The following is a 118,733-nucleotide window of genomic DNA, read 5'->3' on the forward strand; positions in this document are numbered from 1 at the left end:
ATCCACTGGGCCATCCTGCTTCTTATTCCCACATTAACATTCTTTTCTGTAACAGACAGGTCAAAAGAACTGGATCAAATTGTGGTGGTTACAGAGGATGTCTTAGACCAAATGGATAAATTTGATGTTGCATGAGAAGCAGGAGTGTCAGGAGACCTGGGTTGTAGTCCCAGATAATAATAATAATAATAATAATGGCATTTGTTCAGTGCTTACTAAGTGCAAAGCACTGTTCTAAGAGCAGGGGAGGTTAAAGGGTGATCAGATTGTCCCACGTGGGGCTCACAGTCTTAATCCCCATTTTACAGATGAGGCAACTGAGGCACAGAGAAGCTAAGTGACTTGCCCAAAGTCACACAGCTGACAGTTGGTGGAGCTGGGATTTGAACCCATGACCTCTGACTCCCAAGCTCATGCTCTTTCCACTGAGCCACGCTGCTTCTCTGATCTGTCCTGGGTGATAGAGCTGTGGGACCTTGAGCATCTCCATTAACTCTGTAGACCTCAGTTTCCTCATCTGTAAAAGGGGAATAAGATAGATCACAAGCCTCGTGTGGGACATGGACTGTGCACCTATCCCAGGGTTTAGCAAACAGTAAGTGCTTAATGAATTCCTTAATTAATACATTTCTTGGACTGGGCAATAACCAATTAAGAGTTATCACTCAAACAATGGTAATTATTGAGTACTTATTGTGTACAGAGCATTGTACTAAATGATTGAAAGAGTACAGTTCAACAGAGCGTGGCCCAGTGGAAAGGGCACGGGCTTGGGAGTCAGAGGTCATGGATTCTAATCCTGGCTCCACCACTTGTCAGCTGTGTGACTTTGGACAAGTCACTTAACTTCTCTGGGCCTCAGTTACCTCATCTGTAAAATGGGGATTAAGACCGTGAGCCCCATGTGGGACAACCTGATCGCCTTGTATCCCCCCCAGCACTTAGAACAGTGCTTTGCACATAGTAAGCGCTTAACAAATGCCATCATTATTATTATAATTATTATTATGTTCCCTGCCTAAAATGAGCTGGCATTCTGAAAGGGAAGACAGACATCAATATAAATAAATAATTTATAATATGTATTGATACGTATATAAATGCTGTGGCGTTGAGGGTGGGATGAATACCAAATTCCCAAAGGTCAAAAATCCAGGTGAATGGACTTGGATATGAAGGAATTCAGAAAAATAAAAATGCTCTAGAAAGTCAAAGTATTTTCATCACTAAGGCAGTGCTGCAGTTTACTGCAACCTCTATGTTGGTGTAATGTTGTTTGAGCCGAGACAGTTACATGGATTTTGAAACCCAGGAGGAGGCTAATATTTGAGAATGCACCAAACTTCCTTCCCCTTCAAGCATTCAATCACCTTGTCCCCTCCTACCGTACCTGTCTGATTTCCTATTACATCCAGGCCCATACACTTTGTTCCTCTAATGCCAACCTACTCACGGTACATCGATTCCATCTATTTTGCCACTTACCTTGCGCCCACATCCTACCTCTGGCCTGGAATGCCCTCCCACTTCATATCTGACAGATGATCACTCTCCCCACCTTCAAAGCCTTATTGAAGGCATATCCCCTCCAAGAGGCCTTCCCTGACTAAGCACTCATTTCCTCTGCTCTCACTCTCTTCTACATTTCTCTTGCACTTGGAATTGCACCCTTTATTCACCCCTCCTTCAGCCCCACAGCACTTATGTACATATTTGTAATTTATTTATATTAACGTCTGGCTCCCCCACTAGACTGTAAGCTTACTGTGGGCAGGGAACATGTCAACCAACTCTGTTATACTGTGCTCTCTCAAGTGCTTAATACAGTGCTCTGTAGACCACCCCCTTCTAGACTGTGAGCCTGTTGTTGGGTAGGGACTGTCTCTATATATTGCCAAATTGTACTTCCCAAGTGCTTAGTACAGTGCTCTGCACACAGTAAGCGCTCAATAAATACGATTGAATGAATGAATGAATGCTCTGCACACATTAAGTGCTCAATAAAAATGACTAACTGCAGGTGGGTCTCCTTTTTTCAGTATTGATGAGGGCTGTCAGCAGCTGCTGTGTTTCTAACAACAGCAATGGTTTGACACGGATCAGTGGAGAATATTTACCAAAGGCGTTTTGAACACTATTTTCTGGATATGTTCATTTCCCTCCTGGTAAATATGTTTGTGGTCCCCTGAACTTATTGCTCTAGAGATTTCCATTAAGGTAGAACTGGCCTCTTTTTCCCGAATAAGTGGCCCCACCCAAGCTCAAGTGTTCACGGGGATGCAGCCAATGAGTGTAAAGCACAAATCTCAAAATGACCATCTTCCCAAGAAATACTCAGACATAAAATGCTCCCTCCTCTACTTGTTCCCCACTTCCCTGGTAGGTTACCAAATTACAGAGAATGAAAATGCTATTTGAATCAAATATTAAAGATGTCTTAAGCCATACAAAATCCACAGAGATCCAGTGGATATTAAGTGATACATTTCTTGCTCCCTTACAGCCTGGAGCATTGTTCTCAGATATAAGCAATCCTTTACAAATTCAGCCACCTTCTGCTCTCTGCTTATTCTGTCACGGTCATCCTGGTCCTCTCTCGGGGTCCGGCTGTAGTTTTCTCCGCAAAATTTGGAAATTCCAGCTCTGGAAAATGTCAAAATCCAGCAGGTATTTTCCATTCCAGATTTCAGAAGTGCTCATTCTCTCACTGAGGTTTGTGGAATGCCCTCACATTATCCAAAGAGGAAATTAAGACTTGATAAAAATCACCTATCCTTTTTTTTATGGTATTTGTTAAGCACTTACTTTGTGCCAAACACTGAGCTAAACACTGGCATAGACACAAGCTAATTAGGTTGGACACAGTCCATATCCCACATGGGGCTCACAGTCTTAATCCCCATTTTACAAGTGAGAGAACCGAGGCATAGAGAAGTGAAGTGACTTGACCAAGGTCACTTGGATGCCACTGGCAGAAGGGGGATTAGAAACCACATCCTTCTGACTCACAGGCCCGTGCTCTACTCACTAGGCCATGCTGCTTCTCTGCATCCTTCTTGCAAATGATCACTCAATTGTATTCATCTAGTGCCTGATAAATTAATAATGGTGTTTATTAAGCATTTACTATGTGTCTAAGGACTGTCTTAAGTTCTGGGGAGAATAGCAATCAAATTGGATACAGTCCCTGTTCCACACAGGGCTCACCGCCTCCAAGAGAGAGAGAATAGGCATTTTATCCTCATTTTACAGATGAAGAAACTGAGGCCCTGAAAAATTAAGTGACTTGTCCAAGGTCAGTGCCTGTCACATAGCACTTAACAAATGCCATAAAAAAAATAAATGAATGTCATACAGCAGTCAAGTGGCAGAGCAGAGACTAGAACTTAGATCTTGGGACTCTCAGGACTGCGTTCTTTCCACTAAAGCATTGTTGCCTCCTACTGAGTGGAGAGCACTGTACTAAGTCTTTCGCAGAGGTAGAAGGGGCTTGCAATCTAATAGAGAATACAGATGTAAAATAATTTAACAGTTAATTTACAAATTGAGAGCAGTGTGGCCTACTAAAAAGAGTACGGGCCTGAGAGTCCTCGGATTTGAGTTCTAATCTTCAGTAAGTCACTTCACTTCTTTGTGCCTCAGTTTCCTCATCTGTTCTTCTTCCTACTTAGGTTTTGAACCCCGTGTGAGACAGGGACTGTGTCCAACATAAGCTTCATCTGTCCCAGTGATAAGTACAATTCTTGACCTGTAGTAAGCCCTTAACGCCATTATTATTATTATTATTATTGACTGCTTCAGGTTGGTGTGTAATGGAGCAGGGGTAACCTCACATGGGTTCCCAAGCGCTTAGCACAGTGCTCTGCACACGGTAAGCACTCAGTAAATATGAATGAATGAATTGAATGACTGAACAGCCACTTTGTCCCTGCCTTTGCCACTTCAGCCCCAATTATCCTAGGTTGGGGGGCCAAGGACTCTGGGTTGCCATAATAACCCCAGTGGGGCTTGGTTTTCCTCTGCAACCTTGGGATCTACAGCATTTTGCTTTATATCTAATTTGCTACCCATTTTTACTGCCCAGCTTTTCCAAACCAGAGCAATTTTTTCTGATAAATATCATTCGTATTATGGTATTATTGTTGCCATCATCCAAATTGTCATCGTGATTGTTGTTAAGGCCTCATCTTCTAGGTTTGGCTCTCCTTTGAATATACATTGCTGATATTTCTCCCCAAATAGCCCTGTCCTTTCCTGTAGTTTCCTAGTAAAGGTATTTATTAAGCACTTGCTGAGAATCATAGCACTCACCCTTCCTGATCATCCTTTGCACCTTCCTGGCTTCTCAGTCAGTGACTTCTGAATGTAGAAGAGTGTAGAGAACTGTTCTGAGTGAATGGAAGAGTCCAAAAGAAATATGGCATACTTGTTTTTACCATCAAGGAGTTTATTAATCTAATCTATCATCCACAACATTTCTTATCTCCACACTTATTTTCCCAACCTCTGCTGTCAAATCCCTCACCTAGCCTGACTGGTTTTGGGACTAATATGAATGTACCATTAGGAGGACCAGATTGGCTAAGTGGAAGGAATCTGGGCTTGGGAGTTAGAGGTCATGGGTTCTAATCCCACCTCTGCCACTTGTCAGCTGTGTGACTTCGGGTATGTCACAACTTCTCAGTGCCTCATCTGTAAAGTGGGGATTGAGACCGTGAGCCCTACGTGGAACAACCTGATTACCCCAGTGCTTAGAACAGTGCTTGGCACATAGTAAGCACTTAATAAATACCAACATTATTATTATTATTATTTTAGAGAGGGGTGGACCAAAGTGGGCTGGGCCAGAGAGGGTCTTAAGAAAAGGAGAGGAAAGAGAGGGCGAAAAAGTCAGTCAATCAATGGTATTTGTTGAGTGCTTATTGTGTGCAGGACACTATACTAAGCACTTTGGAGAGTACAATATAACAATAAACAGGCACACATTCCCTTCCCAAAACTCAGTAAAGGGAAACATGGCAAAGTGGAAGGGACAATGGAGAAATAGGGGGAGAGAGGAGACCCCAAACTGGACAAGGCCAGAAGCCCAAGAGATCAGTGCTCTCTGGGATCCAGCACTTGTGCCCATGGATGCATAAGGGAGTAGGTATGAGTATTTAGGGTATCGTGTATGCCCCCTTGAACTACCCCACAGTGTTTTCATTTGGCTGAATTGGACTCTCTCGGGATGGTCAACATCACAATCAATTGAGTTTAGCACTGGCGTCCATGAGGCCTGAACCTGTTTCTCATTCCCTGGTTTCCTGTGGTCTTTCTGTCACCCCTAAGCTCCCCCTCCCCTCCCAGTGGTCTCTTTGGAGGCAGATGTCACCCAGTGGGGAAAAGAGCAAGTGCTTTATGATGCTCATGCCGACATCTCGACATATCTTCCGTGACTTGATAAATAAATCCAGTTGCTTTCAGCTCTGAAATCACATAATGGCCCAACCCAGCAGGAGACTCTCAGAATTCATTCTTCTCAAAACAAAACAAGAATCATGGCTGTTAAGCCTTGCTTCAATTTGCAAGCTGCCATTTTCAGCTAACTGCGGAGTGTCAATAGCTCGTAGCAAGTATGGGCGTGAGGGCCATTTCTGAACGCAGCATAAAGGGGCTTGGCTACGGGAGAGAGAGGAAGGGGGCACCTTTAATATCTGGGATAAATCATCTCCCCACAGAGAAAGAGAGAATTGCTGAGGCATGCTTGGTCAACCATGATTTAAATTTCGACTCCTGCTTTCCCATCCATTTTAACACCAGCTGAGCTGGAAGAAATTGATACTCAGGGACAAAAAATTGACTTTGAGTTTCACTTAAAGAAAGGGAGGACAAAACGCTTCATTTCTCAAGTGGTTGTTGGCATTTCGTTTATACATCTCCCAAGCAACTTTGAAAAGAGATTCTGAGTATCTGTGTTCTCTCCTCCCATTTCTTAGTGGAAAAGTTTGCTCCCTCCCACGCCGCAGTAGAATACTTTCTCCTACAACTCTGTGGGGCCCAAAGGACTGACTATTTTTCCGGCTGAGCAAAAGAGAAGCAGTATGGCCTTGTGGGTAGAGCCTGGTCCTGGGAGTCAGAAGGATTTTTCTCCATGTTTTAGCTGGACTCCGGAGCTGAAAGTTGAGCCGGAGTCCCTGGAGAGGTTGGAAGAGAATATTCGTAGCTGCATCCCACTTGCCATGCGGCAGGCTGAAAAGGAAAGTCTGAGTGAATTCTGCTGCTGAGGCTGCCTAACATCTGACCTCCACCAGAAAGCAATGCCCCAGAAAATCAAATCTTAACACCTTCCCTGGGTGTCTGTGTAAATGTGTTGGGCTTTGATCGGTAGGGGAGGCCTTAGCTAAACAGCAGCTGGGCAACACATTATCTCCTGACACCTGAGCATGATCAGTTAAGACCTACTTCTATGGAGGGACTGGGAACTTATTTTTAATTTTGCTAAATCACCATTCCCTCATATTTAAAAATACGGATGATGGGAAGACCTGTTAGCAAAAATGCCTAGCGATTCTGGTGTTTGGTCCTCTAGAGTGTAAGCTCCTTGGGGACAGGGAATGTGTCTACAAACTCGGTTGTATTGTGCTCTCCCAAACGGTTAGTACCGTGTTCTGCACACATTTAGCTCTCAATAAATACTACTGATTCATTCGTTAGTGTTACGTAGCATTGGTAAATACCCTGTAACATAACTGTCTCTTTATCCAAGAGTTACTGTTGTATAAGAGACAGGTGCCATATGTAAGGTGTATACTCCTATTTGACTATAGATTTGGGGCTTTATCAAGACCTCTTGTATGTCACTGCCCACAGGGAATCAATTTGGGCCCCCTCTGGAGTTTTGAGCAGTAAAGGCTCAACTTTGGTTCAAGCATCTGAGTTCCAAGTTCACGGGGGCCAAAGCGAGGCAGGCAGGTGCCAGTTTAAGATCTTTGTGTTTTGTAGAAGTGGGGCAGGGGTTCAGGCTGGTGGATGGGGACTGCAAAAGGTAATGGCTTGTGAATTGAAAAGGACTGGCAGATTGTCTTGAGTTCCCCCAGTTCAGTTGGAAGATCTGTGGGGCGCTGAAGTAGATGTCCAATACCATGTTAAATTTTCAAAGACTTTGTGGTTTAGGCTTATTGCCCTGAGCTGTTCTGTCCAGGGGAATGACACGGCAGGAGGGTGGCGGGGTGGCTTTATGTGGGAAGACTGATTACATGGGCAGGTGTGAGTGTAGAAAGGGAGCTAATTAGCATCATTAGCGGGTTACCCAGGTTACAGCAAGACCATAATAATAATATGCTTATAAGCATTTACTGCATGCCAAGAATTGTGCAAAATGCTGAGATAGATGCAAGACCATTGGGTCTGATGTAGCCCCTGGCACACATGGGGCTCTCAGGCTAAGAGAAAGGAAGAGCAGGTATTTTCTCCCCATTTCACAGGTGAGAAAATTGAGGCTCATGGAAGACGTGACTTGCCCAAGGTCTCCCAGAAGGCAAGTGGCAGAGCTGAAACTAGAACTCAGGTCTCCTAACTCCTCCCAGCCCCATGCTATTTTCACTAGGTTAAGCTCATTCTAGACTGTAAGCTCGTTGTGACGGGGGAAAGGTCTACCAACTCCGTTAGGTTGTTCTCCCCCAAGCACTTAAAACAGTGCTCTGTGCATAGTAAGCACTCAATAAATGCAACTGATTGATTGATTGATTGACCTTTCTAGAAATCATCCAGAAAAATGACTCCTCTGCAATCATTCATTCAATCGTATTTATTGAGCACTTACTGTGTGCAGAGCACTGTACTAAGCACTTGGGAAGTACAAGTCGGCAACGTATAGAGACGGTCCCTACCCAACAACAGGCTCACAGTCTAGAAGGGGGAGACAGCACTGGCCAAGGTCGGGAAGAATGGCCTCTCTCCTTTGGATAGAAGGGTGTCAGTCATGGCATGAAGGAGGGTTGATGCCTGCCCAAATGCTTAGTACAGTGCTTTGCACAGAGTAAGTGCTCAATAAATACAAATTGAATGAATGAATGCTTTCCTGAAAAGTTGTCTGTCTCCCCCTCTAGACAAGCTCATTGTGGGCAGTGAATGTGCCTGTTTATTGTTGTCTCGTACTCTCCCAGGCGCTTAGTACAGTGCTCTGCCCACAGTAACTGCTCAATAAATATGAATGAATCTGTTCAGCTATGGCAGAAGGGTGTTCCAAAGCACGACTAGGAAGTGTCTCCGTGTGCAGTGGGAGGGTCAGGGGTGTGGCATGGGGAAGCACAGGGGAGACCAATTCACGCAGCACAGCTTTGTGCAGTGAAACATCACAAGGAACTAGAGGACCAGGTCCACTGAAGGCAAACGAGAAGGTTGGTGGTAGTGAGGAGAGATGAGCCTCTTTGCTCTCAAAACCTTCGGGGTTGGCATTGAGCTAAGAGGCAGAATCAAAAAATGGCCAGCAGACTTTATAATGGTAAACTCCATATGAGTATATAGGTAGCTAACCTCTGTGAAGTAAACAGGGCTTATACATGTGTATATGTACTCAGTCTTTCTGTCTCTCACTCTCTCTGAATACATGCATATTACACATATATGTACACACACAGTTGTATATGTACAAAATCTTTCTATGAAGCAAATAGCATATGCATGCTTATGTACACAATTTCAATACATACAGTTGTATACATACACATTCTCTCTATATATATGTATATATACAGTTGAATATTTACACAATCTCTATATTTGTGCAGCTTTGTAAGTATACAATCTTGGTATAAACAGTTATAGATATGTACAGTCTTTGTATATGCCCAGCCATATATGTTCACCATCCCTATATACATATACATGTGTACTTATACACAGTCTTTCTAGGGAAACAGTGTTCATAAGTATACAATCTCCTTAGATGCACCTCAGTCTTCTGGTCACACACATGCCTGCATAAGGTTCCCCATTAGAAACTCCATGTAAACACGTGGGTATTATAGGTGTACCCACATTCATGCACTTATGTGCGTATATATGAAATTAACTCATGATCATCCACAAGTAGATTTTCTATTTTCTGGATTAGTCACCACAGATTCTAATTAACTTCTTGCCCACGGTGAGCCTCCCCGCTGACTCGCCCTCTAGTAATTATTAATAATTATGGTATTTATTAAATGTGTACTCTGTGCCAAGCATTGGAGTAGATACAAGATAATCAGGTTGGACACAGTCCCTGTCCATGGGGCTCACAGTCTTAATTCCCATTTTATAGTTGAGGGAACTGAGGGACAGAGAAGTGACTCACCCAAGACAAATGGCAGAGTCAGGATTAGAACTCAGGTCCCTCTGACTCTCAGGCTTGAGCTCTATTCACTAGGCCATCTGCTCCTCCTGTTTTCTATATAAGGAAACTGAGGCATTGCCTCTGTCTCCCAGTGGCACCTGAGTCTGCTGTGATAGGTGCCAAGAGTCACCTCTCTTCACAACCCCGCTCACATCCCCTGTTAAATTGGCATCTATTATTTGGCTTTATCCAGGCCACCGCTCCAGCCACAAACATAGGAAACATTGAGGTTTGACTCTCTAGACAACCTACATATCTATTCTTACATACATTTGTACATTTGTACATATCTATTCTATTTATTTTATTTTGTTAGTATGTTTGGTTTTGTTCTCTGTCTCCCCCTTTTAGACTGTGAGCCCACTGTTGGGTAGGGACTGTCTCTATATGTTGCCAATTTGTACTTCCCAAGCGCTTAGTACAGTGCTCTGCACATAGTAAGTGCTCAATAAATACGATTGATGATGATGATGATGAACCTGCTTTTGGCGACTAGGGCCTGGGAGCTGGTTGGCACAGAGTTGGGTTCCACCAAGCCTGGGAGCCAACCCGCTTCTGGGAGTGACATCAGCAATGCACCGCCCACCCACACGTTGTATTGCTAAGCAACACTTAGCAACATTTATTGCACATTCTGCTATTTATGTTTCTTGCTTCGCACGTTGCCTTTCCCTCCAGCCGCCAAGTTACAGAGCTGGCATGGCTGTATTTTGGGTACGCCGCTTTCACACATCGGAAACGAGAAACAAATTCCCGGTAGAATTTCTGTGCTTACATCTCTGCAGCGTGGGGTTTTCACTAGGCAAATGATCCTGCATCAAAATGATAATAATAATGATGGTAATAATGATGACTGTGATATTTAAGTGCTTACTGTGTGCCAAGCCCTGATCTAAAGTGCTGCAGTAGATATAAGATCATCAGGTCCCACATGGGGCTCACATTGTAAATAGGAGGTAGAACAGGCTTTGAATCTCCATTTTACAGATGAGGGAACTGAGGCAGAGAGAAGTGAAGTGACTTGCCCAAGGACACACAGCAGGCAACTGACAGAGCCGGAATTAGAACCCAGGTCCTCTGACTCGCGGGCCTATGCTCTTTCTATTAGGTCACACTGTTTCACACTGCTTGATTTTCATGTTCTGGTCTGAATGAGCTACTCTGATCCACCTGCTATTGCAAATGTCCAGTTGCCTGACTCTGGGAGTATTGTCATCTCAAGACATTATTCCCAAGAATTGCTCCTTGTCCCCTTACTGTCCTCTCAGTTCCATCTTTCTGTGGTTCCCTTTTCATCACTGGTAACGTTTAGTGAATGCCAACACTGTTCAGGTCGAAGTAAATATGGTCCCTAGTCACTGCCCTTGAGGAGCTAAAAGTCTAAGGAGAAGGTTACAATCTTCATGTTCTCCTAGGTTCTAAATCAGTGACTCGAAGAAAAGAAAACCAATGAGACATCACAATGCCTGGCACCATATTTGAATTTTAGAATGTTGCTCCCACACCCTTAGTACAGTAAGCACTCATACACCGTTGATGATGATGCCAGTGATTGGTCTCGGACTCGCCAGCGTAAAAAGTTTCATCAATTGCTCTATAAACATGTATTAGTTTGGCCTGAATCTAGTTGTCCACCTCTCCTCCTCTTGCTATTTCTCCCTCTCTGTCTCTCTCTTTGTTCCCTTCTTCTCCCTCTCCATTCATTCATTCATTCAATCAATTTTATATATTGAGTGCTTATTGTGTGCAGACCATTGTACTAAATGCTTGGGAGAGTACAATATAACAATAAGCGGACACGTTCCCTGCCCATAACAAGGTACAGTCCCACTTCCAATGCCCCTCTCTCTCACTTCTCCCTCCCCCCTCCTTGTTTCTCTCTCCCTCTCTCCCTCCCCATGTATGTGTGGAGAAAGAGAAAGAGGAGAAGAAATGAGTTCATCTACCAATAAACCAATCATATTTATTGAGTGCTTACTGTGTGCAGAGCACTGTACTAAGCACTTGGGAGAGTACGATCTGAGTTGGGAAACACATTCTACCACCAGACAGTAGTGTCAAATCCTTCCTTCTCCCAAATTGCTAACACGAACTAATGTTCTCTCCTTCTAGCTTCACTCCTTCCCATATCCAAGAAGCCCCACTGGAAAGTGAGGAGGGGTCTCTCATTACCCTTTACAGGTCAGGAGGGTGGCCACAGTCAGCTAGAGGGGTCACCATGGAGGCCAGATAGTAAAGCCAAATGAGACTCGATGCTGGGAAAAATAATCCTTGCATGTGCCCTGTATCTTACTGAGCCAAGTAGTTGAGGGGAAAATATAGGGATGTTCACAAAAGCAATCAGAGGCTGTCCTGTGGGAGAGGAATTGTTAAGACAGGATAAGCTTTGATGGGATAAGGGACCTTGGCTCATTCCCCAAACAACTCTTATGCTTCCTCCTAATAAACCATTAAGATGCAGTTCTGACATGATATAGTTTCAGGATTGGAAAAAGGTCATTTTTCATTTCTCAATAAAACAGGTAGATTGCAACAGCCCAACTCCCAGTTTCAGAAATCAGCTAGAAATGAAGAATCATCTTGGGTTGTTTTTTCTGGGTGTGTCATACTGTGCCGGATTTCACATTTAATCATCTGCCGGCAAAGCCTTAGGGTCGGTCCATGAAAAAGTAGCCGTCGACTTCAAAATGTGGAGCTTAAGACCATCCCGTGCCCCACCCACCCAGGTGAAAATAGGGGGTTGTGATGGGGCCTGATCACATAGATTGGGTCATCTTAAACCACAGATGGCTAGCAGTCAGATGTCTGAGCATTAATTCACAAGGAGAACAGTTCAAACTCAGCTGGACATTTTTCTCTCTCATGGAGGAAGCTTGGCTGCCTTCCCTTGTCTGACTCTGGCTTATGTTTCAAAAACCAAAGGGAGAGAATAATAATAATGATAATAAAAATGATGGAATTTGTTAAGCGCTTTGTGTGTGCCAAGTACTGGGGTAGATACGAGGTAATGAGGTTGTCCCATGTGGGGCTCCTAGTCTTAATCTCCATTTTACAGATGAGTTAACTGATGCACCGAGAAGTGAAGTGACTTGCCCAAGGTCACACAGGGGACAAGTGGCGGAGGGGGGAGTAGAACCCATGACTTCTGACTCCCGAGCCCATGCTCTTTCCACTAAGCCACACTGTGATCAATGCTAGTCAGAACAGAGAAGTGTTCTTCCTGGTTGAGCCATTATTCTACACAGTGGGGCTCCCATTCATTGTCCTGTGGCCATCTGGAAGCTCAGTGGGAATGGCAAAAATCATGTGCCCTCACTCAATGGATCAATAGTATTTCTTGAAGTATTAACAGGTATTACAAATACCTGCTATCCCTCTTTTTTTAGACTTGTGAGCCCTACGGGAGACTGGGACTGTGTCCATTCTGGTTGGCTTGTTGGTATCTTAGCACTGTGCTTGGCACAAAGGAAGCCCTTAATAAATACCCTTGTTGTTGTTTTTGAGCACCTACTCTGCGCAGAGCGCTCTTCTAAGTGTTTGGAAGAGGATAGTAGAATCAGTAACATGGTCCCTGCCCTCAAGAAACACATCATCTAGTGGAGAGACACACTAAAATAATGTACAGATAGGAGGAAGTGGCTAGCTATGTGAATTACTATTTAAGTAATAGGGGATGGAAGATCTGTGCAGATTTATTGATTTCTGTTGGTTTCAGATGACAATTATGGTATTTATTGAACATTGCCTATGTGTCAAGCACTGTTCTAAGCACTAGGGTAGATACAAGATACTCAGGGTGAACGCAGTCCCTGTACCTTATCAGGTTGACAATCTCAGTACAATGGAGAATGGGTATTGAATCCCCATCTTACAGATTAGGAAGCTAAGGCACAGAGAATTGAATTGACTTGCCCAAGGTCATACAGCAGACAAGTGAAGCAGCGTGGCTCAGTGGAAAGAGCACAGGCTTTGGAGTCAGAAGTCTTGGGTTCAAACCCCAGTTCTACCAATTGTCAGCTGTGTGACTTTGGGCAAGTCACTTAACTCTGTGCCTCAGTTACCTCATCTGTAAAATGGGATTAAGACTGTGAGCCCCACTGTGGGACAACCTGATCACCTTGTAACCTCCCCAGCGCTTAGAACAGTGCTTTGCACATAGTAAGCACTTAATAAATGCCATTATTATTATTATTATTAAATGGCAGAGCTGGGATTAGAATCCAGGCCCTCTGGCTCCCGGGTCTGGGCTCTTTCCACTGGGCCACACTCCCAATCAGCTCAATGTTTTTGCCATCAAATTACCTAGAGTTTCTATATCCATCGCATCATATTAGACATTATGTAGGAAAGAAAGAAGAGACATTCTCCTCATGGAGTCCCCTTTTTCTCTCTTGTGGTCATGATCTTTGTTTATCATTTATTTGCTGGCACATTCACTGTTTATTTTGCCGAAGACAAAATCTCAAGACACAAATCTGTGTCCAACAAGGAGCAGGAGAATGGTTTGTAGGGGCATTACTCTTTCCACTGACTGCCAATCACAATGTATAGTGTGCCTGGAGAAACATTTTTAGACCGAGCCCTCGTCAGAGGAGAGCATTGGCAAAATGACTGTGTTTTAATGAAGAAGAGGAGGCCAGAAGGTGGTTCAGTTAGCTTGGCACAAAGGCGAGGTTTTAATGAATTGTTTAAGTCGGAGCCAGAGTCGAGACAAGTTGCATAGCGCGGGCCAATGATTCATTTGCTGGGGAAATGCCTGGTGGGATGTTCAGTCTTAGGTTCCAGGTGGACGATGTCATTCAGAGTGGATGGGTGGTTGAAAGGATGTGCTCTATTTCCTTGGGAGTGGTGTCTGCCCAAGGGAGGCTCTGCCAAGATCAGTTTCCAAGTTAATGGGTAGCTTAATACTGATCAATTAATGTGTCTCCCTGCAGAAAATCAAATCAAGGAAGCCAGCACATCTTTTGGAGGAGATGTGGACCAAATGCAGTTGCAGTGCTGTGCTGTGCAGTGTAGTTGGAGAGATACAGTGTCATGGTCATTTCCAAATGGCTAAATTGTTCTCTAGGATACTGAACACTTAGTTTAGTGCCTTGTACACAGAAACTCCATAAATAACACTGGTCGACTGATGGCCTTATGGCTGCAAGGCTTGGCTCAGTCATTGGAATGGATGTTAGTTAGCAATGGCATTTATTAAGTGCATATTATATGCCAAGATCCATGCTAAGTGCTGAGGTAGATAGAGGATTTTCAGGTCAGGCACACAACCTGGGTGAACTGATTCCCTCCCGGTCCCATGCTCTCTCTGCTAGTGGATGGTCAAGGATGTGACACATCCCAACGCAGGGTTTTTTATGTCCAGAACCAATTCATGGCCAAAGTGACTGCATCCTAATTGCTGACGCTGGGCTGTAGCACCATGACCCGACAGGCAGTTGCCTTGGTAACGGCTAAGGTCTTCTCCATCCATATGAGCCAGCTGCTTTTCAGGATTCCTGCTGGAGTTGTCCACCTCCTAGGATGCCCTTTAGTCAGAAACCTTCACCACTGAGGGCCCGGCCCCAGCAGGCAGAGCCCTGATTAGATCCTTGATCTCCTGGTTCCCAATCAATTAATCAATGGTATTTTCTGAGTGCTTACTGTGTGCAGAAAACTGTACTTAGGGGCCAGGCTGGAATATTGAATGAATGAATAATAAAGTAGTGGCTCAGTGGCTGAATAATTGGAAAACTAGCTGAAGAGTTACAAGTAAAAACCTCAATGGATTTCCCATTTCTTAGCATTTTCTCCTCATTGAGAACTTCAACAACTTTTGCCAAAGGAGGGACCTCCTATGAAGAATTCTGTATCTGTCATTTCTCCTCGCTACAAATAGTTCTTCAAAGAAAGGAAAAATGGCAAGAGCTTATTTTCTTCCATGATATGGATGAAAAAGCATCTCTTGTAATGTATGTTGCTCTCTAGACCTTGTAAATATGCGTTCCTGAAAAAGTTCTGAAGACAAGAGCCCACCCTGAAGACCCCAATAGAACTGAGAGAACAGATAAGCAGTATATCCCAGTGGAAAGAGCCTGGGCTTGGAAGTCAGGACCTGTGTTCTAAATCCTGCCTCTGTCTCTTGTCTGCTGTGTGACTTTGGGCAAGTCACAACTTCTCTGTGCCCAAGTTCCCTCATCTTTAGAAAGGGAATTAGGACTTAGGAATTAGAATTAGGAATTAGCCCGATTGTGGGACATGGACAATGTCCTACTTGATTAGCTTGTATCTACCCCAGCGCTTAGAACAGCGTTTGACACGTAGTAAGCGCTTAACAAACACCATAAAAAAAAAGGTTAAGAAAGACAGAGGCTTACAGATTCCAAACATTTCTGTTTGGCTTTTTTCCCATCTCTTTGAAAGATTTAAGTGTCTATGAGAGGTTTCAAGGACCTGTGCTCACTAACTCTCTCAGTGAATTGCAGAGTGAAAACACTTTAAATACCAACGTTTTGGTCCTGAGCACTGGAGAAGGACTGGTAGCTAGTGAGAAGTTTATGGCCTTCCTAGTTAGGGGAGGACATGAAAGATCTCATCTATTCATCCATTCATTCACTTACTCATGCATGCATCTGTATACTCATTCATTAATCAATCGATCACTGGTATTTAGAGCACTTACTATATGTAGAGCACTGCATTAAGCACCTAGGAGAGTACAACACAACAGAGTTGGTTGATAAGTTCCCTGTCCATGAGGTGCTTATATGTTTGTACATATTTATTACTCCATTTTACTTGTACATATCTATTCTATTTATTTTATTTTGTTAAGATGTGTTGTTTTGTTGTCTCTCCCCCTCCTAGACTGTGAGCCCGCTGTTGGGTAGGGACTGTCTCTATATGTTGCCAACTTGTACTTCCCAAGCGCTCAGTACAGTGCTGTGCACACAGTAAGTGCTCAATAAATACAACTGAATGAATGAATGTAGGGGAAGATAGATATTAATATCAATGCATTTCTTATCTGTGCATTCATTCATTCATTCACTTACTCATCCATCCATGCATTCATTCCATTACTCAAGCATACATGCAAACATTTATTCATTCATTCATTCATTCATCCATACAGGCATTCAGTTATTCAACAGTGAATCCCAAGCTCTTTCTGCTAGGCAAACTGATCTTCCAGAATAAGAGTAGAAGGTGGAAATGGGTTTACACCATTCCAAGGTCTTTGAACTTCTCCCTCATAGTTTCTCCTAATCTACCCCCAATATTAAATGAAATCTAGCCACACTGATTGAGGGGCAGTAATTCAGCAAGCCAAGCAGCAAGAGCTAAGCACTTCTTCCTCCTCAAAGGCCTTCTGAGGAAAAATCCAAATTAGAGGAATTGCCATTAAAGCCAGAAGATAAAATAAACCGTGTACGATTTTCCCCAGAGCATTGCTAACTGCTTGGAGTGCATTGATTGCAGGTTGGCTTGCTCAAGATATTTTCACCTACAGCTCAAGATGTGATAAATGAATGATCCCAGAAATAAGTCAAACGTGTGGTAAAGGGGACCGTTTCCAGACTCTCTGTGCTGGCTCAGGCTAGGAACGGCTCTGGTAATTGGTTTAAAAATATCTGGGACATCTGTTGGCCCTTCCTTCACGTTTGTGTGGAAAGCATCCTCATTGTTTTCTTTGTTTAGCATCATCCTGCAAGGGAAAAGAATGTGCAGTTAGTAACAAATTGGTAAAGGCTTTAGAGCCCTGAACTGGAAATCAATACACAGTCAAGGCTTGATGCTAAGACCCAGGCCAATACAGAGGAAAACACCCAGAAGAAGAATAAAAATAGTATTTATGAGGGGTTTGCCCTGTGGTAAGTGATATGATAGAATCAAATCAGACACAGTCCCTGTCCCACATGGGGCTCACAGTCTAAGAGGGAAATAGAGAAGGTAACTTATGCTTCTTTTCATGTAACTTCTCCGTACCTCAGCTACTTCATCTGTAAAATAGAGATTAAGACTGTGAGCCCCATGTGGGACAGGGACTCCATCCAACCCGATTTGCTTGTATCCACCCTGGCTTTTAGTACAGTGCCTGGCTCATGGTAAGTGCATAACAAATACCACAGTTATTATTGTTATTGTTTTTATTAAGTGGGAGAGAATAAGATTTAATCCTCAATTGACAGATGAGGAAACAGACACAGAGAAGTTATGAAACTTGCCCGAGGTCACACAGCAGGCACATGGCAGAATCAGGATTAAAACCCAGGTCCTCTGACTCCTAGTCCCAGAGTCTTTCCACTAGGCCACACTGTTCCTATCACATCGGGGCCCCAGTGTGGGACAGGAACTGTGTCCAAATTTATTAAATGTATCCTCCTCCTCCCCCCAGTACTTAACACAGGGTTTTGGCACTTAGGATTGAATAAATGCCATAAAATGATTTTTATTATCCAGAATGGAAATGAGTGATGGGTATTACTGAGGCAATTCAGATTCTACAAGGGAAATAGCCCTCACCGGGGGGACAAAGAGGTGTTCTGGGACTAGAATTTGTTCCTATTTTACGTATAACATCTGTGACTGGTAGCATATGTCAGTTCTGCAGAGCAACTTTTAGTGGTTTAAATTGTACTGAAAACCATGAAAGAGGAGTGAATGTCATAAAAACTTGAAGGTGCAGCTTCATGCAGATTCCATTTTCTCCAGAAGTTGACTTAATGTCTAAAAATATTTCATCTAATGGTTAATAATAATAATGGTATTAAGCTCTTACTATGTGCAAAGCACTGTTCTAAGCACTGTGGAAGTTACAAGGTGATCAGGTTGTCCCACGGGGGGCTCGCAGTCAATCCCCATTTTACGGATGAGATCCTCATTTTACAGATGGGGCATCTATTTCTTCTTCCCTCGGTGGAAGTAAATAACTCTTCTTGAAATCATTCTTAATTTATCACTGGAAGCTCTCATGTACTCCAGGCAGCACCAAGGAGCCACTATTGGAAGATTGGAGGCAATGGTTGACATCTTTTATTTTCCTTGCCCCAGGCTCTCTGGAGATTCTGAACCGCTGTGCTAGAGTGATGTCAAGGATGTGTTCAAAATGGTAGAGAGAGGTTATGGGCAGAGGAGATAACATACGTCACTGAAAGTTACTAGGCAAAAACTAAGGTCAGAGGTCACTGAGTGCCTTATGCTGTGGATATTCAAGAGTTACCTGAATTTTGGTTTCATTGCTTGAGACAACAACAGTCCTAATAATAATAATAATTGTGGTATTAAGGGCTTACTATGTGCCAAGCACTGTACTAAGATCTGGCTGCATTGTTGTAATAATAATAATGATGGTATTTGTTAAGTGCTTACTATGTGCAAAGCACTGTTCTAAACGCTTGTACTTACCCCAGGGTTGATACAGTCCTTGTCCCATGTTGGGCTCACAGCCTAAGAAAGAGGGAAAACAGGGATTTTATCCCCATTTTACAGATGAGGTAACTGTGGCACAGAGAAGTCAAGTGAGTGCTCAAAGCATACAGCGGGTAAGTCCTCTGATTTCCAGGTCCTCTGATTACCAGATCCATACCCTTTCCACTAGATCACACTGATTTTTTTAGGAGAGGGGAGAGGATGAACCGGGGGGACTAACCAGATAAGTCAGGGCCAAAATCTCTACTCTAACCTCTGGCACCTGCTTCTTTGCATCAGGGAAGATCTGGCATCACAATCAATCAATCAGTCAATTGTTATTGAATATTTACTGTGTGCAGAACAATGTACCAAACACTTGGGAGAGTACAATATATATAACAGAACTGGTAGACACGGTCCCTGCCCGCAAGGAACTTGCAGTCTAGAGGGGGAGAAAGACATTAATATAAATAAATCAATTATCAATATGTGCGTAAATGCTGTGGGACTGAGGGAGGGAGGAATAAAGGGCACGAATCCAACTGCAAAGGTGACTCAGAAAGGAAAGGGAGAACAAGAAGTAAGAGCTTAGTCAGGGAAGACCTTTTGGAGGAGATATGATTTTAATAAGACTTTGAAAGTAGGGAATGATAGTCTGCCAGATATGAAGGGAGCTTCAGGCCAGAGGGAGGACGTGGGCGAGGGATTGGTGGTGAGAACGAAGAGATCAAGACCTGAATTTTGGTTTCATTGATGGCTTGAGACATCCTACAGTGAGTAGGGTGATTTTTTGGACCATCGGGCCACCTCAGAATGGAGCAGTGGGAACAAATGATAAATCCGACATTTAAACAATAAATTCAGAAGGCCTGAAGGCTCACCTGTGGAGTCCATCGCAGGGTGATGAGATCTTAATTTCAAGAAAAGGCTGCCTGGAAATACCTGCCCAAAAAATCCCTTGTGCTATTGGCATCCCTTCAAAGCCTTCAGCTAGCAAGTGGGGACCACTCAGAACTGTCACGGCCCCACAAGACGGACGCGTGCTGTCTTCAGGATTAGCGGCTGCCATCTTGGAGGCACACTCTAAGTGTTCTGTCACCGATCATAATGTTTCTGGATGCTTTGATCAGTTTCATTTCAGTCTCCCACAGGTGACTCAAGCGCCCTAATGGCAGACATCATCTCCGATTTTAACTTGAAAATGGGAAGGTAATAAAAAGCTTCCCCGAAAAGCACACTTTACCATCACAGGCGGGATTGTGAAGCCACAACCAGTGTGAATCATATGTCAGAGTGTGGAGACAAAGATTAAACATTGCAGTAAGAAAACTGTGAATAACACTCTCCTTCTGGAGGGAGAGGTGTTTAGAAATTTCACTCCTACGTGCTTCTAAGTGTAACCACTTCTATTTTCTAATTTGCATGGGAAAAAAAGTCTGCATCATGGCAGTAGGCCAGATCTTAAGATAGAGAGAGGACAGGATGGGGAAAAAAATCCAGCATTTTTCATCTCTTGGTTTCCCATCCAATTCCAACTCTATTCAGGCTTTCCTGAGAAAGAAAAGGCAGCCTGGCACAGGACTTGGAGTCAGGAGACCCTGGTTTTTAAAATCTCAGCTCATCCCCTGGCCTGATGGGTGACCTTGGGCAGATCATTTAGTCTCTCTGGGCCTCGGTTTTCTCACCTATAAAATGGGAGTCAGATGCCTCTTCTCCCTGTCTCAGGTTTTGAGCCCTGGGTGGATCAGGAACTGTGGCCAATCAGATTATCTGGTAGTAACCCCTGTGCTTGGCATCTAGTAGTAATGATAATGATGTAAGGACCTTGTGGGAAAGGTTACTGGTCTTGTTCCAGAGTGCATGTGGTCTCGCCTGCCAAGTGATGAGAGTAGCTGAGAGGCGAGGTGACGTTTTCATTTCCGGGTCAAGACCCCTAAACTGGCTGGTGCTGGGATACGTGTGCTGCTCTCAGGCTGCTGAGAAGACAGCAATATTCTGAAGAACTCCATCTGGTCACCTGAGCCACCTTCTTCTACTCCTTTGTTCTTTTTCTTTCCCTCCTCATCTCCCTCCCCACCCACCCCCACCCCTCTCAGACACTCGAGTGATGGCAATTTCCTATTCCTGTCTCTTTCAACCACCTTTTCCATCTAAACCTTTCAACCTAACCCCTAGAAAGAGTGCTGGTCACCATTGACCCCCAAATGCTAACAAGCATCTGAAAAAGTGGCGAAAGGAGGTCTCCAGATAGATAATTAAATCCCAAGTGGGGCTGTGTGCCCCGGGCTCTTATTTTAACCTGGCAGAATTTAAATAGCCCAGTCCATATTACCATCAGCGTCTCATTGAGCTCTGAAGGTGTGCCCATTTTAAAGTGTCAGATCTCTGTGGGCAGGGAGTATGTCTTGGGTTTCTGTTGTGCTTCCCAAGAGCTTAGTACAGCGTGTGGCATCCGGAGGGCGCCCAATAAAAACCAGTACCCCCACTACCAGTACGACTACCATTATTGAGTATACTGGACATGGGCATTAGCTGCCCCAGAGAATTTGGAATGGGCTGCAATGGAAATTGTGTTCTGATTTTTATGCTGCTCTTTAAACTCTCATGACCTTTTCTGGCAGCAGATGAGGCCTTGGAGTTGGCAGTGAACCCCATCTCTGCTATCCCTGAAGGTGGAGAAGCAACATGAGCAAGTGGATAGAGCATTCTGGGAGTCAGAAGGACCCGGATTCAAATCCCGGCTCTGCCATACATCTGCTATGTGACCTTGGGCAAGTCACTTCACTTCTCTGGGCCTCAGCTACGTCATCTGTAAAAAATGGGGATTAGGAGTGTGAGCCCCAAGCCAACCTGATGAATTGTATCTACTCCAGTGTTTGCCACATAGCGTTTAAGAAGTATAATAATTATTATTATTATGAGGAATTCCAAGCCCCAGAATGGTGTGGCAGCCAAGCACTCTGAAATGCTAACACTCCTCAGTATATCTTTTTCTCACCAATGATGCATGCACAGTTATTACTCCGATGCTATGAGGGCACGTTTCTCAGCATGAGAGATTTACTGGAAGTGTGGTAGCGAAGTTCTGGAATCTAGGGATGTGGAACCATGAGGGTGAAGTGAATAAGACTAAGGAGCTGATTGACCTTGATGGTCTGTTTATGACCTTTAAGGATAGAGGTGTCCTAGGAAATAGGGTGATAAAGTGTATCTGGGATGAGTTGATGGGAAGTTTCAAAATCAGCCCATCAGTGGTTTTTATTGAGAGCTTACTTTGTGCATGGCACTGTACTAAATCCTTGAGAAAGTACAATAATCAATCTGGTATTTATTGAGCTCTTACTATGTGCAGAGTACTGTACTAAATCCTTGGGAAAGTACAATAATCAATCTGGTATTTATTGAGCTCTTACTATGTGCAGAGTACTGTACTAAGCACTCGGGAGAGTACAATGCAACAGAATTAGTAGACACATTCCCTGCCCATAACGAGCTTACAGTTTAGAGGACTTGCAATGTAAATGACTTGCCCAAGGTCACACATAGGCAAGTGTCAGAGCCAGGATTAGAAGACAGAGTCTCTGACTCCCAAGCCTGTTCTCTTTCCACTAAACCACATGCTCCATGGACTTCCCAAGAGGATATGAGGATGGGGAGGGAAAGTGAAGGAGATTTGGGGCCCATGCAACAAAGAAATACTCATTGTCAGTTACAGAGGGAAGAATTAACCTCAATTATTCCAAAGATTTCTGGGCCTTCCATTTGAGCTTTCCGGGACCCAGTGTTATATCTGAGGGGCTCCAATTCTTAAGAAAAGGATGTTCTATTCAGCTAAGCTATTTGATTGATTTAGTGTATTTGCAATTGATCCAGTGAATGGCATGAAGCACCCAAAAATGTCACGAGTATTGAGCCAGATTCTTCCAGAGCCTGGGCCATTTGGATCTTCAGGAGAGGCAGAAGAGCAGTAAGAAATCACTTATGTTACCAGGACAAAAGTTATTATTCCACTCTGTAAACGGCCAGAAAGAAGCCAACGTTTCACTCCACTTCAATACCCTGTATTGTTACTGCAAGATTTCTGTGACCCTCTCTATCTCAGAAATGTTGGCCGATCAGATAATAATATTTCTTAGCAGTAATTACTGAGCAACTTCTCTGTGTAGACTACTGTACTTAGCGGTTAGGAGAGTACAATGGAGTTGGAAAACACTATCCCATCCCTCAAGGAGTCTGTTTTGTGCAGACCACTGTACTAAACCCAGCCGGCCCACTTTGCTCCTCTATTGCTAACCTTTCCAAGGCTGGGATTAGAACCCAGGGCCCCTGACTACCAGCCCCATCTCTTTCCACTAAGCCACACCGCTCCTACCTTTCCACAGACCAGCATTCTGGTTGCCGCCTAGACTATTTCCAACTCTGAAGAATCCAATTTTTGGCAAACCCTCCAACATTGCCGGCAAGCTGCAGCATCTCTGGCAAGGAAACCCACGAGACTTCTTTTTCTGCACTGTTCTGAAAGATATCAGTATTAGTTACTTTGACAGGTGACCTTTGAACAAATATTGTAGGTGTGGGTAGTGGCTTGTAGAAGACAGTGACTGTTTGAGCATTTAAGGCAGCTGCTCATATCGGCATCCCGGACCTGTCATGGAGGCACGATAAAACAAACATCATATTAAGAATGTTGTCCGTGCTTGACACTTAATGTGTCAGTTGGATTATATTTTCAATTAAACCTTATTCAGTGCAATATTGGAAAATGCTACCTGTTGTCACTGTAAATGAAAAACAAAATTGAACTGGAGAGTTCAGGCATTTCAAATCTGTGGGGAAAAAAACCATCCATTTTCTGGATGCCGTTACTGCCCTGCCTACAATCCCAGGGCATTTTTAAAATTCTCTGAGAACAACTTTCTGGGGAAATTCATCGGAGAACCCCTTCCCGTGTGGCCACACTGGCAGTTAAATCTTAGATGGTGACAAATCCAATCTGTTGGCTTCTCACAAATCTTGTTACAGGGCACTTAAACTGGCTATTTACGAACCTTGACTGATTTTCAATGTGGAACCTAATCTAGAAGGGAAAAACTCTTAGACCTTAACAACCACCACCAACTAAAAGTTCAGGTGTCCAGATTCACAGATTGCATTCCACTCTTCATGCAGCATTGACAGTCCCCTGAATTTATAAACCCACTTTCTTATTGTGATATTTAATGAGTCCTTACTCTGTACCTGATACACAATTATCAGAACAGACAATCCCTGTTCAGTATGTAGGTCACAATCTAAAATGGAGCAGGAGTTAGGTACCTTATTCCCACTCTACAGATGAGGAAACTAACCCACAGAGAGTAGTAGTAGTAATATTTATTCAATATAGTAATCTTAATGTTATTCAATCATTTTTATCTAGAGCTTTTGGTGTGCAGAGCACTATACTTTAACCACCTGGGTGAGCATGATGCAATGGAGTTGGTAGACACAATCTCTCCCCTCCAGGAGCTTACAATCCAGTGGGGTTTTCAAAGCTGGCCCTCTGTGAGACCATTTTGACTCTAAAGGACTACTGAATGTCCAACAGTTGATCACTCTCTCCAAAATCAAAGCTTTATTTAAAGCATATCTCCTCCAAGAGGCCTTGCCTGACTAAGCCCTCATTTCCTCTTCTCCCATTCCCTTCTGGGTTGCCTTTATTCACCCCTTACTCAGCCCGCACCGCCCAGCATTTATGTATATATCCATAATTTATATCCATAATTTATTTATAATAATGTCTATCTCCCACTCTAGCTCATGTGGGCAGGGAACGTCTCTACCAACTCTGTTGTACTGTACTCTCCCAGTAAATGCTTAGTACAGTGCTCTGCTATAAATATGATTTGTTGATTACTGTGATTGATCAATGCCCAGTTCCTGGGGGGAGTTGGTTGGCGATGGTCCCCAATTCTCTGTGAGCTGGACTCGTCTCATTCACCCCAGGGCTCTGACCAAACCAGAGCCTTTGCAGTCAGGATTGGAAAGCAGTTTGCTGGTCTGTTTGATATTTGAGGGCTTCCCCGTTCTAGTCCATCTCATCACATTATGTGCCCATCAGGTTCCTATACATTATTTGTTTATTTACTCACTAGGCTTGCCATTTTTATCTAATCTCAGGTTTTCTTGATTATTTCTCTTCTTTAATCCCTGGACCCTCTCTCCACGTGCTCTTTTTCAAACTCTGCAACTTCCCTATACTTCCCTTTATTTTGGGTACCTCTCTTTCCTTTATTCCCCCTCCTCCTTCCCATAATATCTCCTCTGTTTCAAGTCCTCTGCCCCTTTAGGAAATATTCAGCTTTTCTTCCTTCCCTCTCTTTACCTCTGCATCTACTGAACCTTGTCCGATACTAATAACCGGACATTGCCAATACGCTAAACTCTGATTGTTTAAAATTGGATTTCCCGAAATGGAACCGTATCCCCAGATCCCATTAATATTGTTGCCGTTACACTGAGGATCCCAAGATCTCATTAAGGTCACTGCTGTAGCATTGATGACATTTGATTCCCTAGAACTGTTCTCTTCCTAAGATACTGAGGAGGTGCTCAGCACCTCGAAAATAATCGATCGTTCCCTTGAATAAAGTGGGACCAGGAGGAGCCTGCGTCTTAGCAGAATGCATCAACTTTCCCTACAAATGGTTATCCTTGTTTCTCCGGCTTTCCTGACCAATGCATAAGGAGAGCCCTCTTGTGGCCCAAGAGTTAGCGGCCGAATCCAAAAATACGGTCTGACCTCCGCGCTCATGATAGTTACAGTATTTATTGAACGCTTTCTGTGGGCAGATAACCGGAGTGAGTACAGGTGAGTCAAAGGCAGTCCTTGGCCCACACGGATCTCACAATCTGAGAGGGAGAGCAGGTATTCTATCCCCATTTTACTATTGGGGAAACTGAGGCATAAAGCTGTGAAATGACTTACCCAAGGTCTCACAGTAGACGAATGGCAGAGCTGGGTCTAGAACCCAAGAGTTCCAACACCCGAGATGTCAAATGACTTACCCTAGGTCTCACAATAGATGAATGGCAGAGTTGGGTCTAGAACCCAAGAATTCCCACTCCCAACCCCGTGTTTTATCCATCATCCTGCCTCTTGATAATGTTGAGTTGAATTTATGATTTTCTAAGTTCTTTCTGGCCCACAGACTAATGTATTTGCATCATCAATCGTATTTATTGAGCGCTTACTATGTGCAGAGCACTGTACTAAGCGCTTGGGAAGTACAAATTGGCAACATATAGAGACAGTCCCTACCCAACAGTGGGCTCACAGTCTAAAAGTTGCATGCAACTGGAACTCTTCTAAGCCAGTTCCCTTGGACCTGCTGGGAGCCCAAGTATTTACTCGGAGCCTTTCAAGACAATCTGTATATCAATCTATCAATTGTGTGTTTTGTATCTATCAATAGTATCAAGTCAATCAATAGTATGTATTGAGCACCTTTGCTGTGCAAGAGCACTATGCTGGCCACTTGTTAGATTACAATACAATTAGTAGACCTCATGATCACCCTGCCTGTCTGTGGGGTGATCTAGACTCCAGAATCAATAAGAGGAGGCAGGAAATTATGATCTGAAACCTCAGTGGATTATTCCCTTCTGTAGGGGTCTGTTTCACTCCCTACTAACTGGAGGGCTGTTTTGTGTGTCTCAGATGCAGCCCAAAGTGAACTATGGAAGGGTTCATTGGGAATCCTGCCTCTTCCGAGCCTCAGTTTCCCCCCTTGGTAAATTGGGGATTGAACTGTCCTCCCTCCCAGTCACGGGGTGAAAGTGACTTGTGAAACAGCCTTGCCTAGTGGATAGAGGACTGGGCTGGGAATCAGAAGGATCTGGGTTTTAATCCCAACTCTGCTACTTGTCTGCTGTGTGACCCTGGGCAAGTCACCTCACTTCTCTGTGTCTGTCACCTCAGCTCTACAGGTAGAATTACCCCAGACTGAGCCCCCTCCTTCCCTTCCCCCTCCTCCCCCTCCCCATTCATTCATTCATTCAATCGTATTTATTGAGCGCTCACTGTGTGCAGGGCACTGTACTAAGCGCTTGGGAAGTACAAGTTGGCAACATATAGAGACGGTCCCTACCCAACAGTGGGCTCATAGTCTAGAAGTCCCCCCCCAGCCTTACCTCCTTCCCCTCCCCACAGCACCTGTCTATCTATCTATCTATCTATCTATCTATCTATCTATCTATCATCTATCTATCTATATAGATAGATAGATATGTTTGTGCATATTTATTACTCTATTGTATTTGTACATATTTATTCTATTTATTTTATTTCATTAATATGTTTTGTTTTGATCTCTGTCTCCCCCTCCTAGACTGTGAGCCCACTGTTGGGTAGGGACCATCTCTCAATGTTGCCAAGTTGGACTTCCCAAGCGTTTAGTCCAGTGCTCTGCACACAGCAAGCGCTCAATAAATACGATTGAATGAATGAATAGAATTAGGTCTGGTCAGTCGGGCAAGGGCCTGGGACTTCTGCAGTGGCTGCTGTAGATTGGGGTGGGTTCTTGCCAAAACCAAAAGCCAAAAGGCCAAAGCCAAAAGGCTCCTCTCCTGGCAGAGAAATTCACGAAGTCATGACCGAGAGGAAAGAGCGCCATCTACTGCCCCGTCCCGCCCTCGCCTTTCCCCTCTGAAAGTCGTTCTTGGAAAATGTCCCCAACCAATTTCTTGTCCTGACCTCGCTTAGCTCTCCTTCATCCGAAATGATGACACGAGCCAACGTGGTGAGCCGGGTCCCGGCGATGCTACGGAGTCAAGCCCCCCGAGGGAAGCTATGCGGAGCAAAGCTTAGGTAAGTGCACCTTGGAGCTGACCAGTGGGTTACAGTGACAGGGAGAGAAAAATGGAATAAGCGTCTGGAAATCCTCTCTAAGGCAACAAACGTAGCGAGGCAAAAGAGGGGAGAGATTAAACTGTATGCTTGGAGAGTTAAGAATATATTGCTGTGTGTGTACACTTCCTTCAGATTCAAAGAGAATATTGCTGGTCGTGTCATTTTTGGCCATTTGTAACGTCCAGTTCTGGCTTTCTTTAACTTCCCTGGTATCGCAGTCTGCCCTAAAAGAGCCAGCCTGATTTTGTTTATCATATGCCAGGCTAGTCTTTCAGCTGCTGTTTCCCAGATACTGGTTCTCTGGGGTAACTATTCTCCATGCCTGTGGTTCCCCATTTCAACCCATCCTATAACAGCTCCTTGGGTATTCTGCTGTCAGTCTTCTCCCACACACCGCCCAAAAAAAGCTGTGAATTGATGTGCGTTTTCTTGCAGGTGGTGGACTGGTTATATTTCAGGACCTAGTTGGTAATACTAGATTGGCATTAGGTAATAGATTGGAGAGGTAGATGATGCCAGTAAAGCTGGCCAAAGAGTCAGGTGGAATAATGAGAGAGGTCTGGGTCTCGCTGCTCAATGCAAAGTTGGATGCCACAGCTGTTCTGTCGACTCCAGTTTGCTTTGAGATTGGATGCCACATCAACCCCACATTTGGTCGAATTATTCCACAAAGGATGTGCTGGCCTTACTGACTCTGTCTTGGTCTATCTGTGGATCGTTGCCCCACATACTTTCTAAAAACATTAATTCATTCATTCAAGCTTATTTACTGAGCACTTACTATATGCAGGGCACTGTACTAAGCTCTTGGGAGAGTACACGTAACAATAAACAGACACATTCCCTGACCACAACCAGTTTACAGACTAGAGGAGGAGCTTACAGAGTTTGGTGAGTAGCCTAATGGAAAGTGTCTGGGACTAGAAGTCAAGTTAAAGCCTAGGTTTTAATCCCAGCCCTGCCAGTGATCTCTAATTTTCCGTGTTCTCATCTAGAAAATGGGTATATGATACTTGTCCTCCCTGTCTTACTGCCTCTAGACGATAAGCTTGTTGTGGGCAGGGAATGTGTCTGTTACACTGTTTACTGTACTCTCCCAAGTGCTTAGTACAATGCTCTGCATGCAGTAAGAACTCAATAAATATGATTGATTGACTTCTTTGATGGCAGGTCCCAGGTGGAACAAGAACTGAGTCACATCAGGTTATTTTGCTCCTACCTGAGTGCCTAGCACAGTGCTTTGGCATATAAGAAATGCTTTCAATATTCATTGTCAAATTTCATCCTGGAATCACTTAGGATAATCTTTGGCTCTGTGTAGAAGTCTCTTCGGTGCCAGCTGGTTCATAACTAGATTTCTTTGGACTTTTTAATAATCATAGCGATATTTATTAAGTGCTTGTTATGCACCCAACACCGGAGTGGATATAAAGTTCTCAGATGAGGTACAATGCCCGTCCCACACAGAGCTCGTAATCTAAGAAGGAGAGAGACAGGGTATCTTATTCCCGTTTCACAGATGAGGAAACTGAGACAAGATGATTTGTCCAAAATCACACAGCAGACAAATGGCAGAGCTGGGACAGGAACCCGGTTCTCCCGACTCCCCTTCCCATGCTCTTTCCACCAGGTCATGCCATCTCCCAGGTGACCTTCTGGACATTGGCAGAAGGGGCAAGGGAGAATGCCATGCACCCCCTGCCAAGAGAGACCCTCAGCCAATCTGACCTAACCCACAGCTGTCAGGACAAATTCTATTGTGCTTGAAACTGGGCTTTTCTTGCTTTCTCTCATGCCCTGTTAGATCCTCTCTTCAAGCTCAGGTAGAAGGGCTTTGAATCAATCAGTGGTATTAATAGAGTGCTTACTATGTACAGAGCACTATACTAAGCACTTGGGAGAGTCCAATACAATAGAATTAGCATTCAGATTCCCTGCCTAAAGCGAGCTTACAGTTTAGAGGGCCAGAGATAGGGTCTCAGGCCCAGTTGGTCTATCAGGTAAAATTTCTCGCTTTCCACCACTCTATCCTGACACTATCCTGATAGCGCTGACCCTGTCCTATCCACTGACAACCCATTAGTAGCCTGACTCATTGTTCACCTCTTCCCCCCTCCCATAAACTCCAGTGGAGTTGTGTCATTTGGTCTTTTTGGCGGGTATCTTTTTGGTGGGTACAAGTGGGGATGGGGCAGGTCCTATATTCAGTCCCTGTGCTGATTTCTCAGTGTCCTGATCAGAGACCTTATCACAATCCCCTCCTCTCTTTTGGACTCGTCACCTGTTTCCACACCTGCAGGCCTTGTGAGCACCCCCTCCCCACCTCCTACCTGCAGTTAGGGTTTGGAGCAGCCAGAAGTAGGTGCTGGACCATCACTGTGAGGGCAATTTCTGACCTTGAGTGTGCAGTGAAGGGGGCAGACTCAGCACGAATCCTGAAATTAGCTGGCTAACGAGGGTGGCAAAAGTGACAGCAACCACTAAGGCTGTTACTGGGCAACGACCAGCTAGCATTATAATAATAATAATAATGATGGCATTTGTTAAGCGCTTACTATGTGCAAAGCACTGTTCAAAGCACTGGGGAGGTTACAAGGTGATCAGGTTGTCCCACAGGGGGCTCACAGTCTTCATCCCCATCCTCATACCCCAGATGAGGTAACTGAGGCCCAAAGAAGTGAAGTGACTTGCCCAAAGTCACACAGCTGACAATTGGCAGAGCTGGGATTCAAACCCATGACCTCTGACTCCAAAGCCCGGGCTCTTTCCACTGAGCTATGCGTGGCCTAGGGGAAAGAGTACCAGCCTGAGAGTCAGAGGACCTGGGTTCTAATTTCATCTCCGCCATACAGTGGGGCTCACACTTTTAATTCCCATTTTTCAGATGAGGTAACTGAGGCACAGAGAAGTGAAGTTACTTGTCCACAGTCATGCAGCAGACAAAGGGCAGAGTCAGGATTAGAACCCTTGCCCACTGACTCCCAAGCTCGCCCTTTTTCCACTAGCTCACAGTGCTTCCCTAGAGAATTTGTGGGATCATGAGGCACGTGAGGCTGACCATCCTCCTGAAGAATTGAATTTTAGGTGTTCGTGTCAGGGTCATATGAGGGGTCCTGGACAGTTAAGGTGATGTAAACCCTAAGGTATCTTATAAATGAAAATCAGATACCATCTCTGTTGGGTTCAGAAAGTTAAGATAGGACTTGACCTTTGAGTTACTCAAAAAAAGAAGTCACTCTCAGTTCACTACTCCCACAGGATTTCAGGCTGGTTTCTGCAGCCTGGGACTCCCTTTTGTCTTCAAAACTCCAAAGACCATCTCTTGGACTGTGAGCCCCATGTGGGATTAGGGACTCACTCCCGTGTGATCATCCTGTACCTTCCCCAGCACTCAGCACACAGTAAGTGCTCAGTATATACCCTAATTCCATCCCCTCACCAGGCCCAGGACCCTGGATTTGAGGAGGGCTCTGGCCTCATTCTTTTCCCTTCAAAAGCACTGCCTATTGACTACTTCACAGTCCATATCTTTAATCCCCAAAACAGCAATTAGAGCTGGGAACAGAGGAGGATGGAGGAGACTGGGGAGATCATCCTTCTATTGGGACTGTGGCACTGCTCAGCAGGTTAACCACGGTCCATTTCTTTTCCAGAACACAATTTCCCTTTCTTCCTGGCTGGCTGAAAAGCCCACACTGCATCAGTCTAGTTACATCCATTTCAGTTCTGCAGAACGAAAATTTCTGCTCTTTCTTCCTCAGAGTGGATCTAGACAGGAAGTCCTGTCTCCTTCCTGCCGCCAGGGAAAAGGCCAGCCCCAAGGTCCAACCATTTCATCCATTTACATCCATTTCAGTTCCACAGACGGAAAATTCCTCCACTCTCTTCCTCAGAATGAACCAGGACAGGAAGTCCTGTCTCCTTCCTGCAACCAGGGCATAGGCCTGCCCCAGGGTCCTTGGGAAGACCTTCAACAGTTTTATTTTTTGTTTTGGGGGGTTTTTTAATAGTCTTTGTTAAGCTCTCACTATGTGTCAGGCACTGTTCTAAGCTCTAGGGTAGATACGGGCTAATCAGGATGGACACAGTCCTTGTTGCAAGCTAATCAGATTGAACATAGTCCATGTCCCACATGGGGCTCCCAGTCTTAATCTCCATTTTACAGATGAGGTAACTGAGGCACAGAGAGGTGAAGGTGACTTGCCCAATCACACCATAGACAAGTGGCAGAGCTGGAATTAGAACCCAAGTCCTTCTGACTCCTGGGTCTGTGCAAGGCCACACAGCTTCTCTAAGTGATAAACATCAATAATTACTTTTTAGATATGGTATTTCCTAAAATCCTTACTACACACCAAGCACTGTGTTAAGTCCTGGGCTAGATACAAGGTTGTCAGAAGGGACCCACATCAACCAACTTATTATTATTAATCTTATTATGGTATTTGTTAAGTGCTTACTGACTTTAAGCGCTAACACTATCCTATCCACTGACAACCCATTATTTATTCAAAGGCCTTGGCAGTATTATTGTAAGCAAATTGTTTTCATGTAAAATAAAACTTCAATTTGAGAGTCTAATTAACCAGAAGATTACCTAATGACCCAAGAATCCAACTAATAAGAACTTTCCACCATGCATTTCTCAGAGACAGCAATCAAGAACCCAGGGTATTTACTCTGCAAATTAACAGGCTATTAATGCAATCGAGAATGTGGATCAAGTGCTTCTGTTTCCTTCCTCTACCCGTCTGTAGACGGTCATGATTTGGCAAGTCAGACAAATTGCTTTGTGTTAATGAGACAGCTATGTCAGGACGAATTCTATTGTGCTTGAAACTAGGCTTTTCTTGCTTTCTCTCATGCCCTATTAGAACCTCTCTTCAAGCTCAGATAGAAGGGCTTTGAATCAATCAGTAGTATTTGTCAAGTGCTTACTATGTGCAGAGCGCTATACTAAGCACTTGGGAGAGTCCAATACAATAGAATCAGCATTCAGATTCCCTGCCTAAAATGAGCTTACAGTTTAGAGGGCCAGAGGTAGGGTCTCAGGCCCAGTTGGTCTATCAGGTAAAATTTCTCTCTTTCCACCACTCTGGGCACCTGACTCTCTGTTCGCATGCTGTCAGGAGACACCCCAGTCGAGACTCTGAGGAAGATGTCCCATGGCCCTGTTTTGTTTGTTTGGGTTTGTTTTTTTGGGGGGGGGGGGTTTAGTGGCATTTGTTAAGCACTTTGTGCCATGCACTGTATTAAGTACTGCTGGGATAGATACAAGATAATCAGGTTGGACACAGTCTATGCCCTATGTGGAAACTCAGTCTTATTCTCCATTTTATAGATGAGGTAACTGAAGCACAGAGAAATGAAGTTATTTGCCCAAGTTCACGCAGCAGAGTGGCGGAGTCGGGGATTAGAACCCAGGTCCTCTTACTCCCAAGCCCTGCTGACAGAGAGGTATTTGAATATCCATATGAATAGAACCAATGGAACCATGTCTTGAATTTGATAGGGCAATTTTTCTTTCCCTAAAGTATTTCACATTAATGAGCTCATTTTCCCCTCCTATATTCTCTGTGAGGTAGGTAGAAGCAGGAGATATAATGTCCATTTTACATGTGAGGAAACAGGCCCAGAGTGTTTTAAAGGGATTTGCCTGAGGTCAGGCACCAACGCAGTGGTAAAACTGAGACAAGAACCCAGGTCGCCCAGGCTCTTTCCAATACCTCCACTAACTTCCTCACTTTCCCTGCCCATGGAGAGCTTACGGTCTGCTAGAGAAGCAGTGTGGCTCAGTGGAAAGAGCACGGGCTTGGCAATCAGAGGTTGTGAGTTCTAATCCCATCTCTGCTACCTGTCAGCTGTGTGACTTTGGGCAAGTCACTTCACTTCTCTGGGCCTCAGTTACCTCATCTGTAAAGTGGGGATTAAGACTGTGAGCCCCAAGTGGGACAACCTGATTACCTTGTTTCTACCCCAGCGCTTAGAACAGTGCTTGGCACATAGTAAGTGCTTAACAAATACCATCATTATTGTTATTATTATTACAGCCAGTTGGTTTCCCCACCCTACATTAGAGAAACAAGAATCATTCATTTGTTTTCAGGGGAGAGGAGTCAGATTTTTATAAGAACACAACACTTTGTGTCCATATTGGTTTTTCCACAAACTAGAGAAAAGCCAGGAGGCCAACAATGGGTCCTGAGAAGAGTTCTGTTCATTCAACACTGACATTATGACTGTATTTTTCTGAAGCAGAAATAATGTGTCAAGATCATCCTGAAGCAGCTAAGACTGCTGAACAAGTGAATACACAATAGCCAAAGGATCCCACCCAGCAAGATTCATTGAAGGAGACCGAGAAACTCTTGAGCTAAGCAATGAGTGTGCTGTATTGACAGGAGAGATTGCAGGAAAATAGGGATAAAAAAGCCTGTGTCTTGAAGGAAGTAAAGGAAGCAAAATGATAATGGCATTTATTAAAAGGCTTACTATGTGCTAAACCCTGTGTTATGTGCTGGGGTAGATGTAAGATAATCAGACCTGCCACAGTCCATGTCCCACATGAGGCTCCCATTTGGAGGGATTCAGAAATTAAGATTCTTAGAAGTTAAATGACTTGTTCAAGGCCACCCGGCAGGTGAGTGGCAACACCAGGACTAGAACCCAAATCTCCTGGTTTCATGCTCTTTCCACTAGGCCACACCATCTAGTTCCACAAGCATATTTTTCCAGAGGGTTCAATGATGCAGTAAATAAATCGAGGGTGACCTTGACCATGTAGGATTTGAAGACTGAACCCCCAACCGTAGAAATAACCCAGGATGAGTGATGATACTCATCACAATGTCACAAAGATCCACAAAAGCAAAGCCAAGGAGTGCTGCTGAACAAGAAGACAGTTGTCTTCACTAGTAAATGGAAGTGGAAATGAGGTAAAAATCTAGAAGGTTCGAGAGGCACAGTTTGAGGGAAAGTGGGGACTGTGGCAATGTCCTGATGGGGCATCAGAGCTGCACAAATTACCGAGAAAAGTATTTAATTACCCGCTTCACTTTGCCTGTTTGGATGCTAATTAAACAGAGGCCACTGGGAGCAGTGAGCTGAATGGTAAGCGATGATTCTGCTAGATCAGATGTGCGGGGACAGAGTTAAGCATCACTTTATAAGACCACGGAACTGCAGAAGTGACTAAAACTACCATATCCAAATGGCATGATGCAAAGAAAGTGGTTATAGAGGCACCAAAGGCAGTAGAAAGTCAGTATAACTTTGGGCAAGTCACTTAACCTCTCTGTGACTCAGTTACCTCATCTGTAAAAAAGGGATTAAAACTGTGAGCCCAAATGGGACAGGGACTGTGTCCAACCCAATAATCTTTTATCTACCCCAGCACTTAGAACGGTGCCTGGCACATAGTAAGGGCTTAATAAATGCCATAATTATTATTATTAGTCTAATACTAGCTCTGCCATTTGCCTGCTCTGTGACCTTAGGCAAATCACTTCAGTCCTTTCTGCCTCAGGTTCCTCAACTGTAAAATGGGGATTCAATTTGTGTTCTCCCTACTACTATTCATTCATTCATTCAATCGTATTTATTGAGCGCTTACCGTGTGCAGAGCACTGTACTAAGCGCTTGGGAAGTACAAGTTGGCAACATATGGAGACAGTCCCTGCCCAACAATGGGCTCACAGTCTAGAAGGGGTGACACACAACAAAACAAAACATGTAGACAGGTGTCAAGTCATCAGAATAGATAGAAATAAAGCTAGATGCACATGTGAGCCGCATGTGGGACAGGGACTGTCCCACCAGATTAATTTGTACCTACCCCAGTACTCAGAACAGTGCTTGACATATAGTAAGTGCTTAACAAATACCATAAAAAAATTGAGGGGTAAAAGGTATTTTATTCCCATTTTACAAATGAGGAAACTGAGGCCCAGCGAGATTGAATGACGTGCTCAAGATCACACAGTGGACAAGTGGTAGAGTTGGGGCTAAGACCCTGATCTACTGACTCACCAGCTTTATGCTTTTTCCAAACTTCCTTCCTGTCACGGTCTGCACACAGTAAGCGCTCAATAAATATCATTGAATGAATGAATGAATAAATGAATAAGCAAGTCTCTGTCTGCTGCAGCATACGCAAAAGCTTATCTAAGTCTCTGTTTGGGGAAATGGAGGTGCTTTTTCCTCCTCACTGCGTTGGCTTTTTTCTCCCCATGAAGAATTGGCCGATAAAAATCAACGCTCTCCAGTGAGATCAGGGTCATAGCTGGAGGCAAAACTGTATTTTCTAATTATATTTTGATCTGCTTCTCTGTGAGGGCTTGGAAGTCAGGAATGCGCCATGAATAACAACCTAAACATTGGAAGCAAGGCATGAAGGTCTTTAATGGTGAAATAGGTCACCCTAATCTTTGAGACTTTGTTCCCTCCACTAAAATCCAATTTAGTGTACCAGCGGGGGGGATACCCATTTTAAAAGGAAACGGCTTGGTTTCACCATTGTGGTCATTCAGAGTAGCACGGATGAAGGCCTATCTCCTCCAGAAAACATTTCATGATTAACCCTGACTTTTGCTTACTATGGGCCAAGCACTGTTCTAAGCAATGGTGTTGGTACAATAATAATAATAATGATGGCATTTATTAAGCGCTTACTATGTGCAAAGCACTGTTCTAAGCGCTGGGGAGGTTACAAGGTGATCAAGTTGTCTCATGTTGGGCTCACAGTCTTAATCCCCATTTTACAGATGAGGTAACTGAGGCACCAGAGAAGTTAAGTGACTTACCCAAAGTCACACAGCTGACAAGTGGCAAAGCTGGGATTTGAACCCATGACCTCTGACTCCAAAGCCTGTGGTCTTTCCACTGAGCCACGCTGCTTCTCAATCAGGTCAGACACAGTCTCTATCCCACATGGGGCTCACACTCTAAGTAGAAAGGAGAGCAGGTACCAAATCTCTATTTTACCATGGAGGAAAAACTGAGGCACAGAGAAGTTAAGTAACTTGCCCAAAATACTGCAGCAGGCAAGTGGCAGAGCTTGGATTCGAACCCAAGTCTTCCGACTTCCAGGCCTGCGGTCCTTCTACTAGGTCACGCTGATTAAATTAAAAGCTCTCCAACATCATTATACTTCAAGCATATCAACTCATTTCTCCCTCTATTCCCCAACTTATACCATTTTCTCCTCTAAATCTCACCTTCCTACTGTACCTTGCTCTCGACTCTACCGCCTCTGATCCTTTGCTCAGACATTTCTTCCAGCCTGGAATTTCTCATATCTTGAATCAATCAGATCATAGCCTTCTCCATTCCCTAAAGCCTTCTGAAAATCCAGCTCCTCCACGAGTCTTTCCCTACTTATTTTACACACTCTACTTCAGTCAATCCACCAAGGGTATTTACTGAGTGAAATGTACAATACTAAGCTCTTGAGAAAGTACAGTACAAAAGAGCTACTAGACGCAATCCATGTCCACAAGGAGCTTACAGCCTACAGGGAGAGACACATTAAAATAATTAGGGGTTGGGAAAATCATAATGCATAATTATTGTAAGGTTGGAATCGGTATTGAAGTCCTTGAACAGAACATGGCCAGTTGAGGTAGTCAATGCAGAAAGGAGGGGGGAGAGGGGAAATAAAAGGCTTAGTCTGGAAACCCTGTTGGAGGAGATGTCATATTCTGGCTATTACCAGTTGTATCTATGTTTTATCTCCTGCTTTTTACCATCTGTGAAGCTAACCCTTTGCAAGCTCCTCAAGGGATGAAAATATATCTTTTAAGTCTATTGTACACTGTGAAGTACTGTAGCTACAGTAGATACCCAAGAAATACTGTTGAGTGAGTGAAAATCTTTCAGGTATCAGGGTTTATTGGTGAAAATGGCATAATTTTTGAATGTTTACTGCAGGCAGATTTTATTCAGAAAATACAGAATTTGCCTTTTGAAAAGAAGAAGACTAAAGTCTTGAATCTCCCTCCATAACCACCTACCAAGAGGAAGGTTAATTCTGGAAAAACCTTTATTTTCCATTCTAAGGATCCCACCTAAATGATGTACTTGAGCTTCTAAAATGTATCCAGATAATTAATCCATCAAATCAGGGATTTTTAAAATTACTCAGGAGCTTTTCCTGTAGTCATTTAAATGACGTCCTCAAAGATTAATAAAGTCTACTCAAGAGGAGAAGTTCGACCATTTCTAGATGAAGGAAAGATTGAATTTTACAAGGTGTTATTTTTAGACTGACAGGGAAATGCCAGAGCTGACTCTGAAAAGAAAAGGCGTCAGGTTACAAAAAAGGTCGAACATCCAAGCTGTGCCTATGCCAGGAGAATTTGAATGGGAACAGGCTGTTATGAGGGAAATCACTGAAGTTACTCGTTTTCCATTGCTGATGGTTGTCCCTAAGGGAACCAAACTCCTGGTTAGGAGGTTTCTTAGAAAGAGAGAGCTGGAGTTCTGAACACTTGTGATGGAGTGGGATAGTTTGATCCAGTGGAGAACATACCCCTTGTTGGAGAAAATTTGGGATTGGAAATTGAGGGACCCGAGTTCTAATCCTAAATCTGTCCCTAGCATGCTGTGTGAATTTGGGCAACCTCTCTGAGACCGTTGTTTGTTTATCAGTCACTGGAACTTATTGAGTGCTTACTGAATGTGGAGCACTGCACTAAGTGCTTGGGAAAGTACGGTGGAGTTGCTCGACTTAATTTTTGCCTTCATGGAGTTTACAGTCTATCAATCAATCAATGATATTTATTAAGTGCTTACACTGTATAGAGTACTGTACTAGACACTTGGGATTAAGCACCCTAATAACATTGGTAAGCTTCAGTTTATATTGGGTGGAAAAAATAGTCCTGATTTTAGGGGGTAAAAAAGCAATATAACCATTCTTTCTTGTAGGTGATTAACTGGCTCCTACTAAAGACACTTAACTTTCTAACATTCATTTTCTTGTGAAAACTAAGTAGGAAACAGAAAGGAGAGAGGCAGGCATTTCCTGTAGGTCCACTGCCTGATTTTAATAGGTTTGTCATCATTCCTTTTAGATGCTGAGGATTTAAGTTATTAAATGTATGTCTAAAAATGAGAACAGCACTGCCTACTTATTAGGAGTAATAGTGGTTACTCTAACTGCAATTTCAGAATTGTTCAATAATATCAATCAGACTGCAGGCTTAGCACATACTAATATTGAATCATCTTATTATTTCATCTTATTATCTATTAGTCTTGTGGACTTACAACTAGTTATTCGGACCTCAAATTTCCATACTAGGTTTTACCTTTAATCAATCCACAATATTTACTGAGTGCCTACTGTGTGCAGAATATTGTACTAAGCATTTGGGAGAAATTGGTTTAGATGACACTATCTCTGTCTTCAAGGAGTTTACAAATAAGTCCTTCAAACTAGGACTGAATTTCAGAAATGCAGACATCACTAATCTTGAACTGAACTAACAATTCATCTAATAATTCAGCAAAGATGTTGGGTCATATGCAGAGTTATAAGGAAAAGCAGCGTGGAAAGAGCACGGGCTTGGGAGTAGGAGGACCTGAGTTCAAATTTTGGCTTTTCCACTTGTCTGCTGTGTGACCTTGGGCAAATCATTTAGCTTCTCTGTGCCAGTTACCTCATCTGTTAAATGGGGATTAACACTGTAGGCCCTATGTGGGGAAGGGACAAGGTCCAATCTGATTAGTTTGTATCTTCTCCCGAGCTTAGTGCAGTATCTGGCACATAGTGAAAAAAATGTGTTTTTCAGAAACATTTCTAAATGTTAGAAATATATTTAATGTCCATCCTGCCACAGACTGAACCTGGGGTCTCTGCACGGTTTACTGAACAACATATTACTTATTTGTGGGTAGGATTTCTATGGACAGGGAACATTTCTCATTTTTTATTCCCCAATAATGATGGTAATAATAATTGTGATATTTAAGTATTACCATGTGCCAAGCACTGGAGTAGATATAGTCACTCATTCAGTTGTATTTATTGAGCACTTATTGTGTGCAAAGCACTGTATTAAGCACTTGGAAGAATACAATATTACAACAAACAGACTCGTTCCCTGCCCACAACGAGCTCACAGTCTAGAACACAATGACATCAGATCAGACACCGTCACATGGGATTCATTCATTCATTCATTCAATCGTATTTATTGAGCGTTTACTGTGTGCAGAGCACTGTACTAAGTGCTTGGGAAGTACAAGTTTGCAACATATAGAGACGGTCCCTACCCAACAGCGGGCTCACAGTCTAGAAGGGGGAGACAGACAACAAAACAAAACATATAAACCAAATAAAATAAATAGAATAAATAGGTACAAGTAAAATAGAGTAATAAATATGTACAAACATATATACATATATACAAGTGTGGTGGGGAGGGGAAGGAGGTAAGGCGGTGGGGATGGGGAGGGGGAGTAGGAGGAAAGGAAGGAGGGATTCACGGTCTAAGAGGGAGTGAGGATAGCTATTTAAACCCCATTTCCATAATGATAGTTGTGGAATTTTTCAGTGCTTACTCTATGCCAAGCACTGTACCAGGCACTGGGGTAGATTCAAGATAATCAGGTCAGATATATTCTTTGTCCCACATTCGGTTCAAAGTCTAAAGGAGAAGGAGAACAGTTATTCAGGACCCTTTTTACAGATGAAGAAACTGAGGCACAGGTAAGTGAAGTGACTTGCCCAAGGTCATTTAGCAGGCAAGTTTTGGAGCTGGGATTAGAGTGCAGGTCTTCTAGACTGTGAGCCCGTTGTTGGGTAGGGACCATCTCTATATGTTGCCGACTTGTACTTCCCAAGTGCTTAGTACAGTGCTCTGCACACAGTAAGCACTCAATAAATACAGTTGAATGAATGAATGAAAGGTCTCCTGGCTCTCAGCCCCGTGCTTTTTCCACTAGGCCCCATTACTTCTCAAGGGAACTGAGGCACAGAAAGTTTGTGATTTACCCAAGCAGGTAGGTGGAAGATCTGGGATTAGAACCCTAGTCTCACGGCTTGCAGACCAATGCTCTCTTTTTTTAATGGTATTTGCAATACACTTACTATGTTCTACACACTGTACTAAGTGCCAGAGTAGATACAAGCTAATAGGGTTGGACACAGTATGTGTCCCACATGGGGCTCACAGTCTTAATCCCCATTTTTTATCGATGAAGTAACTGAGGTACAGAGAAGTTAAGTGGCTTGCCCAAAGTCATACAGCAGACAAGTGGCAGAGCAGAGATTAGAACCCAGGTCCTTCTAACCCTAATTCTGGGCTCTCACCACTAGGTCACACAGCTTCTCTGCTTCCCTTTACACTAGGCTATTCTGCCTAGTTCCAGAAACAAATTTTTTCATCCTTAGGGAGGGTTGGACCACATTACAGCTCTAGAGAGACAGCTGAATCAGAATCTTCACAGCACACTGCTACCACATTCTCTCTGATAGGCTCTCATTGGAGGCGTTGGTTTGCCTATTAGTCAATCAAAGTGTTTTCTTAGCATTTACTGGGCACTGTATTAAGCATTTTTTTTGTTGGAATTTCCTATTTCCTTGTCTATCATAATATTAGACAATAGCCTAATGGCAAGAGACAGGGCTTGAGAGTCAGAAGACGTGGATTCTAACTCCGGTTCTGCCACCGTCTGCTGTGTGATCTTGGGCAACTCACTTAACTTCTCTGAGCCTCAGTTACCTCATCTGTAAAATGAAGATTAAGACTGTGAGCCCCTTGTGGGACAGGGTCTGTATCCAACCTGATTAGCTTGTATCTACCCCAGTGCTTAGAACAGTTCTTGGCGCATAGTAAGCACTTAACAAATACTATTATTATTATGTCCCCAACCCTGCTTGGGGACAGGGTTTCCTTAGGACAGGCTAGTTGTCTTCAATCTGATCACCATCATTCATTAGACCTGGGTTAAGACAGTTGCAGTCATTTTTTTGGGCGTAGGCTTCTAGGTCATAATAATAATAATAATGGAATTTATTAAGCACTTACTATGTGTAAAGCACTGTTCTAAGCGCTGGAGCACTGTTCTAAGCGCTGAGTACCATCTCCACTTAGAGCGATTTTTGAATAAATGTTGCCCTCTAGACTGCAAAGTCCCCCTTTAACCTGTAAGCTCGTTGTGGGCAGGGAATATGTGTGTGTTTACTATTATACTGTATTTTACCAAGCAATTAGTACAGTGCTCTTGCACATAGTAAGTACTCAGTACTACTGCCTATCTGACTAACTGCCTCTAGGATTTCCAGTGATGCTCAGAGCCTGTTAAAGTGGATTAGAAGTATGTTCTAGTTGCTAGCCTCCTGGATTCTTGTTGCATTCTCCCACGTTGCTGTGAGAAATACATGGAACAGGACTGAAACCTTTTATGGAGTTCTGTTTTACCTCATTGGCTGCCCTGGTCGGACAACCTTCAGGTCTTCTGCTCTATTATGACTTAATAAATGAGCCACCAGAGCTTAAATTGCAATGTGAAGCAATAATGTAAATGTAATGATTACATGATTTTGGTAGTCATTACTTTGAAAGTGAACACAAACTATAAAGATCAAAAATGGCACCTACTTGGAGATTATATTGTATTTTGCTCTTATGAGACTATAAAAACTTCATCGACATGAAATGCTGTTTAATATGTTCTGTGAAGATCAGTTCTTTTTTCCTAGTAGGATGGTGACTGATAAAGTAATGTAGGTGTTGCTATGGTAACTACTTATTTTGTTTTAGCGAATATCAGAGTAAGTTCACTTAAGGGGTTAGAGCAACATTAAATAGCTGGGAAATGAACTTTGGGATGGTCATAACTCTGACATTAACTTCCTACCAGAAGTTGTAATGTTCCTCTCTGAATGCATAATCCAGTTTTATTTTTTAAACTGTTTTTGGAGCTTGCTTTCTAAAGCATTTACTCTTCTGAATCATATCGTTTCCTCCTGTTTTAAACTTCTGCATTGGGTTGCCTTTCAAAGTGACCCAAATTAGAAACTGTGCTTAATTAGAAAAGGAGGAGGGGCCGCCTTTCAACCCCATGACATTGAAAGGTTGTCTTCTTTTCAAGAATGCTCTTCGACTTGGCAACTTGTCTGGCTCAAATACAACTTCTATTTCAGATGTCAGGAGGGACTGGAACTACAGTTAATTTCTGGGACAAAGAACCAGTTTAGTTCATCTTCATCTTCATTTAGTTAATTCTTCATCTTTCTGCAAGGTTTCATCATGCTGTGAATTGCAGATATATCTTACAGCAGAAGTCAGGCCTAGACTCTCAAAAGGACAGATCATCAATCGATAATATTTACCCAAATGCTAACTTTTTATGGTATTTGTTAAGTGCTTAACTTGTGCCAGGCATGATAATAATTATAATAATAATGATGGTATTAAGCACTTACTATGTGCTAAGCACTGGTACTAAGTGTTGGGGTAGATAGAGGCTAATCAGATTGGACACAGTCCATACCCCACGTGGGACTCACAGTCTTAATCCTCATTATTTAGACGGGGTAACCGAGACTCAGAGAAGTTGAATAACTTGCCCAAAGTCACACAGCAGACAAGTGGTTGAGCTGGGATTAGAATCCATGTCCTTCTGACTCAGACCTGTGCTCTATCCACTAGGACACACCGCTTCTCTAATGTGTTCAGAGCACTGTACTTAGAAACTGGGAGAATTCAATAGAGGTGACAGACCCAAACTCTAGCCTTGAGGCGCTAAAGAACAAAATAAAGGAGTGACACGTTCCCTTCCACCTTACACTCTGAAAAGGGTGACCAATATAAAAATGTCAACAAATAATCGAAATGAATAAATGTACAAATTGAATAAAAATATAGAGAAATTTAAGGCTCCTAGATCGTGAGCCCCCAGAGGGACAGGGAATATGTATAATTTCCACCTGGGCATTCCAAAGAGAATGTGTGTCAACAATGCACTATCTTATAGAGAAATCAGCAATATAGGAGCCTAAAATCTAAGCACTGTCACGAATGTTTCCACAAAAACTTTCAATGGCGTTTGAGTAAAAGTGGTACAACCCAGCCAAAAACATTAATCAGAACAGATCCAACAGAGTGTTCTGAATTTACCCCAAGTAAAGGATGCTTGGTGAGAGTGGAAAGAAGAGATTGAGTTCTCTTTAAACCCAAGAGAAAAAGAGATATGGAATCCCCAGTGGATGCAAAGTGTCTAATTTCACATTAGCTTTTATACTGTGGGCCAACTGTATGACATGAATAGAAAACTGTGAGGGAAGTGGCAATTTTCTTCTGCTTTATAGTGTGCTGTCAAGTCAATCATGATGCAGTTCTCCTTTTCTTTCTGTCAGAAAGGAAGAAAACAGTTGAACCACTCTGCCAGATTATTGCTGGTTAAAAGAAAATGCTTGTAGCCTCAAACTTTGCCTTGAGAATTTTGTTGCCAGGTCAAAAATGCTGTACTGTGTTTTGCACTCTGTGTTCAGTATATACCACCAATTGATTGATGGTTTCTCTCCCTTAACAGAGGAAATGTTCTATTTTCAGTACTGGGGTCAGAAAACGATGGTCCTATTTTAACTTGGAAGTGCAAGGAGGTATTTTTATAATAAAATATAAGAAACCAAGAGCTATGTACATCAAATTATGATTCATGATCTTGTGATTCATATTAGAAGTGTTGGGTGTCTTAAATTGAATGCCAGGGTCTTATGCAGTATGGAAGCGATGTGGCCTAGTAGCACTGAATTGTCATTTAAAGATAAGGAAACTGAGACCCAGAGAAGTTAAGTGACTTGCCCCAGATGACAAGTGACGGAGATGGAATTAGAACCCAGGTCCTTCCAAGGCCCTGGCTTTATCCACTAGGCAACAAGTTAATTGGTTTGCTTTGGTGAAGTTGGTGGGGAGGGCAGGACGGAGTGCATGGGAGGTCCCTGAGCATTCACAATCTCCCACCCCCCAAAATAGCACCAAAGCAAATACCTAGACTATAACCTTATTGTGAGCAGGGAGTGTATCTGTTTATTTTTATATTGTACTCTTCCAAGCACTTAGTACGGTGCTCTGCACCCAGTAAGCACTCAATAAATATGATTGAAATACCTTTTATTCCCTATTACCTGAGCACTAACTCAGGTCTACAACCCCTTTTCCCACTCACATCTACCTGCACACCATTTTAATGTCTGTCTCCCTCACTAAATTGTAAAACTCTCTAAGGGCAGGAAGCACGTCTAATAATGCTAACATTCTCTCCCAGGTGCTTAGTACAATGCTTTACACTGAGTAAATGCTCAAGAAATACTTCTGGTCAATTGATTGCGTGGTGGTGGAACGTTTTAACCATTCAAGCCGTGAAAGTGTATCTATCATCTTGTCTTGGGGTGGAGCACAACTTCCCAAATTTTGGACTTAAAAGGTTGGAGTTCAGTCTAGATGTGGGAAGAACTTGAACTGTATTAACATATTTTGAAAATGCGGTTTTGTTATAGTTTGGTGAGGGTGCCATTTCCTAAGCTTTCTGGTGTTCTAACCGATCTGTCTTCCTCTGCCTGGCTTTTTACACTGTCTTTAGGGTAGCAAGTTTGACACCGTGTCTGTGTCTTTCCACAGGTATCCTACTGAAGGTCAAAAACGTACCTTCCTTTGGTAAAAGTGGAGAGGAGAAATGGATTAACCAGGGAGGTAAGTATAGTGATTATATTTTCACCAATTTTTTATTAGGAGAGTCCGAATTAATGTGATATTACAGGTTTTTTCCCCCTCTGTAAAGAAGAAAATTTAATGCAGATGCAACAATGGCCTAGTGGATAGAGCACGGCCTAGGAGTCGGCAGGACCTGGGTTCTAATGCCACTCTGCCACTTGTCTGCTGTGTGACCTTGGGCAAGTCACTTAACTTCCCTGTTCCTTAGTAACTTCATCTGTAAAATGGGGATTAAAGACTGTGGGATATGGACTGATAGATAAAACCTGATTAGCTTGTATCTACCCCAGCGCTTAGTAAAGTTGATGATGGTATTTGTTAAGGGCTTACTATGTGCAAAGCACTGTTTTCAGCGCTGGGGAGGTTACAAGGTGATCAGGTTGTCCCAGGGGGGCTCACAATTTTAATCCCCATTTTACAGATGAGGTAACTGAGGCACAGAGAAGTTAAGTGACTTGCCCAAAGTCACATAGCTGACAGTTGACGGAGCCGGAATTTGAACCCATGACCTCTGACTCCAAAGCCCGTGCTCTTTCCACTGAGCCACACTGCTTCACAAAGTTCCTGGCTCATAGTAAGTACTTAACAGATACCATAAAAAAGTAAAAATTTCTAGCCTTCCGCTCATCACCCTTCTCTAGTCTACTTTACAGTTACTTAAAGATTGGCTATGACTTCTAAAATAACCCTGTTACTTAACTTCTCTGTGCCTCAGTTACCTCATCTGTAAAATGGGGATAAAGACTCAGCCCCCCATGGAACCTGATCGCCTTGTAACCTCTCCAGCACTTAGAACAGTGCTCTGCACCTAGTAAGTGCTTAACAAATGCCATTATTATTATTATTATTATACATCATCCTTAAAAAGTACATGAACGTGTACATCTTCTCAGCACAATATCAGCTCATTTCTTCCAGAATAACTTTGCAGTTACTTGGAGATGTTTATGCAGGAATGTCATTGTCCCCAACTACTTCCCCCAAAATGGGTTTTAAAATTATAACTGTGCCTTTAATTAAATCGATCAATCAAGGGTATTGAGCTCCCTCTCTCATCCCTGTCCGTTACGTTCCTGCTGGGACAACAGTACAAGGTGCAAGTAGGCTGGCGGGAATGGAGACTGTGAGCCCGTTGTTGGGTAGGGACCGTCTCTATATTGTCACCAACTTGTACTTCCCAAGCGCTTAGTACAGTGCTCTGCACACAGTAAGTGCTCAATAAATACGATTGAATGAATGAATTTGCAGTAGTCAGCTGCAGGAAGAACCAGGATGAGAATTCAGGTCTTTTGATTCCCAAGTTTTTGTTGCTTTTTCCTCTCCTCCTCCCCATCCCCACAGCACTTGTATATTTTTGTACAGATTTATTACTCTATTTATTTTACTTGTACATATTACTATTCTATTCATATTGTTAATGATGTGCATAAAGCTGTAATTCTATTTATTCTGACGGTTTTGACACCTGTCTACATGTTTTGTTGTCTGCCTCCCCCTTCTAGACTATGAGCCCGTTGTTGGGTAGGGACCGTCTCTATATGTTGCCGACTTGTACTTCCCAAGCACTTAGTACAGTGCTCTGCACACAGTAAGCACTCAATAAATATGATTGAATGAATGAAGAATAAAATCAAAGATAATAAAACATGAATCATCTAATCAACGGTATTTACTGAGCACTTACTGGGTGCAGCTTGCTGTGGGCAGGGAATGTGTCTACCAACTCTATTGCATTGTACTCCTCAAGCACTTAGTACAGTGCTCTGAACATAGCACTCAATAAATATGATTGCTTGCTTGATTGATAGCTCTGTAATAGGCACTTGAGAGAATACAACAGAGTTGGTACTCCAGATACCTCTTTAAATAAAGTCTCTATAATTACATTCTATAGGAAGCACTTAGTACAGTGCACACAGTAAGTGCTCAATAAATACGACTGATTGATCTGGTGCAGTGGAAGGACTGGCTCCAATTTCAGCAATTTCAGTTGTTGTCGTTTTGTGTGTTTTTTTCAAAAGAGCTCCAGGTTTCACTTTTCCCTGCAGCTGTTCCTGTCATGTATAAAAGAAAGAAATGAGACTTTCCAATGGAATAAAGCAAAGAACTAAAAATGAACCATAACTTTATCCAACCCTTTCACAGCCCACAAATACATTTTGCACATGAGACTCTCATTATCATTCCGAGAGCAAAATGCCACAGTCATTTGTGTGTTGTGAAAATAGAATCAAATGTATAATGAACAATACACTAAAATAACAAGGTTAATAGTTCTTGATTAATGCAGACTAAACAGCTGGAAAAGCTTTTTAAGAAACACTGTTATTTTAAACAATTAGATCAAAGGCATGATCTACTATGGGTATTTACTAAAATCAGGCTCTTTGTTTTGTTTAAATTAAATTTTGCTAACAGTTCCTGCAGTTTTTGAAAAAAATCACGATTTCTTTTCTAATTTCCCCCCTATATACGATAAAAAAAACCAAATGATAATTTTGGAAAAATTCCTAGAACTGTGGGTAAAAATCCATACCCGGGGAATTCCCTGGTTCCCCAGTGCCATAAGAGCATGGAAGACCACAACACCCCCCCATATTTCCATTCTTTCATTCAATCATATTTATTGAGCACTTACTGTATGCAGAGCACTGTACTAAGCGCTTGGGAAGTCCAAGTTGGCAACATATAGAGACGGTCCCTACCCAACAACGGGCTCACGGTCTAGAAGGGGGAGACAGACAACAAAAACAAAACATGTGGACAGGTGTCAAGTCTTCTGAACAAATAGAATTAAAGCTCAATGCACATTATTAACAAAATAAATAGAATAGTAAATATGTACAAGAGAAAAGGGGCGACAGTCATTACTTTGCCCCAGTTTCTTGGGTGAGTGGACCCTGTTACACATCCAGCTTCCAGTCCCTCTCCATCATATCAAGATGCGGTATTTTTTGAGCCTTAAGCGCTTTGATATGCAGCCCTCCTCCAGCCCCCCCAGCAATTAAGTACACATCCATTAATAATTTATTTTATTGTCTGTCTTGACCCCCACCTCTAGTTCTGTAAACTCCTGTGGCCAGGGATTGTATCTACTCTCTTGTTTTGTATTCTCACAAGCGACTAGTATAGTTCTCATAATGCTCACAGTAAGCGCTCTGAAAAAAAAAACTGAGAGGTAGGGAGAAGTTCATGACGAGAATGAGATCTTCACAAAGATCATCACGAAGACATTGTACTAAGCACTCAATAAATATAATTGAATGAATGGAGATCTCATCTTCATTCCTGAGATGAGGAGGGGCAAGTGTCCACCAACTCTGTTCTACTGTTCTCTCCCAAGCGCTTAGTACAGTGATCGGCATAGGAAGCACCTAACAAATATGACTGATCTTCTGACCCATGGACGATATTATTATTATTATTAATGATAATAATAATAATAATTCTATTTGGCACCAGTCCACGCAGCCTCTCCCGGCCAGCCCTAGAGTGGGTGATATAGGGCATAGGTTCTAATCCCGGCTCCGCCACTTGTCTGCTGTGTGACCTGGGGCAAGTCACTTCACTTCTCTGAGCCTCAGTGACCTCATTTGTAAAATGGGGATTCAACCTTGTGAGCCCCCTTCTAGACTGTGAGTCACCTTCTAGACTGTGAGCCCACTGTTGGATAGGGACCGTCTCTATATGTTGCCAACTTGTACTTCCCAAGCGCTTAGTACAGTGCTCTGCACACAGTAAGCGCTCAATAAATACGATTGAATGAATGAATGAACCCGATTTGCTCGTACCCCCAGCACTTAGCACAGTGCTTGGCACAAAGTGATTTATTTCAAAGTAGCGTGGCCTAGTGGCAAGAGACTAGGCTTGGGAGTCAGAGGACGAGTCCTAATCCCGGCTCCGCCGCTTGTCTGCTGTGTAGCCTTGGGCAAGTCACTTCACTTCTCCGGGCCTCAGTGACCTTATCTGTAAAATGGGGATGAAGACTGTGAGCCCCACATGGGACAACCTGATGACCTTGTATCTACCCCAGAGCTTAGCACAGTGCTTGGCACATAGGAAGTGCTTAACAAATACCAACATTATCAGTATTATTATTATTCTCTGAGCCTCATTTATAAAATGGGAATGAAGACTGCTCTCTTCCTCCCTTCAAAGCCCTGAGAGCTCACTTCCTCCAGGAGGCCTTCCCAGACTGAGCCCCCCCCCTTTTTCCTCTCCTCCTCCCTCCCCTGCCCTACCCCCTTCCCCTCCCCACAGCACTTGCATATATTTCTACATTTTTAATCTCTATTTTATTTGTACATACTTAATTTTATTAATGATGTGTATATAGCTATAATTCTATTTATTCCGATAGTGTTGACACCTGCCTACTTGTTTTGTTTTGTAGTCTGTCCTCCCCTTTTAGACTGTGAGCCCATTGTTGGGTAGGGACCATCTCTGTATGTTGCCAATTTGTACTTCCCAAGTACAGTGCTGTGCACAGTAAGTGCTCAATAATAATAATAATAATAATAATAATGATGGCATTTGTTAAGCGCTTACTATGTGCAAAGCACTGTTCTAAGCGCTGGGGGGGATACAATGTGATCAAGTCATCCCACGTGGGGCTCACAGTCTTAATCCCCATTTTTACTGATGAGGTAACTGAGGCTCAGAGAAGTTAAGTGACTTGCCCAAGGTCACACAGCAGACTTGTGGTGGAGTCGGGATTCGAACCCACGACATCTGACTCCAAAGCCTGTGCTCTTTCCACTGAGCCACGCTGCTTCTCAATAAATACAATTGAATGAATGAATGACTGTGAGCCCCATGTGGGGCAACCTGATTAGTTTGTATCTACCCCAGCGCTTAGAACAGGGCTTGGCACATAGTAAGCGCTTAACCAATCCCATTATTTTTAAGAGAAGCAGCGTGGCTCAGTGGAAAGAGCACGGGCTTGGGAGTCAGAGGTCATGGGTTTGAATCCCAACTCCGCCATTTGTCAGCTGTGTGACCTTGGGCAAGTCATTTTAATAATAATAACGATGGCATTTGTTAAGCACTTATGTGCAAAGCACTGTTCTAAGCGCTGGGGGAGGGATACGAGGTGATCACGTTGTCCCACGTGGGGCTTACAGTCTTCATCCCCATTTTACAGATGAGGGAACTGAGGCTCAGAGAAGTTAAGTGACTTGCCCAAGATCACACAGCAGATGTGAGGGGGAGCTGGGATTAGAACCCATGACCTCTGATTCCCAAACCCGGGCTCTTTCCACTGAGCCACGCCGCTTCTCTGGGCTTCAGCTCCCTCATCTGGAAAATGGGGATGAAGGCTGTGAGCCGCCCCTGGGATACCCTGATCAACATGTACCCTCCCCAGCGCTTAGAACAGTGCTTGGTGCATAGTAAGCGCTTAATAAATGCCATCATTATAATAATAATAATAATAATAATAATAAACAATAATGGCATTTGTTAAGCGCTGACTGTATGCCAAGCACTGGGGGGCATATAAGGTGATCAGGTTGTCCCTCGTGGGGCTCACAGTTTTAATCCCAGTTTTACAGATGAGGGAACCGAGGCCCAGAGAAATGAAGCGACTGGCCCAAAGTCACACAGCAGACAAGTGGCGGAGCCGGAATTAGAACCCGTGACCTTTGACTCCCAAGCCCATGCTCGTTCCATGTCTGCTGTGTGACTTTGGGCCAGTCACTTTGCTTCTCCGGGACTGAGCCCACTGTTGGGTAGGGACTGTCTCTATATGTTGCCAACTTGTACTTCCCAAGCGCCTAGTACAGTGCTCTGCACACAGTAAGCGCTCAATAAATACGATTGATGGTGATGATGATAACTGAGGCCCAGAGAAGTGAAGTGACTCACCCAAAGTCACACAGCAGACAAGTGACGGAGCCAGGATTAGAACCTGTGACCTTTGACTCCCAAACCCATGCTCGTTCCATGTCCGCTGTGTGACTTTGGGCCAGTCACTGGGCTTCTCCGGGCCTCAGTGACCTCATCTGGAAAATGGGGATGAGGACCGTGAGCTCCCCGTGGGACAACCTGATCACCTCGTCACCTCCCCGGCGCTTAGAACGATGGTTGGCACATCATCATCATCATCAATCGTATTTATTGAGCGCTTACTATGTGCAGAGCACTGTACTAAGCGCTTGGGAAGTACAAATTGGCAACATATAGAGACAGTCCCTACCCAACAGTGGGCTCACAGTCTAAAAGGGGGGAGACAGAGAACAAAACCAAACATACTAACAAAATAAAATAAATAGAATCGATATGTACACGTAGAGTAAATAAATAAATAAACAGAAAGTGTGGCCCGGGTCCGAGTTAAAAACCCATTGGGTCCGAGTTAAAAACCCAGTGGGCTCACAGCCTAAAACGGGGGAGACAGAGAACAAAACCAAACATACTAACAAAATAAAATAAATAGAATCGATATGTACACGTAGAGTAAATAAATAAATAAATGAACAGAAATTGTGGCCCGGGTCCGCCTTAAAAACCCATTTGTTGCCAGCGGAATGATCTTTCCTGACCAAGCAATAAAAAAATCAGCGGTATTTATTGAACACTCCCTACTGTATGCAGAGCACCGTACTACTAAGCATTGGTGAGAATACAACATAACAGGTGGTAGACGCGGTCCCTGCCCGCAACAAGCTTATAGTCCATAAGGATGAGGCAGCAGCTTCCAAGTTTCAACCCGTTTCAATTGTAGCTGTCCCTCCCCTGGAGCTGTCGGTCAGGGACTGCGTCTGATGGCACATGGCACATGGTAAGCGCTTATTATTAACCACTGCTGCTATTATTATTATTATCATTATTATTATTAGTGCTATTATTCTAAGGGGGGGCGGGGCTGGTCTTAGGTCCTCCGGGTCGTGGGGATCTGATTGGCCGCGGCGCGAGCGGCCCTGGCCAATGGGCGGGCGGGCGGCCGGTTGGAGGCGGCCGGGGGGACGGAGCCCCCGCCGCCCCCGCCGCCGGGCCCGCTCCTCGTGCTCGGCCGCGCCCCTGGGCCCCCCCGCCGTGTGTGTGTGTGTGTGTGTGTGTGTGTGCGCGTGGGCGGAGCTGAGTCCGGCGGCAGCGGCGGGTCCCGGGCCCGGGCCCGGTCGGCGGTCCGGGGGTGCGCGGCCGCCCGTAACCCGCCCCGCGCCGACGGCGCACCGACGCTCCGGCTGCTGCTACCGCCGCCCACCGCCGCCTGCTGCTGCTGCTGCTGCCGCTGACCTCCGACCCCAAATCCGGCCCGGCCAGGCTCCATCCGGCCTCCTCTTCCTCCTTCTCTTCTTCCTCCTCCCCCTCCCTTTCTTTCTCCTGCGCCTCCGCTTTTCCCTCCTCTTTTTCTCCTCCTTCCCCCCTCCCTACCTTCTCTCCCTCCTCCCCTTCTTCCCCCTCCTCCCCCTCTTCTCCCTTCCCCCTCCTCTCTGCGCCCTCTTCCCCCTCCTCTTTTCCCCCCTCTTCCCCCTCTTCTTCTCCCTCCTTCCTCCCCTCCTCTTCCCCCTCCTTCCCCCCCTCCTCTTCCCCCTCCTTCCCCCCCTCCTCTTCCCCCTCCTTCCCCCCCTCCCTCCCCTCCTCTTCCCCCCTCCCTCCCCTCCTCTTCCCCCCTCCCTCCCCTCCTCTTCCCCCCCTCCCTCCCCTCCTCTTCCCCCCCTCCCTCCCCTCCTCTTCCCCCCCTCCCTCCCCTCCTCTTCCCCCCTCCCTCCCCTCCTCTTCCCCCCTCCCTCCCCTCCTCTTCCCCCCCTCCCTCCCCTCCTCTTCCCCCCCTCCCTCCCCTCCTCTTCCCCCCTCCCTCCTCTCCTCCTTCTCTTCTCCCTCCTCCCTCTCCTCCTCCTTCTCTTCCCCCTCCTTCCTCTCCTCCTCCTCTTCCCCCTCCTTCCTCTCCTCCTTCTCTTCTCCCTCCTCCCTCTCCTCCTCCTTCTCTTCCCCCTCCTTCCTCTCCTCCTTCTCTTCCCCCTCCCCTCCTTCATCTCATCCCCCCTTCATCCCCCCTTCTCCCCCTTCTCCCCCCTTCTCCCCCTTCTCCCCCCTTCACCCCCCTCTTCTCTCCCTCTCCTCTCCCTCTCCTCTCCCTCTCCTCTCCCCCTCCTCTCCCTCTCCTCTCCCCCTCCTCTCCCTCTCCTCTCCCCTCCCCCTCCCCCTCTCCTCCTCCCCTCCTCCCCTCCTCCCCTTCCTCCTCCCCTTCCTCCTCCTCCTCCCCTTCCTCCTCCTCCTCTCCTCCTCTTCCCCCCTCCTCCCCCCAGGACCGGCCCCCCCGGCCCACCATGCCTTCCGGTGAGCCGCCCCCCCCCCCCCCCCCGGACCCCCGCTTGGGACGGACGGACGGACGGAGGGAGGAAGGACCCCCCCCCCCCCAAACCGCACGCATCCACCCCAGCGCTTACTACGGTGCCCGCCGCCTAGTAAGCGCTCAACAGACAGCACTGTTGTTATAAAACAGTCACTCGGTGGGTTGCATTGAACGCCCACTGCGGGCCCAGCACTGGGCTAAGCGCCTGGGAGGCCCCGCCCGTGAGAAGGCCGCTGTCCACCGGGGGCCGAGCTCTGTGCTAAACGCTGGGGACCCCAGGACAGTGGGCGGGCGCGACCCCCCATTTTCAAGGAGCTTAAAATCCGTTTGGGATTGTGGGGTGGTTGTGGGCGGGGGAACAGGTCTGCCAACTCTGTCGTAATCTACTGTCCCAACCACTTAGTACAGTGCTGTGAACACAGGAAGCGTTTAGGGCAGTTGCTGTACACACAGGAAGCACTTAATACAGTGCTCCACACACAGGAAGCGTTTAGTAAACCCTGTAATAACAATAATAATAATAATGGCTTTTATTAAGCGCTTACTATGTGCAAAGTAATACTAATGATGGTATTTGTTAAGCACTTACCATGCGCAAAGAACTGTTCTAAGCGCTGGGGGGAATACAAGGTCATCAGGTTGTCCCACGTGCGGCTCACTGTCTTAATCCCCATTTTTCAGATGAGGTAACCGAGGCACCGAGAAGTGAAGTGACTTGCCCAAAGTCACACAGCTGACAAGTGGTGGAGCCGGGATCGGAACCCATGACCTCTGACTCCCAAGCCTGTGCTCTTTCCAGTGAGCCATGCCGCTTCTCTGCAGACTGAGCTCGTTGTGGGCAGGGATTGGCCCTCCTTATTGCTATATTGTACTCTCCCAAGCGTTTAGTACAGTGCTCTGCACACAGCAAGTGCTTAGTACAGTGATCCACACACAGGAAGCGCTTAGTAAACCCTGTAATAATAATAATGATGGTATTTAAGTGCTTACTATGCGCGAAGAACTATTCTAAGCGCTGGGGTGGGGGGGATACAGGGTGATCACGTTGTCCCACGTGGGGCTCACAGTCTTAATCCCCATTTTACAGATGAGGTAACTGAGGCACCGAGAAGTGAAGTGACTTGCCCAAAGTCACACAGCTGACAAGTGCTGGAGCCGGCATTGGAACCCATGACCTCTGACTCCCAAGCCTGTGCTCCTTCCAGTGAGCCATGTTGCTTCTCCGCAGACTGTGAGCTCGTTGTGGGCAGGGATTGGCCCTCCTTATTGCTATATTGTACTCTCCCAAGCGTTTAATACAGCGCTCTGCACACAGGAAGCGCTTAGTACAGTGCTCCACACACAGGAAGCGCTTAGTAAACCCTCTAGACTATGAGGTGGTGTGGGCAGGGATTGTCTCTGTTTATTGCTGTATTGCACTTTGCCAAGGGGTTAGTATAGTGCTCTGCACACAGTAGGCGCTCAATAAATACGATTAAATTGAAAGTAAACACGATTGATTGAAAGGGGGAGAGGTTTTATCACCACCCCTCCTCTTCTTCTGCACTGCTTCTTCTGATCAGCTGATGGATTAGAAACTGGGAGGAAAGAGGATGCGCACTGGCTGATACATTGCTACCATCAGGAAAAAGGGGGTTCCAGATTTGGGGATGATCATCATCGATCGTATTACTATGTGCAGAGCACTGTACTAAGTGCTTGGGAAGTACAAATTGGCAACATATAGAGACAGTCCCTACCCAACAGTGGGCTCACAGTCTAAAAGGGGGAGACAGAGACCAAACATACTAACAAAATAAAATAAATAGAATAGATATATACAAATAAATTAAATAAATAAATAGAGTAAAAAAAATATGTACAAACATATATACATATATACAGGTGCTGTGGGGAAGGGAGGGAGGTAAGATGGGGGGATGGAGAGGAGGACGAGGGGGAGAGGAAGGAAGATGACAATATGCTGCCCATTTGAGGGTTATTTGTCCTCTGAAGCCTAGGCCCAGCCCATGTAGTTTCTACCCCCAGCGTTTAGTGCAAAGCACTGCTTAAAAGAATACAAATATTACTGTTGTGTAGTCTGAAAAGACAACCTCTTCCCTAGAAGCCAGTTAACACAGAGGGATCTGATCATTGATAAGTTACTCGCCCTGGAAAGTTTATTTTGTTTAGACATCACCGTGTTGGGGATCGACCCAGGACAGATTGGATTGTTGGAGCTGCCTCCGTTGCATCCTGCATTGGGGTCAAAGAGGGCTAAAGAGGATCCTAGAGATTATTCTACAGGCTTAAATAAGTTTAAAAAATGAGGCGTGTCAGCTACGACCTTAGTTGAAATAACTGTTAGAGCAGTCGTTTTCCATTCCCATTATTTGGGGACATTTGGGAGAGGTGAAGGTGATTGTAGAACTACAAATAGCTGCAGTGTACCCAAGGTAGTGTGTTTGTTATAAGTGTATTATTGTTCCTGTCTGGCTCCTTTTTAATTGTGTGATCGGCAGATCCGACCACAATTGTCTTTTGCTTTTTTCTAATCCCCTTATACCAGATAAAGGCATAGTCATCTTTAAACTTGTTCTCTTATTTCTAGAATCTGTTATATAAACATGGATGGATATTTTTTGGGGAGGGACAGGGTAAGAGTGAAAGAAAAATGATAAAAGAAGCACTACTAATATCCCAGAAAGACTTGTCATCTGCACACGAGTTTCTCTGTGAGCAATGGTTTAGAATTTGGGCCTCTCTAGTTGACCCTATAGCCAACAGGTATGGATTTATAGTTTTCTTAGAATGTTACCTCTTGCAGATTGCCATTCATATACCTGCCTAAGGTGAATAATGATTTCTAGCAAGTCATAAAGAATGCTAATTTCATCTACTTGTGTACCTCCAGCAGGGCGGAGAGGCCATCTTAAAGCAAAACAAACGATCAGAAAAGAAAAAAAAAACCCTATGGGCTGGTTTATTTTGAGAGGGAGAAAGGATGGGTTGAAGCAAAGAGTGGTCTTTGATTTGTCTTTGATTTTTGTGGTGTTCTGGCCAACACGTTACAAGCCTAGGCCTTGAGGATAGAGGCAAAAAACTGCACAGCCAAAGTAAAGGGTAAGATTGAGCGATGGTCTTTTTTAAATGCTCCATGAAGGGTAATTCCAGTCAAAAATGATCAGGCCTACACTCTCCTGTTTAACTATCTAGAGCAAATAAATCATTTTTTTAGTTTCCCACTTGACTTGGGCTGAACAGACATGACAAGTATGGAGCCTTTGACTTTACGAAATACTATTTACCCTTACCCAGGAGCAGAGAAGGGATCGGAGAGTTAATTTGTGGTGCTCTAACTGCAGGGAAAGGAATTTTGTTGTAGGGTACTGGTCAGCAATACTTGATGGTAAAAGACGTTCTTGGAGTGTAGACTGTATTTTTTTTCTCCAGTGTGGTTTAGAGCTAAATTAGAAAAACAAAATTGAGACTATTTAAAAAATGTGGGCATTTGAACCACTTGTTCTGTTCAGAATTTCAGACTGCCCTTTTAGCGTATGCTGAGACAAATTAAAATGTAAAAGTTAACCAAATCTTATATGAAGCCCAGCTATTGATTTAAGGATTTAGCAGACTCAAATTCTTCAAGTCAGAAGAGTAATTTGGTTTCCATTTCTAAGGTAAAAGGGCTCATTGTTTTCACACCAGTGAGCGATTATTTAGAATTACATCGAAGACATACTTAGCACAATGCTGGGCCCCTAGCAAAAGTTTAATAAAGACCATGGCTAATCAAGGGCAGAGCCGAACCAAAATAAAAACTTGGGTCTGATCCTGAAGAGGTTTTCCTTGAAACTTAATTCAAAGCCCAGCGTCAAGGAACACTGTGAACCTGCTGCAATCTGGGGACGAAGATCTTCTGTCACAGAACAGCAGAACACTCTGAAACATTCGTTGCTTCCATGTAGCTCTCCAGAGATCAAAATCTGGGGCAGAGCAGAAGCTCACCCTGTAATTTCATCGGGCTGCTCCCCACTTTGGGGAAAATGACCATATTCCCTGAAAATGAGAGCCTCCTGACATATCTGTGTCACCCACCATTTTCAGATGACCTCTTTTTCCCAGGCCTATTGATTGATAGTTCCTCCTTTTTTTTTTTAAGTACTTTTGTCACTTTGCGGAGGCCAAACAGCCTCCATTAAATCAGGTTCTTCAAAATAATAGTGATAAGTGCTTGCTGTGTACAGAGCACCAGGGCAAGGGCTGGATACTGGTGGCTTTCTGAATTACTTCCAGGGCAACTGAAGTGGTTTGTGTGAAAGTGCTTTGGGTGAATACACCCAAGGTGTTTTCATTTGCATTCTCTGCGTTAAAGAACGGCTAATCCCAGCCTTGAAAATGGCACTGTCCAACTGGTCCGAGACCAAATCAATCAATCAGTGGTATTTATTGAGTGTTTACCACGTGCAAGAGCACTGTACTAAACTCTTGGGAGAGTACAATACTACAGAATTAGCAGACATGTTCCCTGCCCATAACAGTCTAGTGATTGAATGGAAACTAGGCAGTGGGCCAAAGGAACGTCAGACAGAGGGCATAAAAGGAATGATTGGCTTCTGTCTGGTTCACTTTTTAGGAGTGGCCAGGTTAGTGGGGAAACACCTGAGTGAGCTGGATCCAGGGGCTTCTTGTTTTCCCTTGAACTATTGGAGGGGTTAGGAGAAGATAGTGGAGAAGAACCAATAGGGGGGCCATTTTGGCAAGGGTGGGCAAGACCCAGGTGTTTGGAGAGACTAGGGTAGATTTTTTTTCAAAACCCCGGGTAATGGTTGTTCAAGGCCCGGCAATCTGTTTCCCAGCTTCTTCCAGTTACCACACTCAAATGTTATGGAGTGCAGTTGAACTCATACCTTTCCTTATATATATTTTTTAGGAGCCACTCTCTTGAGCTAGTGGGAGTCTGACGTCACTTTTTGGGCAAAGTGTGCTGTGCTTTATCGGGCCTTTGTAGAACACTGAGTTCCCCAGAGGCGATTGTTTTTTAAGAATCATGAAATGGGTCTCAGGATTGTTTTCTCTCTGTGTGGGCCCGAACCCTTCTGGCATGTTCTGCCAGCTGCTGTAGTGATGGTTTTGAGCTGCAATGCTATTCCTGTACCACTTGAAGCAAGGCTGCGGCCTCCATGTGAAAACACGGCCTTCTCGAGACCGGCCTCCCGGGGCTTGTACGTGTGTCTCGGCACATCGATTCAGTGGCTGAAGTTGCTGCTTCTTGCTCTGTTCTGTTCCGGGACGTGGCAGCGGATGTCAGTTTGTTCTCTTAAGTGTCTTTTTCAATTTTCAAATCTAAGGCAATTTGAATGAGGGGCTGTTGCCTACTACCAAGGCAGCATATTTGATCCTTATGGGCAGGGAACGTAGGTTCACCAACTCTGTTATATTGTACTCTCCCAAGAGCCTAGTACAGCGCTCTGCACACAATTAAGCACTCAGTAACTATGATTGAGGAAGATATAAATTGGCCGATATGGGAAAGTTCATTGAGAATGTTTTGTTTCGTTGTCTGTCTCCCCTGTCTAGACTGTGAGCCTGTTGTGGGGTAGGGACCGTCTCTATATGTTGCCAACTTGAAGTTCCCAAGCACTTAGTACAGTGCTCTGCACACAGTAAGCGCTCAGTAAATACGACTGAATGAATGAATTACATAGTTGATGTGATAACTTCGTAAATGTTTTCCAACAAAAACCACTTAACAAGAGAATGTCAACTGAAGTACAGGGAAAACTGTACCGCCAAATTCATCTCAGTCATCTTTCTGATATGCTTATGACCCTGAAGTAGTCTTCAACAGAACTGCATTTCCGTTATGATGGATTTCACAGTTGTGAAACGCTTTAAAATAATCCTGAATTACGAATATATTCTATTTCTGTAGCCTCTCTGAGCTCAAAAGGCAGGGCCTGGTTTCTGTCTGACAGTGCATTGTTTTCCGCTGGTATGCCAATTGACAGTTCACAGTTCTCTGAAAAAAGTTAAGTATTAGCTTTAAAATATTTGAGTTTAAGGAATAGAACGTATTTTATCTGCAGTAACCCGGGTGGGCACAGAACCCTGGAGAGCCTTAAAAACAACTGTATGTGTTAAGCTCCCACTATGTGCCAGTCACTGTACTAAGCGCTGGCGTGGATACAAGTAAATCGGATTGAACGCAGTCCCTATCCCACATGGGGCTCACTGTCTTAATCCCCATTTTTCAGATGAGGTAATTGAGGTACGGAGAAGTGAAGTGACTTGTCCAAGGTCACCCAAGCTGACAAGTGGCAAATAGGCCCATGTTCTATCCACTAAGCAATGCTGCTTCTTATTTCTAAAGCTCTTCTCAGAACAGTAAGCAGCACTGTCTTCTGAACTCTGACCTAGAAACAAGAGGGTAAGAGTCTCTTGATTTTTGAATGAGCTGAAAATTTGCAGGGTATCGAAGCAAAAACCAGTGTGAAGCCATTTTTCATTAAGACTGTTGTGTGCCGTTCAGCAATACGGCTAAGAGCCGTGTTATAGAACCCCACCTTACGGGGGTCACTACATTGCAAAAATACTAGAAGAATCTTGGGGTTTCCAATACCCAGATGGGGTGTCTCAGGGCTTCTCCCACCACTCTACCCCTTCTGTTCCCAGCTGGCACCAAGAGAAACAGTAGGCATACCCTTCCAAAGCCCACCTCTGGCGTCTTGTGTCCTGTGGGTGATGTTTTTGAGGTTCTCTGGGAGTGGCGTGGTGGTTGGGAGTGTGGCACCCAGTAGTATCCAGCAGCCCCAGGCACAGTGAGCAGTAGTTTATGGCTAATTTGCTATATCTTCCTCACCTCGGACAGCTGAAGCCCACATTTTGTTAAAAATGAAAAGCCTATAAGGCACAGTGATATTTTTTATCCCCTCAAAATTTAGAGTCACTGATCAGGCAGTATTAACCATAAACAGGGTCATTGAGAAAGAACTATGCTAGCTGACTGATTGTTATCTTTTTTGCATTTTCCCCCCAAATGCAAAAGAGTGTGCCAGTGAATAGATTTGCTCAGAGAATGGGAATTACAACAATGTTGCCTTTATTCCCATTTGACAACCTCAAAGAATGAGGGGAGGAAGTTGGCATTGTTACAAATGAAATCTTTGGTGTCAGCGTGGACAGCCTAGCCTTTGGGGTTGTGCCTTTTAGGGAAGCATATCCAGAGGTGCTCCCGTATGATGGAGGGGCTCCCTTTGATGTAGCTGATATTTTACAGAAATCCTGGAGTCAGTCTGTCAGCAATCAATCAATCAATGGTATTTATTGAGCTCTTACTGTGTGCAAAGCACCATACTGAGCCCTTGGGAGGGTACAGTACCAGAGTCGGTAGATATGTTCGAGCTTATAGTCGTAAGTGAGCTACAGCATTATTTATTGTTGTATTTATTGCATTATTTATTGAGCACTTCCGGGGTCAGGCCACCCCACTTGGAATTTGGGAGTGTTCAGTCAACGTAGAAGACACACTTCCTGCTGTCAAGGAGCTGACTTTCCAGTGGGGTAGACAGGCAGATGCAGTTTTCTGCACAAAATGGGATGACGAGGAACATCTTTGGTACAATGGGGAAGTAGAAAATTAAGCACCCCTTATTTTTCATGGGTCAGGCTTGGGCTGGGAAGAGCGCTATCTTGGGGGAAGTCTGAAAACCTAATCTGGGCAGAAAACTAGTTGTCCTGGCCCAAGGAAGCCTTCTGTTTCCCCCAGGCTTCTTTGCCAACTGTTCTCCCTCAGAAGGTGACCGTACCACGCATTTTAGATAGACCTTCGGGAAACAGGGACTGTTCTCCTAACAGTGTGTGTCCATCTGGATAGGCAGCCATATCAGAAAAAGCGGTTGGACAAGTATTCTAATAAGAGCTTCCTGAGCATGAGGGAACCCACAAGGAAGGGGTAAGCGGCAGGTACACAGAGAAATATTAAAAATGATAAAAATGGCACAACAACATAGAAGAGCTTCAACAAATGATGGCAAAAGGATCCGTTTACAGGCTTCTCATTACTCGGGCAGAGTCCAAGTCGCAGAGTTCAGAAGGCTGAGTACCCAGACTGAGCCCCCTCCTTCCTCTCCCCCTCCTCCCCCTCCCCACAGCACCTGTATATATGTATATATGTTTGTACATATTTATAACTCTATTTTTGTATTTTACTTGTACATATTTTTTCTATTTATTTTATTTTGTTAATATCTTTTGTTTTGTTGTCTGTCTCCCCCGTCTAGACTGTCATCCTGCTGTTGGGTAAGGACCGTCTCTATATGTTGCCAACTTGTACTTCCCAAGCTCTTAGTACAGTGCTCTGCACACAGTAAGCACTCAATAAATACGATTGAATGAATGAATGAATGAAAGGTGCGGCTGCTGCCCTGATGTCTCTGTCAATCAGTGGTATTTATTGAGCGCTTATTACGGTGCAGAGCACCCTAGTAAGCACTTGGGAGAGTATAATACAACAGAATTAGCAGGTACCTTCCCTGCCCATAATGAGATTACAGCACTCCAGGGGAGGCTTTTCTGCAGCTGAGCAATGTCCATCTGATAACTGAGGGAGTCCAGGCAGTGAAGGTTGCCTTGGGGGAGTTTTCTGATCAGAGGTCTCCATGTCCTTGAAGAGTGGCACTGTGTAGGCTGACTGCAGTTGCTGTAACCTGTCGTTACTGGGTGTTAATCCATAGCCAGTGGTATTTATTGAGTGCTTCAGTGTGTGCAGAGCACTGAACTAAGAGCTTGGGGTGAGTACAGTACCAGAGATTGGGTTGACACGTTCCCTGCCCACAAGGGGCTTCCAGTCTAGAGGGAGGGACAGACACGAAAATAAATTATGGGTACATTTGATAAGTGCCGTGGGTCCGAGGTGGGGGTGAATATTATTAAGTGCTTCAAGGGTACAGATCCAAGTGCAGAGGTGATGCAGAAGGGAGAGGAAGTCGGCTAAAAGAGCTTAATCAGGGAAGGCCTCTTGAAGGAGATGTGATCGTAATAAGGTTCTGAATGTAGGGAGAGTGGTGGTGTGTTGCATAAGAAATGGGGAGGGAGCTCCAGGCCAGAGGCAGGACATGGTTAAGGAGTTGACAGCGAGATAGACAAGATCGAGTTACAGGGAGTAAGTTGGTGTTAAAAGAGAGAAGTGTACTGACGGATAGAGCAGGAAATCCAGGAGGTAAGGTAGGAGGGGGTGAGCCAATTGAATGCCCTAAAGCGGATGGTAAGGGGCTTCCGTTTAATGCAAAGTGAAATGGGCCACCACTAGAAGTGCCTGATGAGTGGGGAGATATGAACTGAGCATTGTCTTTTAGAAAAAACGATCCAGGCAGCAGAGTGAAGTGGGGGCTGGATTGGGGAAAGACAGGAAGTAGAGAGGTCAGCAAGGAAACCGATGCAGGAGTCAAGGAGTATTATCCATTTCTGGCATCGGGAGTGGCAAGAAGCTCTTCTCCTGAGTAGAATCTGTCATCTCTCCAACACACATTCACGCTGGTGGCTGGACTGACAACAGTCTTCCAGATGAATGGATTCAGTGTGAAGCAGGAGAGACTAAGATGATGGTGACCTTCCCTCTTTTTCTACCCAAGGTTGTCTGAGATGACTTTCCCTATGGTTTCGGTGGGGCTTAGTGCCCTTTCCCGCCCAGAGACCACCTTGGAAGCAGAGGCCATCCCAGGCGCTCCCTCTCTGGGAGAACTCCTGTGGTCTCCCTCCTTCCTGTTGAGGTTTGTGTCATCATGGGTGCTGCACCCCTGAGAAGCTCGTTATTCCCTTACGTTTTGCTTTGGCTTTGGGAGTCCCCTGCTTGACGGGGAGGTTTCCATCCTGCCAAGCGACACCTCCGGCCTTCTCCTAAACGTTTCTCTACACTCTAGCCCATTTAGCTTCTGCCCCTGAAACCATCCTGTCCACTCCAGCCTGCCCTCTACCACTTAGATCCGTCCCTGTGTCCCTGCGGCTGGTTATATAAAGGGTTTATGTGAAGCCTTCCTCCACTAAAAGCCTCTGAGCTCCTGTCACTGCCAGTCACGCCATCCACTCCAGTAGAATCTTAGTGCTTATGTAAAACACCGTGATCCTGAAGTTGGTGAGGTAACGGGATGGTATTTTATAGAATTCTGTCTTCTCCCTTTGAAGCGGTAGCTCCTCGCTTCTCTTACTTCCTTTAACTCCTCAGAGACTCCTCCAGAGGCTTCAGGCCCCAGAATTGGCACAAAGAAATTGATTAGAAGGTTAGGGGATATCAGCTGTGGTGCTCTGTGTGGAATTCCGGCCTAGATTTTATTTTGAATTGGGTGCAGCTCCGTCAGCCTATAAGTCAGTATTTTCCCCGTCAGCAGCATATTTGCGCATGGGAAGTTGGGTGGTCGAGTGGAAAGAGCACGGGCTTAGGAGTCAGAGGACCTGGGCTCTAATTCCAGCTTCACCACTTTCCTGCCGTGTGACTTTGGGCGGGTCATTTCACTGTGCCTCAGTTCCCTCATCTGCAAAATGGGGATTCAGTACCTGTTCTCCCTCCTACTTAGTCTGTTAGCTCCGTGTGGGAACTGATTATTTTCTGTCTAACCCAGCTTTCATTCATTCATTCAATCGTATTTATTGAGCGCTTACTGTGTGCATAAAGCACTGCACTAGTTGCTTGGGAAGTACAAATTGGCAACATATAGAGACGGTCCCTAACCAACAGTGGGCTCACAGTCTAGAAGTGGTGGGGGGGGGGGGGGGGGGGCAGACAACAAAACAGAACAAGTAGACAAGTGTCAATACCATCAGAATAAATAGAATTATAGCCATATACACATCATTTAAAAATAGAGTAATAAATATGTATAACTATACACAAGTGCTCTGGGGAGGGGAAGGGGGTAGGTCAGAGGGAGGGAGGGGGGCGATGGGGTGGGGAGGAGAAGAGGAAAAGGGGGGCTTAGTCTGGGAAGGCCTCCTGGAGAAGGTGAGCTCTCAGGGCTTTGAAGGGAGGAAGAGAGCTAGTTTGGCGGATGTGTGGAGGGAGGGCATTCCAGGCCAAGGGTAGGACATGGGCCAGGGGTCGATGGCGGGACAGGCAAGAACGAGGCCCAGTGAGGAGGTTAGCGGCAAAGGAGCGGAGTGTGCAGGCTGGGCTGGAGAAGGAGAGAAGGGAGGTGAGGCAGAAGGGGGCGAGGTGATGGAGAGCTCTGAAGCAGAGTGTGAGGAGTTTTTGCTTGATTCAAAGCTTTTAGTACGGTGTTTGGCATATAGTAAGCGCTGAAGAAATACCACAATTATGATTGTTGTAAGAGGTGTGGGCAACTTGCCACGCTAACTCCCTTTAGGGGGACTTCTGTTCTTCATCTCCCTTCCCTCTGTCCTTTTCTTTAGCCCTTGCCAGCCCCACTCAACAGTGATAGACTTTGCCGTTGGCATTTAGTGGGGATTGGATTTCTTGTCATGTACCAACCGTGCAGGAGCTACTGAATTAGAGGCAGAAATAGTTTCAGTGTGGAGTATTAGTTTTACATTTAATTAAAACAGTGCACCAGACAATGTTGTAGAAATCTGGTATTCAGAAATGCCACCACAGTATCTCAAATTGGAAAGGTGGAATCATTGAAATGCCGCTTGCTTTTCCATTGCTGAGAGATTGGGGCCAACAAGCAAATTGCCTGTTTATTAGGTAGCATTGGCATACTTATTGCCTGGCTTTGATACTTTTTCTCGCTTGTATTGCAGCAGAAACTAAACTCATGACCAATGACATTTTTGTAGCATTTCAAATATATAAGAAGGCCTAACCACGAGACATTTCTGATTTAGGCTTGGTAGATGCAGGGATGGAAGCTCACTGTGGGTAGGGAACGTGTCTTCCAACTCTTGTACTCTTCCAAGTGCTTAGTACAGTGCTCTGCACACAGTAAGTGCTCAGTAAATGCCACTGATTGATCAACAAGGCAGGCTTTGAAATGATCTTCACCTGGGATCCACAAGAGTTTTGTTTGTAATGATTGGAGAGTTCTGCTTAAATGTGTGAACTAGACAGTCACTGGAGGTGACTTTCAGTGATTCATTATATTTGAGCTCCACATTTAGAGCTCTGCTGAAAGGAAAACTATGCACTATGTTGTTAGTATCTTGAAAATGCCTGGAATCTGCTGAAAATTTTAAGAGTGCCCTACATTGGAGAAGGCAGTGTGGCTTAGTTTAAAGGACCTAGGAGTCAGGAGACCTGGGTTCTAGCCCCATTTCTGCCACTGGCTTGCTGGGTGACCTTGAGTAAGTCACTTAAGCTCTCTGGGTTTGTGACCTCATCTATAAAATGGGGAAGAGAGGGATTGTGAGTCTTGAGGCAAACAGGAACTGTGTCCAATCTGATAACACTGAATCTAGCCCAGTGCTTAGTATATTTTAAGTGCTTCATAAATGCCATCGTTGTTGTTGCACAGTAAATAATTTATAGGTTGATAGATTTGCGATGGCCCTGTTTTCTCATTCCCTGACCTTTCATGTCTCCCTCCGCCCTCCCCACACATCCTTTGCTGTGCCTGGCCTTGTTCTTCTTCCCTCTACTTGATAATAAGCTGATGCATTTGCTCCATACAAAGCCTTGTATCTGTTTTCAAGACTGTCCCTTAGTAGCCTAAATCTTGGAGAAGTTTTTATTTGCTTGAGAAGAGTCATCCCTCCCTGGATTACTGCCTCCCAATGGTCTAGGGCTTTAACCCACTATGAGGGAATTCCACAAAGTCTTTTGTTCATCCTTCCTTTCTCACATAAGTCCTCTAGACTGCCTTTCATTGCCCCATCTTCCATTTTATATTCCACAGCAACAATACTACAGCACCCACTCTGCAGACCTCCCCGCCCGAGCTGGGAGACTGGTCTGGGTAGGATGGGGGAGGAGAGGTGGGAAGAAAAGATGATGGAGGAGGAGGATGGCAATGGAAAGAGCCTTGGATTTTTTTTGAGGCCCCATTTTGTGAGTAGTCCCCTCCTTCTCCACCTCCTTCAGATTATCTCCACCTCTGAGCCTTGTCCTCCATTACTGCTAGCAGAGTAGAACATTCTAGACTGTGAGCCCGTTGTTGGGTAGGTACCGTCTCTATATGTTGCCGACTTGTACTTCCCAAGTGCTTAGTACAGTGCTCTGCACGCAGTAGGCTCTCAAGAAATATGATTGAAGTAATTGAATGAATGAATGTAAGCTTGTTGTGGGCAGGGAACATCTGCTGTGTGACCTGGGGCAAGTCATTTAACTTCTCTGTGCCTTTTATCTGTGCACCCCATGTAGGATAAAGGACTGTGTCCAAACTGTTTAACTTGTATCTACCCTAGTGCTTAGTACAGTGTCTGGCACATAGTAAGGGCCTAACGAATGCCATAAAAAAGTGTCTACCAACTGTGTTGTGCCGTACTCTCCCAAATACTTAATACAGGCTCTGCACACAGTAACTGCTCAATAAATACCACTGATGCTGATGAAACTTCATGGCCTGCTGTTGTCAGACTGCCATTCACTCAAAAGCCACGTCGGCCTTTGTGATTCTGTCTTCTACTTCTTTGTGCATAACTGATTCGTCTAGGCAGCAGAGAGCAGTGAGAAAGTTCAGCATTACCGATGAACGACCTTACTTTGGGTAGGAAACGGCCGGCACGTCACCTCGGTTTTCTTCAGGCTCACCGTCAGTCCACAGTACCGGGCCAAATCTCAGATCTGAGAAGTGATTCATAATAATCTGTTTGGATGTGGGGCTCTGGGTCTCAGTCTTGGGGGCTGTTATCCAAGACAGACATTCGTCGTATTTATTGAGCGCTTACTGTGTGCAGAGCACTGTACTAAGCACTTGTATGTCATCTTCCACAACGATACTGCACCGGGAAAGCCTGCAGAGAAATATACCGTGCTGCTTTGTGAACTGCCCCTGTTGAGAAGTAGAAATTCCTGGGAATCTAAGTGGGCCTTGCAAGAGTTCTTTCATGTATATCAAACTTAAAAAGAAAGAAGGTGGCATCGAAGTTGCTATAGTTTTTCCTACAGGCTCCCATCGTTGGGAATCCTTTTGTTCTGGAGAAGAAGGGTAGACAAGCACTATTAATTAGCTAGCCAGTTAGAGGGGCGGGAAACCTTTTGAAGACCTGAAATGGAGAGATCGGAAAAAAGATGAAAAGACCATGATTGGAGCATAAGAGTGTCAGGGGGAAAGAGCAAATGACGAAATTGAGACTGAAAGAAGAGAAGGTATGCAATTGCATGTGGAAAGAACTTGTTGTAAGGAAACACTAGTCTCTAATGGATTAAAATCCCTTTGAGAGGAATACTGTCTAGAAGATGAAAACTATACTGTTGGTTCTCTTTGATTCTTATGTTGTAAAAAGATTTATTCACATTGTTCAGGCCTAGGGTAAATCTTTCCTTTATCCGGACTCCTTTTTGTAAATTTTTGAGTTCCCAAATATAAGTGCAACTCTCCATTGTGAGGAGTCTGAGGAACTTTTGGTCAGTGTTTTGCAGCCTCCTGGGTTAGAGAGAATGATTCTCCCTCACCAGAAAAATGGGAAGCAGCTTTAACTTCATTTCCCCCCTAACACAGACTTGCCTGCTAAATTCCCAAACTCAGTTAACCTTTATTGGTTGCTCTTCATATTCTTTCTGCCCTGTACTACAGGCTTAACCACTCCCCTCGGTTGCTTTTAAACTTTAAAGTCTCTTTTTCTGAGTCTTTAACCATTTTTTCATGGATCGTATGCCTCAAATGGAATTATTGTGCGGAGGGAATATACTGTAAGATCATGAGCAGTGTCCATTACTGGTCAGATCATTGATCCATCCAGGCCAGCTTTTGATCTGTGACAGTGGAGCAGAATACTGGACCCCTTCTTTGACATCCATCCTGATGTTTAGGAATGGACCATCAAACTGCAGTAATGTTTTCTTCCAAATTCCTCCTTCCTCTAGCATCCCAGTATGAACTATTTTGTTTCTCGATTGATTGAGACCTCTCTTGAACTTGATGACCTTTTGCGTATTGCGTGGTGTGTGTTGATATTTCAGTTCAGCTCAGTTTCGGCCACATCTCCTAGTTCCCCTAGTTTATGAACAATCTAGTCTGACCGTATCATCTTCCTTGGATGCCCTCTGAACCGCATGTTTTCGCTCACTTCATCTTTAGTTCAATCAACTTTATTTATTGAGCACTTTGTGCAAAGGAGTGTAGTAAGCGCTTGGGGGAGTACAAATTCAGAGTTAGTAGACATGTTCCCTGCCCACAACAAGCTTACAATCACCTCCCTCCCAAGGTTGCATTAGCCTGGAGTCAATTTTGCACTTTTTCCACATTTGCCATCTTTCCCATTTTTCTGAAGAAGTTTGTCCCAAGTTTCCCCAAAGACTTTGTCAACAGACACTGAAATGAGAAACAAAGCCAACAGATTTCTCAGGACTAAGAAGGAAGACTCTGAACAGATTGAGGCTTAATCAGACTGAATTTTTATTTGTTTCTGTATAGTTTAAGTACATGAGAATAGTTTGTTAAACTTTCCTGAACAGGATAGAAGCATTTTTCCCATAGGAAGGATTTCCGGATGTGTTCGTCATTTTGTGGAAGCCTACAAATGACTCAGTTTCGATGAACAAAAGGGAATGATCATTACTTTTGTGGGTAAAATGTTGCAGAGATAAAGATTTGCGTCAATGGATTTGTGAAGAAGCTGTAAAGAATTTCGAGTATGACTTGCTTTCACAATTTAGGATGCAGTTCTATTTATCACAATATCTGCTTTTTTCATTTTGCTCTCCCTAGGAAATATGCCATTTGTCAGCCTGAATCTATGAGATTACTTTGACACTGACTAGCTTTGTCTGCCCTTGCTTATAATTACTCAGCACCTATCTGCCAATTGTTGATCAACATTAAATGCAGAACCGGGCACCATTTTGAGAAGCTGAAGTTGTGCCAAATTTTAATTTTCACACTTTTATGAGCTGCTCCTATTGCAACATTTCTGTTCCCTTTTAAAGAATGTGATAAGCCACTTTGTAGATGTTATGCTCAACTGAGCACTGGCCTCACTCCTCATTCCAGCCTCGAGGGAGAATTTCCCTTCCAAGTTCTTTGGTTCTCTGATTCCAGTAGAGCACTTATAGTCAAGCTCCAAATCCATCAGCAAAACTACTCAGCGTTTCATTTTTATTTTTTCGCATCTTGCCTTTTGGTCTACTCCTTTTCTTAAAGACTGGCTAAGATTCTCTTTGGCCACCAGGACCACCATTTTGGACTGCTGTACTTCTAAAAGAAGATAAAGATGTGAACGTGTCACTTCTCCCTTTTAAGTTTCCTAAGCTTTTAGCACAGTGCATTGCATCAATGGACACTTGATAAATAATACTACTACTACTTCTCTTTTCATTGTTCTTCATTATTTTTACCTGGTTTGGGGAGAGGGAATTGAGGAAGGTGCATGAAAGGGAAATTTGTAGGGGTGCATAATGGAGTCTGGCATTCATACCAAAGAAAGGAACAGTGTTTTTCTTTTTTATTGTATAAGCAATCAGGAATCACCCTCAATAATGACTGGTGGCTCCCAATTGTCCAAATGAAAAATGCCATGGACTATCCTAGGTCTTGAGAGATCTTTCATTTTTTAGAATTCTGAGCATGTCATCATCAATCGTATTTATTGAGCGCTTACTATATGCAGAGCACTGTACTAAGCACTTAACATATGAAATAGCAATGCCTGGTTTCCTAAAATCTTGGGCTGTAGACATTGCTGACTTTTAAAGCAGGTGAAAGTTTGTTTTGTTAAAACATCCATAAAATATATTTTATTTTAGTCATTGTTACTTGAATCCGATACTCTCGATACCCAGCGTTTTCAAGTTTTCGATAGCTTTACTTTGATGTCACAGTGTAGTTCAGTTACAGTACTTAGGTCCCATCATGCTAATTAACTACAAGTAAGCTGAGCTAGGTGCACAGCGAACAGTTGATGAAAAGCACCCAGAGGAAGACAGCATGAAAAGTAGCTTCAAATCCAGCATGAAGGATTATGCTCAGGTACCCACGGTAGAACTGGAAAAGCCCTATGAATTGAATTCCACGAGAGAGTCAACTTCGTTCCTGTGCGTGGGTAGGTCAGAACTTCGTATACGCTTGTCGTGGCGGGTGATAGAATATTTCTTTCCGTCAGTCATCTCCGGAGTCTGCGTTTTCCCCTCTGGGTTGTTTTCATGCTGTGTTCCTACCACCCAGTTTACCTGTTTGCATTTACCAGAGACTGAGGGAAGAATTGATGGTAAATCTTTTAGACCAGCGAAAAGTTTTCAGCCAGCAGTTTGTTTTCCAAAATCTCAAATGAGGCAGTCTGTACCATAGCTTTTCCTAAGAGACCGTGAACCAGTTGCGACAGAATTGCCTGCCTGATTTGGCCTCCATTTTGTAGGTTAAATGAGAAGTTTATTGTGTATATTATCATCTTATTTATTCTTGTAATTCTTGTGGAATTATATAATTACCTTTCTCCCAGTTTATGTCCCAGAACAATTCTCATTTGTACAGGTTCGGCCTCTGCGTGTTTTTAAGTATTTCTGTTCCCTCTCAAGAACTGTTCAATTCTTAGGAATCTGATTCTTCCTTTTCTGTCTGGGGTTTTAAAGCAGGCATCCAACTGCTATCCATCTCATAAAACGCCACAATAGGACCTTGACAAGTATGGTGCAAACTTATGGTTTCAAACCGTTCGTCTGGGTTCTGGAGTAGCCTCGAGAGGAATCTAGTGTAGATATTAGCATAGCTCCCTTGTTGAACTACCAAAGTGCTGCAGCGTTCAGGGGAATGGAATTGTATTTTTAGATAGGTCAGTTGGGAAAGCCGGAATTTTGCAAGTCATTCTCGGGGGTGTTTTCTGTTACATTTATGGTTTCCAGAAAAGGGGCAGAGCTAGCGCAGTAGCTGGCCCAAGAATCTATATACCAATACCATCATCTGAAGAGGATGTAATTCACCCTAATTGGGAAAATGCTGTAATATCATCGGGCCCGTGGGATGGCAACTTCTCTAGATTTAGCCACCTAATCAAAGGAAATGCTCATTTCCAGCACAATTTTTTTCCTTTTCATTCTTTCCCTTTCCTGTCATCTGTTATTGTGAACTGTGTTGTGCTCTTCCTTGGGAGGTAGGCTCAAGACAAGACTAGGTAGCGATCCAGATAGCGGCCTGAACCTTCAGAAACTGTAGATTTGTGCCCCATCCAAGCAAGAACCGTTTGTATCTGACTTAATTTTTAATGCAGCTCCAAGCCCCAATTAGTTTAGCTTTCCTTAGATGCATAGCTATCAGAGTACACTTCCAGGAAAATGTGGGAAATCATGTGACAGAAAGAGGCATCTCTTAGCTTCAGAAAGTCTTTGGCTTTCTGACTTTCACCTGCTGGTTTCCTGCTTGTGGGGAATGGGGATCTCACTAAGTTCCAGTGAAATCATGGCAGTTTCCTATCCACAGCAGGTAGTTAGGGAGCACGTTTCCTTCTGGATAAGTCTCTGTGAAAATCTTCCCATCTTTGCAGAATTGTTGGGTCAAGAAGGTCTTTCTAAACACTGTCACTAGGAAATGCTGCTGCTGGATCCCAGTTCCTCATATTTTCATCCATAGTGTGATCTGGGATCTGGCACTATCTCTTTGAGAACATTGCACCAAGGTTCAGTGGCCAGAGCTTGGGCCTAAGAGTCAGGGCACCAAGGTTCTAGTCTGTTTTGCCTCCAGCCGGCTATGTAATCTTGGGCAAAAGCACTGTGCTAAGCGTTTGGAAGAGTGCACTAGAGTTAGGAGACATGCTCTCATCCCTCAAAGAGTATTTAATCCAGTGGGGGAGAGTTGGTTAATGTGGAAAGATCCTGGGCTTGGGAGTCAGAGGTCGTGGGTTCTAATTTTGGCTCTGCTGCGTGTCAGCTGTGTGACTTTGGGCAAGTCACTTAACTTCTCGGTGCCTCAGTTACCTCATCTGTAAAATGGGGATTAAGACTGTGAGCCCCACGTGAGACAATGTGATCACCTTGTAACCTCCCCAGCACTTAGAACAGTGCTTTGCGCATAGTAAGTGCTTAGTAATTGTCATTATTATTATTATTATTAACTGAGGCACAGACAAGTTAAGTGATTTGCCCAAAGTCACACAGCTGACAACTAGCAGAGCTGGGATTTGAACCCATGACCACTGACTCCAAAGCCCTTGCTCTTTCCACTGAGCCACACTGCTTCTCGCAGCGATGAACCTTACACAGAATCACAATGATTAACCTTAATTCAGGGATATCTGGGCTAGAGTCCCATGGCCCAGCTGTGGCCCACTGTCTATTTGAATGCTGCTGCCAAATTGAATGTGTAGTGGCCTGGGCTCTTGTTGAGGGACATCGATTTGGCCACTGGAATGCCAGCCTCTACGGGCTTGCTTGCGGGGATGGAGTGGGAGTAGGAGCAACAGGACCATTGGGAATACCACATTGGTGGGCAGCGCCAATCCACCCCCATGCTGTACATCCTCAGAAGCCAGCATTCATGGCAGCTTGCTATGGACACAGGGCTGTTCAATCTGGCCCTGGAGGGAAGACTTTTAGACACTTCCAATGAAGTCATCTCTTAGTATTAATTGTTTGTATGCGGCACCTTACCCTATATAATTGGCTATATAATATGTATAGTTGTGAGGTTTTATTCTTATGTACAAGTGTGTAATGGATAGAGCAGGAAATTGAGAATTAGCTCCGGGTTTTCATCCCGGCTCTGCCATTTGCCTGCTGCAGGACTTTGGGCTGCCGTGACTGGCTCTCAGTCCCCTCATCAATAAAATGGGGATAAAATGCCTGTTGTCTCTCTCTCTTAGAATGTGTGCCCCATATGGGACAGGGATTCTGTCCGATCAGATTATCTTGCAACCCCTCGGCTCTCAGCACGGTGCTAAACACATACTAGGTGCTTAATAAATGCTATTTTTAAAAGTGCTTAATTTTAGAAACTATTATGAAAAACCAGGGAAGGCTTCATGGAAGAAGAGTGCTTTGTGATATTGGGACAAAGTACTGGAGAAAGAAAAATAGTAAAGAAAGGGCAGAGGAAGATTACTCCCCAGCCGGGGAAGTTGTGAATAAAGGATCAAAGTTGGGAGGGGGCATTTAAAAAGAATCTATATTTGATTATTTAAATTAAAATATTTCCAAGCAACTTAATATCTACAGCTTCTCATGCTTTGTCGTTTGCAGGAGTGTGCTGCTGTTGTGCTGCCTTACGTCCTCGCTACAAACGATTGGTGGACAATATATTTCCTGAAGATCCAAAAGTAAGTGGGACTTAATTGTTCCTTAAGATGCCCCCAAGCATCTGTATGTGGGGTCTCCATTCATTTGCTTTTGTTTTCTTTCAAAAGTCAATTATCAGTCTTGTCAGCTCATCGGAGATAGGTCTCTTTCTGGGAGCCAGAGGCAAACCCAGCCAGGCAGCGCATGGGGGTGGCAGCGGTAGATTGATTCTAGAAGTGGGTTGTGGCATAGTCAAATCTGGGTCTCTCAACTGTAAAGGCAACCGTCCCAAGGCATCTGGATTTTCTCCTTGGATGTTAATGTCCCACCTGTTTAATCGGATTCGTGAGGCACCTTAGGGGCGAGAATCACATCAGCACCACGGAGGGAAACGAAAGGGCATTAACTAGATCCGTGGTCACAGGTTGGAGCCCACAGGAACTAAAGACAGTGCTCCGTCCCTTGGCCTGCCAGCATTCTGTGTAAGCCAGCTTTCTGTTTGTTTGTTCATTTATTTGTTTTAAATGGAATGGCTCTGATGTCATTACCACCACTGGCTCCCTACCTCACATTTTAGTATAAGTCAGACAGGCGACAGAATCTTCTCACGAGGACTACAGGCTTTTTAGGTCCCACTGTTTGACCGCGGTAACTCTATGTTGGAAATGGCTAGGCTTCACTCCGTTAATTTCAATGGAAAATAGATTGGCAGGTGCACTTTGGTCCTGCGTGTTTTAACAATGCAGTTTTCTCCGGGCTCTTGTCTTGGGGCAGTTAAGTATTATGCAATTCCAGAGTGGGATGTGTGTAGCCATTACTTTATGTTCATTTGAACTAGTCCTCTATATAATTCAAAGTACTTAAATGTTAAAGAATGTAGGAGAGAACTATAAAAAGCATATAATTGCAGGAAGCCATCTGTCCTCAGTTGGAAAGAGTTATTTGTGAAGAGAAAGTTCCAAACTTTAGAGAAGCTAACTCTCCAAGTGGCGTGATGGAGTGGAGTTTTTAGGGTCATGGAGCACAAGACAAATATAACGAAGATGAAAATATACTGTGTTTCCCATGCTGGCAAAAAGGGTTGGTGTGCAGTATCAGTAACTAAATCCTCATTTTTCTTCAGGCATTTTCTGTCTCTGGTCAATCTGATATTTATTGAGCACTTACTCTGTGCAGAGCACTGTACTAAAGGCTTGGAAGAGAGTCCAATATATCAGTTGGTAGTTTCGATCCCTGCCACAAGGAGCTTACATGTTTATATTTTAGTAAAGACTGACGCTCCATTCCCAATTTCTTAAGTTTCGTGGAGAAGGGATTTTCTTTTCTGTTTTTCACTGGTTTCAGTTTTTGTAGCTTTGGCACACCTCCTAAATATACTCCCTTGACCTGTTGAAGTAGAGGTCACCAGGCTGGGTTATGGGTACCATTAAAATACTTAGGATTCAGAAGTCTGTGGAAGGTTGAACTTATGACAGGAAAAGCCCTGTGGTCTGAGTGGTTTTAGGAAAGTGAAACTAGCCAACTGTCGATAAACGTATTGGTGGACGGATCTGGCCCACTGAGAGTGTGGCCAACAGAGGCTAGGTGAGGCAAGCAAAGGCAGAGGAATCTAGGTTTTCCAGGTGCCGGGCTGCCCTGTGGTTGGCTGTGTGACCCCATCTCTCCCCACATTCTCTCCCCCCTCACCCCCACACCGTGTTGAAACACCGTCCTGACACCCAATTGAACAAAACGTGACCTTCCATCCCTGCCCCATCTTGAGTACTGCAGTTAGGAGTTAGGAACCTTCTGGGTTCCAGCTTTGGAATCTCTTGGAATGATGACCTGGCATGTCCCTTACAGTATATCTTTGTAGGATTAAGCGGTGGTCTACTCTTCCGCCTGGATTTTTTGCAGGTGTATTGATGGGAATGAATGAGTCACTGTCTAGAGTCTTTCTTTTGGAGAAGAAAATGGCAGTACAAACGGTAACCCCCCAGGAGCCCTTAGAAAATAATTACAAACCCGCTGGAGGAGCACCACCATGAAAATAAGTGTCAGTGGCCCCGAAGGAGGTTTCCCCTTACCGTTCGTTAGTCCCGAGGGAGGCTTCCTCTTAGCGTTCGTTAGTTGTCTAGTGTCACTTGGCTCTGCCCTGAAGGGGAGAGGCCATTTTTGTGAGATTCATTGTGCAGCCCTACTTTGTGTCCTGCTCAGCCCCACACTGACTCTGGGTGGCCTGGCCTTGAGGCCCTGCTGGGGCCCAAACAAAACAGTAATCAGACCTACTTACGATTTCCCTTCCCTCCTTTTAGTACCGGGAAGGTGGCCCAGAAGGGGGCTAGACTCTCTGTCTTCGCTGCTGCTTCCCTCCGGTCTACAGGATTGGGAAAGGCTGAAGACGATGCAACTCCACAGAGTGGGGTGGAAGCACTGTCTTAGACCTCTCAAGGGGAGCGTAAATGGCGGATGAGTCACTCTGCCTGGGCCCAGGAGTTACTCACATTAGCTCGTCGTTCTCTCGAGTAGTTGAGACGGAATATTAGTTGTGTTTACTTGAAGACATCGCCTTGGTTTTCAAGGTCTAGATGTTTCCACTTTTCCTCAGGATCAACAGATCACTCTAGGCTCCCAGATCAAGGAAGAGAAATGATTCTTCTGTTCGGATTTACCCCAGTTCGGATTTGGAGTCTGTGATTAGTAATCATTGTATGCCAGACATTTTATGTGGCATGGAGGAGCAAACAGTCAGTGCAGAGGCAACCCCAATCCCCATCGAGGAGCTTAAAAGTCCAGAAGGGGAGTCAAGGGGACACAAATTGCCAAATATTTGAATGAGCAGGACCATGAACACAAATGATCAATTACTATAGTAATAAGAAGAATCGTGGTGTTCGTTAAGCGCTTACTATGTGCCACGCGCTGTATTAAGCGCTGCATCAGAGCCAAGTTGATCAGGTCAGACACATTCCCCATCCCACATGGAAATCACAATCTAAAGTAGAAGGGAGACCTAAGGAATTAAATGCATGAGTAAATTGCTAGCCAATAAATCTGTGGTTGTACATATGAGTCGATGAGTATTGGATGGGTGATTAGTCGATCAGTTGTATTTATTGAGCACTTACTGTGTGCAGAGCACTGTACTAAGCACTTGGGAGAGTGCTTAGTAAACACAGTGAGTGAGCCCACAGTGAGTTTACAGCCTAGATGAGGAGAGGTGTTTAGGTGACAAGGTGAGGGCAGTAAGGGATGGAGAGGAGGGGATAAAATTAAGAAATACCTATTGGGAGGACTTTGAAAACGGGACGGGACGGGGTTTGCTGGATTTTGCAGGGTATGGAAAGAATTAGGCCAAAGACGGGGGAATTCATGAGCCAGGTTCAGTAAGAAGGTTTGCATGGGAAGAGTGAATAGTGTCAGCTGGGATGTAGCCAGAGAAGTATGGATAGGTGACAGAGAATGCTGTTGGAATGCCTTAGTTAGGCATTTTGTTTTCTGGGTGGCCACTGAAGAGTTTGCAAAGGTGAGTGATATGTCTTGAATGTACTCTAACAAGGTGATACATTTAGCTGCCTGTACCTAAGATAGATTGGAGAGGGCAGACAGGCTTGGAACAGAGGAAACAATACCACGGATTACAGTAATCCAGCCAGGAAGCGATGAGGACTTTGATCACTTAGTGGTATTAAGGATGGAGAAAGCGGGATGGAGCTGTGAAATATTGTAGAAGAAAGATTGGACTCATGAGGTTAGGCATCATTTCTACTAACTCTATTGCAATGTACTCTTCCCAAAATTTTAGTACAGTGCTCTGCACACAGTATGTGCTTGATACATATCATTGATTGATCAATCAGTCGGATTTATTGAGCACTTACTGTGTGCAGAGCACTGTACTAAACACTTGGGAGAGTACAATATAAGAACTGGTAGACACATTTTCTGCCCATAAGAATTTAGAGGGGGAGACAGATTGGTTGATTGGCTGACGGAAGGTCTGGAGCTTCAGGAACGGGGAAGATGGGGTGTCGACAATAATGGGAAAGAAAAGAAGAGGAGACAGTGTTGGAATCTTTTTAAAATGCAGCTGTTTACCTGTCTTTCTTAGGATGGTCTTGTTAAGGCTGATATGGAGAAGCTGACATTCTATGCCGTGTCTGCGCCGGAAAAATTGGATCGAATTGGCTCCTACCTGGCAGACAGACTGAGCAGAGATGTTGTGAGGCACCGCTCTGGGTAAGGACCGCCGTTGTCACAGGCATGTGTTTGCTTCACGTCCCACAAAGGAGTCACAGTCTTAATCCCCATTTTCCAGACCGGGGAACTAAGGCCCAGAGAATTTCATTCATTCAATCATATTTATTGAATGCATACTACTGTGTGCAAAGCACTGTACTGAGTTCTTGGGAGGGAACAAGAACAGACACATTCCCTCCCCAGGATGAGCTCACAGTCTTGAGCTCACAGCTTAAGTCTGAAGTGATTTGCCCAAGGTCACCCACAGCAGACAAGTGGTGGAGCCGGGACTAGAACCCAGGTCCTTTTGATTCCCAGGCCCTGCTCCAGCCGCTAGGAAGTAAAGCCCAGAATTTGCTGTAGATGGGGAAGTTTGGAAAGTCTTAGGAGAGTATAAACCTCAGCCAAATGAGCATGTCCCCTGCAGTTTAGTTTCTCTTGGAAGTAGTTCACCATGGCTTCAAGGCATTCAACTCTATAATGTTATTCATTTTTGTACTCTCCCAAGCACTTACTACAGTGCTGTGCACATGGAAAAGCGCTTAATAAATACCATTGATGGACTGATTTTCTTTAAGAGATAAAGGATGGGCAGCTGTCACATAACTGAGACAGGACTGGAACTTATAGACACCGAGCCAATGACACTGAGTGCGCCACTGAATCAGTCATTGGAATTTATTGAGCGTCTACCACATGCAAAACTCTGTACTAAGCCCTTGGGAGAGAAGAATACAACAGAATGTGTGGGCACGTTCCCCAGGCATAGTGATCTTACAGTCTAGAGGAGGAGACAGACATTAATATAAATAAATAATTAATAATATATAATTATGTATTGAAGGGTGGCAGAATCCTCCCCTCCTCCTGCCACTCTCTGGCCTACTCTCAGCTCCTGGTGCAGTGTGGCTTCTCCAGAGTGGTTCCAAAATGGAAAGTTAGCATTAACGGTTTTGAGGTGTGTGAAACTCATTCATTAACAGGCTTCTCTTCAGCAGAGGTTGTCTAAGGACTTTATGGTTTGTTTCAAAAAATTGAGTTGCTTCCATTTTTACAGTTTCAAATTTAACTCCTTGAGGTTGTGGTTTACCATTTGAATGAGGCAGCATGGAGCGAATGAGTGTTTATTGAAGATAATTTGGGGGATTAAAAATCTGGGAAACTGGGGAGGGTCCTAGCTCTAGGCTCATGCTTAACTTTGAGGGAGCTCACTGTACAAACAATATTAACCTATCGGAGCCAGGTAATGTACATTCTGCCTCCGGGCCTTCCCCAGGGTCCTGAAGAGAGTCCTTTCCCTGATGATCAGAGAGCATCTTAGCACGTCCCCTGAGACCTTTCTCCCCTCATCCTGCTGCTGCAGCTGCTGTTGCTGCTTCAGAGCAGCCCCCAGAGTCCAGGAGGGGGGCAGGAGTGGGGTATGGATATAGATTGAGGGGAAGGGAGGGAGCGGCCAGTAACTGTCTCCTCTGGGAGAGTCTTCATTGGTTAGGAGGCATGCCCAAACTTCCTTATCTGAATGACTGTGGGTGTGTTTGTGAGAGAGAGATTCTGTGCATGTGTGAGAGTGTATGTGTACATTTGTGCCTGTCTTATTTCTGCCCTTAAGGTCCAAATTGCATATACAGTTGCAATTAGCAAACTTCCAGTTTTGGGCTGGCTGTAGAGTCAGGGACCCATGCTGACATAGAAAAAGACTGTGGCCTGGAGCGTTTTTCAGGCTGTGTAAGCCGTTGTAAAAGCCTAGCCTCACAGTCCCTACAGAAGGCTGCCTGGATCTGTTCAGAAAGTCTTTCTGAGAAGCAGCATGGCTCAGTGGAAAGAGCCCGGGCTTGGGAGTCAGAGGTCATGGGTTCTAATCCGGGCCCTGCCACGTCTGCTGTGTGACCTTAGGCACGTCACTTAACTTCTCTGAGCTTCAGTTACCTCATCTGTAAAATGGGGATTAAGACTGTGAGCCCCACGTGGGACAACCTGATCACCTTGTATCCCCCCCCAGCGCTTAGAACAGTGCTTTGCACATAATAAGTGCTTAACAAATGCCATCATCATTATCATTATTATTTCCTCCAACTCTTTGGAAACGGTCCATGGCCATATCAATCCATATTTTTAACCTGGGAAACGAAACTTGTATTTTGCCGTGGATATTCTGTGTGAGGTATGTGTTTTCTAGACTGCAAGGTGACATTTCCAGAAAGTTTTCCTTCAGCGTTCTGCCATCTTTATTTCATTCCCACTACGACTTGTTCGGTAAGTCTAATAGGACCCCCAAGGTCGTGGATTTTTAAACTGGCTGCTTTTAAGCTGTCGGGGAATAAGGAGCAGTTGAGGATAAGAGCAGGCTAAAGAGAGGAGCACTGTTTTTCATTGAAAACTCCACTGACAGGTGAAGGAGGATTACAGAAAGTTCTATGTAAGAAACATGCGCACGCGCACACACACACAGACACACACACACACACACACACACACACACACACACACACACACACACACACACACACATATATATTCTTAAAACGTAATGAGATCTATTCATCAGTTACAATGTGAGACAAAAGTTTCCATCCACTTGAATCCTCATCTGTTTTCTGCAGGCTTAAATCAGGTGTGGTTTTCATTCAGTCCAATGAAAATCAATTGTCAGGAGTAGAAATCAACTAGGAAGAATGATTACATCCAGGTGTTGCTTTGTCTTTACCCTTAGGTATGTTTTAATTGCCATGGAGGCATTGGACCAGCTTCTTATGGCTTGTCATTCTCAAAGCATAAAGCCATTTGTAGAAAGCTTTCTTCATATGGTGGCCAAACTGCTGGAATCAGGAGAACCAAAGCTGCAAGTTCTTGGAACCAACTCTGTAAGTAGATCCATTTTGTGTCAGTAGTTAAATGGCCTTGTGGGATCTGTAGAGTCCCACATGATTATAATACATTATTATAATAGCAATAATAGATATTATTATAATAGTGGAAATAAGATGGGAATGACATTCATCCCTAGTCTCAGGAAACTGAAAAAACAAAACACATTTGCCTTTTGGTTACACCGCTGTGGGATTCAAATCACCAGAATAAGGAGTCTGAGCAACGGTAGTTATCTCAGAAGGCTAGATCAATCAATCAATGGTATTTACAGAGCGCTTACTATGTGCAGAGTGCTGTACCCAGCGCTTTGGAGAATACAGTGTAACAGCAAACATGTTCCCTGCCTAATCTGTCTTTCTCTCCCCATCTCTCCCTACCAACCCCTGACATAGAGGAAGAGCGTAAGCAGGTGGCTGTGTTTTACTTTTCAGGGAATTGGATTGGGAGTAGCCAGAAGGAAACAAGAAGAGAGCCACGGGCCGAGGAGGGGCCCAGTGGAAATATTTCTACAACCATTAATAGCCTATCCTCTGTTCAGGAGAAATTTGTCAATTTTGTGGTCATGCTAGACCTTTTGAGGTTTGGAACAACTACAGAATTGAAAAATATATGTTCTTTGTTCATTCTGTCACTTTCTCTATTTTTACTTCTCCTCTTTTACCTGAGAAGTGTTTGTGCTGCACTGTGAAAGCAGCTATTGGAATAGACAACAGTAGAGACCAGAGAAATGTTTTTGCAAATTTAACTCATGGCTTAGAAAGTTGAAGGCAGAGATTAAATGGGTTTGATGCCATTTACTATACCCATGTTTCAAATAACACACATTAAAAAATCCCAAATAGTATTCATGTGTCCCTTCCAAACACCCCTTCCTAACTTCTAATTGTTGCCAGGGTTCTAGACTGTGAGCCTGTTGTTGGGTAGGGACCGTCTCTATATGTTGCCAATTTGAACTTTTGAAGCACTTAGTACAGTGCTGTGCACACAGTAAGCGCTCAATAAATACGATTGAATGACTGACTGACTGACTGAATGAATGAATACCAGGGGCGACACCAACTTCCAGGCCCCCAACTTTAAAAATAGACAGTTACCTTGGGTCATCTCTCATTCCTTCTAAGTCCAGTACTTGAAAATCTGAACTCTGCTCCATTTGAGAGTTTCTTGTTTATTAAATTGATATAATTACAGAGAAGCAGCATGGCTCAGTGGAAAGAGCACGGGCTGGGGAACCGGATTTCATGGGTTCTAATCCCAGCTTTACCACTTAGCTGTGTGACCTTGGGCAAGTCACTTAACTTCTCTGGGCCTCAGTTCCCTCATCTGTAAAATGGGGATGAAGACTGTGAGCCCCATCTGGGATAACCTGATTACCTTGTATCTACCCCAATGCTTAGAACAGTGCTTGGCACATAGTAAGCGCTTAACAAATACCAACATTATCATTATTATTATTATTATTATTAAATACTTTTCCCCCATTTCTTTTTTTGAATAGGTATAAAATGGTTATCTTTATTTGAGCATGCAGTTCCACCAGGAATTTTTTAATGAAACCTTATGGCTGTTTAACTTGTGTGGCAGTGCACATTTTCTCCTCCTGCCATGGTTCAGATTGAAATGTGCACCCTCAGGATATATACTGCATGCATCCAATTGACATCATTCACCTAATCCCGGGAAATCATCTAAACCAATTTTTGAAATATTAATCTATTTAAAGCTAGAGAGACCAAGGAAAACATAATTGAAGCTTCAGATGCATTATAGTCACACTTTTAATTTCCAAAGAGCTTAAAGAGACAAAAGTATCCATTCTTATTAGAGTGCCATAATCCCATAATCAAAGACAATTAACAGTTCATTCATTCATTCAATCGTATTTATTAAGCGCTTCCCAGCGCTTAGAACAGTGCTTTGCACATAGTAAGCGCTTAACAAATACCATCAGTATTATTAAGCGATTGGGAAAGTACAATACAATAATAAACAGTGACACTCCCTGCCCACAACGAGCTCACAGTTTGGAGTGGGGGGGGAGACAGACATCAATGCATTAATATAATACAGATGACTGTTTAAGGTAATGTATGTAACATCTCTTTTTTAGCACATTCTGAGTATGTTAGCTGAGGGTAATCAATCAGTCCATCAATAGCATTTAGTGAGCCTTTACTGTGTGCAGAACACTGTATTAGGTGCTTGGAAATTCCTCAGACTGTGAGACAGTGGCTGTGTCTGACCTGGTTATCTTGAATCTACTCCAGTGCTTGATGTCCTGCTTAGTGCATGGTAAGTGGTTAACAAATAGCATAGGTATTATTGGGAGAGTACAGGACAGTGGACTTGATACATATGAACCCTACCCTCAAGGAATTTACAGTCCAGAGGAGGAACTTACAGTCTAATACCAGGAGGTGGTTAGTACCTTGAATTCGTAGAGCACTTGTGTTTTTCCAATATGCTTTCACACCATCTTGATGATAGGGATACCCGGCGGCCCCCATTTTGAGGAAGATGGAATATGAGACAGTCAAGTGACTTGCCAAAGCTCACACAGCAGGACAGTGGTGGAGGTGAGATGAGAACTAAGGTCTCCTCCCATTCTCTTTCCACCTGGCTCCCCTGCTTTCCCGGTGGTCAAGCTATAATAATAATAATAATGGCATTTATTAAGCGCTTACTATGTGCAAAGCACTGTTCTAAGCGCTGGGGAGGTTACAAAGTGATCAGGTTGTCCCACAGGGGGCTCACAGTCTTAATCCCCATTTTACAGATGAGGTAACTGAGGCCCAGAGAAGTTAAGTGACTTGCCCAAAGTTACACAGCTGACAATTGGCAGAGCTGGAACTCAAACCCATGACCCCTGACTCCAAAGCCCGGGCTCCTTCCACTGAGCTACGCTGCTATCATCAATCGTATTTATTGAGCGCTTACTATGTGCAGAGCAAGGCAATCCTTCGGTACTTCCTACTATTTGCTCCCTTCTCCTTGTATCCCTACTCTCTCCCAATCTTGCTGGGAGGCCTCAATCTTGATGAGATTATTGGTCATTGGCTCCAGTGCTGCAGTACTTTGAGCCTGACCAGGCATACTGCAGTGTGGGTAGTCTCTGGTCCTCAAAGTGAAATTTTAAGTTAACATGAGTTCTACCAGGCTTGTAAATCCACACTGCTCCCCCGACAGATATAAAAGAGGCTTTTGAAAAGAACAACTTTTCCTCTTTTTACATCTTAGTCCCAGTGTAAGCCCTAGCCTTCTGGGATGAGAATTCAGGTCACAGAGTTGGTCCTGGGGTTATTGGAGGACAGGAGTGTCTCATAGCTCAGCTCCCAGCCAGCTTCTTTTCCGCCCCCATCTTTTGGCAACTGAGAAGTAATGGTACCCGTCTCTCAGTCCTTCAGATTCCAAGGTAGCTACACTGTCATATGAGGCTCTGAGGAAATGAAGAGGAACAAACCGCCTTTCTTGTCTCCTGCAAAAAAAAGTCTTCAAAGCAGCCAAATGAGACTTTAAAAGCAAAGAATCCTTGGTGTATTCATAATTGCTTTGCTTTTTCAGAAGCTGGAGTTTATTGTATGACACATGCTACTCTTCTAGGGCATTTGTGAGTCATACCCAGCAGTTTTCTAAAATTATGAGCTTCAAACTTCGATTTCAGTCTGGGTTATTACCTGAAATCACAATTTGAATCAACTTCTTGTTACAAAGCGAATTTTCTTTCTAATAGCAGAGTTCCTCCCTCTTCCCTCCCTACAAAATTGTCCATAAACTGTTGAGGTACTTTTTCATCCTAGCTGAATTTTTCACTTAAGTAAGTTTGAAAATAAGGGAGTTTGAAGTTTGTGGCCTCTAGTATATGACAAAGCCATTCATTAGTATTTATGGAGCACCGACTGCGTGCTCATTACTTGGCAGCAGACACTAAGAGAGTACAATGCTCGAGGAAATCAGTGGTATTTATTGAGCACTTACTATGTGCAGAGCCCTGTATTCCAAGTGACACTCTGTTGGCTTGAAAGAATTCCGAATATCATAGATGCTTCCTGAGGTTATTCATTTCTTCTCTCTGCCTCCAGGTTCGTTAAAGGCCTTTCTAGGCATCTGAACTGTCCTGTTTCTGATAGATCCAAGAGGGGAGATTCCGCAATCTTCCTCAAAACTCACTCGAGTTCATCAGTCTCCTGTGTCGGAAGGCTGATTGTTATTTCTAGCATAAATCCTTCTTGCTTCAGTTAAAGCCCATGGCTGGCCTCTCGCTCAGCTGCAGTGAAGTGGGAGAACTGTTTTTGATTGGTATCTTCGCAGTCTCCTAAGACATAGTTGTGGTTACCAGTCCATAAATTCCATTATTAAAATTGTCATCACCTCTGAAAAATGTCACGCTCTGCTTTGGTCATTGAATATCTTTCAAAGTGTCCCCTTTCAAAAAAAATAATAGATTTTAACAGTAACGTGTGTTCTTTTCCACACTGAGACTTCTATTTTATTTTAAAGCTAATGATTTAACATGTCTGTTTTCTTTTTTTCTAGTTTGTCAAATTTGCTAATATCGAGGAAGACACACCCTCCTATCACAGACGTTATGATTTTTTTGTTTCTCGATTCAGTGCCATGTGTCATTCCTGTCATGCCGACCCAGAAACAAGGACCGAGTATGTATCACCCCCCGCTTTGTTAACAATAAGAATGGCATACGGTGATCGGCCACGTTGAGAAAAATATATGTCTGGATGTTGCTTGGGATGAAAATGCAAGGGAAATTGCATCTATACCCTCAAGTTCTTTATTGAAGTTATCCAATTATCCCTCCCAGTTCTACAGAACAGCTTTTTTAGAAGGATTTAAAAATAGGGTGCTTTTGTCATGGTAGCTCCTTGGACCTTCAATCGGGACTGGAAATAGGACCAGATGGAATCTGGGTCCCCTGTAGCTAATTCTTTAGTTCCAGCCTTCAAATAAAGCCTTCACTGCAGTTTTCCCTTAACACAAGGGTTGAATTCTTACTAAACCCAGCATTAAGGAAAACTTGCTCATTAGTGTTTAATAGTAATAATAATAATGGCATTTATTAAGTGCTTACTATCTGCAAAGCACTGTTCTAAGTGCTGGGGAGGTTACAAGGTGATCCGGTTGTCCCACGGGGGGCTCACAGTCTTAATCCCTATTTTACAGATGAGGTAACTGAGGCACAGAGAAGTTAAGTGACTTGCCCAAAGTCACACAACTGACAATTGGCGGAGCCGAAATTTAAACCCATGACCTCTGACTCCAAAGCCCAGGCTCGTTCCATTGAGCCATGCTGCTTCTCTGCACTGTGCACATCAGCAAAACCATTCCTTCTGACACCACATTGCACTGTGTGTGCAAACCAGCTGGTGGTGTTAGACCCATCTTCCCTGCTGTCAGGACTTGTAACTCTTGGGTTCTGCCTCCTAGCCCTCTGGCCAGCAGCTGCTTTTGCTCAAAAAGGGCCATTATGTTTTTGGTTCTTGCAAATTAGATTCCTTCCTCCTTTCCTCCCTCCATTTCTTTTCTCTGTCTCTCTCTCGTCTCCCTCTCTCTCCTCTCTCGTCTCTCTCCTCTCTCTCTCTCTCTCTCTCTCTCTCTCTCTCCCTCCTCTTGTCTCTCTCCTCTCTTTCTCCTCTCTCTCTCTCTCCTCCCCCCCACAGGCATCCCCTGCTTAATGTAGTTTCTGAAATGGCGGCATCTGTCAGTGAATCTCCACACTCCCAAAAGTTTGGTATCACTGGTCCAGAAAATGCTTCCCCCACATTCACCTTGGCCCTAGCAGGGAAGATGTCCTTTCTCGGGGCTGGGCTCCAGCTCCAGGAGAAGAGGACAGAAGCTGGTTTGACCCTTTCCCGGCCCATTTTCCATTCGAGCTAAACACATTCATTTGTTACAGTGCAGGGCTATACCCCAGAACCGGCGGCTGAACCAAAAGCTGCTCTAGGGAGTCGAAGACCAGGGCTCTTCACACACATGGCATGGAATCCGGCCACCCATCCTGTATGCGGGAGTACAGCTGCTGCCACCTCTTCCTCCTCCTGGGGCCACACCCTAGCAAATTGGGGTCCCTCATAATGGGTCTGCGCCATCTACTCTCTCCATCTTTCTTGGAGCAGAGAGTATACTCCCAGTATTTAAGTTTGTCAAATCAATCAGTCATATTCATTGAGTACTTATTGTGTGCAGAACACCGTACTAAGCACTTGGGAGAATATAGTGTAACAAAATTGCTAGACACAATGCCCACAATGACTTTACAGTCTACAGGGGGAGGCAGACGTTCTTTGCTAATGCAGAGAAACCGAGGGGCATTGCCATGGGTTAAAGTATGTTCTCTACAACATTTCATATGCTTGCCCACTGGCAGGGTGGACATCCAGCTCCCTCTCTGATAACTGTTTGGGCTCCCGGTCTCAGCTCTCTCCTTCCCAGGACCAGCCAGGCGAAGCTGCATGATTCCACCTTCGTTGTTTAAGCACTGGACCTTTGGAAAGGCTGTCTTGCCGAGTCGCTTGAAGTGTGGGCTGTCCATGTCATGGGTGAAAAGGTTGGCTATGCCAAAGGTTCTCTGGTGAGGCCGTGTCTCACAACCACATGATGGGCGATCACGCAGCGATACCCCAGAGGTCCAATCGCTGTCTGGCCCTGAAGTCTGCAGAGACCATTGTCCCCCACCCCTCCAAACAGCAATTATATCAGTATCTGGACTGACTCCGAGCCCAGGCATTGCAGATAATTAATTGGGCTTTAACCAAATTTTGCTTGGAGGTTCTGCTATTATTTCACCTGCCTATGGCGACGTTGCTCCATTTTCAGCTACTCTATTGGTCTCTTTATTGGTTTAAAATATGCCCAATTCAGAGGTATATATTCTTTTCCCACATGATTCACCACTAAAAGCTGCACGGAATTTGACATTTCATAGGATTACAATTGAGGGAGAGTTTTATGTACAGATGATCAAAATAACTAACATTCAGTAGAAGATTCACTTTAGGATTTTCTATAGCTATTGTGTAAAAAGGGATATTTGGGGGGATTTAGCTCCCCCTAGTGAAATACATTTGGTCCATTGTTTATGTTTCTTCTTAACACTGAAAGTAGGTGTTAGAAACATGGGATTTTTTTTTTCCTTTCATGCCCTCTAATCCATCATTAAAATTTGGTTATTCTGGACCAGTAGATGTAAAGATGTAAAGCTTAGAAAATGAAATGAATGCCATAGAGAATGAAACTTCAAAATTTTTATTGAGATTTGACAGGTTGCAGGAAATTGAGTTTTCTTGCAGAATTTCTGAGACCAGAGGAAGAAAACCAAGAACCCCCAACTGCCTTCAGTGGACAGGAGAAATGAGTGGGCATGGATTCCTGCCCCTTTGGATTGCATGAATTTTGGTGTGTGAGATTTATCGAGGACATTCACTAGCAGAACAAACCCACAGTAGACAGCTCAGTCTCTGGAAGCGCTCAGTCGAAGTCCATGGAACACAGACCTGGTCCTCTCCATTCGCCATTACTGTCCTGTCAGTTGAAATGGGAGAGTTTGGCGTTGGTGATGCAACACCTCTTTGTCGTTTTGCAAAATTAAAATTTTGCCTCCCTCCCCTTGGTTCTAACAGCTCTTGTCTTTCTCCCACCAGAATTCGAATTGCCGGGATCCGGGGCATCCAAGGTGTGGTCCGCAAGACTGTGAATGACGAGCTGCGGGCAACTATATGGGAACCACAGCATATGGACAAAATTGTGCCCTCACTACTCTTTAACATGCAAAAGATAGAAGACAATGACAGGTGGGTAGGAAGGTTGTTTTTATGGATGTAGAGTTGAAGTCATCCTCTCTTCTTCCAGTTGCTGTTATTAGTGCTGGGAAATCCTGTTTTTCAAGAAGTTTTCACGTTAGGCCATGTAAACTTGGTGAGCTTCTTTGATGTTCAGAATAGATTTTGCTCAGTAGTGGGAATGTGGATGTTTCTTTCTCTTTGAATTATGTGGTCAGCTGAAATGTTCTTTTCTTTGTAGGTGATAGTGTAATACAAAACCAAGGGCTCATTAATCCTGCCTGTTATTATTATTGTGATATTGGCTTAGCATGAAGACTGGTATTCTAGTTACCAAGTGTAATTGTCATAGAACAAGAAGGGTATTCTCTCAACTATTATTATTAGTAGTAGTAAATAATAATAACAGTAATTTGGGGTATTTGTTACATGCTTACTAAGTGTCAAGCACTGTACTAAGCAACACCAATGTTTCTGTCTCAGCCGAATAGGGCCACCGTCATCTCCCCCAGGAGGAGACAAAGAAGAAAACCCCGCTGTGCTTGCAGAAAACTGTTTCAGAGAACTTCTAGGTCGAGCCACTTACGGGAATATGAACAATGCTGTACGGCCAGTTTTTGCGTAAGCGATCACTTTTATTGGATCTGAACCCATGATCGGAAAACCTTCATCCTGTCTGAATTCTTGAGATTACTACAGAACATTTAATACCAGAAGATGTAATTTGTTACATTTGGTTCTAGTACCTTTTACTCTGTATTTTATTATAGAGTTGACATTGAAACATATTGAATATACAGTTATTCTTCACTGCCAGTAAATGTTTGTGGTATTCTGTGTGCCGGGGGAATCCTCAGACATGTGGCACACAGCCTTAAATAGGGTTCTTACCTGTGTTTAAATCTGGAATCTCATGAATTTTAAAACTTCAAGAAAGTTTAAAATGATAGAGCAATGTTGCTATCATTTTGAGAGTCTTTTCCTTTGGTCACTGCATAATAGCTGTGAAGTAAGTAGCTCTGTGGCTTGTTAAGAGAATGAGCAGTAAACTAGAAAATAAATACTAAACCCCACCTAACTGTGGGATACACCATGTTCAGTGGTATTGTTGTGTATTGTAAAGGTTTGGCATTTTTTATTGTTCAAGACCGATGAATGAGAAAGTGGTTTGTTAATGGCTTTTGCATTTTTTTTTTTGTTCTAGGCATTTAGATCATCACAAACTCTGGGATCCCAATGAATTTGCTGTCCACTGCTTTAAAATTATAATGTACTCCATACAGGTATGGTTTATGTATTGTACTTAAAAGACCACAGTGAAGGGCTAAATACATTGGTATTGAGCATTACAGCTTACTGGATCACTCTCCTGTTGCAGAAACACCATAGTATTTCCATGTTTCTCAGTGTATGAAGCCATCCCCCCAACCCCAACCTTTGTGGTCCAATGAAAACAGTATCTCATCTGGGGATCAGGAGACCAGGATTCTAGTCCCACTTCTGCCTGGAGCCGGCCAACAGGGACACAGACTGCATATGCAAAGTAGCGTGACTCAGTGGAACGAGCACGGGCTTGGGAGACAGAGGTCATGGGTTCTAATCCCAGCTCCACCACTTATCGGCTGTGTGACTTTGGGCAAGTCACTTAACTTCTCGGTGCCTCAGTTACCTCATCTGTAAATTGGGGATTAAGATTGTGAGCCCCACGTGGGACAAATTGATCACCCTGTATCCCCACAGTGCTTAGAGCAGTGCTTTGCACATAGTAATTGCTTAAGAAATACCATCATTATATGCCTTCCGATACGTGCTACACCCCTGCCCGATGACTCACTTGTGGCATTCATTTGGGAATATTTCCGATGGGCAGGAGAGTGTGAGTAGCATGGTACAAATCACCAGCCCTGGAATCAATTCATTCTCCATATTCTGGGTCCTGAGGTCTCAGGATTGAGGTTATTCGGGGATTCTTGGGGGGAGACACTCCGTTACCAGCAGCAGCGAATGTCCACTGAGATTTCCTGTTATAGCTTTGATGCAGCCTCCTTAGGGTCCTGCCTCTTCCCCCCCACCTCAGCTCTGTACGTCTATTTATTTGCTTAGTACTGTGCTCTAAGTAGTGGCACGCTACAGATTTCCTCCACTCAACAGCAGGACTTGGAGGAGGTTCATGTCAATGCTGTTCTGAGAGGTCACCTATTGTCCACCCCGCCCGATAAATTCCGGTGTTATTTCATTCATGATAAGTGCAAAGTACCGCACAGTGGCGTCTGAATCTTGGCTGGCTACCAAACACATAGAGAAAGAAGGCAGACATAAGAAACTTGAAGACAACATTTGAGCAGCCCTGTTAGAGCAGGAAACCCAATCTGGTGCTACCGAGGTGATCGATATTTAGGGGGGCCTGAGATGCTTTTTTTCCAGGTAGTCTTTCAGATTGTTGGGGCTGCCAGGTGAAAACAGTAGGACTACTTTGATGAAAATGGCCCTAAAGTCAAGTAACTTCTGTGGTCCTCATGGCCCAGGTAAAAGGGGATGCTTATGGAAACATATTCCATAGTACCCGGAATAAGCTAAGTAATAGGCGTGACAAAAGCTAGGTTGCTTAGCCTGGACGTATTTGATGCCACACAAATGGAAAGCAAACCAGAACTTGTAGACATGCCTGAAAAATGTGCAAGTCTCATCCATGCCTCCACGGTGCCCTCAACACAAAGAGGGTATCTAAATAACAATTTCAGCAACCTCCCGAACACATCTTTCATCACTAATGCACATGTTCTCCGAAGAATGGGTGAGTAACATGCCAGAGGTTGGAATCTGGAAAAACTTTTGTGGTATGTATGACTCCAGCTAAAAATTGAGGTGTGGTGGAGCTTTGGCAGTTTCTCTGGCTTCTGTAGGAAATGAAAAGTTTGGGCAAAGAACTTTGCCTACAGTTAAAAGGTAAATACTCAGAGTGGCAGATAGATAAATTTGAATGCTTTTTAGTAAATTGGCCTGTAATGTTCTTTATGTTTTCTAGGCACAGTATTCCCACCATGTGATCCAGGAAACCCTGGGACATCTCGATGCCCGGAAAAAAGATTCCCCAAGGGTTCGGGCCGGTATTGTTCAAGTTCTGTTGGAGGCAGTAGCCATTGCTGCTAAAGGATCCATAGGTGAGAGGAGTGGCCATTCTTATTTCTATTTCTGTGCTTCTTAATGGAAACATTTTTCTTAAGGGAACAAATGAGCAGAAAGTTTTTATGATCTGTATTGACGTCTAGGGAGTGCAGGGGGCCAAACAGAATAAGTAGCCAATACAACCTACCCTCAAGGAGTTTTCAGTCTATTGAAAGTAACTCTCTAGGTCTTTTTGCTTGGCTTTTCAGCCCGTTGTTTCATTCAGATGGCCTTTTCCTTTGGTAAAATAACATTAAATTTAAAGTAATAATCTATGAAACCTATTTCCTTCAAATTCCATGGGTTCACGGATCCCCGAGTTATTGGTTAAGAGCATATTGCTCATGAGAAACCTAACTACTAAGCCTTTCCAAGAATGAGAATAGTTGCAATGAATAGTAGAAAAGTAGCAGATGAGTGGAGGTAAATGCAAAGTGATGAGTTTTAAGCTTGACTGAGCTACCCTTTGGACTGCATGAGAAGAGGCAGGGGGTGGGGGAAATGGGGAGTCTGGACAGCATGGGCTCAGTTCCATGCCCTACATGGTCCCTGTTGGGTGGTAGCATCTCTACTCTGTATTTACTTCCCTACCCACCGCCGCCACCTCGTAGAAGGGCCTAGGTCACGGAAGAAGAGGAGAAGATGATGCCATGCTGGAAAGACAGAAAGCTTGTTGTGGGCAGGGAACGTGTCTGCTAACCCTGTTGTATTATACTCTCTCAAGTGCTTAGTACAGTGTTCTGCATGTAGTAAGTGCTCAACAAATGCCATTGATGATGATGATGATGACGGCGACAGAACTGGCAGGCCAATTCTTTGTTCCGTAGGGACAGCTGAGCTTTGGGGAGTCAGAGCTGTGGTTCCTGGCTATTTCTGACAGGCTCATTGCTGAGGATGTGTCTGGGGAGTCCCCGCTTTTCCATGCAAAGGCCTAGATCCACCTCCTCCATCGTGGCTGGCAGCTAGGGGGCTTTCCTTCAGCAGTATACTTGGCAAGGAGGTCCCAATTTTCTTTCAACCAGTAGGAGACATAATTTGTAACACAAACGTAGGTACCCAGGACATAAAAACTGGCTCCAGATTGTGCAGCTGTGCCCTCATATCCCATTTTTAGTATTGGGAATGTTTCTTAAAATACCATTTTAGGAACTGGTAATTCAGCAGCCTTCTGTAGTCAAAAGGTTAATTGGAAAATGTCATTTGGACTTAATATTTTAAGGGAAAATGATTCCATGATTAGTTCTGTCTTGTTTTCCATCGATTCGGTTTTGGTTTACGTGTCTCTTCCTCTCTGTGCCCGGATCCAATCCAACAAGCCAGCCCCCCCACCCCACCCCCACTACACCTTTCTCCCTCCCTCCCATCAAATCCATTTCCTTACATTGAATGGGTCCTGCAAAAATTAGTTTGAGGTTGTTAATACCCCGACTAACTCCACACACAATTCTCCTCTGAATTCTGAGCTGCTCAAAACCTTGGAGGATTTTTTAAAAAATTTTCTTTCTTGCATCGTGTGTCTGGTAACTGTTGAGTTCTTGGGTACTTGCAGAACCCAAAAACGATTTGAGATGTTCTCACTTAGCGACCTTCCCAGGAAAGACCCGTGTATTCTGACACTTGGTTCTGTACAGGTCCCACAGTGTTGGAGGTGTTTAATACCTTGCTGAAGCATTTGCGCCTTAGTGTGGAGCTGGAGGCAGGGGATGCACGCAGCTCCGTGGGCAGTGCCAGCTTCAGTACCAGCTCCAAAGACAACGATGAAAGGATCGTCCAGAATGCCATCATCCAAACAATAGGTGGGTGAAATAGACTCCAAACTGTAAGCAGAGCAGGGCGAAGGTACAAACCTCATGACTTTTAATAACAGCACACATTTTTTGTGCTCCCAGTGACGCTGCCTATAGCTTGCTTTAATGGAAATTCTCCCTAAATGGAAGTGGTTTTCCTGAAAGAAGTCAAAAACAGTAGGTTTGTGTCTATCCCAAGAATGATTGATTATATTTGCCTTGAAATGCCCAGCTTCCCTTTTCAAATGGTATCATAACAGGAATGTTTTTTCATTTCTTTTTTTTGTTTTGTTTGTTTTTTAGAAAAGGTGTAATGTATTTTAGGTAGCCCCAAATATTCTGAAAATTGTAGGTTAAAAATGATTATGGACAACAACAGTATCCAGCCTGTAGTAGTGTTCAATAAGTATGAGCTGAGGGTCTTTTTCTTGGCTTTGACTTTGGAACTTGGAGCATTTAGCATAGTGCTGTCATTGTTAGTCCCTTGTTATAGACAGGTGCTTCTGTTCCACCTGAAGAAAGGCAGGGATCTGATTGCCTTGCCCTTTACTCGTGATCACTCTTTCTGTCGTTATATCAGAAGGATTTTGCTGTGGCCATTGTCTGTTCCATTGTCTCAAACACCCGTTTGAATTTCAAGCCTGAAGGAGGACCACCCAGCTGAGTTTTCCAGTGGTGATACTAAGATCCAGAGCCGCTAGAGAATTGAGCGTGGTCTGGTAATTGCCTTGAAAAACAAAAATAATGCTATATTTGACAATATCTACAAAGCTCATCATGGGCAGGGAACGTGACTGCTAATTTTGTTGTATCATACTCTCTGTAGCGCTTAGTGCAGTGCTCTGCATGTAGTAAGTGCTCAATAAATACCACTGATTGATTGATTGGATTTGACAATGGCACTTTAAGGGCTCTATCAAAATAATAATAATAATAATGGCATTTATTAAGCACTTACTATGTGCAAAGAACTGTTCTAAGCGCTGGGGAGGAGGTTACAAGGTGATCAGGTTGTCCCATGGGGGGCTCACAGTCTTCATCCCCATTTTACAGATGAGGTAACTGAGGCGCAGAGAAGTTAAGTGACTTGCCCAAAGTCACACAGCTGACAATTGGTGGAGCCGGGTTTTGAATCCATAACCTCTGACTCCAAAGCCCGGGCTCTAGGCCTCATGTTTCCCTCATATTAAGGATTGTTTTGGGGACTCTAAAAGACTTTCAGCAAACAAATAGTGTCCTCTTCAGCAGTGGTTTTTGAATTTGTCCCCTCAGAGGTGATATCTATTACCAGCTATTTTTCAAAGTCCCTTGGTTGAAGTCCTGATGTCATTTTATTACGTAGCATATTCGGTTTCCAATTTCTCAACCATTGTTTAATATAAATACATACTTCTATTCTGATTGAAAACACCAGAAATGTTTTGCTATATTACTCATTTCTGGCTTTAATGGATCAGAATTGGGTGTTGACATTACCACAAGGGAAAGAAAGAGCGCTTCACCATCAAGATGGCATTTGTCTTAGGAAAATTTCCAAAACATGGAAATCTCCCATTCCGGTTCACATCTGGTACCCCAGTGCACTGAAAAGGCAAACAAGCAGTTGAATTTCCCTTTCCTACAAGTTTCATTTCCAACTATTTAGTAATACTTGTAACTTGTAATTAACATCAAATATGCCCATTTAGGTAGGGCAGTTACCTCGGAGAGGAAAGTAGAACGTATTTGCCTGGGGGACAATCAAGGCATTCGTGATTTATTATACACTAACAAGTGGAGGAGAGCAGGTGATTGTGACTCATGCCCTTATAGCCGGAGCCCGAAGCAGGACATCATTTGAAAATGTCCTTTATATTAGCTGCTGGCAGTTTAGCTTTGCTGTTTCTTTCTTTTTACTGAGACTGTGGCTTTTAAAATTCTTTTTTGTAGGATTTTTTGGCAGCAATCTTCCAGATTACCAGAGATCAGAGATCATGATGTTCATTATGGGAAAAGTGCCTGTTTTTGGAACAACCACCCACACACTGGATACCAGCCAACTAGGGTTTGTTGAATGTTCTAAAGTTGTACTGAACTTTAAATTTTGAAATGCATTTTAAGTTGAAATAAGACCTGTTGTTTGGAATGACCTATGTAGCATCTATATTAAATGTCACACGGAAGGAAACGTGTGTACCATTGCCAGTGGAATGAAATCTGTTTTTCAAATATCACTTTAATTATCTGATTTGGGAAAATGACAACGCACAGATCTTTTTGGCAGTTTCCTCATAGCTTCATTTCCATAATCCTGCTTCTTCTCTCTCAACGAGACTGTTTAATGTAATTCCCAAGTCCATCAACATTTTACTGGAGTGTGAGGTCTCTGGTCCCTGATAAATTAGGTTTATATCAGGTGTTGTGCTATGCACTTTGTTCTTTTTCCAATCTAAAAGCAGTGGTGTTGTTAGAACATTATGCAAATGACATTGTGAAGAAATGTTAGTAATTTGTGTTTACTGGGAAATGGCTGTTTTACCTCCAGGTACTCTGGCATGTCGGCTTCCCGACTCAGCTGGAGTTTCTGCTTTCGTAATTATCTTTCTCATTTAATACTTCTGAAAGCCTTCATCTCCCAGGACCTGAGTTCCTGCCTGCCTGCAAATTAGACACCTTTCAAAGCCACATTAAACCTTTTAGGCCCCAAGTAGTCCCCTCGGCAGGTAACTCTCGCTACACATAAGGGCCAAGTGAATGCAGAAAGAAGTCCCCAGGCATGGTCCTTCCGTAAACCTGGCCCTTATCTAAATTTCTGAGTGACTCCCAGATGGCGTCTGGCTCCCCGCACACCTCAAGACACACCAAATGTGACAGGATTGAGGGCCAGCCTATCGTTTTCAACCGGAAACTGTGTATTTATTGAGCTGGGTACAGAGCGCTGCACTGAGAGCTTGGGAGAATATGACACAATGTTCGGTAGATGTGATCCCTGTCCTGAAGGAGCTTAGACTAGTCATCCTGTTTTATGCACCTTCCCCAAGGACATAAAAGAGTTGATACCACTTCTATAGATGCCTGACCCAGTAGAATGTGGAGGATTTGAACTCTAGAAGAGTTTCCTGAAAGAGTTCCCTGAAAACTTACTCAAGAGCCTGGGAGAATCTGGTTCTCTTTGGCCAGCGGGGACAGTGACCTAGGAGTATTTTGCTGAACAGGGTAGGAAACATGGTGTCTCTGGCTTCTAGAAACCCACATCTCGCTTGCTTCCACTCATTAATAATGGTAGAAAATTTCAAAATTGATCAAATCAGTCTGTGGTATTTACTGAGCGTCTGCTGAATGCAGGGCTCTGTATTAAGTATGGAAGCAAAGTCCCTCAGCTCATTAGGGATGCCACAGACAAATAATTAGTGAAGTGAATTCCAAGCTGACAGCTGGCAGTCCTCAGGCTGTAACCGAAAAGCCCAGCTACGCGATCAGCTTGAACCCAGCCCTCCGAATTTTATTCCCCAATACATTGTTCATCTCTCTGTCTTTCTCTTCCTTGACTAAGAGATAGCTTCAATAGCTCCACTTCTTCAGTTTGCTGTTACTGAATGAGGAGCTTTTTATTGATGACAAAAGCTGTCATTTAAGAAATTGAGGTTCCAATTGGCTCCCCCAGTTTGCTCTGTTTTACACTGATGCAGCAAGGCTATCAGAACTTCCTGCACACGTGTCAGGAGATTTTATCATTCATCTAATCCCAGCCCCCCAAGGAGGACAGTAGAGAAAGCTGGCCCCAGGGAATTTGAGGTGAGTTAGGGTCTTCTCTCAGCCTCACCCACAGCTTCACAGACTGCCTTATGGAGTCTGACATCATCTAAATGCAGTGAGGTTTTCAAGGGCAAAAGCCTACCAAAATGCAGTAGCGGAAGTTAATGCAGTTAGTTTCTGACTAATACCTATTAAAGTAATCATTCTCTTTTAGGGATTTGGGAACCCGGCGGATCCAGATAATGTTGCTGAGGTCCTTACTGATGGTGAGTCATCTAAGATAACTGGCCAACAAGTCATTAGGTGATGGCAGAGAATGTAAAAATCTAGAATTATAAAGAGTAACAGAAATCCCTTAAATTAGAATCTGACTCATTCCATCTCCATTTTTTTAAGGAATTAGGCTTAGTGGTTGTGGGAGACATTTATAGCATTCAAGTAAATGAAAACAATGAACCAACTGGAAGCATGAAGGTAGGGAGGAGGGTTGTGGTAGTAGTAATGGTGTTTATTGAGTGCCTATTTAAATGAATTGTAAATAGTAATATTTATGGTACTTGTTAAGCACTTATTGGATGTCACGGACTGCTCTTAAATGCTAGGGTAGATGCAAGTTAATCAGTTCACACACAGTCCCTGTCGCACATGGGACTCACAGTCTAAACAGGAGCGAGAACCGATATTGAATCCCCATTTGACAGTTGAGCAAACTGAGGCACAGAGAAGTGAAGTGACTTGCCCAAGTTCACAGAGCAGTCATGTGGCAGAGCTGGGATTAAAACCCAGGTCCTTTGACTCCCTGGCACATGGCCTTTCCTTTAGGCCACAGTGCTTCCAATTGAAAAAGAATCTCATGAATTCACGGGGACTCAGTACTGATTTTTATTAAAGGACTAAATTTAGTGGGATTTTATTTAAGGGTTAAATCAAGTGACACCTATTTTGTCCTCCTCTGTCATTGAATACTCCTTTGCGATTTTGGCCTAGGTGAGAGACATCAGTTTTTTCATTTGAAATTGTTAGTGATAAATTAGGGATCCAAGAATGGTTTTTGTCGTTTCTTTGCTCAACTGTGTCCTCTCATAAATATTCAAAATCGTACATTCGTAATTTCCTATTGCCCTCCCAAGACTATTTTTCCAACTGTTACACTTGGTGGGGGAACCTCATAAGTTTCACTCTCAGTATGTAAGAGGTACAAAGAAAACCACTTGAGCCACATATTCTTTTGAATTGTCAACAGGTAACTTCAGGTTACAAGGCCAAGACTATTGTCACTGCACTTCCTCCGCCATTTCTTGATCCCTTATTGTCTACATCACTCATGGAAGACTATGAATTAAGACAGCTGGTACTGGAAATATTGCATAATCTGATTGATCGACATGACAATAGGGCAAAACTCCGGGGAATCAGGTAAAACCCCAGATTAATGTCATCAGAGCTATCTTTTTACCTGTTGTTTACTGGTACTTATTCTAGTGTCCCTTTTATTTAGGTTTGCCAAGGGCTATCTAGCATAGATGGTTTTTCTCAGGGGTGCCTGTGACTCACTGAAAGCAGTCTGTGTTGCTCTTTAATGACATATTTAATTAGGGAATCAATGCGTTGCATGTGCTAAAAGGGCAGATTTTAATTCATAAATGGCTATTTCAGATGTTTACTAGTTTTACTCCTATTTTCATCTCTTAGAAGATTGATTGGGCTCTGGAAAAAATCATGAGATTTTAAATCATAATCACCTTTATGGCTTTCCCCCCATTAAAATTGAAGATTGTCCGCTCTTAGTTAAGATGGGCGTGATAAATCTGGAAATTGGTGTTAGCCTATTTAAGTAGATCGCTGTTCTGTCCACATTTAATGTCTTGTTCTAATTTGAATTTAAAAAAAATTATTAAAATGATTTTTTTTCTGTAGAATCATACCAGATGTAGCCGACCTAAAGATAAAAAGAGAAAAAATTTCAAGGCAAGATGCAAGTTTCATGAAAAAGGTAACAGCGGTTTACCCGTTAAGTATTAGTTAAAATGGAAAACATCCTTTTGCCATTTCTGGTATTTTCATAATGACCAAGAGTCATGCTCTTATACAGGTTTCTTTCTCTCTAGTTTACTAGGAAAGGTTTAATCAATCAATCAATCAATTGTATTTATTGAGCGCTTACTATGTGCAGAGCACTGTACTAAGCGCTTGGGAAGTACAAATTGGCATCACATAGAGACAGTCCCTACCCAACAGTGGGCTCACAGTCTAAAATATATATATATTCACAGCTTAACAATCAGTCACAGTCATATTTATTGAATGCTCAAAGCAATTTCAACTTCTCTTGTCTGTCTTGAGTACATACCACATATTGGTATTTTTTGAGTGATTACTATATGCACAGCATTATACCAAGTGCCTGGGAGAGTACAGTACAATAGACTTTGTAGACATGACCTCTTATCTTCAAATAATTTATAACCTACTGTGTGCTGAGCACTGTACTAAGTGCATGGGAGAGTACAGAAGCAGCGGGACTGAGTGGAAAGAGCATTTGCCTGGGAGTGAGAGAACCTGGGTTCTAATCGTAGCTCTGATGTTTGCCTGCATCTCATTGACTTCTCTTTGCCTCAGTTTAATCTTATGCAAAATGGGGGATTAAATCCTACTCCCTCCTACAGAGACTGTGATCCCTATGTGGGGACAGGGTCAGACCCTGTCCTGTTTCCGACCTAATTATCTTGTATCTAACTCAGTGCTTCGTACAGTGCCTGGCACATAGTAAGTGCTTAATAAGTACCATAATTGTTAGTCTTTTAGTTAACAATTAACATAATTGTTAATCTTTTAGACTGTGAGCCCACTGTTGGGTAGGGACTGTCTCTATATGTTGCCAACTTGTACTTCCCAAGCGCTTAGTACAGTGCTCTGCACACAGTAAGCGCTCAATAAATACGATTGATGATGATAATTGTTATTATTACGGTAAATTTGGTAGCCGCAATCCCTGCTCTCAAGGAGCTAACAATCTAAACATCATTTTCCTTTTTTGATTTCCCAACCATCTGCCCCATCTCCATCACTTGTCATTCATTCATGCATTCAATTGTATTTATTGAGCACTTACTATGTGCAAAGCACTGTACTAATCGTTTTGGAGAATACAATATAACAATAAATAGACACATTCCTTGCCCACAATGAGCCCCACTTTTCTCCAGCGTGCTCTGATAGAACTCAGAGGGACAGACATCGGTCACTTGGTGCTCTTTGCTGATGGGATGAGCAAAGAATATGTGTTTCCTCTGACTTTGACTGTGAGCCCAATGTGGGACATGCATTGTGTCTAACCTCTTAAACTTGTGTCTACCCCCATACTTAGAACTATGCCTGGCACCTACCAAAAGCTTAACAAACACAGTAAAAAAAATTAAGAATTGTGGTATTGCCTTTACTGTGGGCCAAGCACAGTAGTAAGCTCTGGGGTAGATGCAAGGAAATTCAGGTCTCATGTGAGGCTAACAGTTTAAATAGGTGGGAGAAGAGGTATTGAAGCCCCATTATGAAGATGAGGGAACTGAGGCACAAATATATTCTCCACCAGAGATCTCTGACACTGGAAACTCGTCCACCAATATCCATTCACCAAGAAATGGCTTTGCCTTTGCAAGGCCAAAGTGCAAGTTAGTTTTTCCATTAACAGGTTTCCAGACCAGGGCTCTCACATCAGTTATCACCTCTCGATCAATCCCTTTTCTTTCAATTTGCTGCTTTTCAGAGGTAAATGGGATAGTATTTTTGAACTTAATCGTATTTTTTCAATGCAGAATACACTATATGGAAATAAATTTTAAATTAAAAATATGTCCCGAAGTTGTTCCTTTTGACTGAGAAACTATTCTTGGACCACTTGATGGTTTAAAGAATAATAACTGGCTTCAGCATTTTATTTTTAGAATTCAACACTTACATTTATGAAGTGTTGAAATACAATTACCAATTGATGAAGCAAAGTGTAATGTATGAGTCATTTCTAATTTAGTGACTAACAAAATGTATTCTGTAAACTCAATGGACCCTGATTCTAGAGTTTTGGCAATGTTTAGTGACTTTTTAAACAAGAGTGAAAGCCAAAAAGAGGCTTTCTTGATAGAAACAATTCTTTTTAAGCTTATTCTGTGTTTCAAAGTTGGATTTATTTCGCCTGGTTTGACAAACTTGGTTCAACCGTTTTGAGTATCTAGAATAATTCAAAAATATTCAGCCTTCAATTGGGCATTGTAATTCTCGGTGTGAGCTCATTGCTTATCCCATTTTAATAAAAATACTTTGTATTCCATAGAAAAACAATACAGTTTTCATCTTTTCTTAGTCACCATAATATATATTCACAGCTTTACCTGAAATGGTTGTTGTAAATTCCTTTATAGCAATAATTACTTTAAGCATTTATCGTTCATCTGATTTTCTTTCATTATGAACACAAAGAAATCCATTTCCCTGACTTGTGACTCACTCTTCCATTCTGTTTTCTCATTGCCTTGACCAACTATAATGGTCTTTCCCTGACTTTAAGTACCTATTTGGGAAATTGAAAAACTAATTCATTCACTCAGTCGTATTTATTGAGCACTTACTGTGATGGAGAAAAAAAAAGTTATCCTGAAAAATGTGTAAATCAATAGGAGTGATACATAGATGCATTTGAGCATGACCAAAATGTCATGGTTTCCTGCCTTGAGTGATTATGCATCTGGAAAAGTGTCCGCAAAACCTAATCAGTGGCAGACTTCAGACTGCCAGTATAGGACTGCAGAGTCTTGTTGTGAGATTTTATTTATGAGTGATTTTTTTCCCCAATGAGTAGCAATAGCAGTGTGTACTGAGCACACCTGCTGGGCACAATGCACTGTACTGCTCACTTGGGAAGTCCAAAAGGAAGTCCGAGATATGTTTCCCTCCCAACAAGGAGCTTGCATTCTAACAGTCAATTTCTTTTTCTGCAGTAAAAGCAGATCTAAAAGGGACCGAGCCCAGGCCCATGCTCTCTCTCTTTTCTGGTAGAACAGAATTTTACCGTAATGTCGATTTTGGTTTCGTTCGTAATTTGATATGTTCTTAAGAAGTCCTTTTCTGTTCATGACCATGTTGTTATCTATAGACTTCTTTTTAAGGATCATGTGAAGCTCAGAAACCTTGATCCTTCTGGTCAACCTTTCTTTAACCCATAGTTCTGTCTTCCAGAATGGTCAGCAGCTATACCGGCACATCTATTTGGGCTGCAAGGAAGAGGACAATGTGCAGAAAAACTTTGAGCTCTTGTATACGTCTCTTGCTCTTACGACCATTGAACTGGCCAATGAAGAAGTGGTCATTGACCTCATCCGGGTAGCTATTGCTTTACAGGTAAATTGTTTTTACCAGATGCATTTATCAGGCTCAGTAGATTAATGTTTTCATTCATTCATTCAGTTGTATTTATTGAGTGCTTACTTTGTGCAGAGCACTGTACTAAGCACTTGGGAAGTACAAGTTGGCAACATATAGAGACGGTCCCTACCCAACAACGGGCTCACAGTCTAGAAGGGGGAGACAGACAACAAAACATGTGGACAGGTGTCAAGTCATCAGAATAAATAGAAATAAAGCTAGATGCACATCATTAACAAAATAAATAGAATAGTAAATATGTACAAGTAAAATAAATAGAGTAATAAATCTGTACAAACACATATACAGGTGTTGTGGGGAGGGGAAGGAGGTTTCTAAGGAAGAATGTTTCTAAGGTAGCACGAACTTGCCAGCACTCCTCTGCCCTTTTCAGTTTGTTTTTTATTTTGTGTGAAATACTGCCACTTTTTCCTAAGGGCTAGAGATTTGAAACATTGTCTTGAAGATGTTCAACATTTTTAAAAAGCTACGCCTTTTGGAAAAGCAATTTGAGGAATTCACTAATTCTTCCTCTAGACCATAAGCTCTTCGTGGGCAGGGTTCATGTCGTGCAACTCCATCGCTTTGTACTCTCTACGCGCTTAGCACAATGCTCCTCCTGCAGTAAGCCCTCGAAAAATACCATTGATGGATTGATTACTTCAGAACTCTCCTTTTGAAGTGCCTTTTGTTCTAAGCAGACATTGATCCAGTGTAATAAGGTTTATTACCTGCTTGTTTCTCACTGAAGGAAAATGCCATCAATAATGAGGATAACTTGCCCATGTTCCATCGCTGTGGTATAATGGCCCTGACTGCAGCCTATCTCAACTTCCTAAGCCAGATGATCGCCGTTCCTGCTTTCTGCCAGCATGTGAGCAAGGTAAGAGGGAAAGGGAAAAGCCAAAAAGACATCGCCAAATTTGATTTCCAAACTGACTAAATGTTTCTCCATGACTCTCTTGAGCTGATGTCTAGTAGAAATTGAAAACATTTCATGTATATTTCTGTACTCCTAAGTTCCCTGGCAGGATGTGGTCTAATATTTTTAACCTCATTAGAACTGATTTTGAGGGAGAAAAAAGGCTCCCTGGCTGATATTTGTTTCAATCAAATCCTACCTAGTTGCAATGCATATATCAATCCAAAGGGAAATGAATTATTGAATAATTTCTTATAAATCCAGTGTAGAGTTTTAAAAGAGAAGGAGCATGGTCTAGTGGAAAGAGCACAGGCTAGGAGTCAGAGGACCCGAGTTCTAATTCTGGCTTCACCACTTCTCTGCTGTGTGATCTTAGGCAAGTCACTTAACTTCTCTGTGCCTCAGTTACCTCATCTTTAAAATGGGGATTAAGACTGTAAACCTTATGTAGGACAAGGGACTGTGTCCAAAGTGGTTATCTTGTATCTACCCCAGCGCTGAGTACAGTGCCTGGCACAAAGGAAGCACTTAGATCATTCCTTTTTTTTAATGGTATTTGTTAACAGAAAACTTTTCACACTGACTTTGTTTTTCTACCTTTCAGGTTATTGAAACACGGACCGAGGAAGCTCCTTATTTTCTACCAGAGCACATCTTCAAAGACAAGTGCATGTATGCCAATCAAAAGCCTATATTTATAAAGGGAGGGCAGCAGGATTTAAGGTGGACCTACGTTTTCCTCAGAAGGAATCAAGTGTCCCCACATGTTTATAGCAATGCCTTGTCTTATTTTCAGTTAGCTGTATGACCACGATGAATTTCCTCAGAAAAGCTAGAAGTTCAGTTTGCACCCAGATGTCCTCCTATACAAGTTGCAGCAGTGTTCAGTATTTTAAAACCTGTTAAGAGTCTGAAGTGCCAGAATCGGATGGCTTTGCATTTTTTTCTTATTCAATATCTCTTCATATAGGAATTCATCTGGGGTTTTGCTCTTTTCTGGAAAGAATTAATTTAGAGAAAGTAAATCAGTGCTTTTTTTTTCCTTCTCTCCTCAAAACAAGGGAAGCTGAGTTTATAGTCAATAAATCAATTATATTTATTGAGCACTTTGCTCAGAGCACTGTATTAAATGCTTTGGGGGAGTACGATATAACAGAGTTGTTAGACACATTCCCTGCCCATAACAAGCTTAAAGTCTAAAGCATTGTGTGACATGTGGACTCCTATTACTAAGAAGTAATATTGAGTATCTCCTGAGAACAAGGAAATTAAGAAAACAAAGCTAGCCCAAATTAAGAACTATTAATCCATCAAAATCTGGTCTTGTAGGAGCCTTGCATCATTTTAAAAACTACTCTAAAATGAGCCAGCTAATTTAACATCTGTTGACTACCTTAGCTGGAAAATTGACCATAATCATCAGTCTCTCTACCTGGGAGGTCTTTACCTCTCATTTACTCGTCCTAACCAAATTGTAAAACGTCTCAGAAAGTAGAAATAAGCGGCTTATTTCCTTCATCTACAGGCTTCCAAAATCATTGGAGAAACATGAAAAAAAATTGTTTTTCCTGACTAACAAGATTGCAGAGTCATTAGGTGGCAGTGGGTACAGCGTGGAGAAGTTATCAGTGCCATATGTCCCCCAGGTCACAGGTGAGTGTAAATAATAATAATTGTGGCATTTGTTAAGTGCTTACTATTTGCCAAGCATTGTACTAAGTGCTGGGATATGTACAAAGTAATCAGATCCCACATGAGGCTCACAGTCTTAAGTAGGAAGGAGAACAGATGTTGAACCCCCATTTTACAGATGAGGGAATTGAAGCACAGAGAAGTTAAGTGATGTGCCCAAGGGCACACAGCATGCAACTGGTGGAGCCAGAATTAGAACCCACATCCTCTGTTTCCCAAGCCTGTGTTCTTTCCAGTGGGCCACACTGCTTCTTACCTAAGCGATTATCTCAACTATTGATCCATGTTCATCCCTTTTTCTTGCTTTCGTTCAGTTTGCAAACATACGCTCTTGGTATCAAATACTCAGTTTTCCTCCGGAAGAATGATGGGCCTTAATGTACATTTGTGAGCTTCTTTACAAAACTACCTGGCTTTTGAGGCAAAATACATGCTGTCTGAAACCAAAAATCAAATCTGCCCAATGTGACAACAGATGTTGAATTCTAGAAATAGGGAAAGTTGGGGAAAATAGTGACATCTTGAGTTAAATTTAGAGGAATGGGTGGGAGGTAGAGCAATGGATTTGATAAACTTGTGAATAATAATAATAATAATAATAGTAATAATAATAATTGTATTTTTTAAGCACTTTGTATGTGCACAGAACTGTACTAAGTAATGGAGTAGATAAAAGACCATCGAGTCTGACACAGTCCTTACCCCTGAGAGAGAGAATGAGAGTATGGTATTGTTATTGGTATTGGAGAGAGAATGTATATTATTCCATTCCTCAGTAGCTTCAGATTACATATGAAGTGTTTGCTCCAAAGTAACAAAGTGGCTACTTTTATATCTCTGGCATGGACAGATTTTTTTTTCTTATTACTGCCTCTGCTTTCACAATTGTGGCATATATTTTAAATTTTGTTTTCATTCCTGCAAAACTTTGGATTTAGTTCTGTTTCCTTCAGGCAAAAAGCATCACAGACACAAGCAAAAAGGTAAATTCTAGTATCTACCCTCCGCTAGGTATCCTGTAGGCAGATAGAGTACTGGGCCAGTAGAGGTGTGCTTCTAGAAAACCTCTAGAAAAAAAAAAATGGTCCAGAGAAATTGTGTGTGTGTGTGTGTGTGTGTGTGTGTGTGTCGGTTGTAACTTCACTTCCGCTATAGTTACCGCTTTCAATTTCCCTATTGTTTTTTCCTCCCTACCTAGATTTTTCATGTATTTATTTTTCATACTTTTGAAGATGGCACAGCTGCCTAAAATAATGAGCTTTCATTTTCAGTAGTATGGACTTTCTGCAGATTTCTAGAATACTCATTGGATTAGTCTTTTAGGTCCTTCTTCATGGCATTGACTGTTTTGAGGAGTGATATTTTTCTGTTCAGGTGGACTTAACCATTGAGAAATAGAGCCATAGGTAGTACATCCTTGACTCCTGTTACAATGTATGGTACCAGAAATTTAACAATAGGCAAAAATTGTTTGTGGTCTAATCCACTAGCGATTGTCTGTGCCCCAAAAGATATGTATTTGCTCTGCCATCATGGGTGCAGGAAAGACTTCAATTATCATTCTTACTCTTACAAAAAATTTGCTTTACTCTTTCCTGAGTTTTAGAATGGCACATCTTGGAGAATCATTAGATATTTCACTCTGAAAACCATTCAAGCTGTTCCAAGACTAGAATTTTAGAGACTTATTTAAGCAAAGGGCCCATCTTTGCTTTCTGCGGTTAACGTTTATACAGGCATCCTCATTCGCTTTTCTTGTTGCTGACAAGAATCTGCAAGGATTCTGTGGTACTTTGGGCCCAAAAGAAGTGTTCATACTTCATACTGCTGCCCGGATTATCTTTGTCCAGAAACGCTCTGGGCATATTACTCCCCTCCTCAAAAATCTCCAGTGGCTACCAATCAATCTGCGCATCAGGCAGAAACTCCTCACCCTGGGCTTCAAGGCTGTCCATCACCTCGCCCCCTCCTACCTCACCTCCCTTCTCTCCTTCTACTGCCCAGCCCGCAACCTCCGCTTCTCCACCGCTAATCTCCTCACTGTACCTCGTTCTCACCTGTCCCGCCGTCGACCCCCGGCCCACGTCATCCCCCGGGCCTGGAATGCCCTCCCTCTGCCCCTCTGCCAAGCTAGCTCTCTTCCTCCCTTCAAGGCCCTGCTGAGAGCTCACCTCCTCCAGGAGGCCTTCCCAGACTGAGCCCCTTCCTTCCTCTCCCCCTCGTCCCCCCTCTCCATCCCCCCATCTTACCTCCTTCCCTTCCCCACAGCACCTGTATATATGTATATATGGTTGTACATATTTATTACTCTATTTATTTATTTATTTTACTTGTACATTTCTATCCTATTTATTTTATTTTGTTGGTATGTTTGGTTCTGTTCTCTGTCTTCCCCCTTTTAGACTGTGAGCCCACTGTTGGGTAGGGACTGTCTCTATGTGTTGCCAATTTGTACTTCCCAAGCGCTTAGTACGGTGCTCTGCACATAGTAAGCGCTCAATAAATACGATTGATTGATTGATTGATTGTTCAGTGGGGACATCTCATTCAGTTTGAGGTGCTTTTCAAGGGTACATGAGAGAAGCCAAACAATCAATACGTAACCACCAATCTTGGGTCTAGGAAATAGGTTTTTGTGGGTTTCATCGTCCAATTTGTTGTCTGTGTGCATTTTATACAGATGTCACCAGGTGGCAACAAAGTACAGTTGGAGAAAAAGGGGATTTGGTCTCTGCAGGGCATCCCAACATCAGATAATAATAATAATAATGATAATAATAATTATAATAGCTTTTATTAAGCATTTACTATGTGCAGAGCCCTGTTCTAATGGCAGGAAGGAATCAAAAAAGAGAGTAATACAGCTTCAGTCAATTAGACAGTGGTATTTATTGAGCGCTGAGCGTTTAGGAGAGTACAGTGCCATACAGTTGGGAGCTCTGATCCCTGCCCTCAAAAAGTTTAGTCTACTGTGGGCCAAACACTGTTCAAACTGCTTGCTCCCTCGGCCCCCATTCCTTAAGTTGGCATCTCCCAACAACATGAGGGTTAAGAACAAGCCATCTTCTCATTCTCTTAGAGAAAGTACAACAGCACAGGGGCCGTTCTGACTGCCGCTGTAACTTGAGGGGAAAATCAGTGACTTTTTATGTGGTTGCACTGAGGATTCAGGATTTCAGGGTTAGTGCAGTCAACATCTCACCTTTAAAAGTGGGCATGCTGGAGAAAAACACCCTCTGCAGTTCTGTGAGTTGTTTAGAGATTAAAATATGGTGCTTAGGTAAAGATTTGAATTTGTTCCCTTGAGAAAAGATGCAAATAACAATTCGAATTTGTTCCCATGAGAAAAGATGCAAATAACAAAATCCACAATCTTTGTTGTAGATGAAGACCGACTCTCCCGAAGGAAAAGCATCGTGGACACTGTATCCATCCAGGTGGATATTTTGCCTGGCAGCAACACTGACGATACGGTAGGTCATTTGAAAGGAGATATGGGGAGAAAGATGTGATGCAAATGTTTTCGTTTCCGCAGTTGGTACCGCCCTAAATGAACGGGCTGTAAAGGGAAATAAGCCTTTGGGCAAATCCAACAGCCTTGTCACCAACCCACTCTGGAAATCCAAGATGACAATAGAATCTCCTTTTGAGAGTGACAGGCAAACCTTGGTCCTGAAGCATCAGGGACCTGTGTGAAAGAATCGATTGTAGGGCTGATGGCTTGCACTAAGAATGGCACTTATTGAGTGATTACTGCAGATAGAGCACCGTGCTAAGCACTTGGGAGAGTACAGTATGAGGTGGGTGATACTGTCCCTCCCCAAAAGGAGCTTTCTAGAACCACTCAAATGACCTGCTCCCTGTCTGTTGTGTTTTCACTGGGGCCCAGAGAGCACCGAAAAAGTATATGGGCAGAGGCGTGGGACATGCCAAAGTGTAATTTTTTTACCGTAGCTTCATTTTGGGTCAGTAACCTGTTTTCACCAGTGATGATCCAGAGCAAGATCATGAGAGACTTGTAACGCTAGCCATAGAAATGTCATTTTGTAATTGAAATGTCTTGATGGATAAATGATAGCCTTATGCAGTTTGTTCTTGGAAATGAGATGATTTAGATACTCTCCTGTGCTTTCTCAGCACACTATTGCTGACAGGGATTATAATCTTAAACAGTCCTGTAGAACAATGTTGTTAGATTTGATGGTGCAGTTGAAAGGTGGGGAAATTAAAGTTTTTTCATTGTGAACAAAAACAATGCTATTACAGATTAAGGTACAGCAAAGTGCTGGGTAGCTCGTTGTGGGCAAGGTATGTGTCTACCAACTGTTACATTGTGCCCTCCCAAGCTCTTAGTGCCAATGCTCTGCACACAGTAAGTGTACAATAATTACAATCAATTGTACTTTAACTCCCAGAACCCAAGAATTCGGGAGAATGCAGTCATCAAAGTGCTTTTACTTAACATCTTTCTTCTAAAAATCTAAATTCTGTATAATAAGTAACAGTGGATCATTGCTACAGTCAATGGGAAGTCCTCTCCAAAGCTAAACCAGATGGTTATGAGCAAAACTGAGGAACGTGATAGAACATTGCTAAGGGGAGGCGGGAAGGGTCTCTTCTTCAGCTGTTCAGTTTGTTTTCAATGCTTTTTCTTTAGGTTAGTAGCACAGAGGAAATCACCTTTGAAGCACTGAAGAAAGCAATTGGTGAGATTTTTGCCATTCATATCTTCTCAGTAGTTCATATCTCAAGCTCTTCTGGGTATTTTCAAGTGCCCACAGGGGATTGGTGACAGAAGAGTAGCAGATACTTGAATGGGTTACTGGCAGATATGCAATTGATTTGACTTTCCCAATTTTTTTTTTACCTATTCATTGATCTAAACTCATCTTGGAAGTCTCTTTTCTTTATACATCTAGCCAGAGCTGAGTAGTGTATTTCTCCCCTGTATTTGTTATTCTTCCCCTTTCAGGTACTTAATGCTAAGTATGTCATCTTCATGATTCCCTTCTCCCAGTGGCTCTTTTCCACCTCTGGCTGTTAGGTCAGAGGGTCCTTAGTTACTGGAAACCTGTGCCTGTTACAGCTATTTGCTCCCTGCTTTCAAGCTGAGAGTGCTGAGGCTGGCCCTCTGCTCCTCCTTGGTCTTACAGCTCAGAAAGCATCCATCCCCTCAGTGGGAGCAAACTAAGTTTGGGCAACAAAGCATCAATTCTAAAATGGCTTCCTTCCTGAAAGACTTGTCAGGGAACAGGAGTGAATTAATTCCTCAACTCAGTTGGAAAAACTTGAGCCAGTACTCTTTCTGTGGATTGTACTCTCCCTAGTGCTTAGTCCAATGTTCTGCACATGTAAACACTCAAATACCATTAATTGATTTCCTGGGCAGCTAGCCCTGCCCCTTTGCTGTCCTACAGGGCCTTTCATCCAGGTATTTAGTACCCAAGGAACCCCCCCCGCCACATGCATTTCATTAGTAGAATTGGTATCCCAGTGAGGGAGCAAATATTGGGCACTTGCAGCAGACATCAAAGTTTCTGATTCTCCATCTGGTACATGGTCCATTAAGCATCTCAAAATGCTCTCGCCTCTCCACCCCAACTCTAGAAAGTGTAAGGAACTCTGGGTTTTGGAGACCCACGGGTTTGGGTTTTTCAAATGAACATAGACACCACAATGGGGGTCTCCCTATCCTCTTTAAACACATAGCGTACTGCTCTAATGCTGTGGTAGCATTTCATTTTGATTTTTTTTTTCCCCACCAGACACCAATGGACTGGAAGAGCAGGAAAAAGAGAAGAGGCGCCTTGTGATAGAAAAGTTCCAGAAAGCCCCTTTTGAAGAAATTGCAGCCCAATGTGAATCCAAAGTGAGTGACACAGTGGTTTAGAGAAAGGGAACAAAGCATGCTAAAGAGGCAATTTTGACACTTCTGGGGGAAGCTGTATCTGAATTTGGGGGAAATCTGTCCATTTTAGCTAATAGTGTTTTACCATAGAAGATTTTTTGCATCTCTTTTCACGTTTCAAATAATCAAGTCTTCATTTCTTAGCCCCTGTTAGTTTGGGCTTCCTCTTTGGCAGATTTTTCAAATGCCAAAATACCGTCAAATACTTTGCAGAAAGAGGGGCCCGTGCCTCTTACGTGAAGCGAGCACAGAGAGATGCTTAATCCCATCTAACTGCGATTAGGAATCTTACCCACTTCTCCCACGGAGGGCACGGTCCAGGACTGTTTTCAGGAAGACCACTCTCACTCCTCTAAGTTTAGTTGTAGACTTTGGTGTGCACTGTGGACCTCTTTTCAAAATTGCATTCTCTTCCCCTTTAGGCAAACCTGCTTCACGACAGACTTGCACAGATTTTGGAACTCACCATACGGTAAGGATCGAGAAGCGTGAGATACTGAAAGTGGTGGAACCTACTGTCCATCCAGGAGAGACCCAACCCACTATCCCTCACTGAGCACTGATGTTAGAATAATAATAATGGTATTTGTTTAGCACTTACTGTGTGCAAAGCACTGTTCTAAGCCCTGGATGTGATCCAGATGGCATCACACATGAAGTCCAGGAAAACCTAAGGTCTTCTGCAGGTCTGGGCCCGTGTTCAGAGAGTCTGCCCCAGTGAATTCAGTGATTGGAGTGTCAACCAAGCCAGAAGTGGTTACCACACTGCTTTCAGTCAGATGTGAAAGGCACCTGCTAACGGGTGGGCTATTAGGAGAATGAATTTGGGAGGGCTGTGAGAGTGGGGCACTTCCACAAGTCCAGATTGTCCCCAAATCTCATAGCAGGCTCTGGAGGTTTTTCTTCAGCACACATAGCAGTACAAGCGTGGCTTCTATTCCTGATTCCACCACTTGTCTCTGTGTAACCTGGGGCAAGTGACTTCTCCTGTGTTTATTTCTTCATCCGTCAAGTGGGGATTAGATCCTGGTCCCTCTGTGTAGACTGAGACCACATATAGGACAAGGACTGTGGTCGATTTGAATATCTTGTTTCTACCCCAGCGTAAGTGGTTAACAAATACCATAAAAATTATAATGCCCTAGCGTGGGAGTGATGAATGTCAGCCTGGTCAGAACATTAAGCCAGCAGACACTACAGAAGGCTCGAATTGGATGAAAAATCATTCTTAGTGAGGTATCTAGGTACATTCCAGTTTTCATCACAAAGAAAAAAGCATCCTAAAAAGGGTGGTATTTAAGCGCTGAGGTAGAAACAAGTGAAGTTAGATGCAGTACTTGTCTCCTATGGGACTCTCAGTCAAAGTAGGAGAGGAAATGGATATCATTTTACCCGAGGAAACCGAGGCCCAGAGCAGGCAGGTGGTGGAGCTGGGATTAGAACTCACCTGGGCAACACTCTTCTTCTCCTCAAGGGGTGAAATGTGTCACTGCCTCTGGCAGCCAGTTACCTAGAAAGATGGATCATTAGGGCTGGTCAAGGTGATGCCAGCAACTCTCTTGAGGAAAAAAAAAATCTAGTACTGTTAACGGGGCTTGGCAGTAGAGAATGATTGAAATAGTTTCTCCTGGAAAAAAATCGTCAGCTTTGTATTACAGAATAGTTTCAAAGAATTTATCCTTCAGTTAATAGGAGCTGGGGCATAAGCAGGCAGGAGCAACTTGATCTTAGAGATCATGCTTAGAGAAGCAGCGTGGTTCAGTGGAAAGAGCACAGCCTTTGGAGTCAGAGGTCATGGGTTCAAATCCCATCTCCGCCACTTGTCAGCTGTGTGACTTTGGGCAAGTCACTTCACTTCTCTGGGCCTCAGTTCCCTCATCTGTAAAATGGGGATGAAGACTGTGAGCCCCCCGTGGGACCACCTGATCACCTTGTAACCTCCCCAGCGCTTAGAACAGTGCTTTGCACATAGTAAGCACTTAATAAAGGTCATCATTATTATTATTATCTAATGGAAAGAGCATGGGCCTGGGAATCAGAGGATGTGGGATATAATCTCAGCTCCACCACATCTCTGCTGTGTGCGAACTTGGAAAAGTCACAACTTCTCTGTGCCTCAGTTCCGTCATCTGTAAAATGAGGATTAAGACTGTGTCCAACCTGATTACCTCTATCTACCCCGGTGCTTAGAACAGTGCTTGGCACATAGTAAGTGCTTAACAAATACCACAATTATTATTATTAACATGTTGGACCATAGAGAATGAAGTCTTGGATCCATTGTGGCTCAGTGGAAAGAGCATGGGCTTTGGAGTCAGAGGTCATGGGTTCAAATCCCAGCTCCACCCCTTGTCAGCTGGGTGACTTTGGGCAACTCACTTCACTTCTCTGGGCCTCAGTTCCCTCATCTGTAAAATGGGGACTGTGAACCCCCGTGGGACAACCTGATCACCTTGTAACCTCCGCAGCACTTAGAACAGTGCTTTGCACATAGTAAGCGCTTAATAAATGCCACTATTATTATTATTATCCAGGCCCAGCCCCCTCAAGCACTTTGAGAGTCTTGTCACCTGCAAAGTGACCTCGGGTGTTGCCTCTTCTTCTTTCGTAGCCCTCCTCCGAGCCCGTCTGGAACCTTGACTATCACCTCCGGGCACACCCAGTACCAGTCCGTCCCCGTCTACGAGATGAAGTTTCCGGATCTTTGTGTGTATTGAGCATCCTCCGAAGCCTGCCGCATAAAGTATTTAGCTTAAAGTACACAAAGCAAGACCGTCACACATTTTCAGATTCGATTTCCTGGGCATCCAAATTAAGTTGCAGCCCAGTCCACGATAGTCCGATCAGATTAGGCATCTTTCAAACTGCATTTCATGTAGCGAATCTGAAGCTTCAGATACATTAGATCAGGCTAGCTATTCCATTTTATTTCTAGTTAAAAGACTACAAAGAAATTTTCCCCCTTGTGGTTTGTACATTTCTAAGTCTCCACTGAAACAATGTTCAAACCTGTATATTTTTTAGTGTTTTCAGTCTTCAAAGGAAATGTAAAAACATACAATGGGTCTGGTGTCACTTCACAAACCCACTTGATTTAATCAATGTGATCGTGAAAAAAATATTAACTGTGCATTCTAGGGCTGCAGAACAATTTGTGATGTGCATCTCTTCCCATTAAAATCATTAGCAGCCCTGACTGCATAGAAGCAAGAAACCTGACTGATAGCTTTGTGGTAGGTGTCATTATCAGGGCGTGGCCTGCTGTGCTTTTCAAACTCCAGTACTCATATATACTGTGTTTCCTGTCCCCGACAGAGCTGTTGTGCTTGAGAGGGTCGAGGCCTTGAGCCTGCTCGTGGAGCACTGAACTGTGCAATATTTTTCATGTCATCGAGAAGTGGAGTTTACAAACCATGCTTTTGAAATTGCAGTAGTATTTTACTATGGTTTCATGAATAAACAGATTATATTTAGAATAGATACTAAGAAGTTAGACATTTTTAAATGGATAATGAATGACTAGCACACCTGGAAGTCCATAATTGCAGAAGTTGAGATGGCATCCCATTAGTGCTGTTCGCAGAGTTGAGGAAAACTCCATTGCTCCCCAAACGCCCATGGCACCTGTAAACCCTGGAGCAAAACAATCGCACTCCCTTGCATCTGTCATCGGAGGGGGCTTTCATTGCAATTAACAAGACTTCCTGTAGATTTAAAAGATAAGCATGCTGTGTTTCATAGGTTTGCATCTCTGTCGATATCAAGGGCTCCAGCCAAAGATTCCATCATGACAGAGGATTCCTCTCCCTAAAGTGGGGTTCTTGAAGACTGTTTTCTTCTATACCTTGAGGGGTTAACCCTGCAATCTGGACTTAACTTCCCAGGGGACAGTGGGAACATCACAAACTTACAGATGAAATACGGAATCTTTTACATTTAAAGAAATAGCAAATAGCAAAACAGATTGAATTTTGGTCATCACCTTGGGGGGGGAAAGGAGAATTGTCCATCAGATCGGTCAACATCAATCGATGATGTGTACTAAGCGCTTGGGGGAGTACACCAGAGTCCTGCCCTCGAGGAGCGTAAGACTGGAAGATGCACACCAAACCCTTTTGCGGCCTTTGGACAGTTAGTCACCTTAGGCCAGGGAGTCCAGTCACTTAAACCTATGAGACACAACACTGCAGCAGCAACTGAATGTTCCCATAAACAGAGAGAGGTAACCGAGACCTTCTTTTCAGATTGACAGTGCAATCACAGCTCTGGATGACGGAACAGCCTTTCCCCGTATTCTTTTGTGATTGTTACTGCTGCAGCCAGACAGAAGCTGTCTCACCCTTCAGTCCTTATCTCTGTCCTTTCCGTTTTCCTTTTCTTTTCCTTTTAAGGTAAGACTGGGTAGTTCAGTACCTATTTACATTTACCAAAAAAAAAAAAAAAGTTTAAACTGGGGGGAGGGGGGTAGAAGGCAAAGCAATCCTCATCCACTTGGATGTCATTTTCTAGATGAACACTGTGTGCTTTTGTAAGATAAAGGAAATATAGTCTTAAGAGGTGAAGAATGTATTCTCATTTGCACTCACGCAACTGTGCTGAATCTAGACTCTGGTTTCTCTCGAAAGTTAAAGCCAGCGTGACCTGCCTTGGGGGGTGGTAGGGAGTGTGGGGAGGCTGGGTATGTGTGAAGAGTTGTACTGACCGTTTAACTGTACCATCCAGCGAGCCTGTTGGTAAACTGTTGATCTGGGTTTTCCTCCTTTGGCCAAAGTAGACTTCCACAAAGCCCCGGATGTCAGGGCCGGCCTCGCCAATGTGGCGTGGTGGGGGCCCATCATGTTGGATCCTGATGATCTGGGAGTTGGAGAAGTCCGCCGGAAAATTGTGTGGCTGTTTTACCATAGGTATTAAGAAACCAAAAAACGTACCATTCTTCTTGTACACCGCTGTTTTGTATCTTTTGTTTCTTCTAGAAAAGTTGGATGTTTAGAGTAGAAAAAAGTAGCATGCTAGAACCGTGACTTCCATTAGAGTTGACCCCATGTCACGCCATCCTCTAGCGCTGTCTTTTTCAAGACCACTCGTTTTTGCCACCTGTTTTGGTTTCAAGATCAATTTAACCTATTTTCAGAGGAATCAAGACTCCCCCTTGATCAAAATCTGGAAGCAGGACTAATTTGTCTTACGTTTCATTGATGGTGATCAGTTCTGTACAAGATGTAAGAATACACTGTGCAATCTACATGCTAGCAATAAAGTGAACCAAAAATATTGAAGTCAGCTCCCCTCGTTATTACGAAGCTTTTTCTAGAAAGTTTCCGGCGACAGAATATGAGAAAAGGTATTGATTTCCCCATTTTGCAGATGTGGAAAATGGCACAGAGAAGTAAAGCGACTGCCCAAGGTAACACAGCAAAGTGGCAGAACCAGGATTAGAAGCCAGGCCCTCTGATTCCCAAGCCTGCGCTCTTCCGCTAGGCCTCTCAGCTGCCACTGTCCATGGCCTTGCCCTTTAGGCTCCCAATCCCCCTCCCCAACACGCACACACCACCACCGGAGAGAGATTGTCCTGTGAAAGAGGGAGATGTATGACTGCAAACACACTGAAGTAATGGAAGGTAATTTCTAAGAACGTGATCTGAAAATTAGGGTCACTGACCCCGATGTAACAAATTCAGACAGGGTCGATGTCAGGGAAAAATCACTGTAGATCATCCGAGCCGGGGATTAAAGCAAAGGAATAATGTCTCATTTATAAAATGTTAATTGCTTTTTTAAAATGCCCAAACATGAGGAAGCGTCCTAAGGAGGACGTGGGCTCTGAATGTCAGGGCAAAAAGGGCAGTGTGCCTCCTCGCTTGAATGTCTAGTCTGTCCAGAAAACTGGAAGAAATCTAGCCTCCTAACCACAGGGACTTGATATGCTCAGAATGGGCCCGCCGGGCCAGGGAAAGCCATTGTTTTCCAGTTCTCTGGGCAGATAAGGCCCCTAAACTGCCCTCAGCCCCTTTGGGGTTGCCCAAGCAACACAGTGGTGGCTCTTATAAAGGCCAACCTCCTCTGCCTTGCCTAATTAGCCAACTGAACTTTTCATAATTATTTTGTTCTAAATAGCAAATGCTGAGAAGAAAATAAATCTGTTCTCTTATTGGACCTACCAAGCTGCTTGAGTTTGCCCTAGACAAGTTGCCCTGACGGTTTGGTGAGGGCTTTGGGTAGCAGTAATGGCTTGACTTTCTAGGACTTGGGGGTTATCCTACCTGCTCAGCCCAAGAGCACAGTCCTTAGAACCTTTTGCCAGAGCTTTGGCCAGAATCTTTGGTCAGTCAGTCAATTATCAATAGCATTTACTGAGTGCTCACCATTTGCAGAGCACTGTACTAAGTGCTTGGGAGCACACAATAGACACAATCCCTGCTCTTTGCTTCCTCCTTTGAGCCTGGAGGTTAAAAGGTGCTGCAGTTTGCCAAGAGGATTATTGCTACAGGCTGCAAATGCCTATTCCTGGGTAGGGTGCTGGGAAAGGTGGATTTCAGGAGTGCAGTTCTCAGGAGAAATTGGTAATCTCTCCCTGAAAGCAAACTTACTGCACTCCTGCATGACTCAGTGGTAAGCAGCAGTATTTTTGGCAGTGCAAAACACTAGTTCACATTAGACGGTAACCTCCTCATGGGCAGGAATTGTGTCTTCTACCACTACTGAATTCTCCCAAACACTCAGTACAGTGCTCTGGACAAAGTTACTGAGGGAGCTCTAGAGCTGCCTTCACAGCAACCTTACTCACAACATTTCAGACGCTTGAGTCCCTTTTCTCCATGCGCATATCAGGATAGAGAGTCCAGGTAGGGTGGGTAGAACCAGGCCATCAGGGAAGCAAAGGGGTCAAGGGAGCACTAAGCAGGGCCCTTGTGGGCTTGGGAGGCCCTATGGACACGAGGACCATTTAGCAACAGCAGTGCCATAGCAATAAAGCTGCTGTATAACTCTTCCTCCACACCACTACCGGGCAACAGCGCAGGTTACCTGAGGGTGGACAATGACCACCAGAGAGAGGAAAGCAAGAGGGCTTCAGAGGCACAGGCTTGGGCCCATGTCTACTTCACTCTCCCCAAGCTATGCTTTACTAGAAGTTCTTGAGGTGCCCCCCCCCGCCCCAGCTGGATCTGCCTAGATTCCTGGTGGGAACGATGGGGCGAGATTTCAGGGCTGAACTTGAAACCCACTCTCCTCACACAACTGGAGGTCAGGGTCCAGGTCTGATCCCCACCTGTGGAACAGGCCCTTCCTCT

The 118,733-nt window shown here is 43.7% G+C and overlaps 1 protein-coding gene across 2 annotated transcripts; it reads left to right on the forward strand.

Annotated features, from left to right (window-relative positions):
- Positions 1–45,268: 45,268 nt before the first annotated feature.
- EFR3A (EFR3 homolog A) lies at positions 45,269–116,724 on the forward strand. 2 transcript variants are annotated; one of them, XM_038760698.1, is made up of 23 exons: positions 45,269–45,340; positions 73,909–73,985; positions 78,035–78,162; positions 80,873–81,023; positions 85,564–85,685; positions 88,683–88,832; positions 89,304–89,441; positions 90,025–90,103; positions 91,846–91,981; positions 93,617–93,781; positions 95,702–95,816; positions 97,722–97,773; positions 98,751–98,923; positions 99,425–99,500; positions 102,737–102,898; positions 103,674–103,805; positions 104,449–104,516; positions 105,370–105,497; positions 108,921–109,009; positions 110,194–110,242; positions 111,302–111,405; positions 111,867–111,916; positions 114,056–116,724. In XM_038760698.1, exons 3-23 carry the CDS (start codon positions 78,056–78,058, stop codon positions 114,159–114,161), a joined length of 2,352 nt encoding a protein of 783 aa, XP_038616626.1. In that variant the 5' UTR covers positions 45,269–45,340; positions 73,909–73,985; positions 78,035–78,055; the 3' UTR covers positions 114,162–116,724. The 2 variants fall into 2 exon arrangements, with proteins under 2 accessions (XP_038616626.1, XP_038616625.1); XM_038760697.1 differs by lacking the exon at positions 45,269–45,340 and adding an exon at positions 53,625–53,641.
- Positions 116,725–118,733: the final 2,009 nt, after the last annotated feature.

This window comes from Tachyglossus aculeatus, chromosome 18 (genome assembly GCF_015852505.1).
Source record: "Tachyglossus aculeatus isolate mTacAcu1 chromosome 18, mTacAcu1.pri, whole genome shotgun sequence".
NCBI lineage: Eukaryota > Metazoa > Chordata > Mammalia > Monotremata > Tachyglossidae > Tachyglossus > Tachyglossus aculeatus.

Bases quoted from the DNA above. Each gene is read 5' to 3' on its own strand.
- EFR3A (XM_038760697.1), top strand. The intron at 95,817-97,721 runs GTTTGTTGAATG...ATTCTCTTTTAG, and splicing joins CTGGATACCAGCCAACTAGG to GGATTTGGGAACCCGGCGGA. The intron at 102,899-103,673 runs GTAAATTGTTTT...TTCTCACTGAAG, and splicing joins GGGTAGCTATTGCTTTACAG to GAAAATGCCATCAATAATGA.